General features: G+C 38.8%; 3 protein-coding genes across 10 annotated transcripts; all 3 read right to left on the bottom strand.

Annotated features, from left to right (window-relative positions):
• Positions 1-5,578: 5,578 nt before the first annotated feature.
• On the bottom strand, positions 5,579-18,444 carry ctdspl2 (CTD small phosphatase like 2). Its single transcript, XM_023332624.1, has 13 exons — positions 18,266-18,444; positions 13,226-13,416; positions 12,141-12,279; positions 11,894-12,040; positions 11,390-11,638; positions 11,189-11,285; positions 10,829-10,940; positions 10,630-10,716; positions 10,478-10,540; positions 10,321-10,400; positions 9,944-10,070; positions 9,257-9,352; positions 5,579-8,358 (listed from the first exon to the last, which is right to left on the bottom strand). The coding sequence occupies exons 2-13, from the start codon at positions 13,391-13,393 to the stop codon at positions 8,293-8,295; spliced, it is 1,431 nt and encodes a 476-aa protein (XP_023188392.1). The 5' UTR covers positions 13,394-13,416; positions 18,266-18,444; the 3' UTR covers positions 5,579-8,292.
• Positions 18,445-18,921: 477 nt separating this feature from the next.
• casc4 (cancer susceptibility 4) lies at positions 18,922-30,626 on the bottom strand. 6 transcript variants are annotated; one of them, XM_023332399.1, is made up of 10 exons: positions 29,555-30,625; positions 27,310-27,364; positions 27,091-27,193; positions 26,481-26,571; positions 25,561-25,687; positions 25,311-25,394; positions 24,743-25,009; positions 24,442-24,561; positions 22,392-22,559; positions 18,922-21,249 (listed from the first exon to the last, which is right to left on the bottom strand). In XM_023332399.1, exons 1-10 carry the CDS (start codon positions 29,879-29,881, stop codon positions 21,170-21,172), a joined length of 1,422 nt encoding a protein of 473 aa, XP_023188167.1. In that variant the 5' UTR covers positions 29,882-30,625; the 3' UTR covers positions 18,922-21,169. The 6 variants fall into 6 exon arrangements, with proteins under 6 accessions (XP_023188167.1, XP_023188169.1, XP_023188168.1 ...); XM_023332401.1 differs by lacking the exon at positions 22,392-22,559 and having other exon boundaries at positions 25,311-25,391; XM_023332400.1 differs by lacking the exon at positions 22,392-22,559 and having other exon boundaries at positions 19,585-21,249; positions 29,555-30,624.
• Positions 30,627-31,328: 702 nt separating this feature from the next.
• Positions 31,329-123,487, bottom strand: fam189a1 (family with sequence similarity 189 member A1). Of its 3 annotated transcripts, XM_023332650.1 has the most exons (13): positions 122,531-122,615; positions 121,431-121,609; positions 84,454-84,510; positions 48,320-48,430; positions 45,812-45,976; positions 39,633-39,740; positions 38,405-38,565; positions 35,809-35,944; positions 34,912-34,987; positions 33,684-34,466; positions 33,506-33,577; positions 32,838-33,169; positions 31,329-32,147 (listed from the first exon to the last, which is right to left on the bottom strand). In XM_023332650.1, the coding sequence occupies exons 4-13, from the start codon at positions 48,416-48,418 to the stop codon at positions 31,944-31,946; spliced, it is 2,136 nt and encodes a 711-aa protein (XP_023188418.1). In that variant the 5' UTR covers positions 48,419-48,430; positions 84,454-84,510; positions 121,431-121,609; positions 122,531-122,615; the 3' UTR covers positions 31,329-31,943. The 3 variants fall into 3 exon arrangements, with proteins under 3 accessions (XP_023188418.1, XP_023188416.1, XP_023188417.1); XM_023332648.1 differs by lacking the exon at positions 121,431-121,609 and having other exon boundaries at positions 122,531-123,487; XM_023332649.1 differs by lacking the exon at positions 121,431-121,609 and having other exon boundaries at positions 45,812-45,943; positions 122,531-123,487.
• Between the last annotated feature and the right edge of the window lie 1,490 nt (positions 123,488-124,977).

Below are 124,977 nucleotides of genomic sequence, written 5' to 3'. Positions count from 1 at the left end.
TGCAGTGGGACTCGAGCCACGCAAGCTCTTTATTCTGCAGAAGGTTGTTCAGAAACGTTTTGTTCTGACAGACCTCTCTCGCGAATCCGCTCTGATCAAATAGGATGCACTTTGACAAAATATCTGTGGTAATCTGCATCGCGTCATGCCACTCCGAATACTGGCAGTAATCTGGTTCTATCTCAGGGTAGGTGAACAGTGGTGGTAAAGATGAGCCTGAACAGTTGGGCATCAGCGGCCAGTTGTCAGGATTGGAGATGAGATGCATCAAGAATCCAGTGTGCTCACAGATGAGACTAGTCAGTCTTGGAGCATCAAACCTTAAGCAGAACTGCAACAGGGCAGAGTCCACTAGCTGAGCAGGCTGGTTGAGCCACTGCTCATACATGCAGAACTGACTCACCAGGTACGAGGCGCCGGCAGAGGAGTAGGAACAAAATGCATACAGCCAACGGTTCTGCTGATCTGACAGCAATTTCTTAATCAGCGAAGCATTGTTACAGACCTGCCCCACAAACTGCATCTGGTCATTTTCACTGCACAAAGTCACAAGAGCAGCATCTACAGTGCTGTTCACCCAGCTGCTGTAGTCACAGGCGAGCTGTCGGAGGTTTGAGGACTCCCTGGCGACTCGATGGAGAGCAGATGGAGAGACCAACTGAGTCTCATTCAGAGGGCTGGAGACAGCCGAAGGCTGCGCGTCTCCAACAACACAGTCAGACGACTTGGTCATGAGTGGAGAAAACAGCGCCTGAAAAGTGTAACACATGTTGCTCCACAGAAGCTCCAACTGGCTGCTGTTCAGGGAGCTGAGGACCTGGCAAAATGTTATCATCGACGATCCATTTCCGAAACCCATGAGGACATCAGCACACAGAGTGTCATTGAGAGCAGCCAGATTCTGATGATCACACGAGATCTTGTAGTTGATGTAGGTGTGATTGTTTAGCTGTGATGTGCTGCGCTGGAACAGGAGGCTGGAAGGAGTCTGGCACTTTGGTCCTGAATTTGAGGGCAGGAAGGTCTCCAGGAGGATATCAACAAGCGGAACGCCAAAAGACCAACTCACATTGTGCTTTAGTCCCCTGAAAAAACACCCAATTATTAGTCATTTTGCTGCAAAACAATAGAAAGTTACTTGAAACTTGCAGATTGATTAAGAGGTGCACTAGGGATGTCCTGCTTTTCTGTTCCTGATCTGCACATTTTTACAATTTTTAGTGTGAATTTGGTAACATTACCAACATTTTGAACATTTTTAAGAATCAAAAACGTGAATTCAAAACCGTACAGGTTTTTTGTGGGATTGCTTTATATTTCAATTTGCAACCAAAAATGAACTTCATTTTAAAAGCAATCTATTTTTTCAGGTAGTGTTTTGTTAGCAGAGCCAGTGAATAGCTAATGACTCACCACATAATTAGCTGCTTGAGATCTCCTGCACAATAAAAGGATAACAATAATTAGCGCTGATACACAGAAGCCTTCATGTTGTAATTGTATGAAGACATACTTTACCTTGTTTGCAGGTATCTTGTTTGTCCAGAGATGGAACCTCGATTCCAAACTCTAAAGCTATTCTGACATAGTCCAGTGGTGTTTTAAGAAGCTGAACTATGAAATGCAACACATTTGCCGCAAAAGAATCTAGAAGGCTGCTCAGGATTTTCTTCAAGTTCTCAGACAGCGTAAGGTTTGACAGCGTATTAACGAACATCTGCTGGAAGCCACTGAATGCTGACGTGACTGTGTCCCCAATATTCAGGTAGGTCCCAAAGAAGCTCCTTGTCTCTCCTTCAGTGGTCAGTGGAGTACATGTCTGAGATTTGAGCGAGGAGAAAAACATCAGCAGCGGGTGGCCCATCTCCAGAGACACTGTCTTTATTAGCTCTGCCATTAGCCCACAGTCCTGCCTCTCTGAGAGAAGGCAAACCAGGATTTTGGGCAAATCATCAAGGAATCCCTCTCTCATCAGCGGTTGAAAAAGGCTGTTGAGGTTACTCAGGATGCTGTAATACATATCGAGGTTGAGGGGCTCCTCTGAGAAAGGGATGGCAAAGTTGCGTGTGTTTCTAGCAGAGAGGGAGTGGATTTCTTTAATAACTTTTTGGATGTCCTCCTCTAACTTGCTGTTCTCAGCAGGCATCACGTTGGTTTGTCTTGCAGCTAATGTGGCTTGTGAACACCCCAGCTTGACATTACATATCATCCCTGTTTAAATAAATAAGAAGATAAATAAATTCCTCAGAAGCATCACAATACAAAATTATACAAAATTTATACACACAACAATTACATTTAGGTATATTTGAACTAAAAATTGTGTGAAATAGTGATTAAACCTTAATACTGTTCAATGGTTTTAAACCACTTCCATTTCTCTATATTGTGCCTCCAAGGATCTAGACTTACTTTCAATCCTTATACGATAAGGTCTTTATTCTGTATGGTGATAAATATTAAAATGCATCATCAAGTCATGACAGCACTAAAAAGCAAGAACCGGAGTCGCTGAATAATGTCAACTGACCTTTATTCATCATTTTCAAAAGCTTTTTTCATATATTTAAAAAATAATTCCCAAAGCAACACTAACACTGAAAAACTTTGAATAGAGTAAACAGAAAATGTCCTATTGGGATTGAATATTAATATACAACCAGAACAAAGTATTGCCACAAAATGGAAATCTGCAAATCCATCCTTGCACTGAAAGAGTTCTGGAGTACGATGAGTCTCTGAGAATGTAAGGGTGAAAATGTAAGAGGCATCCTGAGACATTTTAGTATGCTGAAGATAGAGCCATGTGATGGGAATTCATGAATTTGAACACTATGTACCCTAAAGGTGTAAAATTACTTGCAGAAGCACATTTGGCATGTAAATGCATTTGGATCTGAGTGGGTGTATGCAGCAAAGGATGAACACCTTTGCTGCTACAACAGCTACAGGAATAAATGCAGAGCCACCTTTTTTCCAGTGTTTTAACAGATCAGTTACTTCTGTCAGTACATGTCAGTGTTAGTTTTGCCATCAAAATGCTCCCCGTACTACAGACAGCTATGCACCACACATGCTGCAAAAAAATAAAATAAAATAAAAGAAACAAAAAAAGGCAGAGTGCATGCTCGCTCTCAGCCTGTAACCGGTGAGCTCTTCTTACACACAGATGGACTAAACTCAGGTACGGAGTATCGAGACAGAATGAAACAGAGAACTAGATGTAAATCAGGGCATGAAAATGGAGAATTCACCACTGAACAGTGAAAAATCAAGAGCGTGAGTGTCAGATTAGATGAAACAAATGAAGATTATGAGGGATAGCAATTTAATGGCATAAGGGATTATTGCAATTTTTAATGCAATAAAAACAGGAGGTAGAGTGAGAAAAATGAGAAAAACTACAGAAGATAATAAACCAAAGAAAAGGTCATCTCTAAGCTAAGAAAACTAAATGGAAACACACAGAACAAAATGCAAGAATAAACTAAGAAGCGAAATACAAGGAACAAACAAGTATGGCAAAACCTCTTGAGTAATAATTCTGGTAAGAACGTTATGAATTAAGGGATAGAGCCACTGAATAATATAACAGTCTTATATTTGCTTTTACTTCTAAAGGTTATCAGATCTTAATAGTCACACAGAGTAAAAATAAAAACTTCATATTGCAGTGAAAATGTTTTCACAGCTGCCATTGTTGCCTATAGACTTCACTATAGTGGCTGTAAAACTAGCTCTAAAAGATTGTATTCATACAAAAAAAAACTTACTGAAAAAAGCATGAGACTTTGTCATTTGTTTATGACTGCAACAAAAATCAAAGTATCTAGTTTTAAGATATTTTTTTTTTTACATGTGCCATTTTTCTCATTCATGCCACTGCTAAGATTTCTAAAATTGCTCCTGGTGTCAAAATAAATAGGCAGGAATGGAGACAAACTATTCATTCTCATGAATTTTCTTTTTTGATACATAAAATGATCAGTGAAAAAGTTCTGAGCATCATTATCTCAGGCAGCCAGAGAATTTATTTAACTTACCAAATAGGATGCAAACCATACGAACAGCCGGTGAAGACCACATTTCGTCCTCAGAAGAAGGCAGGCAATAACTCCAACTGAATGCAAGTTTTTAAAATTATTTTTGCGTTATCCTGTTACTACAGAGAAAACATCTGGATAAGGCAGAACCGGATGAAGAAGAGGTTTCATACTGGATGAGACTGTAAATGTTTTTACAGCAACATGCATTAAGCTCCTCTCAATGTTTGATGCCCATTTAGTAGATGATCCCTCTGTGCTCTGAGAAGAAACAGGCTCCTCTCCTCCACCTGCAACTCTGCACCCGATCCGACTGGGGCGTAATTAAAGACACCTGGAACGGGGAAATGCAGGTGAGAAATGAGGGCTGTGAAACGCAGGAGGGATTTTGACAACAAGCACATCAATCGATGCTGCATTATTAACAGAGCGTGTTGATTAAATCTTCCGTCTGAAATCCGACTCCAGCCAGAGGAGTCAGAAGACACCAGACTGACTGCTGGTGGAGATACCAGACAGCTGCTGCCGACGCTTTGATCTGCGGCCTGTGACTCCCATTTACAAGCTGACAGGGAAGATGTTAACTGGCAGAGAAAGTGATGGAAAAAATTTATAGTTAAGAAATTATACGGCTTTAGTTTTTAACAAAACACGTCTATTTGTTCATATTTAAACACCTGAGGTTTAAATGACGTTTGCATAGCTACTGTATGTACATCTCTTGAACTTTTCCAGTTTTAGACAAATCACAAGTGCAAACCTCAGAGTATTGAATTGGTATTTTATGTGATGGAGCAACACAAAGAAACATGGTTTTCAAAAACAAAGCAAAAAGAAAAACTAAGAACCTGAGAAGTGTGGCATACGTTTGTATTTAGTGGCCAATTAAGTGTCAACACTTTCTAGAACCATCGTTCACTTCATTTACATTTGCGAGTGTTTTGGGGTATTTCTCAAAGTTTGTACTTTGAAAGGATGTAATTTTTGTCCATTCTTGACTGCAATGAAATAATTTAATTGAATTGTAAATTGTTTGATTTTATGTATAACTCCAAGATATCCGCTTGTTCCAAATTGAGAATATATAATTAAACATGTAAAACTCACAAATGCAATCTTTAGCTGGATATCAAATCAAACTGAAATCTATTAACCTGTACGTTCTAGACTTTGTATTAACACCTAATATATAAATTAGGCCTCAATACAAACATTATCCGCTTGTATAGAGTAACAAATGTAAAGATAATCTAAAGAATATTTCTTTTCCTGACTAATAACCCATCTTACTGGTCTGAAGAGCAGAGTAAGTGTAAAAGTTTATTTTAAATATTCAATTAATTTGCACAATTAAAAACCAGAGGCTATTGTAATAGCCACAGGGGGTAAAATATTCATTCTGAGGTAAACTCCTAAAAGTAGTTTTAAATTAGTCTGAGTATTTTGAGCTCTTTACCTGAATGTGAGCGTAAACATAATACAGATATCAGTCATTTTAAATTAGTGAGCAGGAATAAAAATCAAACAAACGAGTCTTTTTTCATTTTAAAACTTTGTTTCAGAAATTCAATGTAACTGTATATACACTTTACAATAGCATACAGCCTGATAGATAACAAAGATGTCTGAAAACATTAAATACATCATCAGCACAAACAGCAATTGTTGCAAGTAAAATGGCTTAACGGATATTGGTAAAAAATAAAATAAAATTAACAGAGCCACTCTTTTGCAGAAAAATGTCACGATTTGTTTCATGACTTTCCCACAAAACAAGCTGTATTGTCTACATGCTAAGTTTAACCGTTCTTTGACAGTCCTAAACTAAAACACAGATATCCGTAAGAAGAAAAAAAAAAACAAAAAAAAACACCCCATCTGATGTAAAGTTAAATCTTCATTAATACATTTAAAGTAGATATGTCATGCCTTTTTTAAAAAAGAATCAAAAATACAAAAGATTTTCCTTATTTTAAGGATCTTTTTTCATACAAGAAGCTGCATGTATTGTACAACACTCAGTGTACAATAAACTGGTAATGCACATAAAAATGAGTTGAATGAAAAGTCTCCAATGCATCCCCCTCTGATCCTTCAGAAAGGCAGCAACAGAAAAATAGCACACTGTCAAACTGAGGAAACAAGCGAGCTGGGGAAACATCACACACAGGAAGTGAGGCTTGCATAAAGATGGCAGTCAGGATTGGTGAAATTGAGAAACGTCTCCATTCCAAGTGCATTTTAATATTTTCCTTACTTTTTTTTTTTTAAGTTCTTAAACATGTATGTGCTGCCAGTTTCTTCTTTTTTATTTTTTTTCTTCAGTGACAAAGCCAAAGCACAATGCAGAATATTTGGAAAGATGTTTTTAAGCCTTCACCCCATGTGTAGTTTACATTCATAGTCAGAACATATTTACTCAAAACATTCTGATTAAACATCACTGTATCCCCCCCCCAAAAAAAGGCAAATTCAGGCAACCAACTAAGCAGATGGAAACAACTTCTGCACTGAAAGATTTTAAGGTTTTGATTGGGAAATTTTACACATGGAGACAAGGTCAAACAACACACAGCACCCACCGTCTGTGTTTCAATGTCTGCAAAACTGAGAAGGTTTGATTGTCTCTCTTTGTTATTAACTTTTTGTTTTTGGACAATTGCACAATTATTGCCCAAAGAAGAAGCTTGGGAGAACAGAGATTGCATGGCACTGTACAGGCAACTAAAAACACTCACATTTCACTTAGCGCAAAATGCACGATAATTTCATCTGAACACAAACGAGAAAAAAAAAAGAAAAGCCGAACGATGAGAGCAAACTTTTCAGCAATCGACTGTGACTTTGGAGACCAAATGCCGTTTAGTTTTCCGTCGTCATCGACACTAACGTGTTAGTTTGGCCAAAAAGTTCCGACTGAAATGAGCTGAAAGAGGAAATAAAACATTCTTATGTTGCCATTCTTGAACACCACTTTAGTTATACTGGAAAAATGTTTAATGGGGGGATTCAAATAAACTGGATGCTGCTGGTCTGAGACCTAGCAACATGTCAGCCATGAGCAGACGTTAACACTGGCAAATATGTGCTACATTTATCATGATGCTACTGATAGAGCCTTTAAATGACACAGTACAACTTAAAGAAAAGAGTACGGATTTTTAGCCAGAACACTTGATTAAGAGGAAAAGACAATACTGATTACAGTTGGATGACAAAGTAAAAGTTACTACTAATGAAGCATCTTGAGACAATCTGAAAATGAATGCCCTCTAATTTTCACAATTTACAGCTAAGATTAGTCCCGATAATTATGGAGTAACATGCCTACGGTAAGGCGATCACAACAATTTATCATGACTTCGATTGAGAGCAAAGCTTTAACTTCCCAGACTAATTTCAAGTTTAAGTCATAAGTGGACTGTTATGAATACGCACCCATGATGTTTTTTTTTTTGTTTTGTTTTTTTAAAAAGGCTTCCACTAAAACTCACAGGACCCCTTCTAAAAATGCATCTTACAAATATAAGCAAAACATCTCGTAAATACTATCTTAACAACAAAGAAAACAATGAAAGACCAAGATTTACCGGGAAAAAATCCCAAAACAAAACAAAAACAAAAAACAGGAACCTACAATAGAAACTTGACAGAGCTACAGAGGAATGCATATTTGTTTTTAAAAGCTACAGATTGGAAATTTGTCCGCTCATCAGATCAGCGAGTGTGTGAATATACATGGACTGATTCACCGACCCATCATTCCTGCTGAAGAACAACAAGGAAGAATAAGAAAACTTTAAAAAAAAAAAGATCTGCAGAGTGTCATTTTGTCAGTGTCAACAGCGTGAGCACCAGGAAGGGCTGATGTGGCGTTCGGGGACTCAGGGAAGAGTTCCTCTTTACCTGTTCATATCCACTAAACCAGCACCAAGACTTCAGAGTTTAGAGTGGAGCTCATTTCTGGCTCCACAGCTGGAGTCACATAAAAAAGAGGAGTCTACATGGGTATGTTTGTAATGTGTGTAATTTCCCTCTATGGATTTTTTTGTGTTTTAGAAAATTACACCTAGGTTAAAAAAAGAAAACAAAAACATCTTTTTTTCCCCCAAACAAAAAAAAAAAGCAATTTTTTTTTTTTTTAAAGTAATGGCAATGCTGTATTTTGTATTCCAAAGAGAGGCTTTTTACACGTATGTTGATTTCAGTCTTATCCTGCTGCTTCGTTGTGACGCACCACAAGCTGGTTTCAATCAGGAGGCAAAAGGTCGTGAAGTCGGAACCTCTCCCGAACATGTGGTCGCACGTCTTCGTTCTGACATGTTCAGCAAGGAGGGAAACGGGTAAAAAAAAAAAAGAAAAGAGAAAAAAAAAGAGACAAAATTAAAATTTATTTAGTCTTATTTATACATTTTAAACATGGAAGGCATTTAACTACTTTGCCTACCCAACCTGGTGAACGTGAACCTGAAGTATAGCAATTTTAATTTAAGAAACAAATGCTATTTACGAATTGGCTAATAAAAATAAAAAATTTATTAATTAATTAATTTTTTCTGCAAATTTAAGAAAGATCAATAAGAATATTTATTTACTAAAAGAATTATGGGAAGTCTGCTGACCTGAAAGCGCTGCAGCCAGGCATTTTAATGGAACGTTGAGTCGATGGATAAAGTGTGATAGAAAATAGATCACATGCAAAGGGCTGAAGTCTGACGCTTTTAGGGTAATGTGAAGCAAAGCCTATATAAAGGTTTGGGGGACATTTAGAAGGCGCTGAGTGCAGCTGGGGTCAGAGCTGATTGAAGCTATGTGGCACAGATGTGTCCAGAACATGGCCTGTAATTGTGGCATTAGTTGAATTAAACCTCTACTAAACCGGAGCCGACAACAGAATTGTTACACGAATTTCTGCAAAAAGAGCCTAGACCAAACACAGAGCATGTAGTGCAGACTTTTCAGCTGACCGACATTGCTACACCAATAACCATTTTTAAGCTAATCTTAGGCATCAATTTCAGAGAAAATTTATGTTGCCCATTTATTTTATTAGCTGGAAACCATAATCATCAAATTTAATTAAACACTTGAATTAAACACCTCTTTGGTTGTGAAATAAGTCTCTGAAACGTTACTTTCTCTTTGAATAACTATAAAAATGAGCAATTTAGTGAGACGTCGATCCAAAGAAAGTGAAGAGCAGCCCAGCTTACCATCTCAACCAGCTTCTCCAGAAACGGGACCAGCTTTAGCAGCTCGTTGTCATTCTTATCCATGAACCAGCTCTCTATTGGTATCCCATTGGACAACTGTTCAGACAAAGGGCAACTTGTGAGGAAGGATCCATGCAAGTTCAGCTGACCTGAATTCTGGTGACCAAATATTCATTCATTCATTTTGTGCAGATAACAGACTGAAATTATGTAATTAATTACATTTACTTTCAGTAAATCAGTGGCCTTCATTTGAACATGGTGGAGTGTTGTGATTTTGTTAAGTGATCTTTACTGTTTGGCTGCTAAACTGTGAATGTTGTGAAACTTTTTTTTTTTTTTTTTGACATTACACAAAAAAATTATTTTCATCCTGGCTATTATTCAGTTAATGGCTCAGAGGGCAACAACTTCACTGATCCGCCGTTAATCATTATTATTGCCTCAAAAGTGACGAGACATTTGCAAAACATTTGCATGGCAAATACACGGAAAAAAACAAAAAGAAAAAAAAAAAGTCAAATTTAAAGACGAAAATTCAACTTTATTATGAATCCCCACAGGAAGTCAACATAATAAAAAGTTATTCTACTACATTAACAAAAAAATCTGAGAATTTGTTATTTTTTTCTGTTCACAAATACCTACCGGGCTGAGTCAGACTTTCTGCTACATTTTGTGTTTTACCTGATAAGCAAAGGCTTGCGGTGAATTGTCAATGATGATAGTCTTTGACAGATCTCTGCCTAAGATGTTGAGGTCCTTGATATAGTTTCCCTGGACACAGACACAATGCTCACGAAATAACCGGTGTCTACAGTTACAATAGGGGGGGAGAGGAGAACAGAAAGGAGCAGAGGAGTAAGGAAAAACAATCAGTGACAGCGTCAGAAAAATCAATAATTTATGAAAACCACAACACTGACACCTCTAACAACAGCGCATGCCAACTCAGGTACTTTACACTAATGCTTCCTGGGTCCAACTTTGTTTTATAACAGTGGACACAAAAATGTAAGGATACTATGCAACAACTAGTTAATAAAAAACATAACTCATCGTACCTCACAAGCTGCTTTTTAGGATCCAAAATATTGAGTAGTTTGTCTGCATACACCTTTTTAGAAGCTGTGAAAAGGATTATCTAGAAAAGATAAGGTCATATTGGTTTCAATGTTCAAACACAGAAATGACTAAAAGGAGCATCTAAGAGAAATTTACCTCATATATTTGAGACATCCGCTCCAGAAACTCTCTAAAAAACGGCCTGAGGCGCACATACACCTGCACAGGACAGATCACGCTTTAGAGATAACTCTGCCACCCTCTAGTGGCAACATGTGGGAATAGAAATAAAAAAAATCAAAACTAACCTGGTAAATGACATCTTGAAAGAGGACAGGGAAGGTAAGTGCTGCATCCTCTAGTTCATTTAAGCTGCAGTGAACTAACGTTTCATCCTATTCAGGCACATAAAAATTTTTTTTTTTAAAAAAGTACATTTTTTGTCATCTACTGTAGTAAAAGCTACAGGTTTAACACCAAAATATGTTTTGGACATTTTTAACGGACCAAGTCGAGGACCAGAGAGAACTCGGGCGTGCTGCGCGTCTTCAGTGGCAAGGCTGGTTTACGGGTCAGCTGCTCTTCTGTCAGCGGAGGGACGTGTTTGATGAAGAAATACCTACAGAACAAAAACAAATAAATATACAGCCAAATAACAAAACACTGGGAACATTCCTACCAGAAATATGACATTTTCTTGATTGTTTAGTTACCCTTTTAGTTTAGTTTAGTTACAAGGATCAGCATGCTACAAATAATCAGTTGTCAACTATTCCCCATATGGTCACAGTAGTTTGTATTTCTGCTAGAATGATAGCATTGGACATAGATTTTTTTTTCCTCCACTCACTACTTTGTGTTACTTACGGATCAAACACTTCCCAATCTTCCTCGTAGGACGCCTCTGGTGGCACGGTAGCAGGAGGAACATCCACATACGTCACATTCATATGAGAACCTGGAGCTTGAAGCATAACAGGAACACATTAAAAAACCCAGAATGACAAACAAGCAAAAAAAAAAAGTTAAGCAGCTTAATTTTCTGCTCAGTCATCTGTGATGCGGTACCTGTCAGAGGCGGGAGGTCAACGTCGGCGTCGAGCTCTTCTTCCTCTGCCGTAGGAGTCGCCTCAAGGATGTGTGGCGGCCGTAGAGGCGGCAGGTGCGATACGCTGGAGTAGAAGTTATTACCGGGGCACAGGTCCTGTGTGGACGTGGCTGTGCTGGTGGGCGTCTCCACCACCTGCTCCATGTCCAGCTGCTTCACTATCTCCTCAGCCTCCACGGCCTGGTCAGGGGAGTCTGAGCCCGAGGATGCTGGGAAACAAACACACTTATTGGTGACAGATCAGGCACAAAACTATAACTTCACTATGATGATTTACCATAAAATATATATATAAAAAAAAATTTAAACATTTTTAAAGAAGATAATCCTGCCGCAAGACCACGTATAAAAACTTAGAATAACACGACTTTAAAAATGACACCAAGGTCTTAAGCAAAAATAAAAATTTTCTTAAAAAAAATAAACACTAAGATTTTACTGTTGCATGAGATATTAGAAATTACTTTTAGCTGGTGAGAAGAAGTTAAAAACTGGGCTGAATATCGTCCCGAGCAGCGTGGTCCTGGGAGGGCTGGAGGTCATCTCAGCCGCAGTCGTATCCTCCAGGCTGCCATTGGGCTTCTCCTTATTCCTGTCATGATTGGTCGCTTCTGCAGGGAAGAAGCACGAAGGCTCAAGAGATGTTTAAAAAAAAAAAAAAAGATTTTAACCGATATATTTGATCTCTTTGTATAATCAGTGATGACTTACGGCCATTGATGGTGCCTTTCTTGCCTACTCTGCTTGCACCCCTCCGGGGGGAGTTGGCGTTTGTGGGAGTGGAGGTTATGAGGTTGTTGTCCACATCACAGTGGAGGCGTGTCTTCTTTGCTGGGCTTTCCTGTTGCAACTGACAAAAAGAAACAGCTGTAAAAACTAGAAAAATTCAAATTAAAAATAAAAACCCATCCACACTTAAACAATTCACCTTTTCTGTGTAATGACCCCAAAAAGAAAAAGTATTAAATTCTTCTGTATCAAAACATTTGAAGGAATGCTTATTTCTCTTCCGTTTATAAAGGGTTACATGAAAACATGCTAAACAATATATGCAATATTAATAATAAATAATTTTAGCTAGTCCAGTGGTTCATCAATTGCAGGTTTTGACACAGATTTCAAATTTGAGCCACATAAAAGAAAAACCACTTGTAATGGCAACTTTTCTGCCACCGCTCTGCAAGTTTCAGAATGACTGAATAACCTTTATGTTACCGTGTAGAATCTAAACAGTGTGTTCTTTAACGACGACACACAAAGCAGATTGTGCCTTTGTTCAAATGTCAAAAGGGCACTGGTCTAGATTAACTGCAATTCCTGACAAAATGTTATATCATTTTCAGATTTAAATCACAAACAGACCTGTTATACGCTTTGTGTTAACACCAGGAAGGAAAATGTATTCAGGAAATAATTATTTAAAACTAGGAAAAAGAAGAAGAAAAAAATCCTAGACCTTCTATAGAAAAGCCTTTTAGCTGAGTTGACTTTTCCATTCGCAACAAGCTCCTGTCCCTGCACGCCAACATTGTGAGCTAAAAGCTAAAATTAGACCAGAACCCGAGTTCTCGGACAAGCTGCTGCATTCCAGCAGACATTTCTTAGGAAACACGAGACTCTGTAGGCAGAAACGCTGCGTTTGAGGTGGGGACAACACAGTCAATCCAACTTTAACCAGGTGACTTCCTGGCAGTTTTTCCCCCCTTTTCAAAGCTGTTGAGATAAACACCAAGTAGGAGTGCCACCTCTACCCCAATGACCATGCCTTAGTGACGGTGTAGTGGTAGAAGAGGTACCTTGACAGCATTTCCTCGGATGAACTTCTTGATGGTGGATAGTATTCCTCTTCCTCCGCTGGCAGGAGGGTCTTCTTCTACCTCCGAATGTCTCCTCTTGGTTCGGGACGTGCGGCTGGTCAGAGCGGGGTTTTGGTGCTGAGACGCCTTACGCATTCTCAGCCTCATTGTTTTAGCAGTCACATGTAAAGCTGTTGCAAGGACAAAAGAAGACGTTTAGGAATGAGCACATACAGAGCAGAAACACTCTGAATGTTCAGGAAAATTGCAAAGAACCTATTTTTTCTTTTCTTTTTTTAAATAACTGGAGGTCTCAAAGATGCGCCTGTGTGTAAAGGAGCAATATTGGTTCCGTTTCTGCCAACATCTGGATGCATTCAAGATCCCATTTCACTTACATCAGAGAATCACAGCTGGCTTTACTTCCATTGTGCAGTTAGGAAAGGAGCATTTCTCCAGATCATATAATAAACAAGTTTTATAAACACTACCTAGGAATGATGACATGGGTGTAAGACCGAAGCTTCAGACACAGCAACAAAATAAAGATTAATGTGACCACAAGCATCGACTAAATGTTAAGATTCATGGGGTGACATGAACCAAGACGTCTGTTGAGATTTTCATATTTGTTCTTTGAGACCGAGCAGCTCAGCATTACGTACTGGAGAGCAACACATTAACCATTAATCACACAAAGCCCTCTTTCCTTATGTAACAAAACGAAATGTGTCCAGACATATCCGCAACCAGTCAGGAACCACTCCAGATGCAACAGCGCCTTCTCGGTATGAGCCGAGCATGCTGCACACTGTAAATGTCCTTCACCACATCTGGTTTACATTTGCACAACAGCATAACCGTGAATAGGGAATAAGAGATGTTCAATTCGACGCACAGAAGAAAAAAAAAAGAAGAAAAAAAAGGGACAACCTTTAGAGAGTACAGAGCAACATTTCACTTGCAGGAAAACAGAGGGAAGAAAGGAAGGATAAGCAAGAATGTTGCAACCGTTCAGAGAAAGAAGCTCAACTGAAGGGAGTGAAACTAAAGTCGGTTTAAGTAAAGTTGTTTAGAAACAACAGATTACAATTGATCATAGAACATGTGCATAAGATCCTGCGATATATCAATGCATTAAATTCAGGGTTTCCCACGGTGTATTATAAGCCTGGCAGGCCACCAGGTTTTACTTGTGCCCCCACCAGGCTTAGCATTGCTTATTTATTCAAGTCTTTTTAAAATGTTTGCATTTTTTAAGACTATATAGTTGGTGTTCAGGTGTTAATCTTCCAATCTTTCAATAACACATAATTATCAAGTGATATTTTCAAATTTCCTGTCAACTTTAAACATTTTTTAACTCAAAAACACGACAAGTCACTGGACGAATGACTGCCCTAGAGCCCAACCACCGGGCTTGGCAAGTTTTCTGGGGGAAATCTTGAAATTCCAACAATTTTTTACAACTATACAAACATTTTACTATGTGCTGCTAATCTAAGGATCCCATAGTCGCCACAAATCAGCAAATACAACAGTCTGCTTACATGCTTCTTGACTTGTCATTTCGTATCACAGCCTCAATCTCCAGTGTTACAAACTGTAAACGTTTTGAACACACATTTTATCACACATAATCTACCTTAAAGCATTTTAAAATTCAATTAACCAGCATTGTAAACAAAACATTTTAGAATAATAAGTTTTAAGAAAGCAGGTGTTGCGATTGAAATAAACTTTTTTTCCCCTCTTTACTTAATTTTAACAATTTATAAAGGAGATCTCTGCATTTAAGTTTGATTGCTGCCGTAGCAATCAAACAAGAAAACTACATCCAAGCATAGGGATGTAGTTTTCTTGTTTTGAAATCCATTGTGCCTTTATTTTATCTCACACAAAGAACCACATTTAAATATGTTAATTTAATTCCCTATTTTTACCTACATATAATTCTGACAATCTAAGGTGCTTTTCAAATATAAGAATGTAAGTAATCTTATATTTGACCTTCAGCTGCCTGAGTCTTTTCTTGTCCATTCTTAATCAGGACAAAATTAGAGTTGTTTTTACCTACAGACACATGCATGGCTTTTTGGCTGCGCAGTCGTATCTCTCAGTCAAAAATGACAAATAACTCAAATAGACCCTTTTCACATGACGTCACACAACTTCCGTTTTGACTCGAAGCTGTGTATCCTTAGTTCCGGTGTACATAGTAAGTAATGATAAAGTTGTCTATTTCATATATATATATATGTCATATATATATATATATATATATATATATATATATATATATATATATATATATATATATATATATATATATATATATATATATATAGAGAGAGAGAGAGAGAGAGAGAGAGAGAGAGAGAGATGTATAAATCTGACAGCATATGTTGATCAGACAGATCACCGGAGCATGGAGTTTACACAGTCTCTAAAACATTTGCCTAAAATAAGATTTGAAGATATATCACGATTTGCAAACCAGTTCTCTCTGACAAAAAAATCTAAATTAGACAAAGGCTACAAATTCTTCACCGAACAATACCTGTTTGACTATGAAGGTAGGTATTTTTGTTTTGCGTAACCGTTAGCTTAGCATTAGTGAATTTTGTTAGCTAGCTAACTACGTGACATAACTGTTCCTTAACCAGACCTTTTTACTGTTTTTGAACTATAACGTTTTAGGCTCTAATCTTGATCAGATTATTAAATTATAGACTGGAGTTGCCACTCATCCCATAAAATAGGGATTTGTTTGTTATAAGCAGAGATGTCCGGTGCCGCCGCTGCTTTGTAATGCCTTTAATCGGACCACTTTTTCGGTAACGAATAATCTAACGAGTTCGTATTTCAAATCCAGTAATCAGATTAAAGTTATTTATCCAAATCATTGCACATTAATATTTTCTTGTGTATTTATTTTTATTCCTTCTTTGCGTCTTTGGGAGAGACTCTGTGACAGTTAGCAGTGACAGAAACATGAACAGTGCATGGAGATGCGCATTTTGTTGCTGGAAAAACAGAAATATCGTCAAGCCCAACTGTTATTTGTGGCTTTTGTCTTGTTTTTATTTTCCATTAATACAGAAAATGAACCTCTAAACGTTACATCACTGACAGGCGGCGGTGTATATGTTTCCTAACTGTGGCTAAAGCTGCTGCTAGCTGGTTTACTCATGATCGGAAGCTGGTTCCTTTGAATACAGTTGGAGAATGGTAAATTGACAATGACTTATAACGGTTATCTAGCACGTAAACACTGTTTTATAAAACACAGAAAGTGAACCTCTAAACGTTACAGCGCTGACAGAGTATATTTTTCCTAAATGTGGCTAAAGCTGCTGCTAGGTGGTTTACTCTCCGATCGGAGGCTGTTTATTTTATACACAGATAGAGAATGGTGAATTTACAATGATTAGTAACAGCTATCTAACACTTAAATGCTGTTATTATTAAACTTACTTTTTATTATATCCTTAAGATTATGAGAATGCGGGAAGTTTTCAGCTTGGTTCCCAAGGCAAAATCACACCGGAAGTAAAGATACCCAGTTTTGAGTTATGGCGGCCATTGTCTGACGTCACTGTGAAAAGGGTCTATTGGTGTTCATTCAAACATTTTACGCCACTGGGTGGTTTCCCTCCCAGAGCCAATCATTTTTTTTATGATAGTCCTTTAGTCCTGACGTTCACTCCTTTAAATTATGCAGCACATCTCTAACATTTTACAACGCAGTTGCGTTGAAATTTTAATGGAAAAAAAAAAATCTGTGATACCTAAACACTGCATGATCTGACAGGGAAGAGGGCAACACTGAAGCTGCAATACATAACATCCACCTTTCCAGGCAATCAGCCACGGATCATGCACACTGCTGGTTGCGAGTAAGTGAGCGGGAAATAGGAACATCCATGCAACTGTGAGGAGGCTAGCGCTGGTTAGCTTTGGTCGGAGCGAACAAACAAGTCAGGCCCTTCCACAAACCTGTCCGGACGACAGAAATAAATATCGAGACTAAAAGGAGAAGCTTGGCTCGGAATCGAAAGTAAATCAGTCAATGTCATTTAGCCAAAGCCTATGCAATTATTCAAAACCACTGTCTGATAAATGGCTACGAAAGTTGCAGCAAATAAATCCCATTTAAAAAAAAAAACTCTCCTGTGTTACCGGTGTTTATCAGCTGCTTTCTGTAACTGCTGAGTTTAGGTACAAGTAGCCGCGCTAAAAAAGTAACTGTTGTTGTCGCGAACAGCCCAAGTTAAACTGGACCTGAAGAGCTTTAGCATTTTAACATGCCGAAACCTAAACAGACCGTCTTAACGTCGCCAAGCCAGTGCGGCATCAATAACCCGAATGACATGAAGTCAAAAATAATACGGCTTATTAAATAAACCAACATTGTTCCGGTTGCCGATGTGCATCTAGCAGTGACTATTTGACATCGTTAATCAAAGCCGACAGCACAATAACGCCGCTAAATCTGATCTAGTCTCCCTTCGGTGGAACTATTTGGAGGGTAATTCATCTCATCAAATGTATAGATTTATTTAAACATATTTTTTTGATATAGTACAGTACTTTTAAAAACGCTGTTATAGACCGCCATCGTAAAGCGCTGCTCTGGAATGCCAACATGAACGTTAGCTTCGCTAGCTGGCTAAACACACAGCCAGGCAACAGTTTGTTAAAAAAAAAAATAAAAATCATTTTTTAAAACTAATAACACCGACATTTGCTGTATGTCTGGATACATCTGAAATACGTATTTACTGAAGGACTTCGCATCAAATTGAATAAAGGCTGAATCTGAATAAAATGTGAGGAAATAGTCATGTCGACGGTAGGCCGCGAATTAGCCGTTCTTAGCTTCACGCTACGAAGCTCTTCCCGCAGAACTGCTTCAGGCTAACAGATGTGCACAGGCATGAAGAGGAGCATAAATCTACTCACAGCACCGTCGATTACATAAACACAAACCCAAGAACATAAAGGATGCACGAACAGTAAAAAAAATTGGCGACTTACTGTAGTGTGACCCGCTGTACGTGACAATAACGACTCAAGGCAGATTAAACATCACAACACAGGCACTGTTTGTTCTTCCCCCCCCCCCACTGTTGTATTTCTGCTGTTCAAGGATCGTCTTCGAAATGACACACTGCTGTGCTACCAGGCGCCATTTCCCGCCTCTGCTCCGTCTCTCCGAGCCAGATACCCGTATGGGACACAGACACACCCCCTGACTTACCTCTGAAAAACACCAGGCAATCCGCAAGCAAGCACTGCAGCTGTGCAATCACAGATCGAGAGGTTTCGTTATGCGTTTAATATGCTGGCGATAAAACTAAACTTATTTAATCATTGTAGCGTTTAAACCCAACAGCGATTTTCAACCTGGCCAATACATTAATAACATACAATACAATTTTGCACGGAGTCTTCTCCCCCTTTTTTCGGCTGAATTTTCATTGGGAGGGGGAAATATGTGTACTGCTGCACACAGAAGAAACACTGGGTCTTTTTTTTTCCCCGACAGTTTGTTCTCTTAAAAAAAAATCATTTTACTTCATATAATAAACAACGTTGAAACAATTTTCCAGACCGGAAATTCTGCATTTTTCAAATGGGCTTATGTTTAACATCCAAGTACAAATATAAAAACAGGAGATTCGCTGAAATTGACTGAAAAATGACCAGAAACAGTATTTATTAAATAAACGTAACAATCCTACATGTAATAACATTACTTATCTCAAGTTTCAGCAAGTTACATTTAAATTAATTGGAATACAAAGGTTAACTTCCTCAGTAACTTGAAGTTTAGCTTACACTAACTTAGGTTGAGTAAACACAAATTAGCTATCCTAGTTTTTGTTTGAATTTGGACCCAAAATCATTTAACTTTACAAACTTTTGCAAACTAGTTCCCAAGACTGAAATCTGTTTTACAACTGAAACCAAGCATAAAACAAGGAGATGGTACATTTCAATTCCCTAACTAATAGTTAGATAATTATTAGCAGCTAATAGACTGAAAATTAGAACATACCCACGACATTTAATAAGATGACTACATTTTAAAATGTAGGAATGTAAATGCATTTTAGTACAATTACCGTGTCTTAGGTTTTTTCTTGCATACACTCACTGCATGGCATATACAACTAATGGTATTTACCTTAGCACTGCAAATCTTAACTCCAACATTGTTGCACAGCAATGATCTGGTAACTGCAGTGTACATCCAAGCTAAATAGGAAACAAGTCTGAGTCCTTGGGAGTCTGATGATGCAGTAAATGCATCACAGGCAGATGTAAACAAAAAAAAAAGAAGAAAAAAAAAGTCATTAAAAAAAAGGTCACTGTTGAAGCAATGTATTTCAGACCTTACAGTTTCAATCATTAACATAAACAAAGAAACAAGCTCAGTTAGCACAAATGATTACCATACAAACCCAGAACTGGAAAATACCAATAATTTTCATATAACTGTATAATATGAAGTTTTTGTACTTCAAACGTTTTAATGCTGTATTTTGAACTTTAACCAAGGTTATTAAAATTGATTTAATATGGTTTTTGGGAAGTTTATTGTTCATCTTTATTACCATTAACCTGCCAATGAATGCAGAAGAAAATTATTTTTCATGGCTAAAACTGATCAGTCTGTAAAATACTCATGCTCATTACATACAATGTAAGAAATACCTTTGAAAACAAGGGAAAGTAAACACAGACTCTTGAAAATGTAAATGTCACATTTAAACTTAATGGCAAGAGCAAACAAAATTACAGTATGTAATTAGATATTTTTGTGTTAGTTCCTGAAGTTTCCACATTTATATACAGTAACTGACCCTTTGTCAAAATAGCTTCCAAAATAAAGCATTTACAGAAAAATGATTTTATAACAAAACTTAGTATTTGTTAATTCCATCAAGCAAGGCAATGAGGAATATTTCTGATAAATACAATATTTCAGAGGTTGTTTACATTAGAAGCCGTGTCAACTAAACCCATCTCGTTAGTGATGACAAAACTATCACTCCTACTGCCAATCTGCAAGCGCAACAAGTGACAAAAGACATGAAGCATCACCTTTAATAAAATTAAATTACATTCAATGCGCTTTTCAGTGAGAAATCTTTTGTCCAGGTTGCACAAACAACTGATTTCTGGTTTTACAGATTTCCCCAAAGGTGAGGAATTATTCCCTTGGTACAAATGTTAACAGTTGAACTACATCAAAATCCAAGAGACCTCATTGGTGGAAGCATGTGTAACGTCTGCTCCTAACACCATCCTAAGTATTGCTTAAGCAGCAAGTGTGTTGCTTAGTTTTGATGACTGAACACTTTGTTTCACATGCAGTGGCATTTAAAAACAGAATGAGGAGCACTTCTGGGTCTCTGTCACAAAAACAAAGAGGTTTAATAGGCGGTAAAGTCCTTGGCAACTGAATCTTCCCCTCCAGTAAAAGAAAAAATAGTCTTCATTGTAGGCATCCCATCCCAGATTAGTTTGTTTGACGACTATCCCAGGAAGCAGTTTTTTTTATATATCAAGCAAAAGCAAAGAGAAAGTAGCTAAAGAAAAGATGATTTGATTCAAAGTATCGAACTCTCCGAGAACAGTCTATGATGACCTGAAGTTATCCTGTACCAAAATGCAGTGACCACAGCACATCATCCCTACTATCAAAACTTAAAAAAAAAAACATTAGCAATTATATAGCAGCTCAGGAGAATGCCGTGTTTAATTTGTATTATTATTCAGAATTAGTTTGAATGTGTCAAAACAGTCCATGACACTAAAGAAGTCCGCTGTAAGTGCTTAGACAAGGTGGTGCTGCAACTAATTTATCAGGAGACACCTCGATTGCAGAGGAAGGAAGTTTTTTTAATAAGTTATAGCTGAGTGAGTTTCTTTTCAAAGAATGTCATTGTTTTGATGTCTTTTCCCATAATCCACAGCTCGGTCTCTGTCCTGAATGTCCCGATCGTCGTCATCTGGAAAAGAAAAGGAGGTCAAACCAACATTAGAGATTAATTACCAAGTGAAAGGAAATGTTTAATATTGATATGCACTATAAATCTATGGCCGATATTTCTATAGGGCAGGCTTTCAACATAAAACCTGAAAAAAAAGGAGCAAGCAAGGAAGGAAGAAGACATAGTAGAAAAGGCATAAAGGTAGATAAAGAATAAGAAAAAAGGGAGATAAGGAAGGAAGAAATTTTCCTATGAGATCAGCATGTATTTTATATTTTAATTGAATAAAAAAAAGAATACAGGACAAAAGGAAGAAGGAAAGAAGGTATCAAAAAAGGAAGAAAGGAAAGACAAAAGAAACTACAAAATGGGGAATAAAGTCTAATATCATATTGTTATGCAAGTATAGCTATATATTTACATTTTCTTTTCCTAGTTCTTGAGTCAAATTCCAAACTTTTCCAGACTGATTAGGAACTTTAAGTCCCCAATTTCCAGAAGACAAAATAAAAAGGACCTTCTATATATATTTTTTTAAAAACAATCAAATGTATACATTAATCATGCACAAAATAAATCTGTTATTCATAAGGTAGAACAAGAATATACATGACAAAACTATGTTCAAGTGGCATGTCAGGACGTTTCTTTCGCACACATCAATTATTTAAAACACTTTTCTATAGCGAAGGAGGCAATGAAAGGAAACAGTGTTAGGAAGCAATCACAAAAACAAATAAGAGGCATGCACTTCAATGTTACAAGGAGAACACAGAAACATTCAGTAACACAGTGAGCTATATATATCTACTGGTTTAGATGTAGGTCAGATGTTTGGTGGGCACAGACAGGTGGTTTAGCTAAAAAGAAGCACAGGCACGATGGAAAATACTAGATGGCAACTGAATAACTCTCACAGAACCGCAAGTTCAAGGGTCAAATTTTCCCTGTATAAAAACCCCCCATGTTTTTTAAAATTATTTTTAATGAACATTTGTACTTATTTTTGATCCAACGACCAGACTCGGGGTACTGTGAGCTACTCTGGACCAGTGCAGCAGGGCTGCAGCAGAATGAGGGGTGGAGGAGGAAACACGGTAGGAATGGTGGATACACACTGGACACACAGTCCACAGCTCCGGGGCTCAGGCCTGGCTCACCTTGAACGTCTTCCTCCCCACCATCACCATCCTCTTCCTCATTGTAGGCCAGCTCGGCCTGCTTGTCGGCCTCATACTCACCAACGTTCCCGTCGTCCCCATTGTAGTCCGCCAGCTTAGAGCCGTGCTGCGGATCTACTGGGGACTCGTTCTCATCAAAGAACCGGCCTGCAGGAGGCAGAGAAGGGCCTCGTCAGGAAAGAAGGGAAGCAGCGGCAGTCGTGGTGGGAGGCAATAGGTGTGTGTGGGGACGGGGAGAAACCAAGTAATAACGAATGCTTGGAGGAGTGAGTGATGGTACACAGAGGATGAGGTTAATACATGGAGAAAGGTTTTAATTTGGAAGACAGGCATTTCTGAGGAGGAAAGCCTTAGATGGACTGAAGCAGCAAAACCATGAAAAAGAAAAAAAACAGAAAAAATAGTGCCGTCTTTACACCGACATTTTTTTTCTTAAAAGAAGAACTGAGTGGCAACTGAAACATCTGTTGAGTCCACTCAATGACAGCAGCGCAGCAGAGATGTATGATTTTTGTTGGAAAAGAGAAATTTTATTTTATTTTAACCATTTCTCTTAGACACTTTGGTCCATTTCTCAGGTTAGAACTGAAACTCTTAAAACTACTTATTCAATCTTCAAATCATTGAATCACTTGTGCACATAAATAAATAAATAAATAAACAAATCAATCACTTCTGCAAAAACTTTTGTACATTCATGCAATTGATAATGTACAATTCTTTGATTTTTCCTACATTTTCAGTTACTTGTGTTGATTAAAATGTTCTATATTGAATAGTCTCAACCTCCACAAGATATAAGCATAAGTTTACCACATAACTCTTTAGATGCAATATGCTTGAACAAGTTGCCATAATATGTCAAGCATATTTCTATCAGGCTTTGTTTTTCTAAATCTTTCCTGAATTGTTACATTGCTCCCTGGTGAATCTCGACTCTCTCCAAAGTCAGCAAATGTATGAACTATTACATCCACCAATGATCAACCAGTTTTATGAAATAGCTCAAAGATACATATCATGAACCATTGCAAGTATATGGTGTATATGGCCAGAGCACAACACAATGTTACATTTCTGACAACAGAAGGTTGAGGGTTTGGATGGGGTCAACAGCCAGAGGGAAGAAGAAGAGGAGTGAGGCTGTGGCGGAGGAGTAAGGAGGCAAAACGGAAGGAGGGGCCGAGGACATTATGCCAGTTTCCATCGCTCTAACATCATCAGGTAATGATGCTGATGGAGTTCCTCACTCTACTCCTCATTCCTTAACCCCATTTGGTAATTATTCTCAGCATGGAGATGGAAAGTATGTAATCACCAGCCACATACAGATGACCCCTTTTGGTTGCCATGGATGCAGCATGTGATGACTGCACAGCAGATCCCTGAAAGTATTGTTTCAAGGGTCTGAAAGAAATTTGATTTGTATTTGTAAAATAAACAATAATAACAATGACTTCTGTGGTAACGTTCCAAAACTTGACTACAGTAGCTCAAGTTTTAGGCATGTCGAAAGCTAAGTAAATAAATAATGAGGTCCAGCTTTTTCAGATTGCTGTCACACTTTTTTAGAGAAAAAGCACCTGGGTGCTACGGACTTATGTTTCCTTTACAAGACTGAAAAGATCCCTGGCAGAGAGGCACAAGGGAGATAAAGGAGAAATCAATTTAAAAAGGAGGAGGAGGAAGAATCAAAGGCAGCAGAGCAAAGCAGAAGCCAGGCACCTGAAAAAGATAATCTGGCAGCTGTGTGTGTGTTATTTGTCTCCTCTTTTCTGTAATCCAGGGTTCTCTCAACTCCCTGATTCTACTCCAACTCATGTTCACAAAATGACTCAGATATCCACTGAGCAAGTGGCAAAAATCACACAAATGGCACCATGGAAAATTGGATCCTGCTCTGGAGTGAGTTAGGACAAAGACAAGTCGCAAGAATCCCTAATGCCATGAATATGTGCCCTTTAAGACAGAATACATCTCAAACCACCTTCCCCACCGCCAGTTTTAATATTCACAAAATGAAACTCACTTTGGCGGTGGTGCAGCTGCTCCGCAGGGACTTGGTCTTTGGCGCGTTGCAGCTGGATGGGCTTGGGCACCTGGGCGTTATCGTGAGGCAGAGGAATCATCTTCAAATGTTTGCTGTCTACTTGAAGGTCAGAGGGAAAACAAAACGAATCATAACTCCTTCACAAGTCATCATCAAGAATTGCATTTCGAGAATTAGTTTTTTTCACAAAAGCACAATTTTATATCATGTGAATTCTTGAAGTACTTGATTTTTTTTCTTTTTTTTTTAAAGATTCGCGTGCTGCAGAGTCAGACTGTACCTGGGTTTTGCCTTTGCTGTTCTCCCAGCTCGTCTGCCTTGTTATCTTCTTCAAACACTATTGGCTTGTCTTCCTGTTTAATGATGACTGGGGGTGCGAGCCCCACTGCTCGGCCCTCTAGCCGGTCCTGCTGGAGCCTGGGCTGGTCCAACAGCATGCCTTGACCTCCGGCACCATCGGCTGCTTCCGGGCCAGGACCAGCACCAGCTGCGGCTCCGACATCAGGTGCCTCGTTCTGCTTCTGAGTGATGGCGGGCTTCTTCAAGGCTTTAAATAAAAATAAAGATAAAGTGAGTGTTTATGTTGCAACATATAACCCAATAAAGTGGTCTCAGCCACTTTTATGTTTGTTATTCCCATAACAATTTGAACAGGGCAGTAAATTTTAGGAGATAAAAGAAAGAAAAGCAACTTTAAATGTATTGATAATTGTTTGACTTTACTATGCAATCAATAGACTCCTAATGAGCTGGTCCAGCAATATGGCACAGTCATAATATAAACAGTTGGCAGAGTGTTTGGTGTGCAAAACAAAAAATTGTCTCCAATATTTAGAATGAATGCTTACCAAACTGAACTTCATCCATTTTTCCCACCTCACTGTCTTCAATTCCAGGCATGCCAGCATCGCTGCCAGGTTTGCCCATTTCTTCTGCAACAAAGGAATGAGATGAAATAAAAATAAATAAAAAATAAAAGTATTTAATAATTTTTAACCAATCAGTATATGCAACAAGTGCATAACAATCTAAGCACCAGGAAAAGATTTTAGATTTTTGCTATAGATGATCAGATTTAAAATGGCACGCTCAATCTACCTTTTATCTCTGAGTGCCTGTCATGTTGGTGAGTGGCCACCGTCTGGCGCTCTCCATTCACATCTGCACCTCCTGCTTCCCCTGCATGCTTTCCTGCCCCCACATTGACCTGGCTACCAACTATAGACTAGATTACAGAGAGATAAACAAGAGACAGGAACAAGTGTAAGCCTGAGGGAAACATGGAAGAGCACAGAATAGAAAGTTTGAACAAAGTAGAAATACGAGGAAACTAAATATTAAAATTATTTGGAACAGTTCTAGCAATAAAAAAAACAAACAAGAGCTATATATAAATACTACACTGCTGAATAAATTAGGAATGCAACATGGAGACAGGACCTTCCTATATAAACCTTTGAGGTTTTAATTTTTTTACATATTCCAGTTTTCAGAGTTCTACAGACTTAATGCTCATTTAAAAACATTAAACACAAAGTTAACCATTAAATACAGAGGTTCAGGTTTTATATATGGGACTGGCATGAACAGAGACTGAGAGGAAGGAAGAAAATAAGGGGCATAAATTAGTAAGAAAATAAAGTAAAGACACAATGAAAGTGAGAAAGGAAGGGAACAAGAAAGGAGGAGCGACATTTAAAGAAAAGAAGAACAAGGCAGAAAAAGGAAAGTACAAAAGTAAGATAGGAAAGAAAGACAATAATGGAAGGTGGGTAGGACACAAGAAAAGCAAGAATGTGGGAAAGAACTAAAACCAAGAATGGAAGAGAATACAGGTCTCAAGAAAAAAAGGAAGAAAGCAAAAAAGAAAAGAAGGAAAGACATAAGGGGGGAAGAACGTAAGGATACACTCCAAAAATGGAAAATACTGAATTCAAATTCCAGACTTTTTACGACAACATAGAAAGGCATAATTACCAGAATAGCTGGAATGTTAATCAAGGTTTACTAAAACTAACCAGTCTCAGCCTTGACACTTCTTTCTCCAGGGCTTTTTTGGCTTCTTCATACTCTCCCTTAAGCTGTGCAATCTGACGCCCACACTGCAAACTGGAAAACACACACACACACACACGCACACACACACATTTCTATATTATATCCATGTCATTCTGGGTCATTTCAGCATGCTATAGAACTGATTTCATACAAAAACAAAACAAGGCCAAGTTAACATTGTCTAGATGACTTATCCAAATAAAAATGAGAGAAAAAAGGAGAAGCTTATATTATATTGCTACACTGAATGCAAACAATGTGACTGGGATTGCAAATACGATTTTCATGGAATTAAATTTGTTTCACACAGTACAGAGGATTTCATTCCTATATTAGCTAAACTGTTACTAATTTAACACATTACATACCAAGCTTTGACACGAGGAGCCATTACATTTAAGTACCATGATACTAAAGCTGTTCCACATGCTTTTAAAAAGCATAATATGATTAAAAACCTATCTTTTCAAAAAGAGGCAAATTGTTTCCTACAATTTACTTACGTTGCATAAAAAAAGACAAAAAAACCAGGCAGTCACTGAAGCAGATAATATGAAGTGAATCAAATACCTCTCATACTCCAGTTTTCTCTCCAAACTAGTGCCATTTTTCTTCACTTCTCTCAGCTGCTCTTCTTGCTTCATGAACTCTTGCTTCAGCTCCGTCAGCTGCTCTGCTTGCAGCGACACCACCATGCAAACACAATGAAGTTGGAAAGGGGTAAATTTCTAAGAACTGAAACAAACATCAGCTTCAGCTTGACAGCGCCCTCTGCTGGTCTGGTCTTACCTCTAAGTCTCTGCACCTCGGCCATTTGGGACGTGACGTCAGTCTGCAACTTCACCTGTGGCAAAAGGAAAAAATATATATATATCCAGGAATTATGAAACGTGTTACATTTTGACAACAAGAACTTGTCCAAACAAAAAGCTTACACGGCAGAAACCCTCAGGACTCAACAGCTTAATGCTATTTATTCTAGGAAAAGCAAGACGAGCAGGTTTGTCTTGAATGTCTTGTACTGAACAAGAGCCATACTTGGTTCTTTGAGACTAAATACATTATTCCCAAAACCTGGTCCCTAGCTTTTTAGTCTTATTTAATGACTTATTAGATTTACAAGCATAAACTAGACATTAAATTATTTTCAGAGGCATATGACAAAGAACTTGACTAGAAAAAGGGACTCAGCTGAACAATAACTTTCAATAAATACACCACTTGATTACTGTAACTGCAGGCCTCTCGCTTTACGCACTTCTGTAAAAACAAGGGTGGGATGTTTACATAGGAAAAGGTGGAGCGTTAGTCAATGCAAACTTCCAGCTTAATTTCAGAAACACTGTTGTGACCTGAAGCTCCGTCTCCTCTCCATATAGTGAGATTATTTTAAGCAAATTTCCTTTAATGTAAATTTCTTACAGTACTAACTGGGTTTATAAACAAATTTTTAAAATGCAGGGAAAAATATGCAGTTTGGTTTAAAACAGCATACTGGACAGGAAAATGACCAAAAAACAAAACAGATCTCATAAATTTGTGTATAGTTTCTATTCATTAGAAATTATACTTCTCTGGTCACCAGGGCCGTGCGCATAGCAGCCTCTTTAAAGAAGAAGCTGGGAAAATCTACTATTTGCAGTAGCTAAGGACAACTTAAATGCAAATATTGACTTTAGTCTAGTCTGAAAGGTGTTTCCACCTAAACCACCTGGTTCTTTTGCCTTCAGATGCTCATCTTTAGTTAGTAGCAAAAACTACCAGCTCTAACTTTCTGTACAGACTACAAAGTGGCACAGAATATTACAGTCAGATAAATCAACGATTTGACCACATCCCCAAACCACACACTGAACGTACTGTACATGATCTGAGCAACTCTTTCTGAGCTTTGTGATAGAAACCAGCAAAGTATGCTGGTTTACAGGTTGAAGACAACGTCACCTTCAATGAAGAAAATAAAGTAAAGACACAATGAAATGTCTTTACTTTTGTGAAGACATTTCACAAAAGCAAAAATGAAAGTATACAACTTGCGAACCATGGATGATGCGTGGCAGACAAACAAAAGAGCAACAATGGATATTTTCCTGAACACTTTGTGGATGGCATTATGCCAACACAGTCAGGAAGCAAAAAACATTATGGAGTAATATATATATTTTTAAACCAAGTAGAACAAATAAGTAAATAAATGTACTTATGGCTTCCACAATCCTTTCTACATAAAGAGAGGATGAGATACTTTCATAAATGCTGGGCTTGAGGACGCCAAGCATTTAAGCGTGCAACGTGGCGATTATATAGAAAAACATCGGGTGAAGCAGATCTTGAGAGAAAGCGGTTAAAGTGGTGCAACAGTGAGAATGAATGAGATCCTAATCAAGCGAAAGTTTGTACAGACTTTTCTAAGCAACATAATGAAGATATTATGAAGCTGCAAATTGGTGTTGCTCCCGAATGTGGCAAAAACCGAATGTCAGCCGAAAGGAGGAACAGGAAAAGCATGAAGTCGGCCATAGAGAACAGGAAAGGTTGAACATGTGTAATTTCCCTCTGGGCTCTGAAGGTTATCCTTTCACAATGTTTCTCTACTCACCTCCAAGTGTCGACACAGCATCTCTGTGATCCAGGAGGTCAAAGAGATACTGCTGTGCATGTACCTTTAACTGTAAACTATGTTCTACAAGTATGTAATCATAGGTCATGACCTAAGATTTACTTTCAGAATATAATTAGGATTCTGTGTCTCTTCTAGAAGCATTTTATTTAAAAAAAAAATAACCACGACAGCCTTTTGTTCTGAGTAATACACAACATTTCCATAAACCAAAACCATTTTACTGTGGTTTTGCTCATTGGCTTTTCCTGAAATAGATTTACCACAGTGATTACCTCTGGTATAAATATTTATCCATCCTTTTACTATTAAATTGCATCTTTACTCTCTCTGTGGACAGTTCTTTGGTGACATCTCTGGTACACGTGTCACGACAGCCAGACCGGGTCAAACAAAGCCAGAATCCAAGTTTACCTTCTCATCTGAGCACTTCTTGATGGCCCCCTCTCTGGCCTGGAGCTTGCCCTCCAGCAAGCTGTAGTCTCCATCCTTCTGGTCGATCTGTTTCTTGTGCGTGTCCACCTGCACTATCAGCTCCGAGTTGCGCTTCTCCAGGCGGCTCCGCGCCGCGTCCGAGCGCTTCACCTGCGTCTGTATCTCCGCCAGTTCGTCCAGCAGATGCCCGTGCTTGCTGGACACCGTCCAGTAGTTGAAAGCCAGCACGCCGATGATGACCATCAGAAAGACGAGGATGAAGGACGGCATGCGGCCTCCTCGTCGGTTTGCACCAAACCCAATCATTTCAAACACATGCACACTAAAAGCCTAACGTCACTACAGGTCGCTACCGCAGCTCGGAGTGTGTTATCCCGACGTAAAACACAGCTGTGTGCGTGACATGCCGTCGGAAACAAACGCTACAAACACATATATACACACACACACAGTCACAAACGATGAAGGCTTTTCACATTTCTACGCGTATCTACTCTCCGTCCCCTTCCGCACACTCGGCATCTTCTCTGTGAACTACGCCCGCGGGGACGTGGCCTGTGAAACAGCAGATGAGACTCGACGTGGACTGCAACGAGGCGCCGTGGCAGTGGGCTGCGAGAACACCAGACACCACACAAGCTCCTGCTAACTGTCTCCTTTAGCCAGGGCCACGGTCATTGTTTTTCTGGTAAAACACGACACGACACGTACTGAGCGTTTTAAGAGCTCCTGGGATTGTAAGCTCGCAGTTTTGCACGAAAGGTCCCACGGAGATCCTGGTTTCTGATCTGACGTCGGCGTTAGCTCATATCAAAGTCCAGCTAATCTCGTGACTCTAGCTAACGCTGCAGCCACAGAGATGCCAGAGAAGCACCAGCTACTGTCGGAGAAAAAACCCTTTTCTTTATTAAACCTTAAACAAAACCATCGCATAGCAACTAAACGCATAAACAATGCAAGCCGGGCGCAACCTTTCAATCTATCTCACTATTCTTTACCTACAAACATCCTATGTTCGGGTTAAGTTAGCTGGAAGCACTTCGCACAATTTCCGGTTAATTTCACAATAAGAGTCCTTAATTGTAAATTCTGAATTTTCCCTTTTTGGGACAGTAAAGGGTATTTCTAATATATCAGTGCAGTAATTTGAAAATGCACAAAAAGCTATCTCATGTAACAATAAAAAATTTTCAAAGGATATCTAACAGTGAGATTTCGTCCATCTATTTATTTTCTTAACCCCGCTAATACTGTCCAATGTCATGAGAGAGCTGTTTCTAAATGCCAATAAGCAAGTGATAAAGTTTACCCTGGACAGGCTACTAGTTCATACAGTATTAAAAAAAATGTAAGAATAAAAAACAAGTTTCACATGCCAATTTCTAAGTTAGCTCATATACCATGCTAAATAAAACCTGTCACTGCATTGCAGTTACAGAGTGTACTGTTTTTTTGTTTTTTTTTATAGATTTGGTCAAATTACTAATATTTACACTATTAAATATACTGTATACTTATTTAATATTATTTATTTATACATTTTATTTTGCTTATAGTTATGTTTGTATTTACTAATATCTAACACTTTTGATGGAGTATCTTGTCAACAAATAAGCAATTTCCTTGGAGATCAATTCTATTAGAATTCCTACAACTTTCATCCCTACAATTCACAAGTTTGTATATTTGTAAAAGAAAAACATAGGATAACTACATCGGTGTACAAAGACAAAAAGAGATTTCTGCAAACAAAAAACTAAAAATGCATATTTTATTGAAACACTGATAAGAATTGTAGTACAATGAGGTAAGTTAAATAATCAACATTTGTGATGTTTTTGAACCACAAAATATTCACCACCTTATCAGAAACATTTCCACAAGTCAGCAAACAATGGCCAGCAGTGTCCGTCCTGTCAGTTCAGTTCACAGTTTTGTACAGACACATTTGTTTCTCATGAGGACAAGAGGAACACAGACAACAGACATTTCTCTGCATGTCTGTCACGGATCCAGGCTTACCAGCTGGGTTATTAGTTCCTCTTTATAAGGAGATGAAATTCAGTAGAAAAGGTCCCCTGAGGGAGAAAAACATTCTTTTATTTGTTTCGGATGAGAAAAAAAAAAGCCACTACAGACACTGGCAGGCTCTGACGGAGTTTGCTACCATTTTTGCTGATGACTTGGCATGATCTCACAGGGCACTATGAGCAGCATAGGAGCACTTCAGATGCTTTGTACTGCAGCCACACTGAGCAAACAATGATCCCATAATGTCTGGAGAGTTATTAATTACTCCGCAGACATCTGCCACACAGGGCAGCAACATCAGCACACTGGAATGCCCTCAGAGTCTTGATCCGAGTGGTCAGAGAATGGTTTCTCTGCACTCAAGGCCTTGTTCAGAGGATGGGGAGCCCTGTGGGTCAGTTGAAGAGCTGGTTTTCTGTGGGTGATGTTTTGAGCGGCACATAGATGGGGACGGGGAGGAACTCAAAGCACCGCAGCTCTGAAGATGTATGTCCTCGTGGTCCCGTTTCCTTGGACTGCCAATGATGCGCTGGGTCATTACCTAGCAACATGAAAACAACAACAAAGAGAGAGAGGCTTTGGTAAGCTGCTTATGCTTCTGCTGCAGTTGCCTCCATGAAGAAAACTAAGTTGGAAACCTTAATGTGTTAGAGGAAATAAAGTCTCACAAGACCTTCATCATACAACTGACTAAAATTTAAAACAAACAAAATCCCCCACAGCAAAACCAACTCAAACCTAAAGCAAAACCAGCTCACAGTCTGCAGTTTTTGAACAGTTTTCTTGTAGATCACTTAAAATAGTTCCATAGTACTGTATGTACATACGTACATACAGTCAAAGTAAGAAGATCATGGATTGCAATCCAGGATGGAGTTTGGATGTGCCTGCATGTTCAACAAATATGGTGATTTCACAGTTATTAATTCCTTGTTTAATAAATATGTAGGTTAATCTGATTTAGTCTTGTGTTTCCATTTGGTTTCACCTTGAATTATTTAGTTTTAGTTAATCAATAGTGAGAATAGCTGAATAATAGAAAATAAAATTTTTGAATATCAACTCCTTTTACATCTTAATTGTCAAATTTCATGTTAGATTCAGTTAAATTCTGAATCCTCAGAGGTAGAGAAAACTCCTCATGATTAATTTTAGAATATTATTCTGTATTCATTTAATAATAATGTCATCAAACATTGCTTTGCACATATTTACAGTCAAATCTGGTTACCTGATCTATGACATTGGCACTGAAGATGGCCTCTTCCATGTGTTTCTCGTCTGACTTGATCACACACTTGATGTTGTTGACAACCTGCTGGACTTCTGGAGGTAGACTACTGCTGCTGGAGTGCTCCAGGAATTTGGCCACTAATATTTTTGTGTCTTTGTACATCTTAAGGTCAGCCAGTGAGTGCGGGCGCTCATGGGAGGGGTGCGTGTGAAGGGATCGAGGTTTAAGGTGGATGTCCACTTTCCTTCCCTCCTTCTGCTGCTGCTGCTTTGTGACAGCTACATGGCCCGGCTTCGCTCCGACTACTTCTGATGAAACATCTCTTGGCTCTGAGAAGGAAACCATGCAAAAACTCTTAAAGCACAGAAAATGACTGTAACTTCTAATATTGAAGGTCAAACCCTGTAGAGTTTGTTACATTGAATCAAGTAAGGTAGCAGAAAAAAAGGTTAATGTAGCTGACATGTATAAAAAAGGCATAAGCAGTGTTATTTATTATTATTTATATAATAGTACATAGTAGTACATAAAGCAGAAAAAAATACCACAAATCAGTTTCTTTTTTTTTTTTTTAGAAAACAAGGCAAAAATCATAAAACGTCCAAATTTAAAGAGCATAAATGTCATTTCATCAGTAGATATGTAAAACATTTGGACTCTCTTACCCTGTTCTGGAGAAGTACGAGCTGAACCTGCAGCAGCTGGGTTATTTCCAGTGGTGCAGCCACAGTTCTGTCCTGCAGGGGGAAACAAAAAACTTTACTATGAGCCTCAATTCAGAGCTAACTGATCACTTTACTGATTTCTCCTCTAAACATCCTTTAAAGTATTTTCTGCACGTACTTCCTGTTGGGGTGGAGCAGGAGATGGGGTCACTGGTGGAACGGACAATGCGTGCCAGTTTGCGATACCTTCTAGCTGCTCTGAGTGCCCGAGGCTTCTCGGATGGTGACTGGCCACTCTGAGCTGAGGTAGAGGGGGGCTGTGATGAGGAGGAGGGTGACCAAACACTGAAGCACAGCCTGGGGCCTCGTGGCCGGATGGGGGGAGAGGGAGAAAGAGAGGGAGCCAAAGGGCTGATGGCAGAAGTTCCACCAGAAGAGGCCACTGAGGTGGGGGAACAAGGCTGCGGCGGTGGCGGGATAGTAACAGGTAAGGTGAGCTTCCTGCTCATCATTCTCGCTTTAATCAAGGAATGTGTCTGGGCTTTTGGTGGCTCCTCTGGTAAATGTTTGGCTGAGGCCAGTTCGTCACAAATGTGCATTGCAGCCCTCAGTTCCTCGCACGGATGTGTGTTCTCTGCAGAATACTCCTGGTCCAGGTTGCTAAAGTTTTCTGAGGACCAATCCGGTGAGCGTTCCAGGGAGTCCTGGGTGTGTGAGGACTCGCTGTATCCCGTGTCACTAGGCCGCGCATCGGTGTGAGTCATGCCGCGATGGAAACGCGTAGAGAGACGCGTGCAAAGTTCAAGGCTGGTGCAGCTTCCGTCAGTGGGGGCAGTCTGCAGGGTGCCAAATGGAGACGAGTCGGAGCCCTGCACCTCCAGGGAGCACAGGTCCTCTGAAGAGCAGGTCTGGTCCTGGTCAGCCACCTCAGACACCATCAGCGATGCACTGTCAACTGAGGCTGACATTATTAAGTACAAGTAAAAAAGATTAGCTACAGTATGACTTAAAATCTTTTGTAATTATTGCTCTCTTCTGCCATTTTTTTATGGCATATAAAAAAATATACTGACATTTATTAATAATCCAATCCAAAACATGGATAAAAATGATTGAAATTATTATTTTTAATTAAACAATAAAAATAATTAGTAAAATAATTTCATTAATCATTTAAATATGTGTACATATGAAGTTATAAATAATGACAAAAATTATAAAAGGAAAAGGAACAAAAAACAAACATAAATGACAAACAAAAATGTGACTGCAAAAGATGAATAAGAAAAAGAGAAAATAAAGGTAAAATTACATAATAATATTAACAATGAGATCAATTTTCACAACTTTCATAAAATTAAATTCAACGGGGTATTTTGGCAGCCTTAGTTCTGTGGAGATGTTACCCTGTGTGCTGAATCCTGCTGTGGTGTTTCTGTCACACAGACTGTCAGTGGCCTGTTGCTCGATACTGGTGGTGACCTGAAAAAAGCAAAATCATTAGTTGAAAAACGCCTCAGGCGTTTCATATAAGCAGGGATGCAGGACTTTGTTTTGATTGAGCTGTGAAGCACCTAACCTGCAATACTACTGACTGGGCTGCAGAGGGCTGTGTTACTCTATCACAACCCAACGCACATTCATTTCTCATTTTAAAGGAAAGGGGCACCAGTTCAGAAAATAACAATTTTGCACATAGAGCTGCATGACAACAGCTTTATTTCAAAAACCCTAAGTAGCTTGACTGATTTAGGATGTTTGTTTTTTTATCTTTATACCCTGAAGATGTCACTTAGACTGCCTGCTGCTTATGTATTTCTGTTTGAGAAAAGTTATCCTACTTTTGATTCCTAAACCAGATTTCTATCATAGTTGCTTTTGACTTAACTTGTACATGAAATCAAATAATGGAATAAAATCTTTTGGTATTGAATTACACAAACATTATAAAGGAAGATCAATTTGTTAAATATCAGACAAACCACATAAGTTAGTTACACTTTTTTTCCATTTGTGTCATTTAAACACATAGGTTATACACCCATTTTCAAAAATACCCCAAGTTGATTTCACACCTAATGGCAAAATACTTTATTATGAATAACAGTTGATCTGTAATGTATTAATATATTACAAGTAAATCCTATATTTGCTTATTTGCCTGTGTACATAATTAAAAAAAGAAAAAAAAAAACCTGAAAAAATATTTATTCTTTAGGAAAGAGCCAACTTGTGGTTTTACTGCTTGTTTGCTTTCAGTGTAGACACTAGCTTGAAGGCAGAGTTGTATGTGTATCCCTCACCTGGCTGGCCGGGGTCTGGCCCACCACAGACTCATAAGGAGGAGGGAGGTCAGTTGGATAAAGGGTTCCCGGGCTATTTATGGGCACCCCATAGATGGCGCTGAAGGGGGAGTGTGGAAAGTCCAGATGCAAGCCTCTGTAAAACAGAAACAAGCAACAGATAAAATTCTTACAGACAAATAAAACACCGGATGCAGAAATAATGGATAATATGCAAAGTCAGTCACATGCTAGTAAGCATTTAACTGGCCTGATAAACGTGAATATTGGTCAAAGAACTAAAGGGTGAAAGACATCCTCTTGTCTCAAACACTCAAATCCAGGCAATATATATCATTGCCCTATTCAGATACACCACCTCTGTTTTATATGGTGCCAATTAAGAATAAGCAGCCAAGCGTGCCGTTATATCTTTTAATTACAACCCTATTCTCAGCTAAAGCGGCAGAGCATGAAATACAGCCCGAATTTCCTCCAACTATCTGAGCCGTTATGATGTCATGACACATCCCTGGCCTTCAGTAGGGACACCATAAATGCTTCGTCTGCCTTGTAGATATTTATGGCATAATTGACAAATAGATGTGGCTTTCAGCCAAATAGCATCAGCTGTGGCATTCTAGCTCATAAGACTGAGGAAAATGGGGGGAGTTATAAGGAGGAGAGGTCATCTAATCATCCAGAGCAGCTTAATAGGGGGAAATGCTCCAGCTCTCCAGTGGTCAGAGTGATTGTCACACTGAGATAAGAAATGTATAGATACTGTTTAACTTCAGGATTTTAAAGGCTTAAATGCTGATTATGAAGAATTACAACATCGGAAATGGTAAGAATAAGAATATTGTTCTAGCTCTCTTGGTGAGCGATTAATTATTTATATTTTGACTTAAGGTAACAACGAGAGAGCTGAAGAAATTTTATACAAAAGTCAAATATATTGCAGAGATGGTGTTTTAAGATGACTTAGCACATTCTATTAGAGTTTAGCAAAGCTAATGCAGCTGCCATTACAAAAGCAGCAGTCTCTGTGTGTGTTCCCTCAAGAAAGTAAATTAACCTCAACACTGATTTCCAAAAGCTTGCCAGCATTTTAAAATCTAGCATGCTTAAAAAAAGCAGAGAAGGAAAACTCCAATGGATACAACATTTTTGACAACCTCAAAAATCTGCTACACTTTTTGTGTACATAGACCAACCACTTTGCATAGTAAAAATGTCTGCATATCACATCTTTTAATATATATATATATAAAAAAAATGCAACATTAAAAAAAACCTGGATACATTTATATTGTAATCTATTTCGTTTTATCTACACACTAACACTATTTGGAAACTGATTTGAGCTGGTATTGTATTTTTAAAGTATAACTTTTCCTGATTTTTTTCCCCATATATTATTTAAGCTCCAAAGCACTTCTGGGCCTCCTTTTGTTGTGATTTTAGTTTTATAAGAAGACAAATGTTTGGACTCTCGACTGTAGGGGAAGAGTTTAAACATTTGGATTCATTTATTGCAGAGCCTGGCTGTTTTAAAATAGTGATTCAGCAGCACCCTGCAGAATAAAAATGCCGCATCCATCGCAAGACAATTTGTGCCAAAACCTTTTTCTCACTCAGCAGAACAGGCTCCTTCACAGAAGAGGAAATTCGAACCAGGCTATGCGTATAAATGAAGTCCAATTAAATCACTGATTCAGACATTTGCAACTCTGATGAAGATCTTCTGTTCTTGTCTTCTTAAATCCTGAGCATGTGGCATCTGTGTTTATCCACGTTGAATAATGTATTTTAATCTGGCAGAAAGTAGGAGATTTATTTTTGTAATCTCTATATTTTAGCCTATATTAAATAATATAGGCTCACATGGCATTACTGGAGCTTGGTCATGTCTTCTCTCCTTTTCATATTGAAGTTAGTCCCAGCACAGAATTATGCCAAAGCTGCAAGAGGTCTAAAACTTCACAGCCATTCAATGTTGAGATTTTTCAGGATTTTCTTAATCTTTAATGATATTACAACAGCTGATGTATGCCTCTATATTTACCTCTGTGGGATTCAATTTCCACTCATGTTTACTATAATCATGATTTGTTTCCAAATGGTTCCCCAGGAGTTACTGTCTTTTACTTCCGCCTTTGCTTCCCTTTGTTGTTCTCCGTCCAGACTCAAATCTCTAGTGTTTTAAAATAATTGCATCCTGCTTTCATTTATATTAATGTAATGTTTGAGAACTCAGAGAACTCTGTTCACCCCATCTCAACTGAGGTCCTCTATTAACCGTATTAGGCTGCTTTTGACTGGTAAGCACAATCTTTGCATATATATATACTGTATATTTTTAATTGTTATTAGATAGCATTTAATTGAGTGGGCAAACAAAGGTAAAGTTTACATTACTTTGAATTACTAAGGAATTTGTAGCAACAAAGCATATCTATTGACTTACTGCTAATCCACAATCTAAAAACTGAACAATCACAACTTGGCTGTTGCTGTTGGGAATTAATCACATTTTTCATACTGGGGTAGTGTCTCAATTTCTAAGCCGATAAATTGAAACGTTGCTATTACGCAGCAGAATTATGCTTCTCACCTTTGTCCATCCATTGAGGGGGTGCAGGTGTACTCTGGGGGGTAGTACGGTGGTGGAGGGATCGGAGGAATGAACTCATCAAAGTCCAGGGTCTGATGCAGGATGGTACCATGGGGGGTCATACACTCAGCGTTTAAGGCTCGAGCTCTGTGCGGCATGAACTGAAACGCAACATAAAAAGAACCATCAGCAGGTTTTTGTTACATAACTTATTACATCCTTAGGTTTTATTTTTTCTTTCTGGTTACTTTACTTAATAGACTCCGCACAGTGAAATAATGAGCCTACAGTTACATTTATATTCACATCTATTATTCTGGTCACTGATAAAGTTTATTAAAGAAACTAAAAGGAGGTTTTGCAAAGTTAGCGATATAAACCTCTTATGCTCATCTGCCTTTCATTTCTGTATTTACCTTCTTTCTAAGCATCTTATGCTATAGCAGGGATACAGTCGGCTTCAGCTTAGTTAGGCTGTCATAGATTTTTTGAAAATAAATTGATTCAATTCAGTTTAGTTCAGTTTATTTAGAAAGTGTCAATTCTTTTTAAATGTGTTGTAGATGTGTTGAGGTGTTCTTTATAAAAGAAGTGTTTCCAATTCAGTTATACACACATTCAAATTAATCCTGGTTATCAAACAGTGCTTGAAGTTCAATGCATTACCCTGCAGATTGCAGAAATAGAAATACATTTACAGTTAAAAGAATGCAGAAACATAGTAACAATCTATCCACGTTTCTATATCACTAATGGACATCCTGTTCTGAATTAGGAACTCATTTACAATATTATTTGCAGTTGCTGAATAACATAACACTCCATTCCTGAATACTTTTTTATCCCGACTTTTAGTCTGTTTTCTTTATAGTAATGCCTCTGAATCTGTGCTCTGCTATAACACTTGGTTTCAACATGACAGAGCCCAGAACTCTGGGTTTGTCATGCTGGATTCAAAATAAAGCATGACTAGTGATTTCCAGTCTCTGTAGAAAGTTGTCAAACAAAACATGTAGCCACAGGCAGCAATTTAAATATTTAAACTTGTTTAAGCAGGCATAAAATTCCCAGGATGAAATCTGTAGCGGGTTCTTGCATCACAAGCTACAGCAGTTAACTACATGATGACAACAGCGCTCTACCTGATGAGTAGCGGGTATGTTCGGAGATATGAAATAACAGTTGTTGGGAATTTTTTTATTTTTACCCGCCTTTCCATCCCTCTTACCATCTGCAGTACATCAGTCGACACCATCTGCATGCAGCACATTGCGGTAGCAAGAGCACACACAATGGTGGAGATGACGTTAAGGGCACAGACGCTGAACAGCAGCTCCTACAGGAGACGAGACAGAGGAGGAGACTGTTAGAGGAGAAGAAAACAAAAAGGAGAGAGGGAAATTATGAGACTAAAGATGAGAGGAATTTGTAGAAAACAGCTGGGGAAAAAAAGCTAAGAATGACCTGATTTCTTTAACTGATAAAATAAGAAAAAGGATGTCTGTTTGTTTTTTGTTTTTTTTTAATACCTAAATTAGCAGTTAGTTAATCTGTAACTACATATTTATGTGTAAGCTGGTGAAGCACAAGTCTAACACCATTAAAAAGACTAACAAAACTGTCCTTTCTGTTAGCTCTTTGAGAGATAAATGCATTTAAATATAAAATCAAATATTTACATAGCCTGCACAAAAAAAAAACACAACCCATTTTTGCCTAAGCTTTAGCTTCATGGCTGATGCCTTAGGATGTTCCTCTAAACACTGCTTAACTTTTGCTTGCTAATGATGATATGTATTTTGGGCAGTGTTTACTAGTCCTTCTACAATAACGCACCTCCACACCATGACACTGTCACTCTTAAACTTAACAGCATAATGTTCTCATGCTTGCAAGTTTCCCCCTGTTTGCTTCAAAAGGTAACAAATGTCTTTATCAGCTAACGCTTCCATTTTATTTACATCACACCACATACCTGTGTTCTGATGCTTTTAAGGACTGAAATATTTGTCCTTGATTGCCCTTGCAAACTTTAATTGTTTTTTTTTTCTGTCGCCTGTGTCGGTTTCACAGTTTGACCAGTCTCAAGTCTCAAGGTCTTTTGCTTTTGTTCTGGGGTAGAATAGCACATCCATTTCTAGGACACAGAAGCCGCCTTCTCCCTGACAGCTGGACACTCACATGGTGATAACAGCTGTGTATAATTGTTTGAAGAGATGAATGTTGTCCCCCTTTGGCATCTGGCAATTGTATCCATGGTTGAACCAGACTTGTGGAGGTCCACATTGGTCACCCTGATGTATTTTCTTTTAAAATTATGCAACAAAGGAGAATGTGATGTGTTGCCATATAATACATCCACAGGTGTGCCTCGTTTTAACTCAAATGTTGTGAATTATCCTTTTACCAGTTTATAGAGCCATAACTTTGGCCTTAGTCTGTTTTCAACTATGAGTGCCCCAGTCTTTAAAACATATCTGCGTTTTGTTTAAATTCACCTATAAACCTGTCATGATTTAGAAGAGAGAATATAACAGAGCTATTCTTTATTGATTGCAAATTGCTGCCAGCATGAGGAACATGACTGTAACATCTTTCCAGAGAATAATTTAATTTCTCTCTTACATTTGTGAACAGTCCTCTAAACTAAAACTCACCAATATATACCCTGCACATATTTTTTCCAGAGTAATTTGGCTTTCATTTATAGTGATATTATGTCCATCAGACAACCTTAAAACATTTTCAGTGTCTTCTCACTCATGTCCACTATTCAGATCACCCAGTAAAGATTTCAAGTTTCTTTGGAAATATGTGTATTTTTGAAGATTCGTTTTAGAGTAACTCACATTGCAAAGCTTTTTTCACTCCACATCTATTAGTTTGTTGTTAATCCTGAACAGATTTTGTGTTGGAAGAATGTCTGGGAGACTTATGGACATTACATCAGTCTGTCTGACATTTCACGCCAAGCTGTTAATAACAACTGCTGTTAGGGCTGTCACTACTTTCCCTTTAAGTTTCAGTTAATATACTCTCCTCAATTGACAGACTAATAGAGGCTTTAATTTCTATAATGTTAAGTATATCTCTCTACACTTATATACTTTATGCAGCATTAATGCTGACCAAACATTCAGCATCTACAAAGGCAGTGACAGTCCTGAGGCTCCCGCTTCAACTGATGTCAAATGCATTACCCTTGGATTTATGTTGACCAGTCAACCCTAATTGCCAAGGACAGGACAGCCACTTTCACCAAGGGAATGTTACGCAGAACCAGTTTTCTTTCTGAACCTATGCCAGAGGTTGAATTGCTGTTTTTGCTGGGTTACTCTGGCACCTAAACCTTAAATAGCTGAGAGGTTTAAGTACCTTCTCTCACTTCTTCTAAAGCGAAAGAAGAACGAATAAGAGATTTATAGGCAGATAAATACATAGTCTTTAGTGATGCAGACACTGCTGCAGCAGCCAAGAGAGAACTAAGACGTAATGCAAACCTCTCAAGGTCCTGGCCAAACACATAATCTTATTGCCTCATACTATTCACTGCAACTAAGACGGTTGAAACAAGCAGCAGAAACTATCTTTCTCCGAACAGTGTTAAGGCTCATCCTTACAGATAAGCTAAGGAGACTTAAGCAGAGGGAACTGAGGTTCTTCTACACCAAAAAGAGACGCCGAAGGTGTTGGGCTGCCAATCAAACACTTCCTGAGTGTAGAATTGTGGGCATGTTTAAGCTGGATGAGGCTCTGCAGAGATTCAGGACAGAAAACAAAAATGGGAATGTTTCAGGATAGTCCTAAAGAGTTGAGAGAGGTTTGACTCCTGTTCCCCCTGAGTCATAATAAGGAAAGTGTTCATTTTTAGATATCTGCACCCATGGTGTGATGATAGGAGGTATGAATATAGATTTGGATTGGGAGTTGGAACTGTGGAGTCATAGAAATAAAAAAAGGATTTTTTTTCTCATATTGACCTCCTGACTAATGTGGCTACAACCCCATGGTGACAGACTGAGGAGAGGACTTAATTACTTTTTCACATCACTGATACTCAACTGCTGCCTCTCGAACCGTGAGGTTCTGGACTGAATGTCTCAATTAGTTTTTCCTTCAAGCGTCTGGAAACACATCACACTGAAATAAGTGAGCCCTGTTCTTTTCCAATCAGTGTGAAGATACTCGTTTTGCAGGCAGTCGTGTTAATTTCCCCCCCATTTGTGAATCAGCTCTTCAGAGCCTCTGAGAGAAAGCCCTGAATGTCGTTCAGGAAGAGACAGCAGAGATCTGTTTTATCAGAAAAAAAAAACTTTCAGAAATTTTCTAACATCTGAAGGATATCCTTGTGATGCTATATCCTATGCCGTACTAACAGTGTTTTCTGACAGTCAACTTCAACTTTTTTTTGGACATTTTGAGATACAACAGGGCTTCAATTGAGTCAAACAGTTCAGACAAGCATCCGTAAACCTCAGTAGCCCATCATCTGGGCTCTGCTTCTGCTGTTTTTCTTCCACTGGTCTCTTTCCTGCAACCTGCAAACATGAGTTTTTGTATCTGTTTAGCTTTGCTGTTTTGAAAGTGCTAGGAAATTATATTTCTCCCCTGATTTTGCCTTTATTGCACCGTTACATGTTTCAAATCATAATACAAATTTGTCAGACAAAAATATCCTTACTAAGTACAAAAAACAGATAACGAGGATCTGAAAAAAGTTATTCAATATATTTCTGATATAAAATTTCTGTGATTATCAATATTTTGGAAAGCTAAGTTTTAATTGGAGGCCTGTCTCACAAACAGAATTAATAAAGTACTTAAATATGACCTCTCTGACAACATAATGTAGCCTGAAAGATAAAAAAAAATGCTACAATCTAAAGCGATTCAATTACAAATGACAAATTGTTGTCTTCTGTTGTTGAAGCCAGCTCACTAAAATTAATCCAAGAGCTCATAATGAATCATCCAGGGTGTCAAAGCACATCTAAAGCACTGCCAGCCTCATTTGCCTTGGTTAAAATAATGTTTGTGATCCAACAATAAATAAGAGACCAGGCAGAAATGGCCAAAACAACAACAAAAAAACATGTCTTCATAAAGATCTTTTAAAAATTCACTTTAAGCTCAATATTATTTACGTTTTGTAGCAGGACAAAGATCCAAACGCACCAGCAAGTCAACTTCTAAATGGCCTCACTTATTTTTCCACATTGGGACAGATTTGTTTTCATAGCTTCTCGCCCTTCATAATCATCATCTAAAAAATGCTTTTGGTACTAACTCTGATTTTTCTTGTCTGATTTTAATTTAGGTTTGAGAGGACATCAATAAGAAGGCCTTATAAAACATTCCAGTACAAAACCAAAGAGAAAGTGCTGAAATTTGTTTCACCAAAACTGCTTAATATGTGTGCTAACTGAATATTTAACCTCTGAAAAATATTTTGCCCTTAGGTCAACCAGAGTAAGGTTATACATCCGCCTCTTAACAGGAAACCAGAAATTACCTCAATACCACCTCTCACGAATGATTTACAGCCCCAGGCAGAGTAATGAAATGAATAAAAAGAGTGGATGGAAATTAAATATGTCTGTGGAGAATGAATGGCACATATCCCTAGCAATGTGATATGCTTTCATAAATGTAAGAGAGCCACTTAAAGAGGAGAGAAGCTGTAGAGAAATGAGACACTAAGTCTACATCGTCTACAGCTTCGTCTTGCTTTCATTTAAATCAGATTTCTTTTTTTGTATGCTACAGAAAAGAACAACACTGCAGATGAGTTCATCACAATCAGACGTCTAACAGCATCTGAAATGAAAATTGACTCCTGGGACTTGCATATGACACCTTCTCTTAGATATAACTCAATATGTCTGACTGCTCCGGTGCTTAATAAAGCTTTATAGCACCAATTCCCCATTTCTTTAATGAGTTATGACCATAGTGATGAATGTGCTCGATCATTCCTCCTTTCATAAGCATTTTTCACCTGAAGAAGTCTTTTGATTTGGTTGTCAATGTTTTATAATCAATCAGGGGTGTAAAATTAACGGATATGATTGTCATTATCCATTAGGGGCAGACTACTTCACACTGTATTTTATTCCTGCAGACACCAGGAGAGATAAGATATTCCACCTAGGTCACGAACTGCTAAAGTACAGCCAGTCTGAAAATGCAGTGAATACTAAAACATCTGCCTTCTGGGGAAGAAATACATATGCTTTACAACTCTCTCTAATTGGAGAATGAGCTGTCACGTTGTTGAACAAAAACTACACATTAAAAAAAATATATTGGAAAGTATTTTTCCATGAGTCTATCTAGAGAAGTAACGTCTAATGACTCTCATTCGCTGAAGTTCAATTTAGTATAATTTTTGTACATTAAAATGTTTATGGTAAATACAAAGTTTTAGGTAGATGATTTTTGCAGATAAGATTTCCTGACTATTTTTGGTGAAAATCTAAGAAAATGACATTCAATATGCTCAAAATCAACTTTTCACACTCTGACTAGCCTCATCCTGTCCAACAGTAATAATAGATGTTTATTACCCACCATTACCAATTCTCTACAATTCACCTTTGAAACACACACACTTGCACAATTATTAGCAAATACAGCTACATGTTCTTAAAAATATTGTTCACTGCTATTCTAGATTTGATCGTTAATTAATAGCACGTTCTTAACAATAGTGCTTTTATAACATAACATTTCACCTTTTTTCTCATAAAAATATACATCTCCAGAGATTCTTTACTAATTGAATCTAGATGATTGTGTTTTCAGAGTTCCTCATTCTCTTTAACTGATTTTTTTTCCCTTCAAACTTCTAATTTCTCATTGCTTTATTAACAGTAATTGCTTGTTTTATCTCTATGTCCATCTCTGTCACTTTGTTGTTTTGTCCGCTATCTCAGGACAGCTAAGACTACAATGTAGCTTACCAACATTAGTGAGTAAATGGGTGAATGACTGACTGTAGTGTAAAGCGCCTTGGAGTTCGTGGATTTGATAAAAGTGCTAAACAAGTACAGTTAATTTGTCATTTACCATTTAGTTGATAATTTTGATAATTTTATTGCGCTAGCTCCTAGTGATTAAATTCATGTCTTTCAGATTTTGCTTTCTATAAAGCACTTTGTTTTACACTAGACTGAATTAAAAGTGCTCTATAAATAAAGTTTGACTGATTGATTAAATGTTGCTGTGACGGAAATGCAAGCGAGACTAAATGAATGAAAACATTAAATCCAATATCTTCTTGCAAGACTGATATATTCAGAGCTATTATTTAAAACAATAATCCATGTCAGACAAAACCTAAATATATATCCAGCAATATATCCAGTATTCTTTCAAAACGTAGAAATGCTAGAGAAACACAGCCACCTTGAGGCGAAGGCGGATGGTGTTGCAGTCCCGCAGGGGGTTCAGTTTCAGCATCTCTGCCTGGTTGTTGCAGCCGGTGCTCTGCTTCTGTTGCTCGCAGCAGACGCACACTCCATCGTTGTCAAAAGGTACCTGGGGGGCAGAAGGGGAGACCACACATCCGCACTCAAGCAGGCATGCCACAAAACACAGAGAAATATGCATGCGTGCATAACCAAACACACAAAGAGACACGCAAACACACGCACGGGCCAGACCTCAGCTTATTCTGTCGAGTAATTTATCCCCTCCCTCCATAAAAATATGCTGATGGTTTTTAAACAAAGGAGACTTTTTTTTTATACAGTGAAGCCTTGTGCACGTGTATAAACGACAATGTGAGGATATGATGAACTACTCCGGGACGGATTGAGGTACCTCTGCTATGTGTCCCAGATTGAGTAAAAAGCAGGACATGAACTCAACAAGTATGGGTTAATTACATTGGGGAGAGGAGATGAAGAACATTAATATTTCAGTCACGTGTGGGTGAGGGTCCCTGGAGAGTCACATAAAGTACCAAAGTTAGTGTGCATGCGCGATCCGACTTGCAGGAGAAAAGCTGCTTATGCTGTGGAAGTAGTTGGGTTAGTGGGCTGGGTGTCTTAGAAACCACAAGGGGCTTCTACAGTTATGAAATAGATACAAACCCCAGGCACTATAAATTCACTTTAAAAACATCAACTAGGCATCTGGTTAAGAAAAGTTCGGTCTCTAAAGGCTATTATTTGGATTGTTTTCAAAAAAAGAGAGCTTACAGCTTTTGCAGCTACATAACAGCACCTCAAACAAAAACACAGTTCATACTCAGTTCAGAATATCACTTTCATACAAAACATAAATTTACGGCTATGGAGAATAATAAGTGGCGATTTTGTGGGTAGTTAATATTTTAAGCTGTATGGATGCAAAGGGTGAAGGAGAACTAAAAAAGATTACAGTCTTTTAAGTTTCCAGTTTTATCCACACCTGACACCTTACACAAGTTGAATATTTTCACTGATTTGCAAAACAAGTTTAATATGTACCTTTATAACAGTAAATTTGGAAATTTTAATGTAATATATGATAGACTAACACAAAAATAGGTACATAAGTGTGAGTTGGAAGGCAAAGGATAGAGGCTTTAGAAGTTTTATCACACATGAAAATCTGTGAAGTGTGGAGAGAAATTATATTCAGTGTCCCTGAGTCTACATGTCATAGAACTGAGTTTTACTGGAGCAGATGTGATAATCATGAGTCAGTGGTGACAAACAAATGGTTTTGTTGATTTCAGGAATGACTCAGCTCAGAAGTTTGTTTAGAACAGAAGTTCTGTAAAGTTGGACAACAAAAACCCATGACCATTTGTCTGGTATGAAAGTTGTTTATAACATAGAATTCATCACAATATTGCACTGTTTAGTGGCTTGCTAAATTCTTCCTTTATACAGGATTTCTTATCATGGAGATATTTAATTGATAATTTGATTCAATACTTGTGATGTACATAATTTGTGACAATAACTTTCAAATATATTAATGTCTTTACTTTTGATATATTTTGTGTTACAGCACATAATTGTGAAGTGGAAAGGTCCATGATTTTGCAATTTTATCAATAAAATTCTGAAATGTGTGCTGTCTACTGAATGCAGCCCCTCTTTATTTTGATACCCCTGAATAAAATCCCATCCAATATATATAGTCTACTAAAGTCAACTTGGGAATACATTAATAACAGCATAAATACTCCCATTCTGTGAAGGCCTTAGAGATTTGCAAACATTAGCAGCATCTTGAAGAACAGGGAAAACAGCCGACTGCTGTGAAAAATTTTAAAGAATGGCTACTTTATAAAACCATATCCTGAACTTGGAACATTTCACAGAGCACTGCTCAATCCATCTTGTTATTCCTCATAGAATATGCCTGAAGTGCAAACCTACCAAGACGTACAATCAAACTGACAGGCAGTGTATAAATTATAGATGCAACCAAGAGGTTTATGGTAACTCGAGAGGACCTGCAGAGATTCACAGCTCAGGTGGGAGAAATTGACAAATGGAAAACGTTTTGCTCATCTGACCTCCATGAAAAATTATCAAGAAAGTTGTGGCTGGAAAAAGCTACAAGACGTCCCATTTGCAGCTTGCCAAAAAAACATGCAAAAATAAGATGTCAGATTAAGATGTGAGACTAAAATTGAACTTTTTCCATTGCCTATAGCTTTTTATCTTGTGTGGACAGGTCACCGGGGCAACAGAAAAACACAGAGAACAAAAAAAAACGTGCATTGTTGGCCTACATTCAAAAGCATATCAGAAAACTAACCCTGCTCATCACCCACCACAGACCACCCCTCTGAGTGCTGGACAAAAGCACCACAGCACCCCACCCAAACACTGCATAGAAATAATGGATGTAGACATTGGATTGACGGTCAAATAACTAAGATTGCAAGGGTCAATGTCTAGTTGGTCTCACCAGTTTACACTCCTCCAGCGAGTTAACAAGCTGAGCGTTTTGGCAGGAGAGAATGGAGCCCGCCAGGTTGAGCATTACACACACTGCAGACAGCAGCATGAAGAATGTGATCTGTGAAAGAGAAACAAGAGGAAGGGAACAGAGACAAATTAGAAACAGATAGCACAATGTCAAACTGTTGCTGCCTGCATTGATTAAGCGCTTACGTCCTTCTGACACTGTTTGGAAGTACCTGCAGTGACAAATACACTTTGTGTTTTTACTAATCAATCCTGGTTGCCAGAGGAAAAAAAAAAGGTACTTATGTCAAGAGGGACTGATGACTTTTTCTACCTCACACCTCCAGGTACTGGTGTTGACAAAAATAAATAAATTTTCAGAGGTATATAAAACGAGAAGATCATGACTTGGTTCTGTAGACTTTCAGCAAACTTTTGCACTGTGCAGGAAAAAGTAACTAAGCAACTAAGATTTGTCAGACTGTCTAAAATAGCAGTGAAAAAGACAACAGATCCTTCCTTTCCTTTGTTACTTGTGAGCTCCTACTCCTGCTTCTTGACAGGAAATATATCTTCTGGACCTAAAATAGCTCCGCAGTTTGAAGCAAAGAACTTCAAAAACACACAATCGGTTCATTAGAAAAGCTCATCAGTGACCTGATTTTCAAAAAGTGTTTGAACTATGCGACAGTAGCGGTGAAGGACAGATAGGGCTTTACCAAACAGAAAGGTGATCAGGAACAAGCATAAACAGATGGAGAGGAGGAGAATCCAGAATGGAAGGCAGAAGGAAAGGGAAGGAGAGATGGCATGTAATAAACAGATGGAGCGATAAATTTAAGTGCTTCTTGCCACGGCAGAAAATTGAAAGATTGGGAGATTGATGAGCAAGCTTCAGGGAAAACTCTTGGATGTGAAAAACAAAAACTGAAAAGAAAAAAGGAAGACAAGAAAAAAAAAAGTACGGACACAAATGGAGCACTAAGGGAGGACAAACCCTTTTATCTAATGGTAATAATGCGCAGATCTTATAAATCAACTGTTCAATCCTAAAAAGTAGTACTCTTTGAAAGCTGCACTATTACATGAAAGAGTATCATTACAATAAAAAAACACTGTAATATATAACTATAATGTATTCAATAAATTTTCTAGGCAATAGTATAAATAAAATAGGAATATTTCTTGCATAAATGCTCAGTAGCCAAGGTAATGGGGAGAAGAAACGCAGATAGACATGCAGGTAAAGAAGAGACGAGTTCCCTAAAACTCATACAATCAATTACGGGTCATTTTTGCAAACTTATTATTGTGTCTCATGTGGAGCGCTTTCAAAAATGATGCAGCATAGGATGTTTGGCACTCCCCATTCTGGAGAGTTTTTCTTTTTTTAAAAAAAAGCTTTTTTGGCCTTAGTGGCATTTATTTGACAGTGGTCAGACAGGAAAGTGAGTGATGTGAGAGAAGACAAGCAGAAAAATGAGGAATAGACCACTGAAGTTTTGTTCTACTGAAGAAGAAATGTATTTTCATTTAGGACAAAATGATAAGATGTCACATTTTAGAAATACCACCTGGCAACCTTTTTTTTAATTATAAAAAAATAGAATGAAAAAAATCATAAACCAAGCTTTAAACAAACACTTGTAACATGCTACTGGAGTTTTGGTAAAATAATCATCTGTGTGTCTCATCACGAAGCACAGAATCTGCCTTATTAACAAGCAACAATAATTTAACTGGCTGCCAATGTTAATTGACTATTAACCCCAATGTGAAAAATAAATATTTCTGCAATTAGTACTTTTACCTAATTACTATAATTAAATTTGGTGTGGGTCTGTGTGTAGAAATAGATTTACAATAATTTGTGCGGTCTCTCTCTCTTTATATTTTCATTTGCACATTAAAATTGTAATTAGAGAATGGGTATTGTAGTATTTTATCAATTAGCTTTGGCTACAGTAGCAAAATAAATAAGTTTGTTTCTAAAATTTGTTAGATAAAAAAAATAAATTATTGGGACATATTTAAAAATAAGATACAACTGTTTCCAGTGCTACCTTTTTATGAGCTCCTCTTTTCAGTTCAAGGTTAAATTGGAGGATAAATCTACTTGGTTATAATTAGAAATGTATCAGATTGAAACTGGCTGATACTTATTTCTGATTCTCTCAGAGGTCTTACCTGCAGATTTAGATTATTGCTGTTTTTGTGATTCTCTCTACAGACTACAAACTCTTTTTGCCTATGCACTGATTCTCAAATGGACTTAAGTCTGAACTTTGACTGAACCATAAACTGTTCTGTAGGAGCTTTGGATGCATATTTACGGTCAGATTGCTGCTGAAGGGTGAAACTCTCTTCCTGTCCCACCTCCAGTGCAGCATCTAAACATTTATATTTAAGTATTGTCGTGTAATTACTTCAACTTTAACCAGTTTCACTTTTCTAACTGGTCTAACTGGTCAATAAAATAATACCCATAGCATGATGCCACCACTACTATGTTTCATCATGGAGATAATGGTGTGCTCTGTAAGTTTATCACAGCATAAAAGTGTCATTTTGCATGTATACGATGGTACACAGATAGGTCTGTCTTCCATCTTCAGATTATGTGTTTAACAGTGCTTGTTGAGAGATTTATGGCTTAGAATTTTTTTAACTAAACCCTCTGTAAACACTACTATGCACTTTTTCTATGGTGGTGACCTATTACGAAAGACTCCCAAAATACATTGTCATTTGAGGTTATTAAGAGGTAAAATGTGAAAAACTCCACACTACCAGGTACTACGTATGTGTTCATGTGTTTAATCAAATTTTTACTAAAAGCAAAACAAAGTGTTTTGTCAAACATGCTGTTTGATAAAATTATAAAAGTGCATTTTAAACCTCTACATATCTATTACCGAGAGTTTGATTAGTGCATCTCTAGTTAGAATAAAATAACTGTTCTGTTCTGGAATGAACAGAATAGACTTAGAATAGACTTCAACTTTATTGTCATTGCACATGTCACAAGTACAAAGCAACAGAATGTAGTTTGCACCCAGAAACCAAATTGGCTTAAACATGAGTCCCTAGAGAATGACCCATTTCCTTGGCAAAAAAGAAAAACAACTTTTACTAACGAAGAGCTTCTGTAAAGGTCAAGTAATTAAGTTCACATTGTTGAGAAATCTGAAAGTAGAGAGTTTGCAACGCTAAGCATGCAAAAATGTGTTACACAGAAAAATATTAAGACATTTTTGCTCTGCAATAGAAAAACTCTATTGCAGCAAGCAAGACTCATATATTGAAGGACACAAAACCATGTCACATTAATCAGATCAGAGTGAATTACAAGTTATCAGCAGCATTAACAGAAAAAGCAAAGTTGTTAAAATGAATGTGAACAGTGAGCAGAAAGCAACTTTATTGTTTCTTTTGTATTAACTTCAATGATGTGATGACAATAACTAGCACTACAATGCATAAAGCATAACTACCTATGTTCAGTGTGTCTCCCTCTTTGTTTACATTGCATAATTTACAGTTATTCTTTTCCTAATGACAGATTAAAGTTGCAAAAATTCAGAATAAATGTAGATTTATACTCATAACTCTGTAAATGAAAACTATCCTGCTAGAAATAAATAAAATTTCAAGGTTATTTTTGTTCTGTTAAGGGTAGCATAAACCTTTGTCTCCATTTTCATTAGAACGTAAATAAATTTTCTTTCCATTTTAATTTTTAAATTAACACAGCAGATGTAAGAGTAAAAACAGAGAACAGAAACAAACCTGGAAAGATATACACAAACTTAGAAAAATACATTTGTGAAGTAAATGCAAATGAGAATTTTAGAGAATAAAATACATCTAGAATAAAAAATCCATATCACAGTCCATTGAGTTTTCCATAATTCTGCAATTATGGAAATTTGTGCAAAGTCAACAGATTCCCTCATTTCTCAGCTCATATGCATGATTGTGAGTTTATTGCAAATTTTCCACAATAATGATCAAAAGCATTGGGTTTAAGTAATTGCTGCCTCCCACCTGCAGGTTGCAGTATTTCTTATTTCTACCACAATGCTGCCTCAGCTTTACTTGATGTCAAGTTATAGTAAACGTGATCGATATGAAAATTAACAAAAATCAAGCTGTTTAAGTTCTTTAAAGAATAAAAATGTTCATGTAGCCAATCTGTGTGCTTGCTTCTCATCTCTTTTCTTGTATATGTAGATTTTTAAGAGATGATTTATGGGGAATAATATTGCAAAGGTATTTGCAAATATTCCCAAAGTAACACCACAAAAACATATCATGAAATCCTGTTGGAGCTAATACTAAATATATTTTGGAATAAATTAAACATGGATATTGACACATAAATTAAATATTCATTTAATCCTACTTTCTGCAGTCATAGTCATTCATAATATGATGCTGGTATGAATTTGATCAAAGCTTTCAACTGGCTTCAATTGTGATTTACATCTGGAAATCAGAGACATCAAAAATAGAACAACTTATTGTTTGGAACAGATCAAATAAATATCTTTTTAAATGACAAGTCCCATAAATATTCACACTGGGGCTCTTAAGGCCTGATTAATCAAGCTGCCATCAGTGCACCCCAATGTTTTCTCACCACTAAGATAATTGTCAAGCTCAGCCCGACACAAATGCCTTCTCGTTACCGTGTGAGATCACAGAGCACCATTTAGCAGCTAGTCATTAATTACCGTGGCGTTGCCCTCTGCATGCCAAAAAGAAAAAAGAAAAAAAAAAACACACACACACACATACACACCCACGCTCTTTCCCATAAAAGACGCGAACGCTGCTCTTTGCTTTAACAGCCAAAACAGATTTACGCTGCATGTCATCATCACATCGTTTAGGACTCACTGCAGAGGACAATACGGCATAATGTAATCACCATCCATCTGCATGACATGCATAGATTACAGAAGAACTCCAGAGGTTCTGTAATTTCCAATAACTGTCACTGGGGTTAAAGCAGACATGCCTCTTCATCTCCAGCCCATCCTTTAAACTGCAAACATTAGTGATGGGGTTTTGGATGCTCACATGGAGGCACAGACCAATAATATCAGGCTGCATCAAAGATGGCTCCTTGGCTGCGTCAGTTACCGAAAGGCTTTATGTTGAGAGATTGTGTTACTTTAATTCTGTGAAACTTGCTTGATACTCTGAGCAATAAAAACAAGTTTTCCAAAAAGTTTTTGCACCTTTTGAGTTTATTCACTCTTCAAATAAAATCAATTTAGATAAAGCTTATTTAAGAAATACTAAAAAAACAATTAACGAAAATCAAGTGCTTAACAAATAAGTCAAGTTATGTCATTCTGAGCCAGATTTTGAATTTTAGTGTGAGCGTGACGATTAAGTGCAAGGAAGGAGAGATGTACTGTACATCAAGGGGAAATCTCTATAATTTATAATAAATTTACACATTGCACAAATTCTTCACACATAGAGAAGAATTTCAAGAGTTTAATTTTGTTAAGCTTGATGATTATAGCTTATAACTAATAAAAACTCACCACTTAGTCTCTTGAAAATTTACATCTTACAAAAAATTAATGTAGAAAGGTATTTATTAAATTTATGAGATGGACTTTAAGAACTCTGGGGGAAGCATATTCAGGATTTCGGCAACAACTGCAACATTCCTTGTGCTAAATCACTCCTGAACTATAGAAAACGTCAAAAGTGTCTTACTTTGGCTAAAGAGAAAAGGGACTGAGCTGAATAAGTTACCTGAGAAACTGTTGGCAAAGAAGTGAAGCTGATGTTCTGTTTACACAAATTGGTTTTTACCCTTAAAATCAAATTAAAGTTTGAAAAATATCTGTAAAACTGTTAAATTGCTAATTTTAAAGACATTTTATCATGCTGAACATCACTCAAGGTCTGCCAGAATAGGAGCTTACATGCCCGCCCTTCAGCTTTATATTTCAGATTTCTTCACTTCTTTAAGTGTTGCCTCCAACATCAACAAAAAAAAGTCAGACTCATTTATCACCTCTGTTTATCTGAAGCAGCTCAGGTCAAAGATAAACATCTCAGCTGGGAAACTGGATGATAAAGCAACAAATTGGTATTCTCCAGACATTCGCAGTTTTGCCTTGAGCAAAGTAATAAAAACACACTGAGGAACCTAAAAGGAAGAAGGGGAAATTGAGGGATTGTATCTCGTTAAATTACAATTTTGGTATTATTGTAAGCAGAAGTTAATATTTATTGTTAAAAAAATTTATAACATAAAAAATATAAAACTATCCTGTTTTCGAATGCTTGGACAAACTACATGATTATCAATGAACTAGATAGTTTAAGATTATGAACACAGTTATTCCCACCATGACTTAGATTTTTACTTAATTATGTTTCTCAAGCTTTAAATAATAAAATATAAGTGGTGCCATATAGAAGTTTTTATCAATTATGCTACTCTGTGTCTTTTAGGCATGCTGGTTATGGGCCAGAAGCTCCATTTTATTGTCATTGTTCTGAAGCATTCTGTGCAAAACGCCCTCTGGCTGTCCAGATGTTGCTTTGCATTAACAATCTTATTTTGCGACATGGTTTATGCATCATCATCAGTGCACAATAAATTATGCTTTCCTGAGGGGGTTTAGTAGGTGATTAGTTTATCACTTTCTCCACGGTCATTTAATATGGATGTTTCTTGCCCCTTCATTTATCACTATTACACTAACAATTCATTTCTTATGTCTTTTTTAAAAATATCAAAGTCTGTGATTTGAAAGATGAAAATGTTTTGATAACTGTTATGGATGACTGAGGTTTTTTTTTCTGAAAGATGCAGAACGTGAGTGTGGGCAGGCATGTCTCTGCCTCCCTGCGGTGCTGGTGTCCCTCAAGGCTCTATGTCTCCTCACAAGTCTGTCAAACTCCAAGCAAATGACACAACCATCACTGAGCTCATCTCACAGGAATGTGGATGACAAAACATAAAAAACCTGTAATTAACTGGAGATGATTATGGACTTCCACAGAGGTTCTGCCCCACCATCATCCTGGGTATTTGTTCAATGAAGAATGTGACATCTTTCTGTTTTCTGGGAGCCATCATTTACTATGACCCAAAATGGGTTAGGGCAGCTGAAGAAGAACCTGCCAAAGTAATCCATCCCTGTCAAGTCCAGTGTTGTATGGCATGTTGCTGCCAGAGAAAAAGACACAGTGAGACAGTGGCATGCCATCTATCAAACTGAGAAGGTCACTGGCAATCTGCCCTTGATTCAAAATCTAAACACCTTCAGGACCTGTCCAGAGAGTCTGTATCATTTGTTCACCGCGTCTTTTCACTTCACTACCCATTACAACGTGCATATGTCAACCATTCTGTCCGTAATTCAATTTACTAATTTTGTTGCACATAAGTCAAACAACTAGCTGCTCTGAGATTTCCTGAGGTCTAAACAGAAAAACAGAAGTAGTCAAGCATTTGTTGTTGTTGCCTCACAATTGTGAATAAATTCACCGATCCATGAAAGAGTCTGCTCTTAGTTGACACACTTTTACACTTACGTTGTAGAATTACTTAAAGCTTAACATCTTAGTGTTTATTAATCCAATGTTTTACTATTTGTAATTTTAAAAGGTTTAAATATAAATAGCATTGGCTATTCAGATGAATATATTCTTCTTGGAGGCATTTTATGAAGAGCAATTTTTATAACAATGTTTCTTGTATTGTACGAATGTATTAAACAGGGAGAAACAACAGAGTACAAAAAATAATCTTGTTCAAAACAACCTTCAAAGATCTTTCAGCTTCACATGTTGCCTGCCTTTGCTTCACTGAGCAAAGCAAATGATGAAATCCCAACACCAATCAGCTCATGAAAGCTGCATCAAAAAACACAAACCATAATGTGCAATTAACTGTAGACGTGCTAAAGGTGTATTTTTGGCAGCAATGACATCTAGAGGCTTACACTGTCAATATATGGACTGATCTCACACACCCACAATTCAAATATATAGCTGCTTAATAAGGTCCATTCATTACATGTATGGATCAGTTTTCTCCATTTACCTCCACATGATGTATAAACAAGGGTAAATGCAATTATTTGTCTATTAAAAAAAAAAACTCGCTCCAAAAGAATAAGAATAAATTCAGAGCATCACTTCATAACTAAATGATGACCCACAGAATGGGATGTAACAAGAATCTACATAGGGCTTCTTTAAAAGGAGATTATACCATCTATCTGTGCTTTAACCTCTGGTGAAAAGAGCAGCTCAATAATAGATAGTTTGATCAGCAGGGAATTGGCAAAATGAGTATCTGAAGCATCGTTTGCATCCTCCGACTGCAGCACAAATTAGTATTTAGTCTGCAGCAGCACTGCGACACAACACAATTTATTTTCAATTATCCCTGAGCCACGAGAGATGGAAGCAATGTTGTTTTGTTTTTGCTGCTGCTCAGCAGATCACACGCCCTCTGATACATTTTCCCTCTGACACCGAGTATCAATCCTCAGGCCCCTGCAGGGATCAGACACATCTGTGCACTAAAAACACTTAAAGGACAACAAGAGAACCGACTATAAGTGCTGGTTTTTCAGGAATAAGTGGTAAATGTTAACAAATTATATCATGGGATCTAGTAAATTGCTCTGCTTAAGGGAAAAGTAAAATGTTAAATCCTAGACAGCTCTGAGACTAATCTGAAATTTACGGAAGAAATCATCATTTGGTTCTCACTATTTCACAGCTAAACCTGGTGTAACTTTGAGAATTCAGCTCCAATGAAAGCATAATTTTATGTATGCCTGTGAGCACTGCGTGTTTGTGTGTCATAACCAGATCTTTGGCATTAGGTGTGACGGCGGGTGAGTGACCCTGAGTTCAGTGCAGGTCCAAATAAACAGTGGAGGTGTTGATACTAACTCTCGGCAGCAGGGCCCGCGGGACGTCACAAAACACCAGATACATTCACCACAAAACCAAAAACTGTTGAAATTAGATGTTAACGTTCACTGTCTATAAAGAAATATAATCTTGTTTTCCCTCACTACCTGACAAACAAGCCCAACTACATTTTTCAGTTTTAGGTCAGCTATGATTACCTAAGCTATTTTATTTGCTGTAAATGGCAGACTTCTGAGAAAGAGATAATACTTTAAAACATGTTTTTACTGCAATAGCTTCTTAAAGTTCAGAAGTTCATATGTACTAAGATTATTGTGCCTTTAAAAACTTTGAGAAATCCCTCAAACTTTGCTAAAGTCAAACACTGAAATCAACCAGAGCAACAAATTGCATCCTGGGAAAAGAACAGCATGTGAAAATACTGGAGAGACATCAGCGAGCATGTTTAGTTTCCAAATGTACACCAAGTTTATAAAGTGGCTTTAGGACAGCAAAGTTATTGTTTTGTAGCTGCCACCAACACGCTCTGCTCTAAATAACATAGAATATATGTGGGCAGAGTTAAAAACGTGTGTGAGCAACGTGATCTGCAAACCTGACTCAGTTACACCAGTTCTGTCACGAGGAATGGGACAAATTACAGCCAACTAATTTGAGAAGCTTGTGGAAGGATACCCAATATGTTTGACCCAAGACACAAAGTTTAAAAGGAAATTTTAAATACAAAGGAAATTTAAGTAAATTTCAAAATTTCAAGAAAGTTCCTAAAAAAAAAAAGTGTTTCTCGTTATAGAAACGAGAAGCAACATTTCTCGATTCTGTAATGAGAAATCTACTTCAGCTTTCAGGTTTTAAGATAAATGAAGTATTTTAGTAATCCAAACTGATTTAAAACATTTAATCAGTCAGACAGACAATACATCGTTTCAAATGTATCGCTGTGTGAGAAACAATGCATTCATTGGTGTTTGCTTAATTGATTTAGCACTGCAACATTTCTTCAGAGGTTTACCTAAAAAGTCAGAAAGCTGCAGTTGATCCAGAACTCTGTGTTCTCACTAAAATCAGGAAAACAGAGCACATCACCCCAGTTCTAAAGCCACTACACCGACTCACTGTAGCTCAGAGAATAGACTTAAAAATCCCTCTGTTACTGTATAAATCACGGAATGGCTCAGCACCAAAGTACATTAAGGAACTTTTGTCATTGTGTCAATCTTACAGACCACTCAGGTCTTCTGGTTCTGGTCTACTCTTCATCCCCAGAGTCAGAACCAAACATGGAGAAGCAGCTTTCAGCTTTTATTCTCCACTAATATGAAAAAAAACTTGCACAAAACTGCAAAAATGCTGAAACACAGAGTTTCTTTAAATCAAGGATTAAAACCCCTCTGTTTAAAGATGTACTCAAATGATAATCACTGGAGCATTGATCAGTTCTGGTCTGGATTAAACTTTTCATTGCTTCTTCTTATTCTGCCACTCTACAGTTTCTTTTGTTTTGTTCGTTACTTGTGCTATGTTTTTATCATGTGAAGCACTTTGGGTTTTCTTATTGCATAGATGTGCTTTTAAAATACATTAAAATACACTTTACTTGATTTACAAACATTTTGTTTTCCCTTCACATTCATATTCCTTCATTAATGATGCACATTTGTTTACAGGGGGCTGCTAAACTGATTTTTGTTGTTTCTTGCACAAATAGTTGTGCAAATTCGTAGAAACCCTTAATTCTGTAGAGATTGCTTTATCCTGAGAGGACAATTTAAAGTTTTGTTTACTTGCAGACAGCACGCTTTTAGAGACGCATGAAAGAATTAGAGCTGCACAAACCTTGAATTTAACTTAACAGAAGCACATTATTGGAGCTGTCACTTGAAAACCTGGCATAAATTTGCATACTTTGAATTAACTATTAGAATTGATTTAATTCACAAGGCCAAGACAAACAACATCTCCCATCCCTGTTTCAATTTAAACATTATATTGAGTTGTATGAGGAGGATACTTTCACTGCCAGACTACAAAACAAAGATATTATAAAAAAAAAAACATCGTAAACCATATGCACTAAAAATTGATGTTTTGATGCTGACTACATAAATGATGTCCACAGAGATCAGATGTCATTCCCATTTTCAATTTGTTGGCGCTTGTTTCTCAAAATTCAAAAAAAAGATTTTTTTTTTCTACTTGTTGACTAGGAAAGTAAAAAGACAAAATAAAATAAAATAAAAAACACCCAGCCTCTGGGGTTTGATGTGTAGTTGTGTTGACAGCACGTCAGATTGCATCTCCACAGGATGTGATGGATTTGTTCCTGCAGTCAGAGGCATCGAGGTGAAGCTACAGCCCGACAACATTTATTGACAAATGAGACGTAAAGACACGGCAGCAGGTGGGCAAAAACACATCCAAAGTTTGAAGCTTGTTCGGCACTGTTTTACATGTCTTACTAAACTGTAGAAACACGTCAGGTAGAGCCCTCTGCCCCCAAACACCGTGTGTTATTTATTACAGAGCCACATGTTGAGAAGACAGATGACCCGGCGGGTGGCAGTGTCTCTGTCTGTTGGGCTGGGAACAGTGGAGGTTTTGTGTAAAGAGAGAAGTTCATCTTGCTGCCAGTGTTCACACTTATTGATTAAAACGGACCATGAAAGACAATATCGCCTGCAGGGTCAGCAGCTGATTAACCCCCACATCTGCACATTAATCAACCGCTGACCTCCGCAGAGCTCAAGCAAAGATTGTCTGCCTTTCTCCGCCGGACTCCCCAGGCTCCCGGTGGGGGGGCAGCTGTAATGAGCACGGACCTATAATGATGACGGTCCCAGAAGGCCCTCGCTCCAAGCAGAAATGCAACTTTCTACAAGCTGCTCACACAAGGAAATTCTTTTTTAAGGAAACTAACGATGATGGTGGCTCAATTAAGGGAGATGGAGGAAGTGGATGGATTGTTTTATCTGTTAAATAAACCCCGGAAAAGCAAGAGCAAGTTTCACAGAAAATATGGGTTTGAAGTAAGATTTAGATGATTTTATGCAGCCCTGTTGCATTTAAAGACCTGAGAATCTGATCTAATTTAATAACACCACATATTTAAAAATAAAAAAATGACAATAATGATTCTTACAAGATCTTCTGACTTTGTAAATACAGTTGTAAAAATAAAAACTGCCTTGCGGCTGCCTTGCAATCAGAGGGTTCTGGGTTTGAATCTCAGAGATTCATGTATTGAGGTCAGAATCTCTGGCTTCCTCCCACATTCTAAAATCAAGCAGGTTAAAACGAGGTTTATTGCATTCAGGAATGAGTACATGCTTAATTTGACAAATGACCAGGTTTTTTCTGAAACTTTGCAAGGATTAAATAGAGATGTATGACTTAAAGGTTGCCAAAAAAAACTTATTACTAATCCCAAGATTCTTTTTTATTTGTTTAATTATAAATCTCTGGAAAAACATCTCAAATTTTATGGTCATTTGTGTTAAAGCTCCTCATCTTTCATATCCTAAAGTCCAGTGAAACCAACTGCCTTCAAAAGTCACCTAATTATACATAAATAGAGGACCCTGCATAAATTAAGACTGTGCATGATGTATTTTTCTTTGTATGTTACATTCAAAATGGTCACTAAAGCAGAGCTGATATTTCTAGAATCACCTCTGCAGCTGCTGCTCTGCAGATCATGCTGCTGCTGCTCCTGTAAGCCATCTGATAAGAGGGTCTTTCTCATTCTTATTCTAATTAATATGGAGCCTCACTTCCTGCATCCCAGAACCCTGAGGGAAAACACCATTCAATAGGAATTATCTTCAGCCAAAAAAAAAAGGTTTACGTTCTCCCAGGTGGCAGCGGCCTTTGTGGCTCTCTCTAATACTCACTATCTGATCCTGTGTCACTTCCTGCCACTTTAAACAAAAATACAAACCAAACACAAAACGCTTCAAATATATGAACGCCAAACTTTAGGTTTTTTTATTTTTATTTTGTCTGTTTTCAGATAAGTATGTGGTTTGTGAATATTTTATTCCAGGAGGAAAAGACATTGAACTCAACTACATGGTTTTCTTAGTGTCAAATAACAAAACATCTAATCTCTGTTTACATCTGCTGCTTCATGACTCCTTTGGTTTCCTTTTATATAAAAATTAAACCAAGGTTTACAACCCGCCGAGGCAACAGTAATAACAATAACAAGGAAGCACACGCAAAAAGCAAATAACAGTGATGGAGCTTTGAGGGAGACATAAGGCTCATTAACCGCCACAAAGGAAGATCTTTAATGTAATGAAAAATATGCGATCATGCCATAATTGGATTTATGAACCGATTATAATTAAAGGGTAAAGGAGAGCCCTGTAACTAAAAACTACTGGAAGTAAAGCAAGGATTTATTTTTATAATCTGGCTCTTTAGGATACAACATCTATCACTGGAAAAGTTTGGATTAAAATTGCATCTCTAATACTATTAGGTAATAGATAATACAATAATGCAGTTTCTGAATCTGGTTCTCTTTTTTATTTAGGTTAGGGCAAAAAATTGAATGGTTTTTAAAAAAGTAGTTAAAATAAGTAGAATATTTCTTCATCTTTATGTCAGATGTGCATATCTCTTGTAAATCATTTAGTATGTCTCTTTTCACAGGCTTTTAGTGGAGGTAAATTTACTGCAGAATATATTGTTTTTGCAGCCCTGAGCTCCTGTTTAGCGCAAAATACTTAAGCAATGGCTAGTAATCCAGCATCTCATGCTCGCAAAATAAAACAATTACAGATGAACAATCCTGCTGGCACTTCAAGGATGAAAACTAAGTAAAAATTGTTCATGGACACTTGATTTAAAACTGAGCTTAAAACATAATAAATAATGTTTTAAAGACTTTTTAATGAAGCCACTTTATGGCCACGATGCTATTGTTTCCAATAACATTGCTATAATACCACTAACCATTATTGTCCATTTTTGAGCTTATAGTTGAACACAGTGACAATATTTCTTTAACCTTTTGATAATTTACTCAAAATGAAAAGTAAGTGAAGAAAATTCTTCCTCTTTAATGTTAACCTTTGAAGTTAGCATTAAAATCCTAATCAATATTTCTGGAATCTGTGATTTACGTTGCTAACTTTTTGCTGTGGAGAGTTCGGGATATCTGTGTGGCAAATAACGTAATAACGATTTTGGCAAAATGTGGTTTGAATTCTGCGTTAGATATTAACTAGCAAAATGTGAGCTATGATGCCACTCAGCACTGAAATTGTATCAGTCACTGAGGCTGGCAGCGAGGTAGTCTTAAACTCAGCTGCACTGCATTGCTTGAGGCTCAGCCACACTGATCACACTAGTTACCCAATGGAGGAGGGTGATGTGAGTGCAATCCAAAAGAGAGAAAAGAAAAAAGAATTCACTCCAAAGATGTCCAACTAATCATCTCCTCCCTTTTTCCTTAAACTGTCGAGACTCAAGTTGGTTTCAAAGCAAAGACAGTGATTCACTAATTTTGCTCGTTCATGACAGATTCTCTGCGTGTGAGACGAAAGGAGGTGACGTGAGGAGCAGAGGGAGACAGAGAGTGGCAGCGCTAGTACAAACTGACCAGAAGTGACAGGCAAACTGTGACCGGAGGGAGGACACACAGTGTTGTGCACTCTCTTCAGTTTGGCTGTTAAATGAAGAACGAACACACACCAGTTATTCAGGTTGGCAGTGAGGTGACTTCAGACGGCCTCTCCTCAACAAGAGCGATCTGGGTGAAGCCTCCAGATCGGCAGGCATCCACGGTGGTTAAGTGTTTCTAAGCGAGACGTTTCATTCCTCTGCACCCCGGTTACTGAGCTCATGTTAATATTCTGCATTTGTAGGTCATTATGCAGTATTTACTACTGATCCTGCACTGTGACCAAATCCTGAATGCAGCTGCTTCTGAATGCTTAAGCTTCTCTGTTCGTATTTGGTTGGACTTAATCTATGAAATTTAAAACAATGAAATTAACAGCCTTCAATTCAAGAGCAAATTAATTCACATGGCAATAGAAAAAAAAAAACTAGAGCCACTTAAGCAAACCATCATAACGTCCAGCAAAGCTGTTGGAAGAATCCAAAAGAGGATGTTGCTTAGCAATGGGGAAAGGTTTTGATTTTCTTGGCTGAGGACCAGAGAAAATTGATCAAACAAACGCAAAGCTTCTGTTTCTGACTTTAACTCTGCGCCTGAGGCCACAGCACAGCAGAGCCGCTCTTATACCAACACAAAACATGCAGCGCTCATTAAAGAGCAATGTCAAGGAAGTTCATTAGGATTTATTGCAAATTGTTTTTGTTCTCAGATACAATATCAATAATATTCTATAGTCGCGGTTTTGCATGGCAGACTAATTTGCGGTTTCAATTTAATTCTGAGGGCCTTTTGTTGTCCTTATAACAATAACCTTTATATTCTGAATGAAAGGATCACGTCTTTGAAAGTGTGAGATCTTTTGGCTTTCTAATTAGTGATTATTCTGGTGAGGTGCCTCTTATAAACTCATCAGTATAAGCTAGCAATCCAAGATGTGCAGCAATGTTACCTCTTTGAAATACGTTCACTATTTAATCAAAGAAAAACATAAATAATGTATTTGCACCTTAAATCAATAGGTAGATGAAACATGATTCTCTCTGTGTTTCCATATTTAATCAACTGAACTGTTTAGCCTATATGAGTGAAGCAAGATTCAATTTGCAGATATGCTGTGATACAAATGAGTAATTATTACTCTTGGCTTCGGCTGAGCTTTCTCTATTGTTTCTATATCCCTAGAGACACATATTTAAAAAATAACCAGCTCTGCGAACTCTTATTTCAAGTCTTTAAATGACTGCTGGTTTTTAAGCCAGCTCTGTAAAGTACATGGGGAAAAAAAAGATAGCTATTCTTGGATCTATGTGGTTTTTTTTTACAAGCACATGTGCATCCATAAACAACAGCTTTCAAAAAGTCTCATCTTATAAATTTGTGCATGTGTGCATTTATTCCACATCACTGTCAAAGGATGCAGACACACACACTCTCTTCATGCTTTCTTTCAGCAGGTCCTGACAGGTGGTCCTGTGGGGCACATCTCAGCTGGCAGCAGGCTTCATCTTCCAATAAAACCACGTCTGGGTCGGGGGTAAAAGTTTGAAGAGAGGGAGGACCCCCATATATCACAGTGGAGCATATTTAAATGGGACTGCAGGAGGCTATCCTTTTTTGTGCAATAAAAATATGTTCTTTATTGATCTAAGTTTTCATTAGCTCTGAGTCATGAGCTTAAAAATGACAAGAAATATGCTTAAATACATCAATCGTGTTTGATGTGACTTTAATATGAGTTTCACTTTTTGAACAGAATTACTGAAATGACTTAAACTTCTTATGACATTCAGATTATTACCTGTAGTAAACGGATGAATGTGTGTCATCACTGTAGATATTTGTGTTACATCTGTCAAAGGAGCAAATGTTGCCTTTTCTGACATGATCTCAAGGCAATCCATATAAATGTGAAGCTGCTTTACATATGTATAAAGCTTCAGCAGGTAATAAAACAAACAGTTAGAATCCCAGATCTATTCACATAAGCAACTTTAGGCCAAGCACTTGGTTGATTTTCTTTTACTAATAACAAATAACTGTATTCGCTGAGTTTTTAATGAGACAGCTGGACTCACTGAAGTGACCCTTCATGAGCACAAACACTAAAAGATTCACCTTTTTAAAAAGGTGAACCATTTATTTTCATGAACTTGAGGTTGCCTCACATTCACGAAAGAACAATAACACAATCACAAGAGAAACTAATTTAAAGCACAAAACTCCTTATTGTAATTTTTTGCTGTGCAATAAAACTTTTTTTGTAATTCTTACTTTATTCCTACTGCTGCTCTTTTCACACGCTGTCAAACTAACCACATCTTTAATTCTGTCATCACCACACTTGTCCTTCTATTTTTGTGAACCATTCTTTTTTTAGTTTTCTGTCATTTTCCTTTCAGAATGACTTTGTCGCCTCCTCCTCTTCTCCACCTCTTCCTGACGCTCAGGGGCGTCATGAGAAATCTGTCACTTCCTGACCGTTCATCCACAACCAGCAAGCAGACGCCCGATATATCCTATCCTTTCATTTCTTTGATCTTGCTGCACCACTACAGTCAACAAAAATGCTTTACATGCATTCCTTGTGCATTGATGCATGTTGTTTCTATGTTTTACTTGATCTTTCCATATTGAGATGAAAGTCAGTATGTGCAATGGAGTTCTGACTCTAAATCAGCACATATCCTTCTAATACAAGACACCAAACATCTTTATATCTCCATATTACAGATAATAGAGTGCAGAGGCAGCATTTGCAAACTGTTTTCATACTTCACATAATTTCCTTCCAACAGCACATGCTGTACTTACAGTATTTCTCCCTGACTGAAGCGGTTTCAGTTATTCACATGTTCAAATGGGATTTTTGGTGTGTTAACTTTTGCCAGATTCTTTTAAAGTGTAAAGAAGAAACACTAGATCAATTCAGTGAGCTTTTGTTCCACACTGGTGGAAGGAAAACAAAGAGATGCATTGTAATTGGAGAAAAGCAGAAGCTGCTTCTCCAGCAGCAATATGCCACTTTGCTGGTAAACGGCTGAGTCATGCACTAAAATAAGAAAGAAAACTCTATTTTTGTCCAACCACAATTAATGCCTCAGCTTTTCCAAGAAGCAACTCAAGATGGTATAGGTGTGAAACAGACAAAGTGCTATAATAAAACATGACATCAACAAATGCACCAGCTCTGTTCAAAAGGGGAGCTTTGCTTTGTCTTCACTGAAGTTTTACACCTTTTCTCAAAAACACTGTTGATTACTTACATAGTTTTCAAATGTGAAAACAACAATTCACCTAACCTTGAAGAATAAAAGCAAACCTATCATACATAGTCACAATAGTCACAGTTTCATCCATAAGATAGAAAACAAAGAATGAAAAAAAATTGTAATGTAAAAAGTATTTAAAGATGACCAATAAAAGAAATCTAAGGTAATTTCTTTTTATTAATACAACAGAAAAAAAAATGTTTCAATAATGAATAATATTTGTCTAGCTTCACACCTGGGGATAGAGAACTGCAATATTAAATTTTGCCACAAGTCTACTAAATCCAGGAGACGAAGAAGAAGAGCTGTAGCATCTAATGTGTCAGTGTTTGATTTCTTTTTCTTTTACTGGTTGCGAGTTCACTGGAAGGTTCATGACCAAGTCAGTTTACTCATAAGTGCATGCTCCGGACACCAAAGGTCAAAAGTCTGCTCGTATTTATTTATTTTTTTCTGCATACCCAGCAGCGACGCCGCGTGTGTTTTCAGCAGCCAATTTTAAGCTGCGAAAACGATGGCTGAAGTTGTGCTGCAGTATCAGTTCACTCAGCTGTGAAATATGGCTGACATGGCTGTGTGCAAACCACAATTACGCCTTGAATCCCTGACAAGTGACCACAGAGCACTAGTTGTTCACTCAACTGTGCAATATGAACTGGTGGGCCCTGCCTGCAATGCCTCTATTTGCCCAAAACACAATCGCTGCGATGTCACACACAGTCCCCGGCATTTGCTGCAGAAAGAGATTGGCACCAAAGTGACAGAAGGGAGAAGAGCCTATTTGTGCTACTTAACAATGGCTGATAGAGGCGGACAGGCTTTATTGTGTGCTCGTAGACTGACTGCCTACAGTGGATTTCTCATGTGTTATTATTGTGTTTTTACTACATGATGTCAGTAGAGTGTTTGAGTTCAATTTTGATCGAGAAAAGGATAAGTTTGCCTCCTGGCTTTTATGATGTGCTTTAAATAGTTTGGTTTAAAGCTGTTTTATGTTAGTGTTTGTTTAAATTCCTTCTGCCTGTGGAAAAGTAGTGGAAGAAAATCAATAAATGTAGAAAATGTACAAAATTGGGTCCATATACAGGTTGTTTTCAGCTATGCATTATGTGCAGTTTGTGATGATGACAGAAGCAGGATTAAACTCTTGTTTTTCTTAGATTTTTAATACATTAATCTTGAATTTCAGGCCTCATCTCACAAAGGAAGCTTCAAAATCTGAGCTGTCAAATGACTATTTCTGCAAGGGGGAAAAAAAAGTGACTCAGATTCTTGAGGTTGACAGGCCCACAGTGCCTCATTATTGTTGATTGGATAATTGCTGTTTGCAGATGATGTTCTAAGAACCACTTCTCATTCTTTAATTAGCTTTTTTTTTCTTTTTTTTTTTTTTACAATTTGTAACAGTTTCCTTTGTGGCATTTCTTTGTTTTCTGAAGCTACAGCCTCCAAGAAGACATCCCAACTAGAATTTTTTTTAAATGTAGTCAAATACGACTTTTTGTTTCTGACGATCTTTTCACCCGTAAGTGCTTAAAAATACAAATATAAATGTTCAAAAGAATCTCACTGACATCACATTTTATAAGCCTGCTTCTGCACACCAGGAGTTCATTGTTGCAGTCTTGTTTTTTCTCCCCTGCATGTTTGGATCTTGCAGTCGTCTAGAATGAACAGCCACAATTTACTGCTTCCAGTTGACACATCAGATCATGTGTTTGGTGACAATAATAACGCCATCATACACCTCACCTTCTTGTCCAATGATCACTAAACATCAACAACAGCTCTCTGGCACACTGCATGGACAGACAAAGGATGAATGGATTAATGATGTGAAGGCATGAATCTTCCAAAGTCCAACACAGTAGTTTCCTTTAGCTTACCTCACAATTTCGCTTTATGTCATGATCTCATTCTCTGGTCCGATTAATAAAAATGGGTATGTTAGAGCGTTTTGGCTTGTAAAGTGCCTTGAGATGAGATTTATTGTGGGTAGATTTATACATAGCTTTTATTGGTTGGCATAAAAAAAGTCTAGAGCTATTTCAGAACAACACATTAATAGTGCAGTTTGTTAGAAACGGCTCCAAAGAGCAGCAGTGACGGTTTTCCAATTACCACAAAAAATTAATAACGAAATGCCTGTTTTAATTGCCGTAATTTTCCTTTCTGTCTTTTGATTTAAGAATATCCAGAGCCGGATGGAAAGAGTCCAACACAAGGCCTCACTTTGTGAATGTTTTCTATAATTAGACAGAAGTTGGTTCTGAATAAGTTCACAAAAACTTTGAAAATGTGATCACTGATTACATTCTGTGTCTAAGAAATTAAAAGTCATTAACGCCTTGAATTAACTCTCTATTCATAAGATCTGTCATAGATTTAAAGTGAGCTTGGAAGCTCCAGCTAAATGTAACACCTAACACTTAATTAAACGACTTCCTGTGCTCTATGAAATTCAAATAAAGCCTGGAGTGTCATAAATCTTGGCAACAGACAAGGCACCACTGGACAGATTTATTGGCTTTTTATCTTTGTGCTGAAACTCAGCAAAGCTCAGCTTATTGGGCTGACGAATAAACACATTATTATGTCAGAAGATTATCAGATCTGTATGAAAACAATTGATTGTCTGTTCGCCTGTTTAATGCAAATGGATCATAACAATCCACTGTGAGCAAGTTAGGATGGTTGGCAATGCCAGATGGTGCTGGTTTGTGAGCGGACAAAAAGATTAGTACGTCAGAAAGACTGATATCTGCAAAAGCTTCTGTGATCTGCGTTTAAGGGGGAGGGGGGGGGGGAGATTTTGCAGCAGCTGTACATTTATTTACATGTTGCAGAAAATAGAAACACAGCTGCAAACTAATTTTCACACATGTGCACACCCCCACAGCAATGTCATCATTCACCTCTGCATACATTCCCCCAGCATACATGATTAGCACTGCTATTAATAATCTGGATGTTCATTACACTGAAGAAGACAAACAAATTACCACAAACTTCTGACTTTTATTATTATATCTTTGTTTTATATTAATTGTACAATTAAAAATTAAGCGCATGGGTAAGATATAAATTAGACTAATTATATTGTAAAAAGGTTTTAAAAAAATGAAATAGAATCACTTTATCAGTCCCTGTTTGCAGCAGAAGCAGAAGCTGCCAACAGGCCAATTTTACTCCTAATGAGAGGATTAATTTGTCCGTTAAGGTCTTTGTGGAAATACAGAGTTATTGGAGGGCAAAACTGGGCGGAAACACTCACCGTCTCCCAATTGTAATCATTAAATTAACTAGATAATTAGAACTGAACTCAGAAATTTCTAAGCTTTGATATTTCATGCAGCTGTGCTTGTTACACTTTTATCCACTGGTGGAATCAGAGTCAGCAAGTCACATCCATCTCTCTGCCTCCCTCTTTCCTCTGCTACTGGCAGTAATATTTATGGACTGTCTGCAGGGTCACACGGTCTCACAGAGAGCACCCATAAAACCTATCGCCAGTGTCCTGCTGGCCCTTCAGTAGTTATGTGATTGTAATGGAAAGTCTACGGTTTTTATGTGGATGTTGGGTTAGAGATTTGTGCACGTTGTTGGCGTATTTGTAGACGTGGTTTGGTTTGTATTCCAGTTTAAAAGAGGCACCTCAGATTGGAGGTTGTGTGTTTTACAAGCAGCCAACAAATATTCCCCAGCAGATTTTGGCAACGGGAAGATTAGAAATGTTCACGCAGCTGGGACACAACATTGTGGAACAAAAGCCAAACATTTCTACAACACCAAGGAGTTTCAACTACAGTTAAATTTGGTTAGTAGATGTGGCCTTTAATAAGGAAATCTGTCTCAAATTGGGCTTTAAGACTATAAAGCCCAATTTTTTAACAAAACGGCACTATGTGCCTGGAAAATATCCAGTGTTGTGCCTTTAGGCCCTGAAGTCATATTTCATGAAATATAAAAAGGCATCATAATAAATGTATGATGCTAAATGTCTTTAGCAATATTTACCACAGTCAGATCTAATGTTATAGGCATTTTAGCTTTCTAGAAAATTGCTCTATGAATTGAAAGGCTCCCTTGTTCCCTTAATTAAAAAAATATAAAAGACATTGTTAAAATATTCCCCCATGGCATAGCACAAGATTTTGATGGAGCATCTTCATTCTTAGTTTTTACCAGTTCATCTCTTGTGAACACATGACCGACCCATGTATTTATATCATATAAGCCTAACTGGACATTGTACAAAACTATTTTGTTATGCTTTTATCAGCATTTCACACCATACATAACACATAACATTAATACTATCTACAATATTTTTAAAGCATAACATATTACATATGTACGTTTCTTTGCTAGCTTTCAAAGTGATTTGCATTAAGGCCAAAAACAACAACCCACAAAACATATGTGATAGATTATCCAAGCATTTTTCTCCCTATGGCACAGAAAGAAATGAGACAAACTGTATCTGTGAAGCTAAGTGGTTTAATGACAACTTGCACATACGAGCTGTTACTAACAGCGAACACATCATTAGTGCTATTTGCTTTGTGAATGACATGTTCAGGAGGAGCACACAATGCTAATGTAAGGTTGTTTTTCAACATGAGTCCATTATAAAGAATTTTATTTGCATTCTAGGATACACAACACATATTCACATGCATCTTTTAGATGAACAGAAACAACCAGGTGTTATTTTAAGATGTCTCATTGTTCTATTAAAATCCTCTGTATCCATGTGTCTAGGTTGACTTGAAGACTCAAGCTGGTACCTGACAAACACTCAATCAAAGGTGATGTGAAATATTTGACAAAGATCACTGCATGATGTCCCATAAAGACTTTGTCTTCCCAGCAACAATAGCATACTGGACGTCCTCCTTGACTGCAGCCGACAGACTGACAGGGTAACCAGCATGATCACTGTCATGTTATAAACAAGTATATTCACAAAAGAACTGTTAAATGGCACAGGGAACGTGGGCACAGGACAAGGTGGCAGGTTCTAATCTTGAAAGATCAAATGTGAGTGACTGTTTTTAGTCTTTAGTCTGAACAGACCTTTTCTGAACAGGCATCACAACGAAGGTAATATTCATCACCTGAACCCAGAAACATGCTCCATTTCCTGCCTGTCAATCCAAAGGTTAATAGAAACATCAGAGAGTCACATCACATCGCCACCAAGGTAACCATCTGGGTGGAAAGGAAAGGTTTCTGTTGTAGCCACAGCAGCACTTTTTTCTTTTTTTACTTTAAGAGGTGGAAGTCAAAGATTTTCTTTACAGTCACTAAAGAATCCTTGGAGAGTCAACGGTGTTACAAGAGCAGAAAAATATGCTTAACCTCGAGAACTCTTGGGAATGAACAACAGCAGCTCATTTCTACTAAAAAAACAAAAAAAACAAGACCAGCACTGTAAAAATATTTTTGCCTACATGATTTATCAATCTCAGACGAAACAATGCACTGTAGGTGAAATATTGAGGTTAATCTCTGTAGCAATGCAGATTGCAGTACTATGTGGAAACAGGTCACTTAATAGATCTTTATTGGCAAGGGGATTTATCTAATTTGGGATCTGTAAAAACACATATGTATCATATTTTAAACTCCACGGAGTACATTAAAAACAGCAATACCGTTTTGAATACACATTTTACTTCGACTGTATCATAACAGGGCATGTCCTTTTTTCTTGTGTGCTCTCCTTTTTTTTTACTAGTGAAACAATGATTGAAGTCCACAGGTGCTTGTCAAAGAAGAGCAAACATCAGCATGCTCAGATGTTCTCTGACAAGGCATAAGAGGAAAATCCATCAAAGTCAGAAGAATCCGTCCTCTGTGAATCACCGACGTCTGGGTCAGATTTCATGCTGCACCAAATTTTGCTGAGATATCTCAGTCGGGACCAAACTGATGGACTGGAATGCTAGTGAAAAAAAATATATACTGAAGTTGCACTATTTTTAACAGCAGCAAGACAGCAGAAGCCAAAACAACAGCAGATGTATTTGTTTATTCATTCCTTTGTGCTTTTTGGAAGAAAAATGGTTTGAATAGAACAAGAAATATTGTCCTTTTTAGAAGGAACTTTTAGTGCAGAAACAGTTCATAAAACAGGAAAGCACTCAGAGCTTACGTACTCCTCCTCTAGTATCCAGCCAACCTCAACCTGCATGGAAACACAGAGTAGAGGCACATGCTGTTACCTCCCGACACCTCAAAAGCGTAGTGACCGTTTCACCTCTCCACTTCTGTTCCTCTCCATTATTTAAATCCCTCTCTGTTATACTACAGCCCACTGACGACACTACGGTGCACATAATAGCTTGTTTTTATGAATGAACCAAACCACCTTTAAGTAAACCATGTAAATATAGCTTACACTGGAATCATTGTTTTGGGTTTGTTGTAATAGTTCAGAAAAAAAAGCTTTCTAGTTTGCTGAGAAAATGGAGTACTACAAAATGTAAATGTTTGATAGAAAGGACAACATCAGGAACCTGGATAAACCACATTTTTACTTAGAAGCATTAAAGAATGCTTCTAATTTTTTATTAATTATGAAAGAAGTGAGATAAAGAACTTATAATATGATAATTAAACATATTTTCAGTACTGCTATAAAGTAGGACAGGACTAAATAAAAATAAAAGTTTTAACAGCTGATATCAAATCTCCACTGGGTTTTTCCAACTGATTTGAGAGGCCATGTTAGAACTGCAGCACAGCTAGGTGCTTCAGGAAGTTAGAAAAGTAAACATTTAAAACTTGCCGATTGCAGGTAGTTTAAAAGTACTAATAGAAACATATTACTTTAACATTATGACCAGTTGTAACCTTAATAATAGTTTCATATGTCAACCTGTGATTAATTTGGGAATATGCATATTTAATAATACTTCTAACAATGCTCTTGCTTCCTTCAACAATCCACAAACATCCATATTGGCATTATTGTTCTCTCTAATTTGTCCATTGGTGTAAGTGAGTTTGCCTCCATGGTTGTGTGTCTATGTGAATCTTTTACTCTTTTATTCTACAAAGATCAAGCGAGTATACAAAAAAGAACAATGGATGAAATTCATTCCACCTTTTATTTCTCTTCAAATGAACTACTGCAAGTGATGTCACCAAGTGAGTCGATTCATTTGCATCTTCTCTACTTCCAACGCTCACTAAAGAAAATGCTGTTGGCAGCCTCACACATCTGAGAACACCAGGATTTGCAAAGGAACATGTTCCCAGTTAATTGCTGTTTTCTTCTAGTTCCAGTCTGAATCTGCAAACGACAGAAACAAGCTCCTCCTATTTAACACAGACATTTGCAGCTTGGTACCAGCATAAAAGATGGCCATGAACTCGATTCTTTCTCATAATTCATATTGTTCCATAGATTTGTGTCCCTTTTAACAAATTAGATCCCAAAAGACCAAATTAGGACTTGTGTATTGACTCCAAAATTCATTTAAGCTTAGTGAAATGGCTGCAGGCAGATGTGAAAGCTGTATTGATCATACTTAACCCTCAGCTATAAACAAGCATTCAGAAACACAACATGTTGTGCAGCGCTTATTCCTGACAAGAAGATAATATATATTAAAGCACAAGGTAAGTCAATATTTCTGCTCAATGTAGTTGCACCAAAATATGGAAATAACTTTACATTAAACATAAAAAGAGGTATATAAGGAATGTATTGCCTGTATTAGTGGAGAGTTTCAAAACATGAATTTCACGTGGCACAACCATCACACAGTTATTTCCCAGCAGGAATAAATAAGAACCAAACCGTCCTCTGATGCACATAATCCATCACTGTCAGAAAAAGGCAAAAGAGTGCGGGGTGTTTTTTTCCGTCTGACCATCTGAGTGATATGTTGAAACTCCTCCTTGACAATCATGGCACACACACTAATGAGTCCTTTAGACAACTGTTTTCTCTTTCAACTAAGCGTAATAACATCTCCATAAATCCTACGTTTGGCCTGCCAAAATTATTATTTCAAGTAAACATAAAGAGCTGAAAGTGGAGAAAGATTAAATTAATAACTGTTTAGTTTAATACTACTAATAATAATCCCATCTGTCTCTTCAGCTTGGGTTAGCTCAGCTCAGTCTGAGTCTCGGGGGATGGATTCAGACACGGCTTTATTCTCGTGATCACATTTTAGTTGCCAGGTAACTACTGATGAATCCAGAAAGACATGGCATGAGCCAAGAAACAGTGCAGCTTCTAATTCTCACATGTGCTTCAACACTTTTTCAGGTTTTAACACATTTTTATGTTTACTTTAAAAATTAAGTACACATTGCAGTCTCTGTTAGCAAGATGTTTGTGTTTCCCCAATAAAAACAATAAAACAGCAATAACTTGAATGCCGAACCAAGCAACCTTGAGTCCATAAAGGAAGTTTCTTTCATATTCTTAGATGTAGTAAGTACATTTTCTTATCCAAATGAGATCAAAGTGTAATTTGAGATGATATTTTATTCATTCAAATAAGGAAATGAAGCAAACAAGTAAACAACATAATCGTATTAATGAATCTGTGTGACTCTAAATCCCAGACAGGAGGAATAAAAAGCCTCGAGGGAAGACCCTGACTCAGACAAATGTATTTGCGGTACTCACTATCCTGGATAAATCTCTTTTTTTCCCAGCACACACTGTAGTAAATTGCTAAACTCTTATTTATGTCACTCCTCCTCACCTTTGCTTGTTAACTGATTAAACAGAGACAACTCAGCTCCATATCAGTGTGCAATGAAGTATCATGCACATGATATAAGATTAAAAGAGCGATGACAAAGCTGTGTCACAGTCCTCTTGAGAAAAGGACACAAACATTGGACTAAACAAGGTCCTTCGAGGGCTGGAAATTAAAGTCATAAAACTTTTAAACAAACAATAAACACATTACGCAATTGTCATTAGGAAGTTAAGTTCAGATGTGTGTAAAAAGGGGAAAACAAACAAAAGAAAGACGATTGATAAACTTCACTTAACCAAACAACTATTGTGGTTGATCACATTTTAGTTGCCAGGTAACTACTGATGAAGTTAGTTACCTGGTCAACTAACTTCACAAGATTCGATCATTCACACACAACCAGAACCATCTATTTACACACAGTATCAAAACACATATTCTTCGCATTAAACCATACATTTTCCTGTTTCAGGTCAGTTAGGATTGCTCAAATTATTTGTGTTTGCTCAACACCAGAAAAATGTCCTCCCTGGTAAATGTATTTGGGAAAACCTAGATGATGACGTCTTGGATTTGTAAGGTTTGGTTAAGATAATTTGAGTGAAATGGAGGCACATATACAGCTAAAAACCCTCCTTGATGAAGACTACGGGAACCTGACCAGGTTACAATAGTTCTGTAAGGCGACATTTCTGCAAACTACTGCATGAGTAAATGGGGAAGAACACCCAACACTTTTGTGTCCAAACATTCAGGTTAAAAATAGATTTATATATAAACCAAAGAAAATGCACAAAACCATCTGACTTTGAAAGGTAAAGCAAAATCCCCAAAACGTCCGGGCCCTTAGGTCATAAAGTAAAATATAAGTTACAGAAAAATGAAAATGATATTAGTAATCCTAACAAACACAAAACAGGACTAGTTTTCTGTGATGTGATGTCAGTCAGACTGGGAGAAATAAAGGTAGTCTCTTATTCAATGCATGTAAATAACTTCTTTGTTTAACTGTCTCGTCCTAGACACCTCAAAATATCCTTGTTGGACATCTTAGTTTAGCTGAAATTATATTTTATTCCACATGTACGCTGTTCTAAAGTTTTGAAACGCATTAATGTTTTTATGACCCTCAGTTAAGGGATGTTGATTAATAACCACTATAATGAAAGTTTTTCTAACAGCGAATCATGTGCTGTGAGTATTTACTTGGCTGTGAAACAATGAAACCATTGTAGACGTATGCAAAAAATATATATATAATTATGCTTTTTAACCTTTAATTACTACACGCATGCAATCAAAAGATCATTGTCTCATAATAAATGGCTTTAAATGTATATTGTTGTTATTACATGATTATTGTCTGGACCATTTATGAGAGCCCCAGCTTGCAGAAGTCAGCTTAGAAAAACAAATGTTTAACACACGTGCTTAAGCAGTCTGGAGGAACACTAGTTTAAGCAAATCACGATGCAGAGCATGGCCACCCACAGTTGGCAGGTGGGTTGGTGCAATGCTGCCAGCTTTTAAAATTGTCCAGCCGGTGTATTAGTCACCTGCCAGTCATCACTGGGTCCAGGCCAGAAGCTTGCCTGTCAGGACTGAACATGAGGCTTCTGGGTAACAGTCATGAACACACGAAGGAATATCAAGACCCCTTTAAAAGCAGCAATTAAGCCTGAGATGATTTTTACGATGACAAAGGGAAGATTTCCTAACATTTTTAATAGTGTGAACAGTGTTTGTACACGCTTTAATGGTGGGACACTGCTTTTGATCTCTAGGAGCTGAAATGATTTTGATGCCTTCATTTGGTTTGAGGTTGCAGGAAGGCAGTGTGAGCTGGGGGAAGGGAATAAACACACCCCCACACACACCCACGCGCCCCCCCCCCCCACACACACACACAAACACATACAGGAAGAAAAAGGATGCAGGAAAAGCAGCAGGGATGCAAGGTGATAAAACTTAAGGGAGTAAGACAAGCTGTTTCCTGCATGGTGGGGGAGGGGTGTAAGGTTATGTGTGTTACACTGGAGGAATAAAATTAGATTATTTGTGGTACTAAAGGGGCATGAAACAGGATTGGATTAGGGTTTGTAGAGTGTGGGCTACTCAAGTCATGATCTCAGCTTAAAAAAAAAGAAGCAGAATAAACCTCAATCAAAGCTAAATCTTTTTTTGAGCAAAAAAAGAATGATTTATGATACAGTATACTACATGTGAATGTAAAACAGGTCTGGATGGGTCATTAATTATGCATTTGTTTTCAAGAGCCTTTTACGTAGTGCTAAACAAATGTCCCTGTTATCAGACGTGTTATCTTAACGATTTTCTTTTTTACAAAATTTCCAACCTTTTTCATTTCTGTGTTCCAGTCTTTGTTGTATTTCTTCCCAAAGCTTGTTTGTGGTGAAATACTTTTTATACATGTTGTTAAGATCAATATAAGCACTTTTTCTACACCATAAAGACATCAAGATGTGAAAAGTATTGTAACGATTCTGTGTTTTAGTTCTGCTGGGGTTATTTGTATTTGTTATAAGTTGCATTGTGATCCTTTCTGTTAGAGAGTTATGGGCTTCCCCTGTCTGACTCTGCTGGCTCCCACTCACATGTGATAGGCCTGTCATGTGGGCGGGGGATCGGTGGAGCGGGAGTACCGGAACCGGATGTGGGAGAGAGTTCAGAGGGGAGTTAGCAATGAAGCTAATGGTTGATGGTGCCCGTTTGTTAGAGGCGTGAGCTGCAGCCTCAGAAATAGCAGCTTGTACCTATCTCTAATAAACCCTGTCTGGCGGGACTACATCTCCGGTGTTGACGTCATTACATTGGTGTCAGAAGTAAACCATTACGAGCGGAGCTGAGTGGGTCTTGTTAGCTCGTTTTCTCCGCCGGCTGCATTAGCGTCATGGACGGCGCGTTTCCCCACCTGAGAGTTAAGTCGGAAAGAGAGGAGGACAGTGAGGCGTGGGGTGCGGAGCTTAATAAAATGGCTCGGGCAAAGGCTTCCCTGCGTGGCTCCGCAGCGAGAATGGCTGCCGAAGCAGGCCTGGGTGCCGGTGCGAAGTTGCGCCCGTCGACGCCATTGTCCCAGGAAGCGCCGAACGATCTTGTCAACAAGTGTGGTGGCGGGCAGGACTATTGCAATGATGGTGGCGTCCATAGCATCGCTGTTTAGTTGAAGACGCCCAAGTACTCCGGTAGGTCAAGCTGGGAGGCGTTCCATGCACAGTTTGAGCTACTGGCACAGGCTGGACGTTGGACAGTGGAGCATAAAGCCCTGCAGCTAGCTCTCTGCCTACAAGATGATGCATTGGACTGCTTATTGCTGCTTGGTTCAGAGGACAGAAAAGACTATGATGCCTTAGTCGGAGCTCTTAAGAGGCGGTTTGGACAATGTGTACAGCCCCACATCTTTAAAAATAAACTCAGTGGCAGGAGCAGGTTGCCGGGTGAGCCCTTGCGTGTTTTAGCTAATGACATTGAGAGCCTCACACGCAGGGCGTATGCACACATGCAGTCAGGTGTACAGAACAAATTGGCGAAAGATCAGTTCATCAGAGCTCTGTCACCTCCGGAGCTGCGTGTGCAGGTCCAGCTGATGCACCCCCTAACCCTGCAGGATGCTTTGGATTTAGCTGTGGAGAGGGAGCGCTTGGTTGGAGTAGCAGCTGGAGAGGACCAGAGAGGACAACCACCAGCATGCAGATCTGCGGAGGGAGCAGAGTGGAACCTGGAGAAGCCTGCTTGGGCCTCAGAGTTGGCGGAAATGGTTCGAGCGGTGTCGCTGCAGTCGACGAGGGACTCCTCCGCAGCCCCTGTCCTTTGTTGGGGCTGTGGTCAACCAGGGCATCTCCTCAGACGGTGTCCTAAAGCAGTCAAGAAGCAGGGAAACGATACGGGGTCTGCATGGGGGAGGCATCGCAGACCCTTGCCGTAGCCTCCACACCTTCATTGCCAGCAGGCAGGGCCCGACAGTATCATCAGGGGGTCCTGGCCCAGACTCCCCCAGACATGCACTCAAGCCAAAGCCAACTGACCATGGTTGCAGTGGTTGGCCGCACCTGTGTTGGGGATTTTTGTTATGTCCCAGTCACAGTGGAAGGAATTCCCTGCACGGCCCTGATTGACACTGGTTCCACAGTAACGCTAGTGAGGCCTGATGTGGTGCCAGACTGGACTCGGATTCAGCCCACTACAGTGCAGCTACGCACAGTCACAGGGGACATGGCACCTATGAAGGGGAGGGGGACAATGACTGTTAATGTAGGTGGCCGATCTATCATCCACCCCGTGTGGGTAGCAGAGGTGCAGGACATGTGCATATTAGGATTGGACTTTTTAAGGGCTGCGGGGTGCCAGTTGGATTTGGGAGGGGGGACATGGAGCTTTAAAGAAGGTCCCCTCATCCCGCTGATGCCCGCAGTTCCTGACCCAGTTCTGCTGGGGCCCGTGGTCTGTCACACAGAACCTCAGATTGCAGCTGTTGAGCACATCTCACCTCAGATCAACCAGATTGCTGCCGCAACAGTCCCCACACCTACATACCCTATACCCCCAGTTTGGATGCCTCATGAGACAGAGGATGCATCGGTGACCATGATGCGGAGGATCTGGGCAGAGAACTGTAGGGGTTTGGACACCCAGCAGCAAGAACAACTGTGGCAGCTGCTCGTGGACTTTAAGGACAGTTTTGGTCTGAGTGAAGACCAGGTGGGGCGGACTCGGTTGGTGGAGCATGACATTCTGACAGGAGATGCACCCCCGATAAAATGTCGGCCACGCCGGCTCCCCCTGGCCCGGCAGGAAGCATGTGACAAGGCAGTGTTGGACATGTTGCAGGCTGGCATTATTGAGCCTTCGGACAGTCCCTGGGCGGCTGCTGTTGTCATGGTGCCCAAAAAGAATGGAGAGTGGCGCCTGTGTGCTGATTACAGGCCGCTGAATGGGGTGACAGAAAAAGATTCATATCCACTACCTAGGGTCGATGAGTCACTGGACCTAGTGTCAGGCTCCAACTGGTTCTCGTCTCTGGATCTTCGCAGCGGTTATTACCAGGTCCCCCTATCAACGAGTGCCAGACCAAAGACTGCTTTTTGCACGGGACGGGGACTTTGGCAGTTTAAAGTGCTCTCATTTGGGCTGTGCAATGCCCCTGCCACCTTTTCCAGACTGATGGACCGGGAGCTGGCTGACATCCGTCGCCAAGAGTGCCTGGTGTATCTGGATGACATACTGGTCCATGGCACCTCTTTTGCAACGGCCCTGGGTTCACTCCGTCGGGTGCTGGAGAGAATTAGAGCAGCAGGGCTGAGGCTCCACCCAGATAAATGTCATTTCATGCAACAAGAAGTGACATTTCTGGGTCACCGGGTTGGAAGGGAGGGAATCAGCACGATGGAGGACAAAGTAAAGATGGTGGCAGAGTGGCCAATCCCCTCAACCCAGAGAGATCTTAAAAGTTTCTTGGGCCTGGCTTCTTATTACAGGAGGTTTGTGCGGGGGTTTGCAAGTATAGCGGCTCCCCTGTTCCAACTCCTCCAGAAGAACCGAGACTACGTGTGGACCGAACAGTGCCAGGGAGCATTTGACTGTCTGCGGCAAAGTCTGACTGAGGCCCCAGTGCTCGCTCCTGCTGACCCCTCTCTCCCTTTCATTCTTGACACGGATGCAAGTAACGTGGGAGTCGGGGGTGTCCTTTCCCAGTTGGGGGAAGAAGGCGAGAGAGTGGTGGGGTATTTTAGCAGGGCCTTTAACAAAGCAGAGAGGCGCTACTGCGTGACAAGGCGGGAGCTGCTGGCGGTGGTGCTTTCTCTGCGTCATTTTAAGTACTACCTGTGTGGCCTGCCCTTCACTATAAGGACTGATCACTCTGCTCTCCAATGGCTGGTGTCTTTTAAGGAACCTGAGGGTCAGGTGGCTCGGTGGCTGGAAGAGCTGCAGTCCTACAACTTCTCAGTTGTCCATCGGGCTGGAGCTAAGCACGCTAATGCCGATGCCCTCTCCCGTCGCCCTTGTGCTGCAGGGGGATGCAGTTACTGTGACCGGAGGGAGAGGTTGGAGGAGGAACAGCTGCAACGGAGCCAGCCAGGATCATGTCGGGGTGACCCAGTAATCTGCAGGGAGCTGCAGGCGGTTGGCACAGACAGCTGGAGGCATCAACAGGAACAGGATCCTGACATCCAGCCTGTGTTACAGTGGGTGGAGAGACAACTGAAACCACCATGGGAGGAGGTGGCTGGGCTCTCGCTGGCAACTAAAGGATTGTGGTCCAAGTTTGAGGCTCTGCGTCTGGAAGACGGGGTGCTGCAGAGGGCATGGAAAGACCCTGCCACGGGTGAGGAGCGGTGGCAAATTGTAGTCCCCAAAGGCCTGAAAGACGTAGTCCTGCAGGCCATGCATGGAGCATCTGGGTCCGGACATTTTGGCGTCACAAAAACACTCCGCCGCCTCCGGCAGGGGTTTTATTGGGGCCGGTGCAGGAGGGACGTGGAGGACTTCTGCCGCCGCTGTGACCCCTGCACAGCACGGAAGGGGCCGACAGGTCAGTCGCATGCCCTCCTGCAACAGTTTGTTGTAGGGGCCCCTATGGAAAGAGTGGCGGTGGACGTTATGGGTCCACTGCCACGCTCAGACAAGGGAAACTGTTATGTTCTGTCAGCTATTGACTATTTTACAAAATGGCCAGAGGCCTACGCCATCCCTGATCAGGAGGCAGAGACAGTGGCAGATGCCTTGTTGGGGGTATTTATTAGCAGGTTTGGGGTGCCAGACATTATTCATAGTGACCAGGGCAGAAATTTTGAGTCACAGGTTTTTTCTGTCATGTGCAGCCGTCTTGGCATCCAGAAAACAAGAACAACACCACTACATCCCCAGAGCGACGGACTGGTGGAAAGACTCCACCGCACCTTGGGACAGCAGCTGGTCATTCTCACAGCGGAGCATCAGCGGGACTGGGACGAGCACCTTCCACTGGTGCTAATGGCATGCCGCTCAGCTGTACAGGACTCCACAGCGTGCACTCCATCACTCCTCATGTTGGGGAGAGAGTTGCGCACACCAGCTGAACTGTCTTTTGGACGCCCTCCGGATGCACCTGCTGTTTCAGCTGGTCCTGAGTATGCCAGAAAGCTTCAGGATAGGTTGGAGACAGCACATGCATTTGCTCGGAGACAACAGGAACAAGCAGGTGTGCGTCAAAAATGGAACTATGATGTAAGAGCTAAGGGCCGACACTTTACACCAGGAGAGTTGGTCTGGGTTTACAACCCTCGGAGAAAGAAGGGTCGTTGCCTGAAGCTGGACAGTCAGTGGGTGGGCCCCTGCAGAGTGTTGGAGCGCATGGGGGAGGTTGTTTACAGAGTGCAGATGCTCCAGAACAGGAGAAAACTAGCACTGCACAGGGACAGGTTGGCCCCCTACCAAGGCAGGGCTGCACCACAGGCCCCAGAAGGCCATCAGTCGGGGTCGCCAGTATCGCTACCAGCTTCTCCAGAAGCCATACCGCTGTTGCGGAATGATGTCCCAGCGGTGCCGTCTGAAGCGCCACAGGGAGCTCTCCCACAGCGGACGAGGAGGGCCCCAAGACGGTTTGATGACTTTGTTTGTTCCCTCGTGGGCGAGGAACTCTGTAGTGGGGGGGTAGTGTAACGATTCTGTGTTTTAGTTCTGCTGGGGTTATTTGTATTTGTTATAAGTTGCATTGTGATCCTTTCTGTTAGAGAGTTATGGGCTTCCCCTGTCTGACTCTGCTGGCTCCCACTCACATGTGATAGGCCTGTCATGTGGGCGGGGGATCGGTGGAGCGGGAGTACCGGAACCGGATGTGGGAGAGAGTTCAGAGGGGAGTTAGCAATGAAGCTAATGGTTGATGGTGCCCGTTTGTTAGAGGCGTGAGCTGCAGCCTCAGAAATAGCAGCTTGTACCTATCTCTAATAAACCCTGTCTGGCGGGACTACATCTCCGGTGTTGACGTCATTACAGTATGTTTTGTCCACAAATGAAGAAAACCTGGAACAATGTTGAGTGATGAGTCAACCAATGTTACCCCAAGCCTGTACTGATGGCAAATCCAGGTGGTCATAAAATAACCCACAAAAATATCAAAAGTACTCATTTGAATCAGTTAAGGTTGGTGGTCATGATTTAAAAATAACAAAGAGGCTTTTCTAACATTTACCTAAAAGTTTTCTCTGTCCTGAAGAAACAAAAGTGGCATTTTTACGTTATAGTTGATGTAACAAAAGTTACATTTCAGTGAAAGATCATATGAAAAGTCAAATGAGAGGCTTATTGGGTGCTGGTAAGAGGCTTTTTTGGAATTTCGAACCTCGACGACTTGATCTTGATAATGCTGGCTATTAATCGACAACATCAAAATAATCATCAGTTGCAGGAAACCTACTAATTAAAACATCTATCTGCCAAAAACGTTGCCATTTGCCAAAAACAACTTCAACTAATTTGAGGTGTTGACTCAGAGGGGTTTTAAACTGCTGCTTTTCTAACTTCCTGTAGCAGCTAGCTGTACTGCACAGCTCAACAAGTAGATATCTGGTTACAGCTGAGTTTCTTTGATTTCTGTCATCTGTAATACTGCTTCAGCAAACATAATTTTTGTTTTTCTTCATCTTTTTTGTGTAAAGTTGCTTTTTGTTGGATCTTCTAGCTGCAGCAGCCTCCACATTCTAGTTGATTTGAAGCAGATACTTTTATTGGATTTAAGTCTCTCAGTTTTATGCGTTCCACAACGGTTCTAGTGAAGACAGTTCTAAGCCGAACCCGTTACTGAATATTTTATTTTGAAGGGTCACGCCCCACTAGTAGGCGATGACAAAAATGGGAAAGGATCGTCACACAAGAAGTCAAACTTTCTGCTAATCTTTCAAAACTGTCAGTCAAAATGTTTTCCTATTCTTCTTGAAGAATTTCAAATGCTTTCTGTGCTCCAGTCCTCAAAGCTGAAGTAATTTAGAGAGCTTTTTGTTAAGCCTTTGAGCGCTGACCTTTGAGTCATGAATTGAAATTTTGTTATGAAGCATTTTACCAACCTGTCATTTTGCAATAAGCTGACAGAGATCTGTGGACGTGAAACTATGAAAACTTCTTTAAAAATTGATCGTAGGACCCAACCTTCATTTACCCCTAAATTAAAGCTCCAGTCTGTGACTATTTGAACAGCTGCTAAGTCATGAATGCAACCATCAACAAGGCCAAGAAGACACATGCAGCCACAGCACCAGATTTATTTCAGTGTCAACAACATGTCATCTGGTGTTTTCCACCAAGAAGAAAAAGTTTCATCTGTTTCAAAGCCTTTGGTAAAAACTCAGAATCAGCAATATGGACTTCCACTAGCCAAACCTCACACTTATTTCAGCATTCTGCTTCTTTTGACTTTTTCTGTCAATTCCAATCTCATCTATGCTGTGGTGTTTTGTAGGCTAAGGCCAGGAACACCACATCCCCACCATCACGCTAAGAGACTTTATTTCACTCCAATGTTGTTGGTTTGTTCGGAGCTGTGAGATTAGCAGCGGAGTGTGGGCGTTCAGAGGACACTCACCACAAGAGAGAGCGGCCTCTTCCATGACACCACTCCGATGAGTCCAGAGAGCAAAACCTGAGAGAAAACAAAACAAAACAGATGCTGTCAGTAAACGTCACTGACACGAGTGTGAAAATGCAACAAATTGTTTATCAGTTCCTCTGTCTTGGTCATTATTTCTGCAGGAGCTTGAATATTTTTGAGCCATAAGTTAACCTTGTTGGAGGACAACAACGGAAGCAAATAATTGCATTTGTTCAGTTTTCAAAAACTAATTTAAAATCATCAACTGTTTGTAGAGACCATTTGTAGGTTTGTTGAATTTGTCTTCCTGAAAACTTGTTTGTTCATCTGTTATTACTTCTGTATAGGTATTTTGTCAACAGCGATGTTTAAAAGAGGTACTGCAGGGAATGCAACGCAAATGTATAAACAATCATGATGTTGTGTTGATGCCACAACTTGTCCATTGACTCACCAATCAACGATTGACATTAAACTGTTCATTTGGTAGTCTGATAAAAGAACTTCCTGAACAAAAATTACGTGACTAGGTCAGCCAAATCTCTTAAAACAATGACACATAAAAGACAAATTCTGATGCTGATGAAAACCTGCAATCAGTGGGGATGAAACGTAACAACATGTACTTCCTTATATGAGGGCGACAAAACAAAACGGGCTTTTAGCAGGAGCGTTTTCAGTCTGCTGAAGAGGAAAAGGGTGCCAGGAGTGAGGAGAATCCTGGAGAAAAGCTACAGATAAGCAGTCTAGCTTTAATGTGTAACTCTATGACACTCTATGTACCTATATTAACAATACCGGTACATAAACTGAAAATTACAACACACCAGACCGTTTAAACAAAAATCACCTGAACTAGTGGTAATTGATTCGGGCTCTGTACAAAGTCAACATTTTCTTAAACCGAACATGTCAGACCAGTTTCACAACAAATTCTGCAGAGTTAAATCACCACTATGCCGAGTCTATTTGGTCTTTTTCAGAATTGGAATTAATTTAACTCCTACAGAGTTATTTCAACAATAGTTTCAACAAGAAATTGAGAAACACTTGAAATAGTTATAACCACTCAAACTATTGTTGAAATAACTCTGTAAGAGTTAAATCAATTGCAATTCTGAAAAGGACCAAATAGACTCGGCATAGTGTTGATTTCCCTCTGCAGAATTTGCAGTGTTGACATGTTAATTCACAAATGTACTAAATCTCTAAATTTCTGTTCATGTCTATCATATTTTTAACCAATCTTTTATGTAAAATGTATGATTTTTTCACAGGATCACTGATTATTTTTCTTTTACTTGCGATGGAATTAGCATTGCCCTGTACAATGTGCTGCTTACAAAGTTATAATGCAGAAGACGTGGTGCCTCTGAAGAATAATAAATGTAGCCTGTAGCTTCTTACGAGTGATTTACCACCCACACATCCCAGTACAGTGCCATTTCATTAGGCTGCTTCCGGTAATTGAAATGGGCAGGAAAGGCTGTTAGCACTCAACAGTTTGTTGAACCACATCTTTAAGACGTCCTGGTTTTAATTTAAATGTGTTTTTATTTACTGACAGGGGTGATGTAGTGCAAATTAAACCACAGACTTCTCTGAGCGGAGCCCAAGTCGGTGAGGAAGAGGAGGATTTAATCCATCTATATTTAGAAAAGTTCAATGACATCAGGATCAGATGGAGTTAGATCATAGTTCAACAACGTAGGAAAAAATGCCAGACTACCACAATTATTATTGATAAAATAATCTAAAATATTGATGCAATTGAAAATATTATCTGCATAATCATTGTAGCTGTCTATTTATCTAAGAAAGGACTCATAGGTTGAATAAAAGTTCCCTAAATTATTTAATTTCATTGCTTGAGAGAAAATACTGATTGATTTTCAATTTTACTGAATTGGTTGTTTTCCTTGTTAGGGTTGTGTGAATAGATAATTGTTTTATAAGTCATATAGGACAATGAATACAAAGGACCTAAATCTAACCCCTACCCCAAAATACTAAAATAAATACACACCTAGGCATTTTATGGCATTTAGTTGTGTTTGTTAGCTTGTAACGTCTTCCAAAGGTTTAGGTTATTTTCTAACAGAGAAATTTCCAAGAAAACCAAAATCTGTGACCACAAACCACACAGGAAAGTTCAGCACGTTTATTAGCAAGATGTGTCTTTAGGTGGAAGTAGAAAATGTTAAAACAGGAAGCAGATGCTTTTGTTTCAGAGAAGCTGAAAACAAACTGGCCCTCTGAGTAGGCTGAATAAAAAGCAATGATGTCTGTTGCATTGCAACCAAACGTACCTCTTCACCTGTAATACTTTCACACTGTGAGGTGAGTTGTCCTCTAAACTGAAATTGAAGTACATCAATAATTCAGCATGTTGTTTGTATCCAAATGACTTCAACAGACTGATTGCTGCTGCAGGTTTCTCCATTAGCCCCAACATGCTTTCCGTCCGCCCGAAGCTTCAGGTGTTTCCTGAAATAATTGTGTTGAGATGTCTGTTTCTGTATCTTCTACTTATTACTTCCATCTGTTTGAATTCAAGGTGTCATATTCAAACCTGATGGTGCTTCAGCCTCTCAGATGAGATGCTTCATTACATCAAATATTTCTGAGAAATTCCTCGTCTTACTTCTCTGTCTACACTTCAGCTGAGGTGTAGACTTGAATTTTTACAGCCTGCTCAACTGGAGGTGTGAATTTGCATATCATCAAAATGTAGGTGAACAAAGGGTAGCCGTAGCCTAAGGCACTCGTTTCTCTGTGGTCTCCCTCTGCCTTTCACCCTCCTTCACCCTCCATTAAACATCACCACACTGCCCATTTCTATCCATCATGCATTGCTTCTTTCTCCTCTCCACTTGCACTCTTTAGGTTTGCCTTCTCTCCTCGAATCTCGCTACCTTCGCCATTCCAATTTCTTCCTGTATCGCAGTCCATCTCTGTGCTTCTTCTTCTGCTCGGCACACACACTGTCGGCACTTACATACTCCCTTCCACTTCGGTCCATACCCAGACTCCTTCACTTTTCCATTCCATCTTGTTCCATTTTCAGACAATCTCTCACTACTTCATTCACCTTGATACTCACAAGACATGGCAAATGGGCTGCCAATGTTATCATCTGAGGCTCAAATAAGGTTAGATAGCAGCAGGAATGTTCAATCCAGAAAAGTCTGCTTCATTGTAAGCTGGGTTTTAAACTACATCCATATAGGAACAGAAACACAGGAACCTAAAAATGTTGTTTCCCCTATAAGCAACCAAAGCTATTTCAATGTTGACCTACTTTTATTGTATTCCTACATATGTTTGGCTGAAAACAGACCCAGATCAGATTGATTTTCACCTAAATTTAGCGGTTTTAAAAGTTATTTTGATATCTTTTCATTCCAAAAATGTTTTTTGGGCATGTTTAATCTGATAGTTCCCAGTTACTGTAAAAATAAATTTTAAGCAGCAAACAATTTACAGAAATATACCCTAAAATAAACATTTTCTTGACATTGAGCAAGTCTAGTTATGCAAAAAATGAAGTTTTTAAAAAGTTATTGGATCAACATTTAAATATAATTATAAAGGATTTTTTATTTATTTAGAGAATATAAAAAAAATCTAAACTGAGTATTTCTGGCAGCATTCTCAGGTTGTTTAGATAAACTCCTCATTGTCACTCTGATGTATTTACAGTTGCAGTCAAGCCTACAGCGATGCTCGCATGTCTGTAAATCCCAGTGTCCACTGGGAACAATTATTTTGTTGCTGTCCGGCACGGTAAACGCTCAGAGACAGTCAGCAGTCGCTCCAGCTGGTGAACCTCTGACTGCTGTCTCTTCATTATTTTACTGCTTTTATAAGTGAATTTTATTCACTGTCTGTTTTGATCCTAAAATAATGCTTTTGGGTTGGGACTTCTGAGGCTGTTTTCGGGTTACTGCGGTTTCCTTTTTTAATATCAAAGACAATTTCATACAGTATAAATATAGGAATCAGCAAGAATAATCAAAGTAATAAAAGAAGAGACAGGAGAGTATCTGAGCCGCGTGAAGCAAAAACAGCCAAAGAACCACTTTGTCTTCCATAACAGTGTTGTTATGCCCTGGTCTGATAGAATACACTTGAATAGGAGGCAGAACCATATGTTCCAGCAGGTATCCACCAAACATTACGCTCATCTGAGGAACTATAAGGAGGTCAGAGAGGTTGTATTATATTTGGGTCCTAGATTCTGAAGCCGAGAAGCAACAGTGTTAGTGTATCTGCGTGTCGCGGCCCACATGCACCTATGTGGAGGAATGACCGTACTGATCAACCTCACGACACCGTGGTGTGAGGTTGTTGTAAGGATGAAGCTGTCGGTGCTTCATTCTTACTGCTTTGAATATGGCCTCCTGCCAACAAAAGTATTTCATCAAGCAGCTTAAGCAAATGATCAACATCTTTAGGACAATAAAAAACAATAGAGTAAGTAAGAAGAAAATAGTCACGTTGTTTGCAAACAGAGAATCGGTATGTGTTGAACCCCAGTAGGATTCTGAGCAAATTGCCTCGTCAGCATTCAGTGAAGTTCTGCAGAGGAGCTAATTATTTCATTCTTGAGTACTGAAGCAAAGATCCATCTAAAAGTAGCAGGGCAGCGGTTCTTGAGGGCAAGAGTATAAAGCCCCTCCTTTGGAGTCTCAGTGTGATCAAACAAAGATTTTGGATATTTGTGCATGATCTTTTTGTGAGTGCCATCACAGAAATATGAGCACATTGCACAGTGCCAGGTTATAACAGTTCAGCAATTGTGCAGCTATAAAGAAACCCTTTTTGACTCTATCCCCTCATGCTGCAGATGATCTGATGAAAATACTCATACTGTTTTCTCCTCCACAGCGAGGCTGAAAGGGAAGGTGCAGAAATAGTGACATTTCACAGATTGTGAACTAAAAGCTCAACTCTTTTCACGTGATTTTCATCTGCTGAGGACATGTGAAGATCTCTTGTGGTGTATTGCAAGATGAATGAACAAGGTTCACACATTTCTTTCGCTCATGTCACATTATTACAGATATCAAGGGTGCAGTCAAGCATTCAAAAAATACGCACACGTCAATGGCTGCACTTTTCCAACCTATGCAGCGGAAATACGGTGGAGGTCTTCATCTCCTGTTCTCACACTCTCCTTCCTGACCCCCCACTGTGCAATGCATACCTGTCCACCCATGTATGCATGTGTGAAGGACAATGCGTGTCTTTGTGCATCTTGTAGTCTAAGCAGTGAAATTATATGAGAGCAGGAACCATGTGATAGCTCTGCTTGCTGTCAGTCAGTCACTGGGGGCTTTTCCTCTTGGCTGCTCCCACGATAGGATTAACATTCAGTAGTTGGCAGAATTAGTCACGTACACCTGGTTACAAGGTAATGTCATCCTAAAAATGTATATATCTGACAATTACTTCAGGTTTAAGTGCTAAGTGATACCCTGTTGGCAAAACCGTCGAAAACCAAATAATCCTAACTGGAGCAAAAAAGGGAAACATAAAAATAAACTTACAGAAAGCGACAAATGTTTTAGATGGCTCCACAGGACAGCCTTAAGTTCAGCCATAGTGAGGAATATTATTGCTTCACAGTGAATTAAAAAACATGAAGCTTGCAACTTTCAATATAGGATTATGTATTAAATAAGATTTGTTGCCAGAAAACAAATTAGAAGTGAGCCGAGGTGTGTTAGCTAATTTGGATTTTGGATGAATAGCAGATTTTTAAAACATGAATAATTGAGCAAAATTTCAAGGGAAACTGGTCTGAATAATTAAATATAATTTATCATTACCTTAAATCTTTTAGAACAGAAAAAAGGTTTTATTTAGAGCAGGGGTGCCGACCTCATTTCATGTTGGGTCACATCAAGATCAAGAATGTGACAGAGTGCATTGATAAATCTACCTATTAAACTGTTCAGATATTATCACTTTCTCTAAAATTAAATACTTAACATCTTCGCACTGTGTAATTTGGAACTACACAAATAAAATTTGAGTTTGATACGTGTGAATTAGCGGATTAAAAAATTGAAAACAGACCAAAAACTTTTCTGAAGCAGAGTACGAATAACAGATGGGATGATGTAGAGATGAGCAAAATTATTTTCTGAAAAGCTCTCAACTTTTGCAGTCGAATATTAAGTCGCAGAGAGTTTTGTTCTGTTCCTGATACACTCTGCACGCCACATCTAAATGCAGTTTCAGAAGAAAACAATGTAATGAGCTCAGCAGACAGAAATGGGAGATAAATATTACAGGACTGGATCAGAGGAACCAGTATCACAGCCATCAAAGAAAGATGGTAAAACACGGAACGGGAAGGAGAGGCATCATCTTAGGACAACACCAAATAAAAGATGCCAAAACACAACCTAAAATTCATTTTCAAGGATAAATGTCAGAGTTGATACTAATGCTGAATCTGGCTAAATCCTCAATGGTGGAAGAACAAAAAAAAAAAAGAAAAGAGAAGAAAAGTCCTCAATAGCTGCAGCAAATTCAGCTCAAGTCCAGATAAAAACTCATTTCAGACTTTTTCCTGACCTTTTTGTAGAGGTACAATGTTGTGGAGTTATAGATTTATGGATTTTTTTTTTTATCGCTTTCGGAACGAGCTCTCGAAAAAATATGTTTATTAGTTTTTAACAATTAAAAGGATGTAGAGGTACAATGTTTTAAACAAATCATGACCACTGTTAAAGAGGTATTATCAATTTTCCAGGTGCCAAAAAACTATCAAAACATAAAGTTGATATAAAAATGCCGTATATATCAAACATGACTTAAAAGAGGTTTTACTTCGTAATTTGACCCTTTGGCGCCTTTGGGTCTAAGACGCTCCTGCTCTCTCTGACATTCTGAGCACATCGTCACAACAATGCTGCAGGTATGTTTTTGCTGAGGGAATAACATGATAACATGAAGTAAAGCTCAAAAAGTCATTTTACACAATACCATTCCTTTAAAATAATTGCACCCTCACGCTTAAAAACTACACTCTTAAATTTTGTATAAGTTAGTTCTCCCTTCTTTTACCGGTTCTGTTATCCTTGAACACGCCTACTGACAAGTAAATATACTCATGCAGTCATCACGCACCATCATTACACTGTATTCACTGATTTCCCTATTATGTGGAAGAAATCAACCTAAAACAAATGTGAATTTAAAAATGAATAAGTTCATTTTCGCAAGTCACTACTTAACAACATTCTTTGAAATATATTTATCTGCAACTCCAAATATATGACACCATTATCCTCGTTTTGTTTGATTGTAACTCAGTTTTTAAACCGGCAGGCTGATGGCTAAAATAAACACATTGCTTTGACCGTGTTGTCCCAGTTTCTCCCAGGTTTTCTGGGCTTCTTCTGCACTTCAGAGAGTTTCCTTCCTCCTTTAATTACTTACAAGAATTACACAGTTTAACTCCTCAGCATTTGTCAGATCTCCAATCCTCATATTACCAGGCCTACAGTCTGAGATCCTCAAACAGGGACTTATTTTTTTTATCGGTTTCAGGCTTTCAGTTGAAGACTCTGGGAAAAAGCTTTTGAGATAACGTTCTGCATTTTCCTGCCTGAGGAACAGCAGCAGGCTTCGTCAGCAACTTCTTTTTTAAATCCAAGCTCAAAGCCATTTCATTTTTTATAGCATTCCCTGATTTATTTGTTTGGTAAGTTGGTCATGGATTTAGTGATATATTTTCATTGTTCTCTTTTTTTTTTTACAAGGCAATTTGTTATGTGATGCAGTTTCTATGTCTCGCTAAACATTATTACAGTTTTAGGACGAAATTATAGATCTACTTTTGCGCATTTATATACCATATTTATAGGATTCATCAAGTGAGCTCTTAGCTGGTTACAAACATTTTCTCTTTGCTTCTGAGAATACATTTAGAGTTTGATTCAAGATTTTCTCTCCAGATCTATTTGCAATTTGTGTCGCAGACATTTTTTGTCCTTTGTGCATAAAGTAGTAAGATTTGAAGCAATGTTTTCTAAAACTGACTCCTCCCCTCTGAGTCTGGTAAGTTTAAGTTTTCTCCGCGTTTGCCTCACATCTCTTTAAAGTCGGCACAGAATATGAGAGCCTTTCCCTTAGTTTTGTGTTGGACTTGATATTTGTTTTCATTTCGATTTCTGTGTGCTCTGTAATTCCCAAAAGAGCGAATAAACACGTTTACAGCCAAAACCCTATCATGTTGTTATTACAAGGCAGCAGAGACGTTACCGGCACTGTAGTATTGACAGGAATAGAAACTGCTGTAGCTTCGGACTAGTTGGACGGTCTTGAGCCATTCTCATTCATTTATGCATGACGCCAATCAGAGGCCATTACTGAAAGTGAGGGTTTAAAAAAAAAAAAAAAAAAAGAGGTCAGTTTTCTCAAAACCTCGTCACCGCAAAAGATGGATGGAGCCGGTCCGGTTGCTGTGGTAACCGGTAACTGGCTATTTGCCAGGATCCTTAATGATTTTCCATCAGTTGCTGCACCAAGCGGAGCGGTGAAACCTTTACTGGTTTGTCGATTCAGACAAGCTTCGTGGTAGATTGTACGACAATCCCACAAGATCATCACACACACACACACACACACGCGCCAACGTGCCGTGGAAAACCTCGTAAGTGCACAGTGGGGCCTGACGCTGAACCAAGAACGGAGAGAATTCAAACACACACACACAGCATCACCTGACCCTCACTCACTTCCTCAGTCTTTTTTATCTTTTATTTTTCCTTCCTGTCCAACAACATCAGAATCCCATGGATTCTGCTCAACCGTCTCTAAGCTCTTCTTTCTCTTATCTGCTGTTGCATACATGTGTTACCAAGCATGCACAGCTTTATGTGGCTTGTACTCTCAGTGTGTGCTTCTGATTGTAGGCACAGGCATTAGTGAAGGTTTATGGTAAACTGCTCTGCTCTTAAATTAAATAAAGGACTACGAGGAAGACAGAGGTCTAAGAGAATCCTGAACAGCTAGCAACATGTGAATGTAGAGTGCCAATCTTATTTTTCTTTCAATCTACTGAATTTTTATTTGTCTTTTCCTTTAAAAACTCTGAACTCTATATGAATTAACCATGTTAACTTGCTGATGTTAGTTGTGACATCCAAGCACATCTGTAGTGAAGCACAGAGCTGCTAACTACTGGACTTGATGGTTCTCACTCTTCCACCCTCCTCCTCCTCCTCCTCCTCCTCCTCCTCCTCCTCCTCCTCCTCCTCCTCCTCCTCCTCTTCTCCTTCTGGTGTGGAATAATATGCTCAGACTCTTCCCACTGTTCGCCTACTAAATCAGCCCTTATGGTTTTGCAGCAGAGGATTTAGAATGCTCCACTTTCACAGAAATTGAACCATTACTAAACTTAGGAAACACAAAATGTGTAAATTAATGCAACTGTCATTTCTTGGCGGTTTTCTTCTTAATGACCCAGAAGTGTTTTTATATCTTCTGATTGTTTTCCAAAATTATTTTCCTCTTTGTCTTTACTTCTAATCAGTTCACTACTGGAATGTTTTAAGTGAACAAAAAAGCAATCAAAGTCCAACACATTTCAATTTAAAACACTTTTTTTATGGGGGGGATGGGTCCTTCTGTTGATTAGACACTTCAGTGGTTCATCCCTAAACATCTGTTCAGGCACTGAGTGAAAAAGAATTAAAAGAAAGAAAACTCAAACTCTTAAGAAGCTCAAAACTATTGATTAAAATCTCTTTAAAGAAAAAAAATCACCAAAACAGTTGCCTCTGGATGGAAATAAAGACCACATAATAGAAGACATGTTATTGCAATATTCCTGCTGAATGTAGTGTTGTTGACATTGATCAGCCTCTGTTTACTTGACTCTTTCCTTTCTTGTTCATCATTAAAATCCCTCCATCCTTTCCTGAGCTTTAACTTCTCAATGACAATGTATAGTGTGAATGGATGGCATTCAATATGATATTTGAAATATGATATTCAACCAAATATTGCACCAGGCATTCATTTTAATATTTTGATTATTGTGATTTCATATATTGTTCAACTATGTTGGAAAGCATAAAGAAATTAGGGATGGTTCCAAATGTTTGCACAAAACGTTACATCATAATATAACTTTGCCTTGTTAGTGAGTCAGTAAATGCCTTCTAATACAAAAGCAGTACTTTGTCCAGTTTTAAAATGATAAAAAAATAACTCATTTATCATCTCACCTTAAAGAACATTTCTTTCTTCTTACATTAGTGTATTTGTCCTATAATGAAAAAGAACTGAAGGGCAGCTGCGGCATCAGGGGAGATGAACTCTTAGTGTTTTTGTGATAATTTAAGTTGTACCCTTCAAGCAACCTTTTCTGACCGTGAAAGAGCAGCGCACAAAGTGTCTGTAATTGTCTTCAGTTGTGGGCGTGCACTTGTGTCACACAGAGCTAATAAAGCCCTCTGAAGGCATTTCGAGGCATTTGACTATGATGATGCTGTATGCAGCACCACAGAGTGCGTCCACTGCTGCCTCTAAAGCTGAGGCGAACAACGGCAAACGCCAACACACTTTTTTCTCCTCGAGCTCCTCGTCAGGAGTTCTCCTCCCTTCATTTTCTCTCCTGAATCCACTCTCTATAATATTCCCTTTTGTCCACATCGACCACGTGCTTCTCCTTCCTGCCCCCCGCCCCACCCGCCAACAAGAATATCATCACTTGACTTTAGAGCTCAGCAGCACCGCAGCACCGTAACCATAGAAACAGAGGAACAACAGCTTATTGGATGTTGCTGGTGTCTTGGAGGCGTGTCCTCTCGGCCACCCTTTCTCCCTCCACGCAGAGATTTTTGCTGTCTCCGCTTAATCCATGAGACGAGAACATGATACTGAATATAAATCACTCAACTAAACAAACACATACCAGAGTGGAAAGATCTGTTCTAATCATTCACTGTGTGGTTCATTAGAGCAGCAAGACACAGGACTGAAGCTCCCAGGCAACCGGCTTCCTCCGTCAGACAGACAACTTTATTAGTCTTAATGTGGGAAATTTATCCAGTTCTTATAAATCTGAAAGGGATCAAAAAGTATTAAAGTGCTTCTTCTATTTTCTTTTTTGACATTCTTTTTTTAAAAATAAGATAAAGAAAACATCATGGTTTCATTTACTATGAAAAAAAAGTATTCAAATCGATAATAATAACTGCTTGAGCTACACTTAGTCGAATAATAAATAAAGCCAAAAACAAATACATATTTATATGTTTGGCCTTTCATCCACACACATCTTTTCATGAAATTATGACCAGAGTGGAGCTCTGAGAAAATCCTGTGTTTGTGTTTGCATTTTGTACAACAGAAAAGTGTTAGGGTCCAGTGCATCACGATCTGTAACGAATGATGCAGTACCAATGTCACAGAGTGACCATTGTTACTGGGTGGGCCATGCAGCGGAAGAAAAATGACCATCAGAGAGGTGCTGATTTTTACATTGGTTCAGACACTTTTTGCTTGTTTGTTTTTATAAGCCCAAACGGCTCCTATGTATTGAAGTGCAAAGGGGAAATATGATTGGAGGTCAACTGTTACAACTCTCCCTCCCAATAAAGAGGCACAATGGCATCAATGTTGCTGTTGTCGGTTTTGGAGCAAACCTGGACGCTGACAATGTTTTTGGCTTTGCAGTGCACTGTCCATTACGCATTTGGCATGTTTGCAACAATGATCAGAGACATATTTATGCTGGTTTGTGTGGATGAAAACATTTCTGAAAACAATCCCAAACACAATTTTATCTTTTAAAATGATGTGGGAGAGGTGTTCGTTTTTATAAAGAGCCAGCTATGTGTGTACATGTTCTAAGATGACTGGTTGATTCACTCTTCTTTGCAGAACAGTTTCAATTCAGGCACTTTGGAGTGATTTTAAAACATTAATGACTAGGTTAAGGTGATGTCACAGCCTCTCAAATGGGTTTTTATCCATACTTTGACTATGCTGCTATGTTTCTTATCACTGGTCTGATAAGCAAAGCTTTTGAAAAGGTGACTTCATGTAGCAATTGTTAAAACAACCTAAAAAATGTACAAAATTAAAATCACATCATTTACAATGATATAATAAAGTTACAAGAAGCAAAATATTTCAAAAGAAAAGAAACAGAGTCAAAACTTGGTATTATATTAAAGTTTGCTTGATAATCTGAAACATTATAGTGTGACAAAAAAGTACTCAAATATTTTTTTATAGCACTGCATACAATACTATCAAAAATTTAGTTAACATTTTTATTTAAACTTTCCCAGGTTCCTACAGAAGATAAAGAGCCGTTTCTTCCTATGCCACATCCTGCACAAACACACGTCTGTCAATGTCAGACCTGAATCACTTTGATGGGAGGATGCAGTGCTCATCAGAACAGACCTGTAAGTAACTTCTGAGTGAACACAAAGCACTTGACAAAACGCTCTTCATGTCCTCACTGAGCTGGAGCAGCATACACAGACTCCTTTTTATCAATCAGAGTTCATTTCTAAGCCACTTTGCATGCAGAGCCATGGTAACAGAGTGCTTATGGATCACATACTGAACTCAAATATGAAACGAATAGACAATCCAGACTGCAAAGCAATGACAAGAAAAGTTTGGAGTTCATTTGAAGTTATAATGTATGAAACGACCATTATTTCTATCAGCTGCGGCAACACTTATGATAATTTTATTTAATGTTTACCTCTGTGGTAATGAATTTGAGCGTGGAATCCAGTCACTCGCTAAACATTTTAAACTCTGTGTTTACCAATCCTTTCTATACACATTTCCCGTGTGTTGAAGAGTCACATCAAACATTTCAATTAGAGCCAGAGTCAAACATTAACAAGACGCAAGGTCAAATTCAGTGAGCAAACTGAGTCATTTGGAAGCACAAGTAATTAAACATGGCATTCAACATTAGTCTGTGTTTCTCCAACAGTCTATTGTTTTGACAAGGTTTCTTGAGGACAATATGGAGAAGAGAAAAGGAATTTAGAGGCACCTGAATGTAACGAGGGTCAACTGAAAGAGGAAATGTGGAAAAGTGTTCATCTGGTGAAGAAACGGATTGAGTTTGTCGACTCAATCTTTGGATTGTTTGTTTATGAAGTAATGTGAGATATAAGACACTGGCAAGGATGGGAAACCTCTCACTGCTGCTTCTGGGGATTGGAGAGAAAGAATAGCAGATCAGACTGCATCTAAATGAGCAAAGAAGGAAAGAAAGAAATGCTGCTTTGTGAATTTGCACTTCTCTGAACAGAGATCACCATCGCACTCTGGATCTTCAAAAGCCTTATCGAGTATGCACGTGCAAACAAACAAGAGACACATTTGGATTGCAATTTCTTGTTTAGTTGAATCGGCAACACATGAATATGGAATACAAAAAAAGGAGAAAGCAGGCTAATAATTGTTTTCAGGTTTTCAGATGCTCTGAGGGTCAAAAAAAACCTCTCTTCTCTAGGCAGTCCAAGATTTAGTGTGTGCAGTAATCAACTTATTCTTTTTTCCACAGGAATTATGTGGTATAAGATTTAGTTGTTAAGAATGACCTGACACTGACTTTACCACCAACTCTCATAGGCTGTAGCATGTTTATGTGTGAGAAACATTGTATGAGACGAGGAAAAAGATAAAAGAGATCCAAACTTAAGCCTCAGCTGTTTGGCACTTCTGATTGTAATCAGCTGTGTGGCTCAAAAACAAGGCGCAAATCCACTGAGGATACAGCTGCAACGACACCAACAGCTGAGTCAGGCTTCCAGTCAATTGCTGCCAACTGGATTTGGCAGGAGAGACCAGCAAACACAAAGTGAGAGTGAGACTCAGTTTGAGGTCATGATAAGTTAAGTTCTACTCAGGTGGGTAAATGTGTTGCCTGGTCCACATCAGGTGAGTCACAACCTAATAAACCTTTTGCTAGGGGTGAATTGTAATCCTTTTTTTCAAACTGGTGGATGGAAAATGTTTAGCACTCATTTGTAACACATTACTACCCAATCAGCATTGTTTAAAACTTTTAAAAATATGTCTAATATCAACATTTCCTTCACTAATTCCCCAGCTACGTTTTCTATAACAAATTTCATTAGAATGTTATATAGTGTTTTAATTTTAAATTTGTTTCAGTTTTAGAAAATTATCCAAACATCATCCATCAGCTACACCCGGTCAGAGTCATATATGTTCATAACGCATATATTCTTGAAAATGCACACTTTATTTTAAGATAGGAAATAATCAAATGTTTTTTGGTTGTTTTTTTTTTTTACAAAATACATATTAAAAAGCTTCAGCCTTCATTGGGCTTCCAGCAATGGAATTTAAACTTTAAAACTGTTAACAAACATAAACCCCATCTCGACTCTTTCACATTTCTGCAGCACAAAATATTCAAACATCCCCTAAACTTGTGTTGAACCAAAACCTGTGAAAATGCCTGTGAATAGATAAAGTTCACACATGCCTCCAATATTCGATAATGAGGTCAGAAACTCTGAATAAGATTTTTAAAAAAACAACATAGAGCTGGTTCTTCTCTAACATTTGTTAACTTGACATATGGAAGCAGAAATCACATTTGGGAATACAAAAATAAATAAATGAAACTTTGCAGGAAACCATTAAAAGCAGGGAGACAGGAGACAGTAAGATGAAATAAACTTCATGTTAAATTAGATTTATAGAAATCAAAATTTCATAAAATATTATTTAATTATTTAATTATTAAATATTTTAAAAAGCATACAACAACACGTTCCTCAGTAATTGTGGAATTTGAGCTTTTACTCAACAGTAAAAATGGACATGGAAATACTCATTTCTTCTTGCTTGTTGTTTTAAGAACTCAAATATTGCTGATTATTGTATTATTCAATACCTTAAGATAAATTCGACTAGAGAATTGGGATATTAAGTTTGCCTTCTGTTGCAGAAGGACAGTCACCGCCTATTTGTGAAGATCCATTAATTTACTCTATCTTTTAAAAACGATTGCTTTTAAGGTTTCAAAACTAAAAACAAACTGTAGTGGAAATCACTTTATGTCTAAATATGATTATCTCATCAAACCCTTAGCTTCTATTCTGAGAGCTCCCCTGGGAAAATCTCTTTATAGCCCTGAATCTCTGCAAATCATTATAGTAAAAAAAAACAAAAAAAGCAAAAAAAACACTAAACTGTCATTCAGGAGGAGGAGGCTAAAAAACACAACGAAACGTCCTCTGAGAATGACTGCAACCACAAGCTTAAGTACCTTCTAATTTCTAAACCACAAACGACAGAACTCCCTGAAACGCATGAGTCCCTGATAAGTCACCTCCGTCTTACTGAACCAGGCGGTGGCGGTGGAAGCGTCACAGCCCATGAATTTAGCAGAAAGAGAGAACTTGGGTGACAATTAGAGGACAGATTCAGATGCTTCTATTACTAAGCAGAATATTCCCACTACAGAGTGAAGACAACTAAATGGTGGTGACATAAAGGAGGTGGCTGGCATCTGCTGGCTTGTAAAGGCTTTTAATTAAAGCTGCAGAATTTACAGCCAACACTGAGTGTGCTTTAATCAGTTCACCAGGCCTTTATGTGTGGTATATTGTTAAAGGAAAACCCACAGTGATTTTCAGATCAATTAGGAAAACACTCATCCGGTGTCACCGAGTGCCTCTGACCTCGCTCATATGAACATCAGCTGGAGTGTTTACGCCACATCCGAGCCGGCGGCCGATTCGTTCCTACGCCACTGGACTCTCTGTTTTGGCCTGAACTCCTCACCAGCCAGTTTCCGGGTAATGTTCTCACTTACATATCAGTTGGGCGCTGTAGCCTGCAATGAGAGCGGTTCATGTGAAATGACCTTACACCGGGTTTGAAGAGAGAGGAAGAGACATGCAGCAGCACCTGGCCCGCCCCTCACTGCCTTTGCTCATCAGCAATAAAACCACAGCTATAAAGGCCAGCTGTCTTTTAACTTATCAAACCCTCACAGTCACTGTTTGACAGATGTGGGCATAATAAAAAATAAAACCCATCAATTTCTACCTGCGAAGCAGAAGAGTGACTGAGTTTTGTTCAAATCTACACAATTTATCGCACCAAAACATCCATCAAACCCTCTCAGACCAGTCAAGCATTGTAATCAACCTTTCTGCTGATCACTGAACCGTGAACAGGCCAATACAGCAACATGTCTTCCTAATAAAACCTTGCTGTGTAGAGTTAGAAAAAAAAAAAACTCTGAAATGTCAGCAGATAAAACGAGCTTGTGTGCAGAGATGAAGATAATTTTCTCATTGTGCCGGGCTGATTCTACCTTCCCACCATTGCAAAATATTTTGAAGGTTTCCTGTAAAGCTTTGATTAAAAACTGTTATAAACAAGAGAAAAAAAGACATCATTTAAATTTTCAGTTTTTGTGGTATGGTGTATTTATACATCAGCTAAGCAATATCAGCTAGCTCCTTAAAGATGCTTTAGAAATTAACTTTGCTTTCTAATTCCACAATTTCCTTTTTGCTTTTTGCTTTTTCCAGGTCTTCCTACCTAACATCAGTGTCTGATCTCACAATCAAGCTTCTGGAAGAACAACCAATAAATGCCATGAACCCTCTTCTAAAGCTTGGGAAAACCCTACACAAAGAAATGCTGTCATTATAACTGCAAAGAGTGGGCTGACAGCACATAGATTAAGATTAAGATGTCAGTGAAGATCTTTGCAAATTTCTCAATGAAAGTGGTGCATCACAGATCTAAATTCACAGCACACTGTCAACACAACCCATTGCAGATTAAGCTGTTCTGCATATAAAGAGTGAAGTCCAATTTCAATGAATCAGATCAGTAAGTGGGATCAGGAAAAGGAAACATAACAAAGAACTAAAGGTGTGATTTGACTCTATTATTGCAGATGGTGTTGGTCTGTTTTACCTCCGGAACAGGAAAATCTGCACCATACGCTGCAATTATATTTAAGCAGAAAACCTTAATATGAAACCACTGCCGTCTAACCAAATGCAAAAAAACCCTTTAATCATGTTTTAATATGTTATTTAGGCTGTTTTGCTAACACTAATGACACAGGACAAGTTGGTATGTGAACGTTTAAAATAGCAGGTCTCCCAGAAACATCAATTAGAGAGAACATACTGTGTGTATGAGCAGCGATTCAAACAGCTAACCATTGTACTACAGTGATAATTATGCAGCAACGCCCAAGAATATTATGAAGAGGCCCTCTGGGCACACTTGGCTTTGTGTAGCCACAGTAATCCACAGAGTGCATTCATCATTTCATCACTGAAAGCTCAAATATCGATGAGCAGAAACGCTGACTTAACATTTGCTGAAGATTACCAACACGGCCGATCACAAACTCTGCAAGCCGACAGTAAATACAGCTCCAGTGTTATCATGCAATTTAACACACCTCTAAAGAGCACGGCTGAAACAGGATGAGACCTCATCAGAGCAGCAGTCTGTGATTATATGCCAGATCAGTAGATATTGATTGCTTCCACACTGAGCAGAAAAGGATGTAAAATGTTTGAGGAAACCAAAATGAAAACTCTGAAAACTCTGCTGATCCGAGGCAGGAAAACTGGGAACCACAGCGGCCTGTAATGACATTATTTCAGACCCTCAAGAAAACAAACAAAAGAAACAGTACAGACGTCCTCCTCAGAGTTAAACTGGATTAAAACGGAGCAGCCGCGGCTCCTGTGAGAGCAGAACTTTGGATTTGAACAAATCGATGCCACGAGAAGACAATCGGTTTTAGAAGAAGTCATGTTTCCTGCCTGGGTCTCCTCATTAACACTTATCTGACAGAGGAACAGATTTTAAATGTTTCTTCTGGTGTAAAAGTAATAGGTAAACACTGCAGTGAACTTTTTATATTTGGACGAACAATATCGAATACATAATCACTCTGGAAATGTCTAATTCCTAATTAGTCAAAGGTAATAATAATAATAATAATAATACTAATAAAAAAACAAAGACTAAAGTTGAAGCTTAACTTTCCAACAGAAATAATAATAATAATAATAATAATAATAATAATAATAATAATAATAATAATAATAATAATAATAATACAAACGAATGCCTGTATTTTCATGTGCAAACTGGGGGAAAGTCTCAGAAGCTGAAGATTTATTTCTCCTGTTTCACTTCTCTGACTTCTAAGCAAATCCATAATTCCTGTCGCCCCCTCAATCACTCGTCCAGAGAGCTAACCACCTAACCAACCTTCCTTAGACGCATGTGGTCGTGATCTGCAAGAGAACCGTAGGATTAAATCTTTCTTACATGTCTGCACAGAACGTCACGGCCGACCGAGTCAGAAGAACAGAATCACTGGTTCAATAGAGGCTAAACACAAGACTGGAGAGATTTCACAACATAACCAGAATCATTGTGGATCGATCCAGAGCAAGTGATGCGCGACAGAAACCAACTTTTCAACTGAAAATCAGGTTTTAGTCAACAATACAAACTGCTGCAGCGACTGAATGAAACAACTATGGATTTAGTTCACAAATGCGACTGTTTGGAATATGTTTGGTGTGGTTTTTTTTTAAAAACCTAAGGACTTCAGAATAAACCCAAAACTCAGCCCAGCGACACAACTGTTATGATAAAGTAGTGGAAGCAGTGCAAAATTGTATTGGGTAGTTACACCTGCAGAGATTTCCTCCTTTATAACACCAATTTAGCATCATATGTGTGCAAACAAATTGAATTTGGTGGGATTTAATATAGAGGACACCTCGAATTTATAAACACAGATGAAAACGCATTGCGGTATAAATTTACTTGGTTTTAAGTCAAAAACTTATGCTACAAATTTTTACTGTAGTGCCAAACTAAGCTAGAATATGTCTCCACTGTAACATACTGGCGTCAGTCTGAGTTGTTGTCGTTTTTCATTGTTATTACAGCAATTTCAAGAAAAGTTATGATTATTTTTCCCTTTCTCTTTCAGGTTTTATTTTACCTCATTAATGTATGGATGAATGTTTTTTTTGTTTGCTTGCGATACGGTCAGCTCTTTTATGTGGAGTCAGCCTTTAGTTTTACTGCTTGCTCCCTGCAGTTGTGCTCCGTTTGCCCTCTCGTTTTTTAATTTCACGGCTGTCTGATTAACTTTCAAGGACATTTCTGCCCCAGCTAATTTCCATCCCAATGTTGCCAACAAAATACCTGGAAAAGAATATTACTGAATCCATCAGGTAAATGTCAGCCATCACAGCGTTGCATCTAGTATTTTAATCTCTTCATCACTCTCTTGGAGTGAATAATTCGCTGGGTCACAGCTGCATTGGCAAGGCAACACATCCCACCTATCCCTCATTTCATTACAAACCTTTAACACATATAAATAGTCTGCATAAAATTACAAATTATATGATTCATTTGTGTCATGAATGCATGCAGAAATGAGGAGCAGCACATTTATGAGTTATAAAGATTTCTCCTCCACAATTGATGGTTTTCATAAAAAAATCTGACTGAAAATTAACAGTTTCTTCTCACTTTTGATTAGACAATTAAATAAAGTTTAATCACTAGGAGATCTTTCTTCTACAGGGTGATAAACCGTTTTATAATACCGCGGTCTCAACCACATAAAAAGCAGAAGAGCACAGCTCCACACTGGGAATTGAGCATTGCGCAACAGACCAGCAACTTGAAACTCCCTCAATTTATCAAAGTGGCCCCACAAATCAATGTGGATTACTTTGCTAGAAAGCATTGCCCATGTGGCAGAGCGCTCCCATTACCACATAACAATATTGGCCTTTTGGGAGGCCGTGGTAATTTTGTCTGTTGATCAAATCACAGGCAAACATAACATCCCAGAGTCTTAGTTCGAGCATTAACTCAAACACAGGAAAGGTAAAAAAAACCCCACATCATCTCCGCGTTGGCCTTATTGTGTAAACAACCCATACAGACAAACCTTTACCTGTTCAGGCTAAATCAACCGCTGAGCAGAACAAACATACTCTGATCACATCACTATGGAGGTCAGGCCGGACTCAGGCAGCATATTGCCAAATAATACAGGGATTATCCCTGTAATCCCAAATGGGGAACATGTCCACATGAGCAGCAGGTGTCACCTTGCCTCATGTCAGAAGAGCAACGATGAGAGCAGAGAGCTTCACTTTAAACCACATGAATTTTCCTCACATGACTTATGAGGAAAATTTCAGCATGTGGAACCAAAATAAATTCTGCCAATGTTATTGTAGTATTCGGTTGAAAAAAGAAATAACAAGCCCAACTGATAATAACTAGGAGAAACCTCAATGAAATATACAAGAAGGCCTCAAATTAATATGCTGCCACTGCAGTCACTGTATGTAAGAACTACCTTTTACTCTTTCAGGGAGTTTTTAATATGTTTGTTTTCACTACATCAAATCAGTGTGGTGGAAAAAAAACTTCTAGGTATTGTCTTGATGAATCTCATCGATTTCATTTGTATTGTTTATGTTAATTTGCTAATTTTGACTCATTTAAAAAGCTTTGTTGGCCTTTTCTTTAAACTTGCCATAGTTTTCCTGCTCTTGAAAAAAGTGCTTGTAGTTAAAATAAACTGCTTTATAAATTAAAAAGAATAATCGGCCTAGTGAAAATTGACACAGAGCTACAACAACCTCTGATGACATTTAATTCAAGTGGATATTATGGTGAGGTGAGAAAATCCACCACCACCAGCATCAAAACAACACAAAAAACTAATTGAAAGAAAATAAGATTTGCATTTTTTCCATTATCACCAAAGGTTTCTTGATTCTTCTGTTGCCTACCAAGTCCTACCCATTTCTAGGAGATAGTTTCTTACAACCACAAGATGCTACTGGTGATGTATCAAATTGGCCTCTAACTTTCCACATAAAAGAAGTGAGATTCACACTTGATATTGCGACTATAAGCTATGAAATAATTTTACTCTACGTGTTATTTTGGGATGGTTGATTCTGTTAATTTTCCCGAAAGCTTGTTGGTGAGCAGTGTGCAAATACCGCAACACTGCATTAATCGACTTATATAGTCGTCTGTAGTAACAATAGTCAGACTAAAACTCTGATTAGTGATACCTTATTGTCTCATGGATCAGGTAATAGATGTGAGATGGGGAGGCTAAAAACAGTTTAGATCAGGTGGGCTTTAAGCGAAGGTTGCCTGAAGAAAGAAAAAAAACTGAAAAAACATTTATCTGTCACACAATTGAATCCGTCTCCCAGCTAATGCCATAAAACAAGACCCACTATTTGTGGAAAATATTAGTCATCACTCAAAACTGGGGTAGAGGCTACTTTTATCATCATGGCTAAATAATTACATCAGGTTGTGTCTTTTTGAGTACATGGTGCTCTGGCTCCTCCTGACAGTGTGACATTTTGATCAAATCCCAGCTCATCACAGTTCAAAAGTCCATGATTGAAGCTCACAGCCCTGCTGTTGTCCCAGGAGTCCAGATGTTCAAAGACACTGGGGGTGTTAGTCATACATAAATGGACAAAGTCTGCTTTCATGTGCTCAGATCAACTTATTCACAAACACTTCACTGTGGATGGAATGCTCTAAAGGAAAATACAGTCATTACATGAAGTGTTATCCACAACTTAAAAAGTGTAATGTTTAACCTTCTATAGGTCTGACCCCATGAACTAACAGATTTACGAGTAATATAGAAGGGTTATTGTAAAACAGTGAGATTTTAAATAAACATGGCATTCAGGTTCAATTTAAACTACTATCTAGAATTGCACAGTGAGTGAGATCACCCAATTTTCAAACTGATCAACCCTGATTTGTGACCAGCAGGTTACAATTTCAAAAATCCTACTGAGTCATGCCAGGTTGCACTGAAAGAAATCTCTTTGTTTACAGACACACCAAAAAATACAAGTGACAAAAAATAGTGAAAACAGAGGAAAGTTGCAAGGTGAAAATAAATTTTCAAACTATTTTCTATAATATGCTACAACTGGTCTGGAGTTCATTCTGGGTGAAAGTTTATGAGAGAAATTGAGACTTTCAGTAGATAAGAGGACCAGTTACCATTTTACACCAAACTTCTTGTGTTTCATTATTATTGAGCTTTCAATGGCCGTCACATGGCTTCTCGTTCCACTGTTATGCTGATGATACTCAACTCTCTCTGTCATTCCCACTGGATGACCACACAGTCTCAGCACAAATCTCGCATTGTCTCTGACAAATTAAAAGCTAATCTCTGAAAAAAAAAACTCTCTGAAATTAAACTGCTTGTCTTTCCAGCCAGACTGAACATATACCACAATATCTGCATCAAAACTGAATCCTTATGTCTTGCTCCGCAAAAGTGGACAAGCTGACCTTTAAAGTTTGATTGTGCTGCTTTGCTTTTTGAAATGTAAGAAGAATTTCACTGTACATTACCCAACACACTCACCAGCTCCTGGTGCAGCTTATGATCAACTACTGACTTGATGAAACCCTTAGCTGTCTACATCAAATTCAATTCACCGATATTCTTTTAATGGAATGGCTTCCATCTTCTTGGATGCTCCTACAATGGCTAATGTTACGACTTGGTCTCGTCAGTCCACAAGGAATTGTTGGCTAACAATGTTTACACCAAGCTCAGGACAACCCAGACTCTTCATTCATCTTTCCCTTATGGTGGAATAACCGACTGAGTACTACTGGAGCATCCTTGGCAATCTTGACGAGACTCTAAGGACCGAATTCTTCAATGAGATCCTCAAACGAGCACCTACCCTATACTTTACTACTTCTGTCTTTCTAATGACTTGTTTCTTTTATATTTTTAGCAATTATGTGGTCCAGCAAAAGTGTTGCTCTGGACAAAGTATTGCTTGTATCTAAACCCACTGCTGTGTGCAGACAACAAACCCCTGGTTCTGGAAACCATCACCTTTCTTGTGAAAATAGTGAGGCAGTGTAGAAAAAGCTGGAGAGCATAAAACAACACAGAAAACCTTCATAAATACTGCATAGACATTACTCCATACCACTGTCAAAATGATTAGAACTCATTCAAAGCAAATATGAAGAAATGGAGGATGGCACAAGAACTTCATGGAGTGATTGTTCAGCAAGAGGATGCACATCAGTAGGATGGAGTGTTTCTCCACTAAAGAAATATCTCTCAGTTTTATCAGAGTACAGGATGGAGAGGGCATATAATCAAACTGAAAAATAGTGAGTCATAGCAAAGATGGTGCAGAATAAAGACAAGGCTTCACACTTATTATCCTGTCCAGACAAACCACCTTCAGGACCCTGGAAAAAAAAAAAGAGGTGTGGCGTGCGGCCCTCCACACACTAAGACACCCAAACACACCCCCACCCAGATAAACTAGGCTTGTCAAAACAGAGTTTTGTGTCACCCGGTTCCAGCTAATGAGAGGAATCCAGAACCAAGCGATGTGGTCAGACTCATTACTCCACTGAGTTGCAGCTGTGACTCACTTCCACCAAAAACATTTCTGCCTCTCTCTCAATCTTTGCTCCGCTAACACAAGTTGCTCTTCTGTGAGCTCCTTGTTGTTCTGTTGCTTTCATATTTCTTGCTCACTCTCCAGCAGTCTCTCTGTGATTTTGTCTGTGATGATCCTCTTGTCGTTCTGATCATCATGAGCTACAGGCTCCTTCTCCCTCTTACACTGGCTTCGTCTTTAACCCTAATCTCCTTCATGCAGATAACAGAGAATAAATCGACACACATACATCCCTCTTCTGTACTCACACCACATTCAACAACTGGAAACAAGTAACTATCTGCTGCTGCCACAATAACCACTCTTTAATGCGGAAAAGTCGCCTGGAGCAACTACACAGCTTCTGGTTCTGTAGTTATTTGTCCTAGTTTCAAAAGGTGGCTTTTTGTGGAATAAAAGTTTTTATTTTTGTCTGTTCTACTATATTTGTTAGAGTAACACCAGCAAAAACTCAGAGGAATTAAGAAAAGACTGTATAAAGGTGTGTGGTTGTAGAGCAGGTGCCAGATTGGTCTGCCAATAGCCTCCATGTCCGGGATTTAATTCCCAACTTTGGGACATTTACTGCATGTCTTCTACCTGATCACAGTCATTGAAGCACCACAACATAATTTAAAAATGGACTGCATAAACCTCACTATCAGAATGCAACAAATTGCTTGGTCATATTGGTATCTCTACTGACCTGGAGTTTGATTGACTTCTTATTCAGGATGGGTTTTTTCAGCTCTAAATTATATTAAATGAAGTTGCTGAAGCTTAATCACAAACACATTTTGTGTAAAGCTGAACAATGTACTGAAGTGCAATCATCATTGCAATGTCAATATGTGTAATGCCATAATTAAATATTGCATGCAATATTTAGTTGCCTATAATAATTCAAGTTTGCATAAAAGTTATGATTGCCAAGGACTTGGCCACAGTTTTTTATTTCCAGATCTGATAGAAAACTCAGTTCTGAGCTCAAGGTAGGTATTGGAAACAGTGGAAATATTGGAAAGAATTTAATATCGAGGAAAACTCAGGTTAATTTATATTATCAACAATAACAATAATATTGCAAATCTTAAGTTTCCTAATAATATTCAGCCCTCATTTTAAGCAGTGTTGATTTCGGTGCATCTCATCCACAGAAGATGTTGTGTGTTTTCATGAAATGTTCACATTCTGAACATATAAGATCATATGGAGGTGCTTCATGACTAATTCAACCTAGTTTTGCAATTTTGTAAAACTGTAAATGGAGCAGAAATTGAAAGTTTCCATGTTTTTGCTTAGAAAATGAAACAACAATAAGTAAATAAACTAAGCCCCTGCTAACAGTCAACTAATTGTTTGAGCTGTAAATTGCATACAGATTTGGGTTTCTTATACAGAGGGATTCCTGGCTCAGGTCCTTGCTTACTAAGCACAGTTGGACTGTACAGAAAAAAAGCTCATAGGCAGCATATTTTTAGGTTTCGCACTGCAGTGCTGTGATATTGATAGACTCTGAGCAGAAGGAGGAGTCAGTTTCTTAAACTACAAATGCTTTGCTCCTATAGGTTTAAGAAGCGATATAGCCCTATTTAAAAATAGAGGCAAGAAAATGATAGAAATTCTGATTAGGCTTTGGTTACAGATGAAAAAAGATTTTAAATGCAACGTTTCAGCTTGAAGAGCTTGTCAGAGAGGAACACCCTCACCATCCCTCGTCAAAAAACTGAAAAATTCAATCTCAGAGGGGCTCACACTCCAACAGCCACAGCATCTACAGAGACATAACCACCAGGGACTGAAACGGTTAGGAAGTCAGATCAAAAGGAGGAATATTATGAGAGCGTAGCTGAGGGATGAGGCATGCAAACTGAGCTGAAACCATGCCAAGAGAAACACTCCGAGCTGCAGAGGAGGAGTGAGCTGAAATATCAACCTGAGGGAGGAGATCCTGGCCTGGGGAGGCAGCTGGCCCGCTTCAAGCTGAGCAAACTCCTACATACCAGCTATTCCCTGCAGCATAGGATAAATGTCTGTACACATTCACTTTCAATTTTACTACAGATTTAATTGGTTTCGTTCTTTATTTTATGACCAATAAAAAAAAAACAGCAATAAAAAGAAAGAATACATCAACTAGCAAATTAGGAGGAAAAACAGCAAACAACAAGCCACTTTCCCTCAGGAATGTTTGAGATAAATTAGCATTTAGTACGAATCCTTCTAGCAAAACACAGGAAGAAAATAATGATTCCTCTAAAATTCTGAGATGTGATTTCAGAATGAAGAAAACCAGCAGATACTAAAAGACGCAGAAAACAAAACAATCTATCTTTTCTGTAAAGCTTTCACTTCAATGAATTGCACACTCGAGCTATGTAAATTTAACCCCTTTCTCAATCAACTTTACTGGTTTAACTCAAACTGACTCTCAGACTAAACAGCCAGTGATTAACTTATTGGTCTGTCTTGGTTCAGCTCGCCCCGTCTGTACGGATGAAACAACCGAAGAGCAGGAAACCTCAAGGAAAGACATAACTCAGGTTATTAACATGAAGAATTGCTTTAAGATGATGCTGCTGGACTCCACTGGGAGGTCGCGGTGACTACATTATGCGTCGGGTGACAAATCTGATCAGTGCCAGATGCTGAATGATGTGTTTTGCTCTTTGTGTGTGTGTGTCTCTCTTTGTGTGTATGGGGGAATTTTTCTGCCATAATCCAAGAGCACACATTTTCAGTCTGAAAGCAGGATTTCATGTCTTTTGTTCTCAAAACCTTTAATACTTTTGCTTACATTTTTATTTTGATAACATATCTTTCTTCTCCAAACTTGTAATGATTGTACTCAAAACTTCTCCTTGCGCTCAGACTTAGTCTCTGCTTGCTTTTGTAAACGCCTTTTGGCACAGTCGCCTGGCAACGTCTCAGCCTATTGAATGAAAGTGTTGTACTGGGTGTGCTTGTTTCCTTCTAGTGGGTGTGCCTGTGTGGCTACTGTCGATTGTAGCAACCCGTGCCACCCACTGAATCTTAGGGAGAAACAACAACATCAGCTTTCTGCTCCGTAGTACACTAAACATCCGACAGCAGTGATCTACTGATCGCCAACAGCCTTCTGATCGTAGGCAGGAGTTTGTTCACCCAACCAACTCCCTACATCCAGTAGGTGGTGCAAGTTGCTACAATCAAAAGTAGCCACACAGGCACACCCACTAGAAGGAACCAAACACACCCAGTACAACACTTTCATTCTATTGGCTGAGAGGTTGCCAGGTGTCGGTATTTCCAAAAGCAAGCAGAGTGCCCGAGCAAAGACTAAGTCTGAGAGCGAGGAGAAGTTTTGAGTACAAGCATTACAAGTTTTGAGAAGGAAGACATGACGTCCTGCTTTCAAAATAAAAATGTAAGCAAAAGTATTAAATGTTTTGAGAACAATAGACATGAAATCCTGCTTTCAGACTGAAAATGTGTTCTCTTGGATTATGGCAGAAAAATTCCCCTATAGTGTGTGTTGTCTACTGAATGACAAAAGCTCCCTCTGATCTGATGACCTTTTTTTATGCCATTACTTTCTGTTACAGGTTTGACCCTTGAACCTGAGCAATTTATCTTAAATTTCCATGTCTCCAATCCACAGGTTTCACCAGTGATAACATACATTTTTTCTTAAATTACAGTTTAGATAAATATTATTTAAAAAGTCGGGATATGATTGCAAAATGAGTGCAAAAGAAATTGGTAAGTAGTTTACCTGCTAAACTAACAACTACAAAACAGATGCTAACTTTGGTGTCATACTTTCCACATGAAAGAATTATGACCTGGTTTTAGGCCAGTTTTTCACAATTGATTTAAGCTCCCTAATTTATTTTTAAGGTCCCAAAACAGAAGAAAGGTAAAGAAATATTTCATTATCTCTTCCTCCCCAGCTTCCTGATAAATTGAAGTGTCTGTGTCTTCCCAGACAAACAGAAAACCACTTTGACCAGCTTTGATGAAACTTTAATCCTGAGGCCCAACAGTCACATGAATAAAAAGCGATACTCATCCACACACCTGTGACTCCCCCTCCGTCATTTATACCCTCACAAAAGCACCACCCCGCACAATCCTGGTTGCTAATCATAGAACAAAGAGAGGCCCCAGTCAGCGGGCTTTTCCATTGATCAGCTACAAAAAGCAACAGGGATGGTCCTCAGTCAGCTTTGTTGAGCCAGGAAGGAGTTAAAGCTCAACTAAAGGTAACGGATAGAAGTCAAACGCATCAACAAAAGCCCCATATGCCTGTCTGATGCCTGCTATCAGACCTTAACACTGATGTCGACCTGTTACAACATGCTACCACAAGCTCTTTATTAAAGATAAACCTCTTTAAACAACTTTGCTCGGGTTATAGTCAGAGGGAGCAAACAGATGTCTATGTCTTCACAGAGGACTGAAAATCTCCCATCAGCACAAATAAAAGACGGGGATCTTCCTATACAGAGCTATGATATCCTGTTAGGTTTTTCATGAATGGGTTGGTAGAATAAATGCACCCGGGTGTTGAATATTTCCATCCTCTATTGTTCATTGTTTCTATTATCTCTCAATGCATCTTAAAAACAACACGGGAATTCCTACAGTGTTGCTTCTGGTCGTCGTGTGTTGCCTCTTCATTTTCTTTGAGCTCACTTCAACCTTGTTGGCCTTTTCTATTAAATAGTCTGCATGCAGACGCGCTCGCAGCGTGGTTGAAGCTGCTTGCAAAGAGGTGCAGCATCAAGCATTCTGTCTGACACATCTCTGGGTCAGACTAACACCAGAGAACAATGGAGCCAATGGAGGATTTATGAGAAAGAAAATCTGCCATGCGTGCACATAAAAACGGATCATGCATTCAAAACATGGAGCCGTCTACCCCAACGCATGACCCCCATCTTCCTCTTTGTCTTCGCAGCCACATCTGCAGCCAACAGTGTCAGGTCTCGTAGCGGCCAGAAAAACGGAAAACCTGCAGCTTTCATCACACATCAGCCACTTTCACACTTCAAAGATCAAAATGGTGCATAATGGCACCTTTTTTTGTGTGCTTGCATTCGGTGGTCTTTGAATACAAAAGACTATTTCCATTGGTGTGTTTGCAGAAACACATCAATGTGCAAAGTACTTATATGGGTTATATTAGTCTGATATCTTTAAATAGCCCTTCAAATAATAAAAAAATAACCTACTTTAAATGTATTAAGCCAGGCAAAAGCAGAAATGATAACTTTAGGGAATGATAATATTTTGAGGGCACAGAATTTGGCTTAAAAATTTAATCTTTTGTAAAACAATGAATATTGTGAATTTCATTTAGAGTGGGGATCCTGTCATATTCATATTTATTTGGGGCTTTTTTTCATGCAAATTCATGAGAGAAAATTCCTGCTTCTCAAATTTGGCCTTTTAAATAGCTGAGGATATTCATTGGTTGCTAAAAGCAAAGTAAATCATTAAAATCTGAATATTCTGTAGTGAAAATAATTCATTTCTGCTGTTGTGTATGTTGTGGTTTAAAAACTCCACTGAGCATCTCATTGTCAACTGCAACAATGTAAAACTGGACTGATGCAGCTCAAAGTAATTTCAGAGAAGTGCTTATCCTCCCATCCTCTTAGCCTATACAATCAGGCTCACTCCGCATCAGAGTCTCACCGCTATGTACTGCGTAATACGGGCTTTGTTTGCTGGAAAATGTCATTCATATTGCACAACAAAAGCCAAGGTGAATGCTGTCAATGTTGTTGGAAAAATTCCAGGCATTTCATATTTCTGTTCGGTTCAAAAGGAAATGTTCTGCCTGATAAGGTACTGAGCCATGCTGCTTCCTTGCTGTGATAATTACAGCATGCAGAGAGACAACATCTAACAAAAAAGCATGCAAGCAAAGAACAATAGGTGAGGAAATACATAAAAATAAAAGTGATAAAACCCAGAGTCTAGAATCATCTGAATGCCCAACAGCAGAGACCCGGCACAAAAGCAATGAAATTAAGTTGACACCTTGAAATGTTATAGCCCATTTTGTGTGTGTGTGGGTGTGTGTGTGTGTGTGTGTGAAAAGGCAGCTAGGACGCCCTGTTCCTTTCCCCATCATGGTGCTGACTGGTGGCAGTGGAGTGGGGGCAGGATGTACTGGAGGGTCCTCAGAGTAATCAGCAGCAGCAGGCTGAGTGCCTCCTTACTTATTACAGAAAGGTCCAGAAGGGGAGTGAATTACAGCAGCTCTGCAACACCTCAGGATGGCCAGAGTGCTGAAAACTACATGACATCACCGCACCTCAACCTCAACTTTAAACACAAGAGGAAAGTCACGGAGAGAGAGAAACTACAATCAGCTGGAGTAAAGGCAATATGGAAGTAAACAAGAGACACATAACTGATGGCGGCTATTAGCTGATCGGGATGAGATTTAAGACAGGGCAGACCAGCCGGGACCCAGAGCGGTCTCTGCTGACCACACTCTCCATTTAATCTGGGCTGACAAGATGAGTACAGCAGGCGAGGAACCACGTTCCTCCATTGACAGCTGGGAATAAATGGCAACATCCAAGCAACAAAGGGGGGGGGGGCTTTATGTCAAGTCTTATAATGATTCCTTTCCTGCTCTGCTGGACAAACCTTGTGATCCAGCCAGGTAATGTAAAGATCTGACTGAGATACAATAAAAGAAACTGCTGTCAAACAGGAGACAAAGAGTAAAAATGATCAACTCTGACTCTCCTCTAAAAATGATTGTTTGAAATTCCCCCAATTCCCAGTAATACTCTGTAAGGCTCATATTTAAATTGTTGATATAAATAAAAGAGTAAAGGTTTGAGTCAAACCCTGAGAGCATTACGATTGTTCGATTTCACCCCAGCTCGTGCAGCGCTTGCTGAGAAAATTTAATTGCGTCTGTTTAAATGAGATTTTCAAAAATAGCTCAAAGCCTAAAGAGTTATAATATATTTTTTATCAGCTTGGTTACTGTGAGTCCTAATGTAGTGCGTGAAGGTTCAAAAGTAAAACACGATAATTAAATTTCAACATATGAAATGTAGTCATTTCCAAACGGCAACATGTAACTTTTATATAGAAAAAATGTTATTTTTACGTTTGTTTCAACTGTCACTGTGTCATGATGACATAATATGGGCCAGTGCTTCTATTGCCTTCTGCAGAAATACACTGCTTGGCTTGATCAGATATAACCAATCAAAGGAGGAAGGTGCTGTCAATCACCCTTGTGTATGATGCTCAATGTGTGGTGGAGAAACAATGTATAGTTACAGGAAAACTGTTTATGTGGCCATGATAAATAGGCTGAGAATTCATGGCAGGCTGCATTGTGGAAAACTAGATGGAGCATAGCAGAGAGCAATGGGGAGGGTGTGGGCAGCATGTACCCTGACTTAGTGCCTGATTGACAGCACTAAGACAGTCCTCCTGATTCTGACTGTCTTTTTCTGACCAAGCTGTGTATTTCTGCATATAGGAGCCAGAGGACTGGGAGAAGGCAGCGGAGCTTGATTTTTTCACAGATCATCCGCCTCATGCTACGCTTACCTGACATAGTACTTACACTTTTAACAAATATGTTTAAAAAAAAAACTATCATTTTATAAAAGTTACATACCCCAGCGTTGGTGTGTAAGCTCAGAATTACAGAGGAGGGGAAATATTTTATACCAGTGCGTGGAAATTACATTATGACTGCCTTGCTTCAAACAAGTACACGTTTCACAGAATCTGCTTGACCTACAATGACTTTCAGAGCAATGCTCCTATCTGGGAGTGAAATGGTTTTGAGACAAATATTTGAACTTGTGGTTTGGGACAAAACCAGGTGACCTTGACACCAAGCAGATCTTTGTTGGTCCTAAGAGATAGCTGCAGGTTTTCAAAGACACAACAAATGCAGCGTGCTTTAGACATACAGGCATATATAGGCAGTAGATTCATCACCCAGACACATCTACAGCTGACCCGCATAGAACAAGCTCCTACACCACTATTTGTTCCAGCTTCCTACCATCCCACTGATAACAAAATGTATTATTTTCAGCTTTACGTACACAGGTTATGGATAGAGGATGCTGTGTTTTTGTTATTGACAGCTGCACCGAAATGTTTCCAAATCCAATTGTCGGCTAACAAGCTTCAGTGCAGCCAGTCAACCTCAAACGTCATGTTCTAGACATGTGACGCATCACAGTAGTTGTGGGTGGATCCTGGCACCAGTTCACAATTTGATTACCATTTATACTCTGGATGCAGGTTAGTTGATTTAAGATGACAAGAAGATCAATGAGTATGAATTAATGAGGGGTTAATTGAACATTTTTGCATAGTGATATGTTGGTAAGATAAATGTAACATTTTGGGGTTTTCTCACAAATAAAAAACCCAGGGTCTTACATAATTTGTATGCTCCACTCTTTGTTCTCCATGCGTTATTGTTTGCAGAGACTTTTAAAGAAGAAACATCTCCACTTGGATTAAAATGCAAATCAGTGTTCAAAACAATCTACATCAAAACATGTTTATGACTGTCAAAAGATTTAAGAAACATCATCAGTTAACACGGCTGTGTCTCCTGAATCTTAACTTTCCTAATGATGAATTAAATTTACTGTGGTTAGTAAGTAGAAGGTGGTAGTTTGTGTATAAGTGATCTACAGCTTGACAATTTATAATCATAACATGACTTTTATGTGTCAGAGCAATAAGACCCAAATTCATGAAAGGTTACATTTGTGTGTATTTGACTGCCCGGCATCGGATTGCACGCACTTACACTGTGTTCTTTCTGTGTGAGGCAGACAGAGTAGGTCTTCCTATTAATAACAGGTTTCAAGGTTATGACAGGGTACTTATATTGTATGCTCTTTACAAACATGACAACCAGCTATTTTCTGTCCTGACAGATGTGAAGTTGCACAATTGAAGCTTTGTGTGTCAACACCCTGTTGACAGGAACTTTTATTGCCAAGATTAACCTGTCTGTTCTTTTATCATCCGTCCTGTTTCCAACAGCTATTTCTTTGCTGCTGGTTCCAAATCTAAAGCATATGGTTTAAGCTGTTGTAGACATTTAAACTCATATTTAAACCTTTAAATGGGATGTAAAGGATTCAGAACTATTGAGAAGTGTGGCACTTTAAGATGAAAAATGTTTCTCTCAGATCCATATGTGTAGATTTTTATCGGTTAAAGTAGAGCACAGTGATATCAACTAGGTAGTCATGTTCTAAAAATTAGGAGTTTGATTGGAAAGTCAAAGTATCGCACTAACTTGACACCGGGGTGGAACTGCTCCTACTCAGTCTAGAGGCAGAGAGAAGCTGACTGAACGCAACGTTAACACTTCTTTCATCTGCCTGCTTTGATGTTCTGAATCATGAGCGACTCTACAGGCGCAGCACTTTTAAAGAATATTATGTCAACTTTCCTGACAAACATGTCCCGATTCACAACATGAAACAGACAGAGAGCTTTTTCACCAGAAATCATGACAACTCTCCAAATCCATGCTGTGGATTACACTTATGTGTGAGTGCTACCATTGTGTTAGTGTGCTTAGACTTAAGACCTGTTGCCAGGAAACTGCATGGGCCTAATAAGTCAGTTAATTAATGATAATTCACACCAGCTTGCTGGAAAACCAATGGCTCAGAGGAACATAGCAGATAAATGGTGTTTCTTTCTGCAGCCAAAACTAGACCTGCAGGTCACGTTTCTCCCTGAAACGACTCTACAGGCGCAGCACTTTAGAGTGCTACTTCCTGTCACTACAGTTATGAAAGTAAAAGTCTTATTCTTACAGCATTTAGAAATGTCTCAGCAGACACCAAATGGCAAAGTTAATCATAATTTTGTTGGCAACAATTTCAGAAATGACATGCATGCTTACGGTCGCATTGCAGTTGCTATGTGAAACACACAAACAACAAAATGGATCTCATCAAAAATCTGAATAGTGTTTTCAAACCTGCAGTGAACCGAAGCAATGCAAATCCATTGATAACATATTTTGACAACATATTTTTCTGCATTTTCTGCTTTTAAACACTGTTCCACCATATTCATTGACAGGCGTTCCAAAGAGAATAATTACAAATGAATAGGAAAGACATGTGTGAATAAATAATGTATTACAGCAACAGTAACTGCAATAAAACATCCTAAACTTTAGCAAAAGTGTAAATTTGCAAATAATTACTTATTTGCGAATTAATACATTACCTTCATTACATTGAATAACTCACAGCTAACATTTCATTGTCTCACATACAGGAATGCTTCTTCTCAGTAGAATGATTACACCACCTGAACTAAAGATGGAGTGCAAAACCTTTATTATTCAGAACTGAACAGAAAGGAATCGAAGTCAGGAACATTTTTCTGCAGCTGTGTTTTGGTGACATGTATAAATTCTCAACAGATCTGCTCTGCCTTGTCAGGGCTCGGAGCTCATCCTTTTCATTTGCCAGTGATCATTCATTCCCAGGGACAAATAATGGAAAGAATAGTCCCTTTGGCCTTGCATCTAGAAAATCTTTTCTTCATCTTCTCAGTATTTCAGACGTTACTTCATGCATTTCATTTGTGTTGTGAAGCTAAACCACATATCCTGACAAGAAATGTCATAGTGGCATGGGTGTGAGACAAAGACGACTTTGACAGTACCAACCTACACAAGCAGAAATCCAGAAAGTGCAATGCCAAAAGGATTTCATAAATATGCTATATTGCAAAAAGTATTCACACAGCTATTGTATTTGATGCTTTCAGATGTAATAAGTTCAGCTCTACCAGGAAGACTGTTCACAAGGTTTAGAAGCCACAAGGTCTAATTGCTTCTACATTGTTATGATACCAGCAACAGTTAACTATTGAATATTTAGTCGCGAGGAAATTTCACAACTACACTGTTGTATGTGCTGGATTTTATACTATTCGCTACCACAGAAGTGATTGGAAGACCTGAACTCAATGTTTTGGATGGGTGAGCAAATACATCCTGGCAGCAATTTAATGTTTTTTTTTTTGTTATTTTTTTAAATAGTCAACTGGCATTTCTCACAAGGGTAAAAAATGTAAGCTACCACACCATTTAAAAATCCTTTTAACTGTTTTTTCTACCTGTAGCTTTTTGCACAAATAAGGTTCACCAGTGGGATTGTTTGAAACCAAGTGCTCTTCAACCAGGCTGTTTAATAGCACAACAGAAAGCAAAGCTTCATTAAACTTGCAATAAGATGAATCACAACGGGATTTATTCTCTATCCAACAACCATCAGGAAACAAAGACATAGTTGACTAACAGATCGCCTAGGCAACCAGTCATGAAATGGCTTTCATGCCGCTGAATTTACTCCAAAATGGGTCTTTGCCAATAACATAATAAGTCCCTGTACACCATTTTTTAAAATACACACAGAAGTTCACATACTTGAGAAGATTAGTGCAGAATTTGCTGACGGTTGATGTTGGAAACGGAGCAGAGAAAAGCTCCCACAGAAGTAATATCGACAATACTGTCTAAAGCTGCTTGTGCTCAAGCCCAATGTGTAGATTTGAGTATTCAAAGTGCTGCTCTGATAGAAGGTGCACGCAAAGAAACACAGAAAATCAACAATTTCTTCTTTCAAACAGCCAGGATGGATTCGGAGTATAAATAAAGGAGAAAATCCTGCTTAAGGCGTTGAGGGAACAGACATAAAATTATCTGAGAACGAATAAGTCTGCACTGTAAAAGATATCTGCTGTAACATCTTCTTAAAGACAGCATAGAAAGAAGTAGGGTGCATGTGAGCATTGTTAAACTGGAAGATAAAGTGCAATTTTGTGTGCATTTCAGCTACTGGCAGCTGCAGAAGCCTTTTGGACCGCTCTGTAACACTGGCATCAAATACTGAACAAAACCTGGCAACCCAGCAGGACTCTGAGCCAACAGGTAAAGCTGCAGCTGAGCAAGCCTTGTGCAGCCTCCAGCTTTTAGCACTGTCCATTGTTGCAGTCCTTCCTCGCCTATTCCTCACCCAAATCACAAAGACATAAGGAGCCGCAGTAATTAGTGAGGCGTTTCTAAACGTTTTGTGGTATTAACTGGCTGATGGAAAGAGGAAGATATTTGTAGGATTATTGAGTGTGATATAATGCTCTCCAAGAAAAGACGCTGAACATCAAAGGTGTGGGGAAAATGTTTTTTTATCCTCAATGTAAAAAATTGGGATCTAGGAGGCAGATCTGTTGATATGCAAAACATACGGACAGAAACTGTGTGTTCATGTTTCTAAATGCGCAAGTGTGAGTGAGTGTTTGATGGAGGAGAAAGAGAACGGCCACGCTGAGCTCAGCAGTCACTGCTCTGTGTAGGAAGTAAAGATTACGCTTTCGCTCGCTGCGACTGTGATGAAATCCCACAATGCCAGTCCTCACACTGAGATCCTTAATGACGTCCCACGGTGACTGCAAACACACACGCACACAAACATGCTTATGCATAAGTTACGCATTTGTTGCCACCATTCTTACCAGCGCAGTTCATCATCATAACGCGAGGTGCAGCTCTAAACTGTCTCATGAACCGCATTCACTCAGTCAACCCGCCAAGATTTGTCATTGTGCTGCTTCACATGGAGGTCCAACCCAGATAAAAACCGTAACTAGATTTTACAATGGTAACGGATAATCCAGGTATCCAGGTAAATTGCCTTCTTTTCTGCAGCACATTTGCTCACACTGTGAAATGAAATAAGGCAATAGGTCCCCTAAAATTAGAAACAGGATATCTCCAGAGATTACTAATACAACACAACATGAGCCTTTTATATTTGTATGGACTGGTTTTATTCTGGTAAAATATCTACACAGAGAAGCAGAGAGTTTCTAATTTCAGCTGATTAAGATGTTTTGTTTTTTTACTTTTGCACTAAAGCATTATTCGCACCAGACCGCTGATATTTAGGAAATTATTAGACTCTCAGTAGTTTGCAGTTTTGATGTGTAATTTGGGGGAGATTTTTCTCCCCCAGTCACCAGATGGGGAGCTGGACACAACAACATTAACTGGATGCTGCCACCACTGTGGCCTGTGATTGTTGCTGCTAATGAGATATTAGATTTTTTTTTTAGCACTTGACTGTGCAGCTCTGTTCAACAGCACTGTTTTATTTTCCTCAAACATACATACTGCACCACTCTGAAAGGGTCTCCTGATGGCTGAACGACTCGTAAAATATTTCATTTTCTGAACTGGTTTACAATTTGTTAATGGGAGTTGCATGCATCTGACTCAGAATGAAAAAATGTTAGGCACATCGTAATTTATTTGTTCATTATATAGCTGTTTTATGAAAATAATTCCTTCTTTTTCATTGAGTGAAGCTTTTTTTTAGCCACCTTGTTCAATCTGATCCAACAGGAAATGAGGAAATGTGCATCTCTCAGGTCGCGTGTGGAATCTTTCCCATTCTTTAAAGTCGACTTTGTATATCCTGTTCATCTCCAGTTTTCTAGGTCTAACTCTTTCAGCTCTCACATTTCTCCTCCATGTTTCCGCTTTCCTTGTTTTCTGTCGGCTGCAAGGACCAAAAAAAAACAATTCAGAAAAGCGGTTTATGGTCAAAAGAAGCACATATCTGTTGATCAAAACCAAAGTAGATGGTTGCAATAATGTCAGGATTCAGTGAAATGTTCGATTAGGCTTGGTCTAACACTTTTTTTTCCGTGTAACTGCATACTTTTATCTTTAGATGGCAATTCTGGATAACATTTTGTTATTTAAGTGACTTAAAAAATAAAAAACGTGGTATTTCAGGTCCCATTAGTTGCAGAACCCCTGAATGTCAGAATGCATCTGATTTCAGTGCCTAAAGATAACACAGAGTAAGACGAAGTGTAACAAGCTGACAGATCTTAAACACCCTCTGCACAGGACTTCAGCCAATCACATCCAAGCACTGAAGGAGAATGTTCACTGACCTTTGAACCCTGACCCCTGTGATTACACACTGTTCCCCTGTAACTATACCCACCCACACATGCACTAAGACAAAGAGGCATTGCTTTCCTTCATTCTAAAACACACACACATATACACAGATGGCCCTTGTGGCACAGACCTCCCCTCACCCCTGTACTCATGCCCTACTGCCTCTATAATTAATGGACTCGTCCTGCTCCATGCAGCTCTCTGGCAGAAAATAAAGGATATGCTGGTCAAAAATATTTACAGGACCCAAAATCAGAAATATGAGAAATACAGCAGGATTAATGTATCCTTCCCTCTCATTACCTGTGTGTCTAATAATCTATCTGCAATTGCTATCTCTAATCATTCTGAATGTAAACCCCTTTTTCTTGAGAATAAGCATGCCAGCCCAGTTAATACTTAAATATTGTTACTTGCGGTATAATTCCCATTGAACGATCTACTGGATCCCTATGAGAACTTGAGTCAGGATGTGGAAGCTTTGCGTTTGGTTTTTTTTAGTACTCACAGAGAAACCTGCCCAGAAGGGACACGAGTGCCGCACTCTGGGTGATGTAGTGAGCGCCAGAGCCGCGAAGCTGACAGCCAGGATGAGACTCCCCAGGACCATCTGAGAGACTCCCAGGGCCAGCATGATCCTCGTCCGTGTGCGGTATTCCCTCAGCCGGGACAGGCTGCGGGACAACGACGCCGGGCTAAGAGATCCCGGGCCGCTGATGCCGCTGCTGGCGCCTCGGGGCAGCGCGTTCACCGGCATTGTTTCCAAAAAAAAAAAAAAGCGAGAGAGGGGGGTCCTAAAACCGGGTAAGACGCACCGTAGGCGAGGTGAATAAAGGCAATAGCATCCAATAAGCGTGGAAGCGTCGTGTGGCAGACTGGCCTGAGCTGATGGACGGCGTGGTCAGAGCTTACTGTGGATGTTCTCCATCACTTAAAGATGCTCGGTGTCGCTCCAATTAGAGATGCGCAGCGGCTGACGGGGGGAAAGGTGGACTGGATGAGGCACCAGAGGTTCAGCATCACACAGGCAGGAACTATGGATATTTATTTAAGTCGATCATTTAAAATAAAAAAAAGGAACCGAAGCCTTCTTTGACTGCTCTGGCAAAGAACCCATTCCATAAAAGTCAAAAAAGAAAATCCGAAAACGCATTATGCTGCTATCACCCAGCCATGCACCATTGTCATGCTCTCTTTAACTTACGAGCGAGGGGAGAAGACGCGTGATAAATTCATAACATAAACTCAGAGTCCTCGGCCGTTCATTTAAAAAAGACAACAAAAAAAAGACAGACAGCCGTCTGAAAACAGGCTGCTTTTGTTTTTCAGTAGGTGCAGGTCTGAAGGAGCCGCGGTGTTCACAGACGACAGCGAAGTCAGCAGCAGCCAGGACAGAAGGTGATCACTGCGCGTTGGATACGAGCCACTGTGCGCGTCTGCATGGCGGCGAGCTGTTCTGCGCTGCGCGGACTGTTTTACTACGACAGGGAAGGAGGGGACAGACAGCATCCAGAGGGGAAGAAAAAAAAAAAACACTGACTGGTGGTACCGGAGGGGATGTGGTGGAGGGTGAAGGGATAGAAATATTAAGAAATTAAGATAACAAAAATTCTAATTATTTTATATCCAGGTCCTTTAGATTAACCCCAATCAGTTCAAACCATGAAGCAAATTTAAGCTTTTCACCCAAAGCTGTTCTGCATCAAACCTATACAGTCAACCACATTAAATACAGCCCCTTTCAGGGAATACTTGCTCAGTTGGGAGTATGGGGGGATAAAGTTGGCGCTCCATGCCATTAAGACACTGGAAAAGCTTTGTCAAACATACAGATTAAAAAGAGTGGGGACAATCAGCTGTTTCATGCCAAGACAGGAGACAACAAATGAACTATTTGCTCCAAGAGAGTTGATGGAGATCAACAGAGGAAGTCAAAAAGAGCTAGCTAAAAATATAGATAGAACACAGGTGTCAAACTCCAGTCCTCGAGGGCCGCTGTCCTGCAGTTTTTAGATGTGCCACAGGTACAAAACACTGGAATGAAATGACCTCCTCCTTGTGTAGATCAGTTCTCCAGAGCCTTAATGACCTAATTATTCCATTCAGGTGTGGTGCAGCAGAGACACATCTAAAGGTTGCAGGACAGCGGCCCTTGAGGACTGGAGTTTGACACCCCTGAGATAGAATGTCGAGAGAGGACGTGTGGTAAATGATAAAATGTTGTGAGGATCGTGCAGGACATGCATTGTGCGTGCTGTGGTGCCGTCTGAGTAAATGAAGTTTGAAGTAATGGCTGGACCACAGCCTTACAGCATCATCCGCTGACCAGTCACTGTCAATTGCTTGATGGAAAAGTATAAGGATGTATTTTCTGGAATGTATGCTGTGTGTGCTAGCTATACTGCAGACAAAAAGTGTGTGAGTTTGAATGAAAGGGGTTGTGAAATATCTGTAAAAACGCTGTCTGGATACCTGCCAGGTTTCTCACTGCAACACGTCTGTTTCTCTCCCTACCTGAGAAGACTCTGCATCATCGTCCTGCTGCAGGACTCTGGGCTAATATTTCTTCTCTGACTCTGTTGTTGTGACAATTAAGATTTCTTTTAATTGAGTGGAAAGCAATAGTGAGAGCAACTTCTGACATAAAAGTGGATTGAGTTTATTCTTATTATTTAATAACCAACAGAAGATTTAACATAAGCAGAGATTAGTAGCACTACTTCACATTTACTCAAGTAAAAAGTAGGTTTCAGAGAATGTATTCAAGTGCGGGAAAAAAAAGAAATTATCAAAAAACTACTCAAGTACAGAATAACTGATAATAAAATCTGATTTTATATTGTAAATGAGAAAATAAATTTACGTGCAATTTCTGACTAAAATAATACTTAAAATACTACAAATAAATTTGAAATAACACATTCAGAGAGAAGAAACACCTTTTCAAATCACGTT

This window comes from Xiphophorus maculatus, chromosome 4 (genome assembly GCF_002775205.1).
Source record: "Xiphophorus maculatus strain JP 163 A chromosome 4, X_maculatus-5.0-male, whole genome shotgun sequence".
NCBI classification, from domain to species: Eukaryota; Metazoa; Chordata; class Actinopteri; order Cyprinodontiformes; family Poeciliidae; genus Xiphophorus; species Xiphophorus maculatus.
This window is presented reverse-complemented; position numbering and strand designations above follow the sequence as displayed.

Coding starts and splice junctions, on each gene's coding strand:
- fam189a1 (XM_023332648.1), bottom strand. CDS start 122,779: ATGCCGGTGAACGCGCTGCCCCGAGGCGCCAGCAGCGGCATCAGCGGC. Junction 35,945..38,404: donor CCCTCAATGGATGGACAAAG/GTGAGAAGCATA, acceptor TCTGTTTTACAG/AGGCTTGCATCTGGACTTTC. Junction 32,148..32,837: donor GTGCCAATGTCATAGATCAG/GTAACCAGATTT, acceptor TCATGTTGCTAG/GTAATGACCCAGCGCATCAT.
- casc4 (XM_023332395.1), bottom strand. CDS start 29,881: ATGATTGGGTTTGGTGCAAACCGACGAGGAGGCCGCATGCCGTCCTTC. Junction 25,395..25,560: donor CAGGCACTCAGAGATAAAAG/GTAGATTGAGCG, acceptor CCTTTGTTGCAG/AAGAAATGGGCAAACCTGGC. Junction 25,010..25,310: donor AATGGATGAAGTTCAGTTTG/GTAAGCATTCAT, acceptor TTTTATTTAAAG/CCTTGAAGAAGCCCGCCATC.
- ctdspl2 (XM_023332624.1), bottom strand. CDS start 13,393: ATGAGGCTGAGAATGCGTAAGGCGTCTCAGCACCAAAACCCCGCTCTG. Junction 10,941..11,188: donor GATTGGGAAGTGTTTGATCC/GTAAGTAACACA, acceptor TTTGTTCTGTAG/GTATTTCTTCATCAAACACG. Junction 10,541..10,629: donor TTCAAGATGTCATTTACCAG/GTTAGTTTTGAT, acceptor TGTCCTGTGCAG/GTGTATGTGCGCCTCAGGCC.